The sequence below is a fragment of the Blennius ocellaris genome (genome assembly GCF_963422515.1).
Source record: "Blennius ocellaris genome assembly, chromosome: 21".
In the NCBI taxonomy this organism is placed as follows: Eukaryota; Metazoa; Chordata; class Actinopteri; order Blenniiformes; family Blenniidae; genus Blennius; species Blennius ocellaris.
Window position 1 is genome coordinate 11,393,721 of NC_137670.1, and position 112,589 is coordinate 11,506,309.

The 112,589-nt window shown below is 44.9% G+C and overlaps 5 protein-coding genes across 13 annotated transcripts in view; 3 read left to right on the forward strand and 2 right to left on the reverse strand.

Annotated features, from left to right (window-relative positions):
- LOC308145587 (neurotrypsin-like) overlaps nt 1–12,782 on the forward strand; it is a gene marked incomplete at both ends in the record, with an annotated part of 23,168 nt that extends 10,386 nt beyond the window's left edge. Inside the window, 14 exons of the mRNA XM_080517052.1 lie at nt 1,133–1,375; nt 2,125–2,263; nt 2,348–2,530; nt 2,748–2,891; nt 5,003–5,181; nt 5,403–5,544; nt 5,670–5,890; nt 6,198–6,339; nt 6,456–6,740; nt 7,410–7,532; nt 7,633–7,901; nt 8,741–9,180; nt 11,899–12,054; nt 12,699–12,782. Coding sequence (XP_080373178.1) covers nt 1,133–1,375; nt 2,125–2,263; nt 2,348–2,530; nt 2,748–2,891; nt 5,003–5,181; nt 5,403–5,544; nt 5,670–5,890; nt 6,198–6,339; nt 6,456–6,740; nt 7,410–7,532; nt 7,633–7,901; nt 8,741–9,180; nt 11,899–12,054; nt 12,699–12,782 — 2,750 coding nt within the window. The remainder of the gene's footprint in view (nt 1–1,132; nt 1,376–2,124; nt 2,264–2,347; nt 2,531–2,747; nt 2,892–5,002; nt 5,182–5,402; nt 5,545–5,669; nt 5,891–6,197; nt 6,340–6,455; nt 6,741–7,409; nt 7,533–7,632; nt 7,902–8,740; nt 9,181–11,898; nt 12,055–12,698) is intronic.
- Nucleotides 12,783–16,833: 4,051 nt separating this feature from the next.
- Nucleotides 16,834–59,697, reverse strand: LOC308145411 (calcium/calmodulin-dependent protein kinase type II subunit gamma-like). 8 transcript variants are annotated; one of them, XM_080516835.1, is made up of 23 exons: nt 59,511–59,697; nt 55,773–55,867; nt 45,777–45,836; nt 42,079–42,133; nt 41,882–41,947; nt 38,421–38,493; nt 37,056–37,158; nt 36,002–36,085; nt 34,449–34,543; nt 33,837–33,959; nt 33,628–33,711; nt 31,611–31,653; nt 30,651–30,713; nt 26,795–26,835; nt 25,926–26,009; nt 24,443–24,487; nt 24,306–24,351; nt 23,973–24,053; nt 20,978–21,109; nt 18,552–18,627; nt 18,366–18,460; nt 17,423–17,659; nt 16,834–17,338 (listed from the first exon to the last, which is right to left on the reverse strand). In XM_080516835.1, the coding sequence occupies exons 1-22, from the start codon at nt 59,573–59,575 to the stop codon at nt 17,427–17,429; spliced, it is 1,842 nt and encodes a 613-aa protein (XP_080372961.1). In that variant the 5' UTR covers nt 59,576–59,697; the 3' UTR covers nt 16,834–17,338; nt 17,423–17,426. The 8 variants fall into 8 exon arrangements, with proteins under 8 accessions (XP_080372961.1, XP_080372962.1, XP_080372963.1 ...); XM_080516836.1 differs by lacking the exon at nt 30,651–30,713; XM_080516837.1 differs by lacking the exon at nt 25,926–26,009.
- An 8,190-nt stretch (nt 59,698–67,887) lies between these two features.
- On the forward strand, nt 67,888–72,719 carry LOC308145588 (NLR family CARD domain-containing protein 3-like; the record flags this gene model as incomplete). Its single annotated transcript, XM_080517053.1, has 7 exons — nt 67,888–67,933; nt 69,036–70,827; nt 71,048–71,209; nt 71,291–71,464; nt 71,539–71,706; nt 72,069–72,115; nt 72,199–72,719. 7 exons carry the CDS (start codon nt 67,888–67,890, stop codon nt 72,717–72,719), a joined length of 2,910 nt encoding a protein of 969 aa, XP_080373179.1.
- A 1,542-nt stretch (nt 72,720–74,261) lies between these two features.
- Nucleotides 74,262–91,133, reverse strand: sec24c (SEC24 homolog C, COPII coat complex component). 2 transcript variants are annotated; one of them, XM_080517378.1, is made up of 25 exons: nt 91,006–91,133; nt 88,986–89,164; nt 88,645–88,725; nt 88,000–88,126; nt 86,539–86,705; nt 85,661–86,419; nt 85,442–85,578; nt 84,664–84,732; nt 83,467–83,575; nt 82,745–82,872; nt 81,929–82,067; nt 81,590–81,705; nt 81,367–81,491; nt 80,716–80,907; nt 80,531–80,624; nt 79,987–80,103; nt 79,731–79,901; nt 79,383–79,479; nt 79,139–79,284; nt 78,846–78,984; nt 78,279–78,397; nt 77,799–77,978; nt 77,151–77,336; nt 76,808–76,897; nt 74,262–76,335 (listed from the first exon to the last, which is right to left on the reverse strand). In XM_080517378.1, exons 2-25 carry the CDS (start codon nt 89,143–89,145, stop codon nt 76,195–76,197), a joined length of 3,789 nt encoding a protein of 1,262 aa, XP_080373504.1. In that variant the 5' UTR covers nt 89,146–89,164; nt 91,006–91,133; the 3' UTR covers nt 74,262–76,194. The 2 variants fall into 2 exon arrangements, with proteins under 2 accessions (XP_080373504.1, XP_080373505.1); XM_080517379.1 differs by lacking the exon at nt 84,664–84,732.
- A 2,647-nt stretch (nt 91,134–93,780) lies between these two features.
- On the forward strand, nt 93,781–107,242 carry LOC308145702 (synaptopodin 2-like protein). The gene is made up of 5 exons (XM_080517216.1): nt 93,781–94,047; nt 96,926–97,077; nt 97,167–97,472; nt 98,534–98,916; nt 103,675–107,242. The coding sequence occupies exons 1-5, from the start codon at nt 93,946–93,948 to the stop codon at nt 106,344–106,346; spliced, it is 3,615 nt and encodes a 1,204-aa protein (XP_080373342.1). The 5' UTR covers nt 93,781–93,945; the 3' UTR covers nt 106,347–107,242.
- The last annotated feature ends 5,347 nt before the right edge of the window (nt 107,243–112,589 follow it).

Below are 112,589 nucleotides of genomic sequence, written 5' to 3' on the forward strand. Positions count from 1 at the left end.
ACACAGACACAGTGTGGGATTCCTTCTTAAGTTGAGACTAAAATAAGACAAGTCAACTTGCTCTTTGGTTTAGAGGAAACACCTGGCCCACCGCGGTCTCAAACAGGCCCACTGGATTGTCCACTCTGGCCTTCAGGATCGATAGTTCTTGTGCAAAAACCAATAATCCTTCAAGAAAAAATAACTGCAGATTCGTATTTGTCCATTAATATTAGTTCACATCACATAAAACCAGCAAAGCAGAAACTCTGGAAATGAAGTAGCGTTGAGAAAAAGCAAAATTCTTCCTCTTTCTGCGTTGATGCTCAGGAAATCTCGTCTCACACGTTAAAATATCGGGTTCTAGCGCCCGTCACGCCTTGTTACTGGTGCGCGTGTGATCTTATCGGTCATATTCAGCAGTGTGTGATTGAACCTGCTGTGTTAACTCCCAAACCTCGTAAGAAATTCATCGACGTTGCAGAACCACCTTCTGGTCACATTTAGAGCAGCAGCAGTCTTTTCAAGATAAAACATCAATGTAATGCGTCGGAAATATCAACCCGCAACAAAAGATGCAGACGCACCCTGCTGTGCTTCTCTGTTTTCCGCTGTGTTTACTTCATGAATATACAAGCGGGCACGACGAAAAGGCTCCTTTAAATCTACTCTAAAGTTCATTGCCGTGGCCCCTGCTTCGATCCAGCGTTTCAGTCCCTCTGAGCTCCACTCACACTTCCACCCTGCTCAGAGAAGATTACTGGAGGTTCCTGGTCACCACTGCGAGGACTTCTGGGGCCGTGGAAATTTCACGAGTTCGGCAGGGATCAGGAGCGGCTGAACGCATTAGGAAGGATCCCGCCGTGGCATTGGGCAGCGTATGAGGCTCATCTATATAAGCTTTCATGTTCACATAAAAAAAAAAGCAGACATGGGGGGGGGGGGGGGGGGGGGTAATGTGATTTAAATGAGGCCAGTCTTACTCCTCGTGCGTCCCTTTTCTTCCCCAACTTTCCTTATTTCACTCCCCGTTCTTGCTCATTGTCCTCTCTGACCTAAATCCTCTTCCTTTCATCCAAATTATCTTGTTCTGTCATCTTCCTCATCATTAACTCGCTCTCTCCTCCTCCTCCTCCTCCTCCTGCGTCTGCAGTGCCTCTGTCCTGCTCTGAGGGATTCACCGAGTTGGGATACTACAACGGCACCGTGTCCCAGACGGACTCGGGTGCCCCCTGTCTGAAATGGACCGAGTTTCCGGACTACGTCATGCAGTACCCGGGTCGAGGGCTGGGTGACCACAGCTTCTGCAGGAACCCGGACCGCGAGTCCAACCCCTGGTGTTTCTTCAGACAGAACTCGGGGGCTATTGGCTGGGCCTACTGCGACTGCCACCAGGGTACCACCGCACCAGACCAGTGCAATGACACCAACACACACAAAAAAGCCCTAACCCTAACCCATCTATAATGTTTTTTAACATCAGTGAAACTCAAAGAGAATTTCTTCTGACTGGTTTCAGGCCAAAAACTTGTGAAACTGATTCATCAAATGAAATATATAGTGCTCCTACCATTGATATCCAAACTAGATTCTTATTCTAAACATAGCACTCAGTAAAATTTTTGTAAATTGAACATTTTTAGTGGTAAATTACCAAAATCACCAATTTGTACAAATAAATAAATAAATATAGTGTGTAGCCTTTATAAAGGATTGCCCATACATTAATAAGTCTTACGGTACAACAATAAAGACCTAGTGTGTGCATGTTTAAAAAACAAACAACACTTGCATCTTGCATCATAGAAGGTACATTATCAACACCACAGAATAAAGTTAAATATTAATATATACAGGGCTAGCCATGTTGTTGTTGATGTAATTCAAATAAATTAAAAGGCATAAAACCTATATGAATAATTAGTGCTATCTTATGTTCTCACGTATAGTTTATTCAATGATGCGTTTAGAAAAAAAGGGAGTTGTCAAATGAGACCATTCCTTAATACAAGGTCAAATAAATGTCTGTGTTTAAGGCCTGAGGCTTCATTTGCAGTCGTCCGTTTCCAGGTGCATTTCATATCTCGAGACGTTTTTTGTTTTTATTTAAATGAACTCAAACTGCTGTTTGTTTGTGTGTTTCAGGTGTGGCCCGTCTGGTTGGCAGTTCCTCCTCTGGCAGTGGGCGTGTTGAAGTTTACCTGAACGGCCAGTGGGGGGCGGTGTGCGACTCCCACTGGACGGACAGAGATGCCAGTGTGATCTGCAGACAGCTGGGTTTAGGGTGAGAGTTTTTTTTGTTTGTTTTTTTTAATCTTCAATACAGATTATTTATGTATTTATTTATGTATCGCCTCTTTTCCCGCAGTGAGATCGGCACCGCGCTGCAGCACTCGGAGTTCGGTTCGGGCTCCGGCCTCTTCCACTACGAGCGCCTCGGCTGCCGCGGCGACGAGAACACCGTGAGTAAGTGCCGGAGCAGGACGTTCGTCACCGGCGACTGTAGCCATGGAAACGAGGCGGCCGTGGTGTGCGCGACACCAGAAGGTCAGTGTGACTCGCCGGGGCGCCATGGCAACCGGACGGGGCCTGAAGAATTTTGCGCATGCGCGCGCTTCTTATTGTCGGACTAAACTTTTCAGCTTAACCAAATTGTAAAAAAAAATAAAAAAATAAAAATAAAAATGCATCTTCCTCTATGTTTAAGTATTATTAGATTCCACACAGTGTTTTGATGTTGTTGGGACCGACACTGTTCTTCCAGGCAGTGGCCCCCCGCTGCGATTGGTCGGAGGCGAGGAAGACTTCGAAGGTCGGCTGGAGGTTTTCCACGCCGGGCGGTGGGGCTCCGTCTGCGATGACCAGTGGGACGACCGGGATGCCGAGGTGGTCTGCAGACAGCTTGGTTTCGGGTCAGTTTAAACCTTCAACTCTGTGCTCCGGTACTGTGATCAACATCCCCCAGTGATGGAATTGGCTCATCCATCACTGTGCATTTACGCTCCATTTCCAGTCAAGGAACTGCGTCTGTTTCACTACAATGCCGCAAAAATAATCTCTCTCCCTTCTGGTGCAACATTATAATAAGTTACATTTTTGGTTTTTTGGGTTTTTTTTAAAGGAATATAATGGAGTATTTCGAAATGTTTCTGTAGGGGAATTGCACGAGTGCCACGAATACGGCAGGGTTTGATCGAATTTGTCTTAATTATCGCTCGAATGTGGAGATGAACTTCAGGTTTAGACGAGGTTGTCAAATTACAAGCGATGTCTCGAGACACTGAAACATCTCAATTTGAAAAACGTAAAAAACCGAGATGAAATGGGGAGAAACGGCATGAAATACATTACTGACGCCCGCCAATACCTCCTAACGACATCAGTCAGAAATATTCAATTCCCCCGGATGTCTGGGGATTGTGGATTTAAGCAGTTCGACACACACTCCCAAAAAAAAAAAAAAAAATCATCAAAAAGCTTCATTTGCTGGGGACTATTTTCAGCGGTGGATTATTACACGTTTGGGGATCTGACTGAAAATATAGAGCGTGTGTTCCCTGTAATGAAGGAGCTTATAACGGCGCAGCGGTGTGACTCACTCATGTGTTTTTAATAGTTTTAGATGACAGTGGAGTTTTGTAACACAGGAGGAAACAAAACGAAACAAAACAAAAGGAAACAGGACTAATCATTTGGTAAATCAACAGCTTCCATAAATGACAATATGTTTTGGTCCTTTGTTGTGACACAGGATTTGGCTGCAGTTCCATGGATAATGACGTAAAATGGCTCAGAGCTTAATAAGCAGCGTGTGTAATGGAGGAAATATCATACCTTCTTTAATATGAATGCATTGTGATGCAGCTGGTGTTTGGTTAAGCATGATAACAGTTATGTAATTAATATAAGACACACTTTAAGCTACATTTTATTGTATGAAAAGTGCTTTGTTAGGGAAAAAAGCTGATTCATTGATTGAGAAAATAGCCAACAACCTGTTCACAAGATCTGTGATAAATCGTCTTATTTTAAATCAAAAACCAGGCCATGGGAGGTTTTACATACAATGTGTTGATATCCGATCCGATCAATGGGACCGTTACAAATCAACAACGTTCAGATTCCGGGGTTATACTGTATATTGTTTTAAACTATTTCCAGAATTAACTTTAACGTGTCAGAGGCTTTGTCCTGTTTTGCTTCGTGTTATCAAGGTCAATCCTAAACGTCAAGCTTTTGTTTGTATGCAACACATGAAATAAAGTCGCCGTATACTACGATACAATAAGAAACTATGACTTAACAGATAAATAACTTAAATAGCATTGATAATTCCTCGGATTCCCAAGGAACTAGCGGATGCAAAGTTTTCCCCTGTGCAGCAACGCGAGGTAATGTTCCGTTAGAGTAGAAAGTGACAGGCTGAAACTGTGCCGGAGCCTTTAGAATCACACGTTTCCTGCTCACCCCGGTGAAACAACGCAGACGACTGTCAAACAACAGTGGAACTGAGGCCACAAACAACTGTCGTGTTCAGTAACAGGTAGAGTTTATCTCAGGAAGCACCCGGGGACTCCTCGCCATGTGTGTGTGTGTGCGTGTGTGTGTGAATAATACATGTCCTGGCACCGCTGCACAGGATCCCACACAGCTGCATGCGCTCTCTGATGTGTTTTGACACTTTAAAAGGGAAAAAAAAAAGAAGAAAGAACTGAAAATGATTTGTTTTCTCCCACCTGGATTGTATGTTTTCCTCTGCAGTGGATGTGCGTGTGTCAGATATCTTCACACATTTGTTTCTCGCTGTTTGAAGGAGCCGCTGAGCTATTGATCGTCAACCACTATTATCACACTCTTGAAAACACTCAATTACAGGTCGTCGGTTTTTTTTGGTTTGTTTTTGTTTTTTTCAGTCCAGGAGGGTTCCCAGCTGGTTCCCAGCTTCAGAACTGTTTCTATTTTATTTTTTTTAAAAGAGAGAGAGAGCGTATTTAAACAAAAGGTGTAAATGTGTGTGTTGTAGGGGCGTGGCCAAGGCCTGGTCCTGGGCCCACTTCGGTCAGGGTTCAGGTCCCATCCTGCTGGATGCCGTGAAGTGTTCGGGAAATGAACTTTTCCTGGCTCAATGTCCTCACGGCGACTGGGAGCAACACAACTGTGACCACATGGAGGACGCTGGAGTCTCCTGCAGCCCCTACACCGGTACACACACACACACACACCGATAACATTAAAGCTCCTATTTATAGCTCCCGGGCATCAATTAATCATGACTTCATGAAACGGCAACATCCTGTTTTGTGGCGAGCCCAAAGAGCCGAGGAGAAACGTTATCAATCCACACAGCATCTGTAAAATGGAGCTTTCGCCGTACCGCCTTTTAAGCGTGTCGGCCTTTTAATTGTGACGCGACGCGGTTTCAGATGGCGTCGTGCGTCTGGTCGGGGGAGACAGTCCCTGGGAGGGCCGAGTCGAGGTGTTCCATAACGGCGACTGGGGGACGGTGTGCGACGACCACTGGAGCCAGCAGCACGCCGAAGTCGTCTGCAGACAGCTGGGCTACAGGTATGAATTCTTAGATTAGTTCTGAGTTCTTAGATTAAGTCTCGACTTCGATTCGTGACTCTCAAGTTGAACAGAACAATTAAACAGATGACTCGGACAGTGAATCTCTTCCCGCCCTCCCTCAGGGGTCACGCCGAGGTCGTGTCAGATGGCGCGTTCGGCGAGGGCGTCGGCCTGATCCTCCTGGACGACGTCCAGTGCGACGGGTCCGAGACGTCCCTCCTGGACTGCCGGCACGGGATCTGGGGACGGACCGACTGCTCCCACGGCGAGGACGTCGGCGTTCGCTGCAGGGGCCGGCCCGGCCAGGAGACCAACGAGGTGGCGGCCATCGCCCCGTCCACAGGTCCGTCGTCTCAACCTGATCAATGTGACTCACTGTACGACTCCAGGTCTAACCCGTCCCTCGATCTGTTGGCCGTGGGTCAGTATAAATACTCTAATGTCACATGTTGACAGCAGGCGGGCGTCTCCTCTCTCCGCCGTCCACCGCTCCTGTCAAAACACGCAGTTTATTAGAATGAAAATAGCAGCCGAATAAACAGATGACACTTGCCTGACACTTCCCCCCCCCCCCCGTCTCTGTTCCACCGCACCGTGTGGGCGCGCTGACAGTGAATACGAATAGCGAGCGGTTGTTGTCTTCCTGTCAGGTCCCCTGGTGCGTCTGGTGGGTGGCAGCAGCAGGAAGGAGGGTCGGGTGGAGGTGTATCTCCACGGCGGCTGGGGGAGTATTTGTGATTCGGGCTGGAACGACCTCAACGCGGCCGTGGTGTGCAGACAGCTTGGACACAGGTTGGGATGCTCCCGCAAGCGAGAGACACGCACTTCCAGTCAAAACAACACCAATGAAAAAAAACCAAACAAAAAACCCCCCTCCCCGTCACGCAATCTTCCCACTTCTTTCTCAGCGGCGGGGCCGTGGCGGCCGGAGGGTTCGGCCAGGGGAAGGGACCCATCCACCTGGACCAGGTGAGGTGCACGGGGAAGGAGGAGTTCCTGGGGGAGTGTCCCTCCCTGGGGCAGAGCATCCAGGGCTGCAGGCGCAGAGACGACGCCGGGGCGCGGTGCGACGCCACGCCGCGGCAGCGGCAGCCCGCCGCCCAGAGCGGGCCTCAGGAGCTGAGCTGCGGTCTGAGGAAGATGGTGGAGACGGGGGGGAAGCGAAGGAACCAAGGGGAGGAAAACGCGCTCCGGTGAGGAATGCACACGTCTGGTGATGTCCTGAACCTGCAGCCACACGTGTTTTACTGTGTTTGGTAATAGTGGAGTCTCAATTGGAGACTTAACCAACTTAACTCCGCTTTAACTTTTAACTTTAAAGGGGTCCTATTATCCAAAATTCCTCCCTTTGACTCCTCCCACAATCAGGCAGCTCTGCTCTGGCACATGGCACCACCGGAGGAAGTACTTCCTCCTCTTCTTAAGATGGGTAATTGTGGGCGGAGCCAGTCCAGCTCACACAGACACAGCAGATTCTGAACGCAGCTCCTATGAGCCCATATTCAGATGGGGGGGAAATCAAAGCAATAAAATTTGCAATTGAAAATGTTTTTGGACCAATCTGGATAAAATGACTCATTTAAAACCAGGCTAATGCAGCTTAAAGGAATTTCATGAAGAGTTTTGTTAAACGTGCAAAAGTTTTTTTTATTATCTTTTTAGATAATCTTCACATTTGAGCCTTTAAACCATTTTTTTTGTCTCTTAAGCAGTTGTGCATGCCCCCCCCCCCATTGTAGTTATTTTTTAAAAGCCCTTTTAGCCGTAATTTAAGAACCCTTTTGTAAATGACTGGTGTGTAAATAAGCTTAAAAAAAAGAAATCATCCGGTCTCACATTTGGATTCCTGTTCTCTTGCTCAGGACGTCGTGGCCATGGCAGGTGTCGGTGTGGCTCCAGTCTGAGGAGCAGGATAGCGGCCCTCTCTGCAGCGGGACCCTCATCAGCCCCTGCTGGGTGCTGACGTCTGCGTTCTGCGTGAGCAGGTGAGTCCGGCGCAGAGCCGTTCATTATAGGGTCATAACGCAGGGCGCCGCGGCACGCGGGTTCTAAATCTCCCACCTTCTCTCTCCGTCTCCCTTCCAGGTTCGGCAGCGACCCGTCCAGGTACCTGGTGCGAGTCGGGGCGTCGGAGCAGACGCTCACCCCGGAGCGAGTGGCGGTTCACAGGAAGTTCAAGGGTCAGAGCGGAGGACACGACCTGGCTCTGCTCAAGCTGCCCAGCGCCAAGGGCCACTGCATGACCTTTAACCCCGCCACCAACGCGGCGTGCCTTCCCTCCGCCGACATGGGGCCAATTGGAAGCTCTCCATCCTCTTGCGTCGTCATGGTTACCGCGGGCTGGACCGGGCCAGGTAACCACGTACACACGTCTCAGAAAAAAAACAACCTTATAACTTGGAAAATACGTTTGTCCTGGCATCTTTTTTATTGTCCTGCTGAAAGAGGAAATAAGAAGCAAACACGTCTGTGAGAAGTGAAACGCTTTTGTTGATTTGTGGTGAGAAAAGTCGAGGAATATCTCGATGTCGTTCTCATTTTCACGGCGAACTTCCCGTGAAGCACAACGAATACATGAATCTCCATGAAAATGTGACGCAAACGTTTTTCCAAGGCAGGAGATGCCGTCATCACTTTGTATTGTAGCGCCATCTTGTGGTGGATATCACTCATAACAGCGCCTGTTAAATACATAGAAATAAGTCTATTGAATGGATAAAAACGGTTTACAAAACTATAATATATCGTGTATAAAATCCTGCAGTTGTTGAATGTCACAAGACAAATTGGACTAACTGGTAATGATTCTTATTAATTAATAACTGACATGATTTATTTAAGATCTGCAGTGTCGATGCATCAGTATTTATATTTTTGCCATCATGTGACCTATTCTTAACCACGAGAGTAAAACTACTCAACCTCAGGCCCTTGAAGTAAATTATCTTCCTGCCCTGTTTGATTGAAATGTTTGTTTTTTCATTTAATTAAGCATTACTATCAAAGACATTCTGTGCAGGATAGTTAAAAAAACAAACATGCATGTTGAGGCCTACAAAAAGCTGCTATTACATTTGGACATTTGGGATATTCCAAACTAATTTATCCCGCAGAGCATTGTTGAAATTGATTCTAACGTTGATATTGCAACCCTGGACATTTTTTTTCCTTTTCCGTCCCTCCTCCCTCCCAGACGCCGTCATCGCTTCCTGGGTCCCTATGATGTCATCGTGGCAGTGCAAGAAACGCTACGGCGACAGTTTCTCCAGCCACGGCACGCTGTGCGCCGGCAGCCCACCGGACACCAGCCTGCTTTACGGCGACGGCTGCGAGGGGAACTCTGGAGGCGGTCTGGTGTGCCAGGACGAGCGGTCCGGCCGCTGGGTCCTCGCCGGCGTCGTCGCCGGGGGTTACGGCTGCGCCGACACCTCCTCGCCGGCGCTCTACACCCGGGTCAGCCGCTTCAGGGGCTGGATCGACGAGGTCACGGAGACACGGGAGGACGCCGCGCGCGCGGATCAGTCCTCCCGCGACCGGGAGCAAACCAACGACATCGGCGACGTCAAACCGAAACACAACCACGGCCATCATCCACACGCCCACACTCAAAACACACACGGCGCACAGATCCTGGTCTGATGGAGGCCGAGCCGCCGGCTCACCACCTGTGCCATGTGACCGATCAGACCGTGTCCATCTGACCGTCCGACCGTCTGCTCGTTTCCCAATCTGATCTTTGTGCGAGTCCCAACGTGTCTGATCGTTTGCTGAGTCAGCAAACGTGGGCAGATTCTCCTGAGCTCGTGTGTGTGTGCGTGTGTGTGCGTGTGTGTGCGTGTGTGTGCGTGTGTGTGTGTGAGTTCTAAAGAGGCAGGACGACGGCTGACGCCATTCAGACTGGAGCCTGGGAGATTCATCAGCATGCTGATCGGGGCCTTTTAATCGGACTGAAAATACTGAAAAAAAAAAAAAACATGTAAAAAAAAATCAGCATGGCATGTATTTAAAGGACAATAGTGTTAGCGTTAAAATATCCCGGGGACATTTTGAAGACGGTCACACAAAACTCTATGCTAATTTCCCCTATTTATGTGTCTTCTGTGTGAGTTTTAGCAGATTTAGGTTAAAAAAAACCAACTAAACTAGGCATCAAGTTTAAAAAACAACTGACTGTGACAACATGATTCATGTAGATAAACCCAGAACTCCTGCAGCAGGCCAGGCTTGCACTAAGTTTGTTTTGTTTTGTTTTTTTTATAAAAAAAAAAAAAAAGAAATTCAGACGTGGGTGATGTTTGTTTTCCAAACAGGGCTTCTCTCTCCAGGCTGTCGTCTTCTACCTTTACTAGTCAAAGTGCTGTTGTTCATTTAAAGCCTAAGACTGAGCTCCTCAGGACCATGCTGGTGATCTTTGCACGTTCCGGCGACTGTTTCGAACACCATCCTGCAGCGTCGCAGACTGGTTTACTGTCCTTTTAATGAGGCAAACGTTTGACAGGAGTTTAGAATGGCTTTGGAACGAGCCTGTTGTCATTCCCAACGTCCAAACACGACAGAGGACATTCATGCACACTGGCTCAATTGGAAACGCGACTGAAAGTCTTTCGGGGAGCGGAGTGTGGTCTGAAAAAAACAGTCATCACGTGTAAATAAAACGTCTCCGTTTGTATTAAAGAGCTGAAACCTGCACAGACGCCGGTATGGTCTCCTACTGTACAGGAGGAGTCTCTTGTTTTGAAGCCATCGTGTGCTGACCGTCAGGTCCTTGGTATGTTTTTGTACTGGCTCTAGATAGATGGATGATAGATAGATGGATAGATCAATAGGTGGATAGGTAGATGGATAGGTGGATAGATGGCGACCGTACCTGACTTTAATACATGTTCTGCCTTAGATAGAAGAAACTGGTGAAGTGAAATGAGCTGTGGTTGCTCTCTGAGCCCATGTGGGATGTAGCCAGGAGATGGCGACGTTGCTGTACTTCCACCCTGGATGGACCGAACGGTTCCTTTTTCTTTTTTTTTGTTTGTTTGTTTTTTTATACCCTGGATGTGACTTCTGCTTGATGTGCTGTGAACCATTGTGTCGTGATGAAGCATCTTGTGAACCTGCTACACCGCTTTTACAGTGTATTCCCTGTACATAAAAAAAGCCCCCCCCCCTTCCCTTCCCTGTAAATACCCTGTGTCTCAACCCGGGGCTGAAGACTCAAGTGTTTGATCATGTGTTCCTACTTGACCTGTGTTGAACCCGTCTGCTGTCCCTCAGTGTGCCGTGCTGAATCATGAGTATTAAAACATGCGCCTGCTGACAGCGACGGTGACGTGCTCTTTCTTCTGTCACTGTTTGGGGGGGGGGTGCATGTTCTCTCTCTCTCTCTGCATCAGCTTCCTCTGGATACTCTTGTCCAAACAACATGCGACAAGTAACAATGGTGTAAAATTAGCATCATTCTCAAATTGGAAGAAAAGGATTCTAAATAACGATGATTCTAAAAGAAAATTAAAAAAAAATAAATAAGGAAAATTGTATGTTTCTCTTATGTTGTAATGATGCTTCTCGGCGGTAACGTTGGCAAGTCTTTTCATTGTCCTTCAAATGGTTAAAAAAGCATTTGTGGGATGAAGAGCCATGACGACACCTGCTCAAATCCACATCCCTGTTCTCCAAAACACTGCTCTTGAAGGAGTTCTCCTTCCGCTCGTCATCCAAACTGCACATCCGAGCCAAACGGATTTAATGCGCGGCTCCAGCAAAGCAAAGAGGTCGCTCACAAATTGATTATTGACTGCAGCTAATTGAGAAGTAAATCTGCTTAGTTGCAGCTTTCCGTCGCCCACGAGTGTTGTTAATCTTCTTCTTCTCTGTGTGGACGGCGGACCTTCTCCGGTCGGACACTTTCCACTGAGAACCCTGAACAAAAGTGACTCGTGACGAAGCCGGCCTGCCGGGACGACTCCGATTAGTTGGAATAATAGTAATGAGGATTTGTACAAGCCCGGGTTGAGTGGGAATTTATCACACGAAAACCAAAGAGAAAACATTTTTTGCCTCAGGTTGGATGAAATATTTCATTTGGAAACAAGACAGTCCTGTTTACTCAACTTCGTCCTTCATTTATATAGGAATGTTTGAATATATATGTCACACAGATTAAAAAAAACAAACAAACAAGCCAATCAATCAGTAGCTCTTCGTGTGAAATATCATCACAGACAATATACACTTTATTATTTTTGAAGAAAAAAAAAATATACCACTAAACTGAGTTATGAATCACATAAAGAGGCCATTTCCAGGGAATTGCACAATAAAGGGTTAAAACACATCCGCCTGAAACCTGCCGTGCAGCATAGCAGCGCGAGGATCGGCGTGGCCGCCGCCAGGAACCGGGAGCAGGACGCTCACGGGAACGCCGTCATGAAAAACGACTCCCACAATGTCGCGAGCGAACGTTTGTTTGGATCGAGCTTCTTCAGGATCACGATAATCTGCTGCGAGTCCCAAGTTTGTTAAATCACCGATTTAAACGATACAAATGTGGTGAGTGTCGTGGCGTTGACGTTGAGAACGACGTGATCCTGCGAGCAAAGCCTGATGCGACCTTTGACCTATCGTGAACTGAACTCCAATCATTGAGATTGACCGTAAAATAAGTTCCACTGTAATACAGAGGAGCAGTGCAAACACAAGAATACATGAGCATTGTGGAGGATAATTCAATGAAAAGAACTGACAGTACCTCTGAAAACGCCTTTAATGGACCAACAAACTACTTCGGAACTGCAAATGTCAAGATTTAATCCTTATAATTAGCATTTATATCAAGTACAAGCTGTTAAACGGCAATAAAATGATCAAAATAACACAAGTCACATCAATAATTCTGTAAACTTCACTAAATTTCTGTAATTTAGTGAGATTTCTATACGATAGTTGTGAATTAACATGTACTAGTTTATGGAAAACAAGAAGTTACCAAATATAATCACCTGCCTGATAAAGAGTGTGATCCGACGGGTGAAAAACAGTCTCCTCGTCAGTGTGGAGCAGGAGCCGTTCGGGGGAAATGTGTTCGACGAGACAAAACGGCAGGAAACATTGTAAACACAAGACATACTGACGCGGGTATCGATTTCCCTTTCTTTCAGTTGCACCGCATCCATTTTGCAGCCGACTTCAACCTTCAGCTTCACGCGGCGTCGGCGTCGGCTACGGGTGCTTCTGAGAAGTGAGGACATGCGTCCATCAGGAGCCGGTAATAAACCTCCGGCGGCTGCTAAAGTGCCTCACGGGTCCCACTTTGAATTCTCCGAGGGCCACCGCCGCCGCTGGAGGGAAACACAGCGCCGGAAAATATAGTCGAGGGTCGACTGATGTGACGCTGCATATGATTGTGCTCCGTCACAGGTCAAAGCAAATTCTTGGAAAAAGTGAGTCGAGGACAAAGTGCCAGTTTGATTTCAAATGATATTGATAAAAGCAGTTATTCTATTCCATTCAGCTTGAAGGAATGAAGTCGGTGTTTGTAATAACTTGAACCTTGTTCGAGTCTGGGGGTGTTTTCACCTTTTGACATCTCAGTAAATTCACATGCTATGTTTTTTTTGGTGTGTGTGTGTATATTTCTCCTCATTTTTTATTGGCAGGAGTCGGAGGTCAGAAGCCAACAGGTCACGTTTACCCCGTTTCCTCTCTTCATCTTTTCATAAAAGTGAGCACGGGTGTCGAAGTTAGCCAACTGCTGAGCTCTCCTCATTAATCACACCGAAAGGAGGGAAACCAGGGGGAGCTGTCCTACATCCCCGACACACACTTAAAATAACTGGGACCATCATAAATAACAGCACAAAGCCTTTTTTTTCTTTTCCTTTTTTAAAAAAAAGGGCTGATGATCAACACTTCCCTGAGCTCCGGGCAGCGAAGGCTGAGGAGGGGAGGGGGAGCAGTGATTGTTTTATCCCGCCTGTATGTTAATGGCCTGCAGGCGATGCAGTGTCATTCAGGCCCTAATCGGACTTTGCTACGTGGTGACAGACGAGTATGGAGGGCAAATATTAGGCCAGCTGTTGGCGTTCGGAGCATCCTGCCAAACCACTGAAACCAGATCCGGAGCCGGTTTGTTTTTTTTGTTCAACGTCGATCTGAAACGCCGCTCCTCAAACAGCCTCGTTTAATGTCACCGGTTCCCTTCCTAAAAATCCAGCATATATCCTGCATGACTAATCAATGGAGCAGTGTTACATAATGTGCACAGCGGTGTTGCTTTCTCTTTTTTTTGTTTCCATTTTACCAGCTCCTGATTTGGTGATCTTTGAAGAACCGTGCTGATGAAATCCTAAAAATACAAGCTGAAATATTAAAAATATTCCACGTGGCCTCGTCTCTCCCGGCAAACAAACGTGAAGCACGAGACGGGAAACGTCACTTTATTCTCTCGCAGTGCAAAATTGTTTTAAAACTCACCAGGTCACTGGTGTTTTACACGGGAAGGGGACGTTCGTCGTTTCCACGCCGTTTAATGTCATTGCAAATGTCATGTTGATCCGTGTGCTTCCTGCTGGCTCGTCAAATATTTAGTCTCTTTTAGGACACAGACCTTCAAAGTGTAACCAGAGAAATTCAAACATCTCGAAAAAGTGAATTGCTTTAAGTTGTGAATGGCGCCTATTAACCACTTACTTGTAATATATGAAGAATTAAAACCAACAAAAGATTGAAACGTTTCACTTCAGGTGTATTAAAGTTAAATAATGGTTAACGTGAACTTCATGGTACTCTTGAGATTTCTCAGGTTTAACTGTATTCTTAAAAAGCATAATTTGTGCGTTTTATGTCGCTGAGGCCGAGATTCTTTTTCTGCTGCATCACGACCTGAAGAACTCAATCAATCATGGACTCGGTTTAAGTAAATGCAACAAAGAGAGGAGATAGAAAAGATATGCATTTGAGAAATGATGGACTCCGGAGAGACAAACCAGCAGTGCTGAAATAGTATTTTTATTAAATACTTTCAAGATCCAAGTTTGAAGAATAACAAAGCTATGATGAAGACCAACTAACACTCAGACAAACACTTGATAGTCGTCAATTCATGGTTGTATTTCATTGTACATTATGATCATGCAAAAAAACTCCAGCATCCATGTGAAGGCTGGGGGAGAAAGCGCAGCCCAATAATATATCATTACAACGCAGGGAAAACGCTAACATCGAGGGCCTCATACCAAGCTACGGCTCCTGAATCCTTTTTTTTTTTTTTTTTCTGTAAATGTTTTTTTTTTTGGTATTTTTTTTAAATTCTCCAAAGTTTTGTTGTTTTTTATTTTTTTTCTCCACGTTTTTCATGTCACCTATTCAACATTCTGGATGGAGGCGATTCATATTTCAAAAGATGCAAATATCATATATTAACACTAGCTCCATCCTTATTCAGGTAGGTACATGGTAGAAATGCGTAACTGAAACATGCATATAACTAGTCTCCCGCTCTGGTTGGGCCCGCGACGGCCGTGGAAGACCTGCAGACACCCACTCTCTTCTCTCACAACTCAACTGAGCAGGCACCATTTAAAAACCACCCAGGGTAGATTACGTCAACAAATCCTTGCAGTTTGGGTCAAAATGTTGAAATTTCGTGTTGTCTTTTAACTCCTCCCTCTTTTCCCTTTGTTTTGTTTTTGTTTTTCTTCTTGTCCTGTGTGTGAGGGAGAGTGCAGAACTCCAGCTTGGCAGATCGGCAAATTTACCAAACGACAAAGTTAAACAGCAACGGCGACGACGAAAAACTCAAAACCAGTAACACGGGAACGGAGAAACGACGGAGACAAGAGAGAGAGAGAGATACAAATAAACATCTCAAGCAGGGACGAGGGGGGGAAAGAAGAGGAGGAAGAGGAGGCTTTACGATACGACTGTTGGGATGGATGGAGACGATCAAGCGGCACGTCGAAGGTGCAGATATGTTACAGGTGGGCGATATGAAAAGACGGCTCACAGCATTGTGGGATCAGGAGTTAAGGACACTATCATGGAGGTCTTCAGAGGTTTTAGTGGGGGGGGTGAAACTACTCTCAGGCCGTTTTTAATTCTTTTTTTTTTTCTTGTATTCTTGTCTTCACAAACAGTCGTACGGCCATGGGACTGGAGCTGGTCGCCCACATGAGCGATGAAGCTACTAATGTGGTGAGGAAGTATTTTAAAAGGTGGACCACTGAGGAAAATGTGTGTGTGTGTGTGTGTGTGTGTGTGTGTGTGTGTGTGTGTGTGTGTGTGTGTGTGTGTGTGTGTGTGTGTGTGTGTGTGTGTGTGGGGGGGGGGGGGTGTCACAGAGGTCATGGGGTGGTCCCCACTCCGGGATGCACAGGATGAGTGTCTCTTTAGATACATGTACATATATTACACTTTTCTACATATATCTATACATACACTGTCTTTACACAGTGATTATAAACAAACCAGGCCCTTAACAGGAAGCAGAGAGAACGGGAGGGAGGAAAGGCTCAAAGAGAAAGAAGGGCGGAGAAGAAAAATGGGAGGGAGGTGGTGGTGGTGGTGGTGGTGGGGTGTTGACGAGGAAGAGGCGGCGGGCAATCATGCAAAACGCAGATGCCAAACCCGGCCCGCGCTCCCCCCCCCACTGACTGCATACAGACACAACACCATGTGATAGCACACACAGGTTAGCTTCAGATTTGCACAATAAAATCCCTCTTATTAAAAACGCAGTTGCTTAAAAAAAAAAAAAAAGAAAAAAAAATGGAGCCTCAAATGACGATCAGTCGGACAAAAAAGGAAAAAAATAAGAAGAAAGAAAGCAGAAAAAAAAGGCTCCGGGTATTCACAGGAACGCATCGGGATCAGAACACTAAAAACACAACGGAGACATGTAACCTGGGGTCGGACCCCCCACCCCCACCCCGCCCAACCCCGCCCACGACAACGACAACGGCTTCCGATCAGTCGGAAAATAAACAGAAACAACAAAAAAAAAAAACAACAGAAAAAAACAAAAACAAGCACACAAACAGAAACACAAACACGTAAAAAGCCTAAAGTTCTACACTTTGGTGCTTCATGTTTTTTTTTTTTTTTTGATATCAAGTTTCTCTCGTCATCAAGTTCTCTGACTGAGACGACTTGATTGCTTTTCCCTCTTGAATTCAGTTTTAGGGGGGAAAAAAACCCAGAAATCTTTCCCTACAGCTCAGCGTCTCAACGCCCCGGGTAGCGAGCGCTAACACTTCCTCCCCGGGAATCCCTAAACGTGTCCGAACACCTCAGCTGCTAACGTCACACTCCCCCTCCCCCCCCCCCTCCCCCCACACCCCCCGTGTTCCTCTCTTATTTAGATAGTGAATATAAATGCTTGGTTGGGTTTTGGTGGTTTCTGGTACATCTAGTCATAATTTACACAGTATATTCATAACTCATACTCAAACTGTCACAAGTTCAACTGGAAATCCTCTCCTCCCCCCGGGACGTCTCATCTCGCGCGGGGCAGAAAAAAGATGGCTGCCAGGGGGAGGGACAGAGGGCAAAGACGCGCCCTCCGGTCAGGCGCCAGATGCATGCATCATCCCATGGGGGCGGAGTCTTGCGTTCAGCCGGGCCCCCAGCAGGTCAAAGGAGGGACAGGATTGGTTGGTATCGTGGAGAGGGATGCGGTCTCGCCCGGCCGGGCTCCTGGCACTAGCCAATCCACGCAGAGGGACGGGCCTCTGAAACACGCTCGCTGAAAAAACACTGCCCCCCAAAACACACACTCCAGCAGTCTGGAGGCTCAGGACCACTGCGGAGGAGAGCGGAGCGCGGCGTTAGAGGGGGAGGAAGGACGTCGCCAGTTTCGGCGGCGGGAACCTGGTTTCTCGCCCACCTGATCACTGGAGTGGCGCGGCGGGCGCTCCCGAGCAGTGGAAGTGGACGTTGAGCCACTTGCCCTCGCGGCGGTGCCACACCCGGGTCTCCTCCGACTGGCTGGAGCGGGGGCGGCCCGTGGAGTCCACGAACTGCGTGAGCCGGATGTACGCGATGCACGCCGCGTCCTCGCCGATCAGGTGCACGTGGGGGTTGAGCAGGGTGGTGTGCACCGGTTTGCTGTTCTTGCTCAGCACTGCGGAGAGGAGAAGAGATATAACGGTTATTCCAATAGACGGAGGGTTTTTTTGTTTTTGTTTTCGAGATGCATGATCAGCACTTTAAAGCCGAAGGTTGGAAAATTGAGACGTCCTTGTGAAAAAAAAACAGGAAAATGTAAGGAAAGTGAGTGTTAAATTAAATTTGGTTGGATTGACCCTAAAAAAAAAAGAAGCATTTCAGTGAGACCCCTCAATATTTAGGTTGATTACATATATTCAGTTAATTTTAACAAGAGTGATCGTTTTCTAGTTGACTAGTGTCCATTTAACTCAATTTACCTGCTCAATTACATTTTCTGCACCTTTCAGGGTTCAAGTTAAAATACGTTCACACATTAAAACTTGCTGCCAAAAGACTTTCCTAATGTTCACACGGTTACATTTCTTTAAAATTCTATTTTGCTGGTCGACGTCTGATAAATCCAGAAAATCTGATCACTTGGCTGAAGCGGCGCCTTTAAAACCCAGAAAAAGACGCACTTAAGCTGCAATGAGGTTCCAAAACCCAGACGCGATGTAGTTTCGTATCACGGCATCAGTGTCAATAAAAAATCATGTGTTGCTGCTAAAAATAAACTCGACTGGCGGAGTTTCCCCACAATGCGGAATACTGGTGCCATTTCCCAAAAGCACGGCCTGCAGCTCCTCCTGGAACAACAGCGCCTGCTGGAGGAGACTCACGGTTGTCAAAGTAGAACTTGTGAAAGTCCATTCCCTCCACCAGGTTTCCCAGGGCCTCGGGTTCAAAAGAGGTGAGACCCGGATCACAAATCCTCCTGGAGAAGGAAAAAAAAACAACCCAGATTAACCCGTCGGTGCATCAAACACACACACGCATCTTATTTGAAGACTTGCTTCTGAACTCACGTGTAGGCATCGAAGTCTCCGTTGTTGATCGCCTCGATCAGCTGCTCCGTTATCTTGATGATGTCCTGTTTGCGACCTGCGAAGAGGGAGAGGGAGAGAGGAGGCGGCAAAACAAGACGAGAGCCGGTGAGAAACCAGGCGAGAGACGAGGCGACGGCAGACGTTTTCTCTCCCGTCGCCTCGTGGCGCCGCCGCGACCTCACACCGCCGCCAGAGCAGTGTGAACGCCACAAACTTCAACCCAAAGTGTAACTCGTCTGAACGAGGCAGAAGTAAACGTGGCGACGTTCCTCTAACTGAACGGAATTCGTCCTGAGGGACAGACGGAGGCTGAAGAAGTCAGAAACTTCATTTGCACCGTATCCTCAGCTGTTCTAACGTCCGTCGCCACGGCAGCAAAGACTTGACCGTCTTTCCCCCCCCCCCACCTGATGCTCTTTTTGAGTCGACATGTTTCCAAAACCGTTCATACAAAAAAAAAAAATCACATTTCATCTAATCTGCTTTCCATCTACTGAAAATAAACATTCCACGCTGCACTTTAACCCACCGAGACCTGGACGGACGTTTCACCTCCAGCCGCAGTTCTCAGAGGGACCGAGGCTCATCGTGGTGGCAGAACTTATGTAACTCATTTCAAATCGAAGGAAACCGAACAAAGTCTGAACTGGAGGTGGAGGCGGGAGGACATGAAATTGGAAGATGCCGTGTGGCTTCGGGGCAGAGGGTTTGTGCCTCGTTAGGATGGATCAGCAGTTTTTAACCCCAGACGTGGACACGTGAAGCACTCATTGACTGACGCCAAAGGTAAAGCTGGCTGTGGAAGAGGACTGCTGTTTGGAATGGCATGAGAAACAAGCAGTGAAACTCACACCTGATGTGGGGGAAAACAACCCAGTAACTTAGCAAAGCTGCTTTCTGAACTGAAGACGACTTCACGTCACATCCACTTTAATGGCAGAAGCGGGGAAATGCACGTCCAGGTTTTAATGGGTTAAAGTGTCAATAAGACCAAACCGAAGCTCCATCGAAAATTTTCTTTCCGTTCATCATGTAAACAAAGAAAATTAGCAAAACCAACAATGAAGAGATTCTACCGATCAATGTTATTGATCCATTGCCACAGGACTCTGAGTGTGTTGAGGGTGGACAGGAAGAGTTCACCTACATTTTCATTCCAGCCGACAGAAAGCAGAGACACTGAGCTCTGCACACAGACACGGAGCCAACAGGACGGCTTAATGGCGGGATGTGTGCAATAGCGTCAAAAACACAGTAACACTGCCAGATATTGAACATTTAAGTGATTTTGGAGGATGGGGCGAATAAATATCTCGTCCATCATAACTTTTAAGTGTTTTCTGCCACCTATTAACCCCGACTGATCCGGGTGACGTCCAGTTGTACTACTGTGACATGTGATCCAGTCCCGGTGGGTTTGAAACTCGAAAAGGACAGAAATCAGAATGGAAGCCAAATTGAATACACGGCTGGCCACAGTGAACAACATTGAATCCTATTTGTTCGGACGCACTGATTAATGAAGGGGAAAAAAAAGAGGAAGAAAAGCGAAGCTGAAACTGGATGTGTTGAAGCAGTGTCGGTCCCACACACAACGCCCTGCTGCTATAAATATCAAATAGCACACCACACCAAAATAGACCAACAAATGCACCGTTACAGCGCGCCTTTGAAAAAAAACAATAAAAGAAGAACTAAACAGAGCTCAGAAAGTGAGGAAAAATGTGTTTGGTGTTGTAACGATACTTAATGATACAAAATATCTTCGGTTTTTGCCTCTTAAATATGAATAAAGAACATACGTTTGTACAGAGCAGACAAACAAAAAGTCCCCAAACATTTGATCTGGAGCTTTTCTGGTTATGATTGACTTTTAGTATCATATTATATTAGCATTTTTTGACACATGGAGACTGTACGGCACGGCAAATGATATATCAGTGAGAGTTTTGACTTGCTGTGTCTCTCAATATAGTATATATACTAGAATATATATATATAATAGCTTTGAATCAATGAGCATGTGCGTGCTTCTGCTTAACTGTTATATTTTGGTAGTAATTATTCTTTAGATGACTTTTGTACAAACATTTTAAATAAATATTTGAACTGATCACTATATTTAGATCTTACCTCATCACAATGTTTAACCCGACAATAAATTTACTGCAACGAATCATTATTGTTTAAATAAATAATCAACCCACCAAACAGACATTCCCTGACATTTTGTGCTTCGCTTTAATGTTTCTTTTCACTAAAAAAAAAAATAAAAAAAATAAATCTACAAGACCTGAACACAAATCAGTGAGTAGTAGAGACCGGAAGAAGGCGACAAAGAGGTGGAGGTGGAGGAGGTGGAGGGGGGGTTGTGAGTTAGTCGATTAGTGCAGATGTGGTCTTACTCTGCTTAGTGTTGCTTTTAGCAGCGACAGTGTTGCTCCCTAGAGGAGCTGCGGGAATGGAGAGCTCAGAGTCGGGGCAGGAGCTGTTGCCCGTGCTGTTCCATGCCATGCGCTTTACGTCATGCGGTGGAACTGAAACACACAACGGATGGTCAAACAAACACAAACACGGGGATGGAGACCAGACAGATGAGATGACACATATGTGGGCGTGATCGTCTAAACACGGCATGCACACACATGTACACACACACACACACACACGTACACACACACACACACACCCCCAGAAGGGATCATGCAGAAAAACAAAGTGACATGTGGGTCAGTGTTCAAACAGAAACACGATGTGTGATCAATCATTTAGCAATGAAACAAACTGTTTTGAGTCACAAACTAAAACAATTTCTATAGAAACTATAAAGCATGTAATAACTTAACTGGACTTTAAACAAAAGCCAGAGGAAATCAATTTAAAATGCACTTTAGAAGGACATTTTGTTTCTCTTTTTAAACACAAACAGGAGCCCCTGGAGTTCGAACAATATCGATGTAATCAGTTCTTCAACTTCTGCATCTTCTGTATAAATAACTGTTACCTTACGCTGCTTTTACCTCACGGTAACTCGGAAACGTCCTCAGAGGATAAAACAAGGAATAAGACCGTGTAAAGAATGTTTTATTTTTGTTCCGGTTTGAATCTAAAACGTAAATGTAGAAAAAGTTTACGTTCCACCACTGATGTTTGGGAAACTTCACACGTCCTGCCTGCAGTACAAGGCTGCCGGCATTTCAGTGAAAGCTTTGTGACAAGCTTGTGAAAGCTGCGGGATTCCACAACAGGTTGCAGACCCCTGGGTTAGCGAGCGGCAGACGTCGGCGAGGGTTAGCGTGGGTTCATGACAGACATGCGGACGACTGGAAGGCAACTGAAAGCCGGGCGGGTGCAGCTCCGTGTGGTGCGGAAGTCTTTTAACTCTGCTCTTAATTCGTATATACATTAACAAAGCCTCGTCCGATGAGCGGCAGCGCCGAGCAAAGGCCCGGGATCGAAGCCCTTGTTGGTTAATAGCTCACAGTAATGCCTGTGGGGAAACTCCAGGAAGGAAGGCAGGAGTGGACAAGGCCCACGGGAGAGGAGGAAAGAGGAGGAAAAGAGATTAGACCGTCCTTTAGTGCGGGAGTGTTTGGGAGAAAACTGGGGGAGAGAGACGAGAGGAAAGACCAGAGCGTGGGACAGGAGGGGTGTTTTGGAGAGTAAATTAGAGCGAGAGAGAGCATGACAGGAGGAAGCATCAGAGGAGAATGGAGGACAAAGAGGCTCGCGAGGCTCTGTGGAGATCCAGGGAAGTCAGACAGGCGGCCGGGCCTGTCAGGCTGGCCGGCCGGTCGAGGGCACCGAGCTGCAAGGTAAGCAAGGCTTCCTCCAGCTGGAGCTGTCACACCGAGAGGACAAGGGGGTAGATGCAGTGAGCACCGAGAGGGAAAAAAAATAAAACACACACAAACACACGCACTCGCATACACACACACACACACACACACACACACTGGCAGATTTCAGGGTTCCCACAGTGGCCCTGGTTAAAAATGGTTCGACTTTTTTATGACTTTGGTCTGAGGCTGGAAGACCTGCAAAAAAAAGTTCCTGTCGCCAAACTGAAAGCTTAAGTTTTGCTTTTGAGACGACGTGAACTTTCGTTCGTTAATGTAAGTCAGCGATGGTGTAAATGCGACGCAACGTCAGGAGAAGTGTAATGATTCCCTCGGGAACACGACGCTGCTTGTTTTAGTCTTAATAGAAGATGTGCTTTTAAGAAAATGGGTGTGAAAGTTGTAGTAACAGTTCGGCGCCTACAGTAATTAATGTGATGATTAAATTTGAAGCGGCTCCGGGATTGACAGAGATTGACCTTGTGACTTGGGATGTTTAGAACTTGTTACCCTGAATTAAGATTTGACCAGAAGTTAGGCATGGTCCATCATTTTAGTTCTTTAGGAACCCCAACAGTATTACTGAGATTCAGTGCTCGTGGCACTTCGGTCATCTCTTTCCGCTGCTTTGCTTCTACTCATTACTCACTGTACCACGTAGCAGCAGTCATATTTAAATTGTGAGATTTCTGACGCTGTCATAAAACCATTTCATTGCCGGTGGTTACATGACCATAAAAACAGTCACTGTAGGACATAAGACCATGAACAAAGACTTTGTCACCGTGGCCTCGTCTTGTTTACTATTTTTACCTTGACGACACAGTAACTGACATTTATCTTTTGAAAGTATTTCTAGAAACAGCTTGGCTCCCGGGATTACTTCAACTTTGTTCACTTTATTTTTGCCCTGTTTCGATGCATTTTGTCTGGACAGACCACGTGCCAGACTTGTTTGGTGGAAACCCTTCAAAAAGTCTGAAATCGTGTGTTACAAGGTCTAAACACTTGATTATCACGTCCTCTTGTGACATCAGAGTTCATGTGTGTATATTTTTGCTCATCATGTTTCTGTGAAGCGTAAAGAAGGATTTTTTTGGATCTGACATTGGATTCTTTTCTTCAAAGTCGGTTTTGTCTGGAGACAAATATTTCATGTCAACTACAAAATCATGCTCACTCCATTATTTACAGGGAGGAACATATTATTCTGCTTTTGCTCTTTACGATCTGCTGTTATAAAAACGCCCGATCCCAAATCTGAGCGACACTCAAAGACGACATAAGATCCGCATTGCAATAAACTGTTTTGGTTTTTTTTTGCTGTTGGGCGATTGCAGAATTGTTCTTTTTAAACAAATGTCAAAACCAGTGGGAACCCTCAAAGATAAGCTTGGTGGATCAGAGTGAAGGGGAGGAGCTCCAAGATGTGAGGCGTCATTGCCAATGACAATAGGAAGCTGGGGTGGGAGTGGGGGTGGGGGTGGTGGAGGGGGGGGGGGGGGTTTGGTCCTTCGCCAGGGCCGACCATAGAGCCTCTGGTTGGCGTGGATAAACTTACTGGCAGGTGAGCTTTGAGGTGAGGGCAGAAGTGGGGGCATCTCCTCTGTGGCGCTGCTCTGACTCAGCGCCGTGCTGTCCGCTAGAACACACACACACATACACACACACAAAACGCAGCCAGACGCACCATAAACACACAAATGTATACACACACACACACACACACATACGACAGGCGGACAGTTCAAGAGTGTGAGGGACACGTGTTGCTTCAGGGCACACTTGCCCGTCACTACAGTCAAGATACACACAATCCACTGGATGGGAGACAGGAAGAGGAAGCGGCCGAGAGCGGGAAAGGGGAACGAAAACACTCGGCGACCTTCCCTACCTTTCATTTCCTCCTCGTCGTTGGTGGCGTTGCTTTCTATTGATCCCTAGGGCGCAGAGCAGAATGTTGGCGGCATTAACGTGGGCGGTGTTCGGGACCGAGTTGCACTGCAGGACGGTCAGAAGCACAAATCTCACCTTGACTCCGTCGGGAGGGTTGTGCACCACTGTGCTCTGGGATTCCTGCCACGGAGAACAGAAACGGTTACTCCAACACATCACAGCCCAGACAAAGAAAAAAAAAGTGCCTCTCAACTGGATTTGAACTCCCTTTGTACCGAAACTCTTGTTTCTTGGTTGTCTGGACTTTAATTTGGAAATGCAGCAGCCAAATTAATAAGTGTGTTCATATTTTTGCTTTAGCAGTATTCAAATTCACCATTATGAAATAAAGACAAACTACTTTTGGGAAATAATCTTAGTATCATCATCAATCAAAAAAACTTCAACACATTAGAACCATTCTTTGAGAGAAAGTACATTTCCCCCCCAATGTTTTATCTTATTATTATTGTAGTCATTCTTTCAAATATTTTATTGTATTTTTATCAAGTTTGTGCACTGAAATTCTGGTTTTCCCATCTATTTTGAAAAATATTTCCATATTTGCCTTTAACATGACTGTTTAATCATGACTTTGAATTGCATCAACGGACACAAACGAATTCTGTGCAAACCAGTTTTCCCGTTGTGTATCACTCTTAATCATCATTGAACATTTGTCTTTTGTCCTCAGCGGTTTTGTCTCTTCATGACTTATTCATGAAGCACTTTGAACGGTCCTGAGCTGCACAAAAAGAAGTGAGTGACCCATGTTTGTAACTTTGCAGGAGAAACTCCCACCGCTGTGAGCAGCTGAGAGGCACTTCCAAAACAAACTATCAATCCAACCACGTCACAACACATATTATCGTCATGCTAGTAAAGCGATTTAAAAACCAAAGCATGCTAGTAGTGGTTGAGAGCACACTGGTGAAGTGCGGCAGTATGGTAAGGATGTCAGTGGGGGATGTTAATGAGGGTTAGACTGAGAAACACTTGGAAAGGTAGAACAAGTTTAGATGACAAGGAAAGATGTTTGGATGGATGGTTGGAAGATGACGCGAGGAAAGCTGGTTAGCCGTGGGGATATTAAGGATTATATACAGAGATAAACACAGGGGCCATGACATGATAAGGCTGAATGATCCTTGCAGCTTCGTAAACAAGAACTCCGCAGTTCCCTGTGCTGCCAGTTCAGACCGATACGACCCTACAGACACGTTCATGCTTCTTGGAAATCCCCAAAATAAAAAAATTAAAAAATTAAAAAAAGGTGCACACGCGCAGCCTGAGAGTCAAATGATGAGCATTTTTGAACGATTTCCAAACGATTAACTTGTCTACTTGAAGTACATCCAGCTCAGAGACAAGTGTGCACCTTTGAGGGGGGGGGGGGCGACATGGCGGGAGTGTTAACGGAGCGACACGCCCTGGATGGCGGGAGAGAAAAATGACAGGCGGCGACGTCGACGATGGAGGGTGAGGCACAACGGGCTACGGTGCGACTACCGGGGGAGGGGGGCGGGAGGGGCGGAGATGTTAAGAGGCGTGAACTTAAAACTGCGGCGGCCTACTGTACCATCTGGGCGTTGGTCGCCATGTTGGTGTCTTTCAGGGCATTGATGGCACTCACTATACTGTTCTTACTGTTGTTGGTAGAAGGCTGGGACGAGAACGCAAACACTCATAGTGAGCACAACACATTGTGCACACACACACACACACACACACACATACACACACACACACACAGATGCATTAGAATCGCACGCCTTTTTAGGGAATGGGGCTAATGTTGGTTGAAGGTCCTGGGCTGTTGAAAGCTAACAGGGTAAATGAGAGGGTGAGTGCCACAGAATGGCCTCTAGATCATCCTTTTTACTGCCTCACTAACTCTCTATGCCTCTGCCACTTAACTACACAGAGAGACCCCTGGGGCGGTGAAGAAAGAGAGGGATACAGGAGGGAGGAAGAGAGGGGTTAGAGATGGCTAATAGTAGCAGAGACTGATGGGAGACTGCTGGGAAAGAGAGCGGCAAACATCTGACCGAGAAGTGAAAGGACAAAATAACCACTGACGAAGAACTGACTGAAGTTAAAGAAAACGGAAAAAAAAAAAGAAAAAGAGTTGGTTGAACTTGTGAATGGGACGAGAGGAAATCATTGTAAATACATGCTACAGAAAGTTAAGGGACCTGAAGGAAAAACAAAGAAAATTAATTTGATTAAAATCTGACAGGGGTCAGAAATTAATATTTTTGGAAAAACCCAGAAAAAAAGTCCTGGATCAGAAAGATGCAGCTTGAAATATTAGTTGAAAGTGAGAGGTGCAGAACGAGAACAGAAGGTGATTTAAAAAAAAAAAAAAAAAAAAAGGGGGGTCAGCTAAGAGGAGAGAAGACAGTGTTGAAAACAATAGAGGGCAGCGAGGTGACGAGACAACCTTACCTTAGCAGAATCTGACTTCTTGTTGAGTAAACTTTTGCATGCTGTGAAAAAACAGGGAGGAGGGTAGAAAAAGAGAAACACATGTAGAACGACTGAGTTTTTCCTGTTCTCGTCATGTGGAATTTCAGTCTGGACCTTGACTTTTTATTTTTAACCCTCTATAAACCCCTCCCCCCCCCCCCCCCCCCCCCCGCCCCACTTCCACCCCGCCATACCTCAGCCTGTGTGACAAAATACGCCTAAATGTTTCCAGAGAATAACATGCAGTTAATGGATTTCTTAGGGCAGTTCCCCTTTGGCCGTGCAGGGTGCTACACTCTGCGAAACCCATCCACATCATAATCCATTCATTGCCATCTGGGGGATGAAAGAGAAACCTGAGAGCAAAGTAAACTTCCTCGATCCATTTCCTGTCTAGGAGACCCCAGCAGATCTGGAAACGAGAGTGATGGTCAGACTCAAACTGCCGCCAGGACCGACGGCGATGAGGTGGGTTAATGCAAATCATCGATTTCCTTTAAGGGTTTCCAGTCACTTTTCCTCTCACTCGAAAGCTCTCAACTCGGCTTTTCCTTCCCTTTTTCTCTTGTTTTTCGTTTCGCTGCCACACACTGCTTTCAAAAGATCTTATCTTGCGTTTCTTACCTTCCAATAAGAAATGGGAGAGGGACAGATAGCGGAGAGGGGGGAGGGGAGGGGAGGGGGGGGGTTGTAGGAGAGGGCTTAGTATTTCAATACAAGAGAGTAGAGATAAGGGGAACAGCATTTTACAGCAGCAAACAATATCAAGTGACAACTCATGCTCCTTAATCTTGACTGTTGCGTTGATATGCAGCCGATTTCTTGGCCCGGTCATGCAGCATCCAAAGAGGGAAATATGGATTTATATTAAAACAAAACAAAGAAAAGTTTTCATTCCACAACCAGGGAGGGGGGAAAAACTGGAGCCGATTGTTCAGTGCGAAACATCTGCTCGTCATTCGACTAGATCTTCTGCCAAACAGCCACCGGAGTGCCAATTGTGACGGTGAGGGACCACCACCTTCACATGCCCCAATTATGACCTTTCCTCCCGCCTCCCGAGATCATCGTTGTCACGTGACAGGCTGGGCGGAGCCGGAACAGCCCAGTGGGAGGAGCTGCGCCGACATTAACAGGTCAGGCCGTGTTCACACTCGTGTTTCGAATCAGGAAGGGACATTTTTAACGCATAAAAACAGATTGAGGGCAACTGATGAGTCACAGACGTCCCCCGAGATGATCACAAAATGAATCGTTATATTGAGAGATGATGCTCGTTTCGACTACTTTTGAACCAGATGCAATAGGAATATTGTGGCCAAAGTGGTCTAGAGGTTAAAGCAGCAAGCTGTTTGGGTTTGAGGGCATTGCTTCAGTAAGAGCATGAGACAGTTTAAATATATTTAAAAAAACCCACAAAAAACTTGTGGATCACATGATAAAACGGATTACTGAAGAGAGGAGTTGTACGGTGAAATAACTTAAATGTGTGCACATTGTGAAAAAAACAAAAAACAATTTGGACACAGATACAATTCAATTCGTTGCCATAAACTTCATACATCCTAATGTATAAGTGTTATAATTATACCATCTGGTTGTGAGAAGTACATTTTGATTCGACATTCATAATAATTGAGGCCCATCGCTGAAATAAAGTCTGTTCTGCTGTACAAATTCTTTTTTTTAAACTGTCTTAATTGGAATGTTAAAATGCTGCAAACTATGAAAAAAACCAAAGTGAAAAACAGTTGTGGTTACCATTTAGATGTTTCACTTCGCTGTAGTTTTGTGTTTTGAGTCAACTCAGCGGGGAGGTTGTTTCAAACATGTTGGAGAACAAATCACAGAACTTCTGGAGATGTTGCACTGAGGAAATGTGTCTCTTCCTGCAACTCCACATGAACTGGTTAACATGGTCCCTCTGTGGCGACCACACTATTACTTCCAGGACCCGCTGGCTCTTATTTTCTCTCAAGATAGTTCTTGATGATTTTGGCTGTTTGGGGTCGGTGATAAGCATCACATTTATTCTGGAGCAGATCAGATCAGATACCTCCCCACTTGTATTACTTCAAGTGGAATATTTACATTTACATCGGCTTTAATGTTTCATAAAGCATTGTATATGTAACCCAAGTACCATAACAATTTTAAATTTATTTTTTTTAAACCAAAAGTGTGAACACAGCTTTAGAGAACATGTGAAGGTGCGTCTCCTGGTTAACATTTAGTTGGCTTTAACCACACAGGACACCCACATGCGAAAGGCAGCCAGGCAAACGCCTTTCTGGAAACATACAGAAACGCTTCACACTTCTGTCGCTATCATGTCAATTGAGGGGAACATCATGAGCAAACTGCAAAGCCTTGCCTCAGCCATACTCAGAGAAGTGCAAGGAAGCAGCTACAGTAATAAGTGCTCGGACTTTTTTTTTTGCAGTGATGAGTGACATCATCAGAGGATCAGAAACGATGAAAAGAAAAAAAAAAAAATCTGATGATGATTTAAAAAAGACAGATGAGGAGTCCAGTCTGAGAAGGTGATGATGTCACACATGATATTCACAGAAACTTACAAACGGGCAACTTGATCCAGTCTCAGTGACGGAGCCCGCATTCGGAGGGCTTTGGCTGACAATCAAAACCACCACAAACATCCCAAATCTCAGCGCACCAGTCATACACTGCGGGAGAAACACTGGCTTCTCCTTAGGGTTACCCTTTGGGGGGGGCCTTCGCCCCGTTGACATGTGAGCATTACTCTGCCTACACAGGCACTGAGAAGAAATGTACGCACATTGTAAAGTAAAGAAGATTCTCGGGTCTGGAAAAGCGGCGACAGAGAATCAGGTTTACTCCACAATGGTTGTCGCTAACGTTCTTGATCCATGGAGCCACCATTGGAATCGCCGACCTTTCCCCACCCACACCCACCCAGCAGGATGAGAGCCGAGCCCCGTTTTAGTACTTTCAAAACGGAGCAATATGTGCTTTCGTTCACTGTGAAATTAAAGACCCAACGTGTCACTGGGTATTTGACAAATGCAAAGGAAGCTTTGCAGCCACCTTGTGGCATTCCTGACTCCAGGGCAAGGCTTTTGAAAGTACTAAAACAGACCTCAGGAGGGAGGAGACGAGGGATGCCGTTCCCACCCGGGAATCCAAAGATGATGGCTTCGGCATTTGGATCGAGTCGAAGCCGAAACCCGTCTCCTCCTTTCTCCGGCTCCTCAACCAACCACCTTGTAACCCCCACCAGTCCCAGGTCCGACGATGGCAGCACGCCAACCCAGCTCTTGCCGGCCCCCTGCAGTGTCAGTTCCCGCCCGCAGGATAACATGCCCCTCCTCATCCCCTGCCCCAGTCCGCTCTGTGCCCAGCCTCGCAGCCCAGGCCGGGGGCGAGCACAGGGCGTATGGGGTCAGCTGGAAGTCGGGATGGAGCTTGCAAGAAGTGACGTTATAACTAATTTGAAAGATGAAATGAGGGCTGCAGAGTTGCAGCCGAGTGGCGGTGTGATGTGTAAATGTTGAAGATTAAAAAAAAAAAAAAGCACTGTTGAACTTAACGTTGTCTTTAAGTGAAGCGGATGTACCGGGGGGAAAATCTGATGTCTTGCGTTGTATGGCAAAAACAATGCATGTCTGTAATACCCTGAATGAAATAAAAACGTGTGATTATGAGAGGATGTGTGTGTGACTGTAGATGGGGATGCTGGCAGAAGGCTGCATGCAGGAGTGTGGGGATGGTCGTGAAGGGCCCACCCTTCACTATGAAACCAAGTCGCTGTGTGTGTGGAGAGGAAGTGGATGGGCGTGTCTCTGGGACGTACCTTCCTGAGCCAGTGAGGCCGTGGAGGAGGCGGCAGCAGCAGAGTTGGTATGCTGCCGGCCCACTATTGGACAGAAATGCTACAGTTGGGAGGAGCTATGCAAATCAGGTGTCACGCTGTTCCCCCGTGGGCCCAGAGAGCCACAGAGTGTGCTGGCCGCAGCCCAGATGCATCGAACTCCTCCGTCCAAATGGGCTGAAGCAAAGATGTGCAACCCTGTGGATCTCTGGGCCCAGGGTTGAAATCATTAGCCATCGACTGACCAGATACTTAAGAGGCTGAGATCAAGGCTTCAGCAAAAACAAGCCACTCTCAGAAGAATGAGAGATTAAAAAAAAAAAAAAAAAAAAAAAAAAACCACTGAATTTTATCAGTCACCTGTTTTTATAACACCACAAATTGCCCCCAAAATAAAAAAGTCTCAAATAAATCTGGGTTTCCTTTGCTCAAACATGCATTTCCTCCATGTGCAGCAGAAAAGAGGTATGAGCGCTCTCTCTCTCTCTCACACACACACCCACACCCACACACACACACACACACACACACACACACACACAGAAACAGACAGACATAAAACACACAGGGAGAGAAACATTAGCATGGACAAAGACATAACTGGCACACACGTAATCTGGTACATGGCATCACATTCTAGCTTTTTAAGGATCAACTTGATTCAGAAGAGGAACTGTCAATATCAGAACATTTCTACAGTAACACAGAGCAGCTTCATCTCTCAATTCAGTTTCAGGTTGTAAGCAAGCAAAAGTCCTGTGCACACACACACACACACACACACAAGAAAAAAAACAACATATTGTTATTTTGAGGATGAGTGGGTGAGTGTGCGTGTGTGGTGAGGGGGTTAAGAGAGGTGCAGAGGACTCTATCCACTCTCCTTCCTCCTCTCCCTCTGCATGTGCTGCGTGGGAGGCTGAGGGCGAAGGGCACACCCACCTGAGAAGTTTCTGGACACCAGCATGGTGGTGAGAATGGCTCCCTGGAGGAGAAGAGGAAGGGAGGGGGAGAGAGAGAGAGAGAGAGAGAGAGAGAGAGAGAGAGAGAGAGAGGGAGAGGGAGAGAATTGAAGGAGGTATAATGAACACATGGAGATTGTTTTTTTTTTTAAAGAAGGATTTCATTCTTCTTCACTGCCGTTTTTCCTTTCTCGTGGGACAATAGCAGTTGTGTCCCTCTATTTAGCAGCAGTGATCTTCCAACAGGTAACCAAGCAGAGGATGAGTGACTGCTTTGTGTCAAACAGTAAGTCATTAAACAACCTGCCTGCGGTAATATTCAATTAGAATATATAACAGAATTTGCTGCTCCTTCATCGATGCAAACTTTGTTTGCGTCGATGACCCTTGATCACAAACTCCAGCAACTGAGGTGACAATTGAAGCTTCTGCAGACACGCTCAAAGCTAAATGTCGTCTCCGGATGCGGTCATAGAAACTCTGCTAAATTTGTTTTGTTTTGTCAATTTTAAAAAACAAATTTGATATATATTCACCACAAAATAACAACTATATCATCAAAGTTTAGGACCATCTGCTCATTTGAAATACCGGCTCCTCTTCCAACAACGCTCTCGTCCCTGTGCCTTATTGAAAACTCCTGCTACGACGGCAACGTTTGTTATTGTTTTTGGCACGCTCACTTCCAGATAAGAAACGCGTTGGGAAACGGGAAGCTGCCACAATGAAGGCCAGGAGAGAAACTACCTACACAGAAGCAGATATTACCCAAAATTAAATTAAAAAATCCTGTGTTCACCATAGGACTGAAATATTTGTGATTGATGGCAACAGTTCTTTGATCTCAAGATCGTTCAAGGATTCCGGAGAGTTGATTCATTTCGTTTCCACTCAAAAAGTAAAATCTTAAAGTGGCGATCGTGTTACTGCGCAACTATGTAATGCAGCAATTAACAATTAATACAAATGCAACTGGACATGATGATGAGCGAGATGCTCGCCATGTCACTAACTTAATTACTGTACAAAATTTCTGCAAGGCGGAAATGACAACATTTCACACTTTACAAAATAATCACGCCCAATACAGATAAACACACACACACACAAAAAAAAGAAAAACTTTGCTGAGATTATGTTTTTAGAACAAGCTGTGACGGAGAACTCCCAAACCAAAGCTGGTCCTTCTCATCTTTCAACTCATGCAGAGAAAACTAATTCAGCTGTTCTTGCGGAGTATGTATGGACCCTTCAGGTGTCATTTCTTCACTCAATTTGAAAGAATTCCCAGATTCCCAGAAACCAGACTGCTCGTCAGAGCGTCTGCTTTCAGCCTCGGGGATGTAATGCACTTGTTGGCTGCTGTTTTGGAAAGGATTTTTTTTTTTTTGGCTGTGCTGTTGACAAGGTCCGCTGGTAAACCTAATAACCTTTGGCTCTTTTGTCATTGAATGTTTTGCTTTGAACTTCCCGTAAAAAAAAAAAGAAGAAAAAGTTAGCTATGATTTTATTGTTATGAATTAGAGAAGTCAAACACAAGTGGTAACTAGATCATCGTTGATAACAACCCATTAATCATAATTTATTCAATCAAATTACCATAATAATATGGAAATGAAAGGGAAAGAAAAGTTTAATTTACAACATATGAACACTTTGCCAATGTAGCTTTAAATCAGAAACTTGCTGCCAGCTTTTGGGGGATTATTCACTATTATTCCAGATTTAATAGCCAGCAATAACATGAATCACAAAGCTTCATATTTTAACGATCAGAATCATTTATGTTTTAAATGATCTAATAGATCACGGCAGCTGGTCAAGTAATGATGCCAAAGTACAAGACCACATTAAATCAACAGATTATTAGCCTCATTGCGAATGCTGCAAAAATGATATGTGACCAAGAACAGCAGGTGATCTGAAAAAGGAAAATTATGGGAAGATAAAAGATGGAAAGTATTAAGTAGCAAATTAACACATTATAAGGCATCTACCTTGAGTTTTCGGCGAGCATTGAACTTGCGGAGACATTCGACAGTTTCCTGTCTGTGCATCATGGATGCCACTGTGGAGCGGTGCTGCAAGACACAAGACAAAGCACAACGGATAAACATCCGATCTGTTCAGAATTGTATTTCTTCAGAGGGTACTTCGTGGTTGGTTGAGGCCATCTTTTATACGTCAGAGGTGAGCAGATACTTACGCAGACCCATGGGTGCTTGAGGGCCTGTTCGGCAGTGATTCTCTTGGCTGGGTTGATGGTCAACATCTGGTTGATCAGGTTCTTTGCCTCTGGAGTCACTGTGTCCCACTCTGGGGAGGGGAACTGATGAAAATGGAGAAACGAGTCAGGTGTGATGGGTGGAGAGAAAAGGGATTTCCCCAAGGACCCGGGGAGTCTGTGCCTGCAGATTTCTGGCCAATAGACGCCATCCTGTCCCCTGATCTTGAGTTCATTTCTCCCAATTAGGCCGATGTGAAAATGATGCAGGCAACTGTGATAAATTCAATTTAAACACAAGCTTATGTTCCATTGCTCTAAACCATTTTTTTTATGAAGAGTAAATATCCCCAGAAACTAGCTGCAATGTGGTTTATTATCCAGCGAGTGAGAAAAATAGGATATCCCTGACTCTTGACTCTCTTGCTCTCTCATTCACACACTCTCCTCTGCAATGCGTCAGGGAGGCCCTGATAGGATCAATAGCTTTGGACCAGATCTCAATTGGACACTATTAAACATTCAAAAACTGCTTAGCGAACCTCTGCACTGCACCCCTGGCTGATACACACCTCGCGCTCAAAGCACACTTACATCGTACGCCCCGGCTTTGATCTGTTGATAGAGTTTGTGTTGATCTTCATCCCAGAAAGGAGGGTAGCCCACTAACAATATATAGAGAATAACACCTGGCAGAAAGCAAGAAGAAAGAAGAGATTGGAGAAAACATTTTAATTTAAAATGTACTGGAAATATTTATGCTTATAATTTTATTCAAGACGTGTTTGGACATTACGATACTTCAAATTATAATGTTGTTATCAAGTACTGGCTCAATTTGATCATTCCTTTAGGAAAATATCTTTGGTTCAGATGAACACTACCAGAGTCTGGAGTCTCTGCTCATTACAACATATTAAAAGCCCCATGGAATGATGTAGGGGTGGATTTCTGTATGCGCACATATTTCTGCTGCATGTTCCAGATTTGATTTGCCCTTTTTAGTAGATCTGCATTACACACCCCAGTTAGCCGAAGTAGATAACTGAAGAAGGGACGGCGACAACGAGCTGGCTAAACGATAAACTATCTGTCTCATCGGTCGGCTTCAAGAAATATTGAAAAAAGGCTGCTTAAGCAGCCAGCAGACAGCGGAGCCCCTCTCATGGGGTAGGCCTGTATTTTTATTCCGCATACTAGGGAAAATAAGAGTAGACCAGCATGGCTTGCAGTATTTACATTTATAAAGGAAAAACAAGGAACACAGGGGGACACATAGGCTGAGTTTGGATATTAACCTTCAAGTATCAATGGCTGCTGCTAACCAGCCCAACTTTTAGACGGGAGGGCTGTGACCCCCCCCCCTCAGTCCGAGAAGATAACAATGCTCATCATGACACCAACAACTGCGATAAGATTAAACGTGAACCCAATTAAAGTTGCATGGCACTTAGTATTTACGTGCATATAAACACTTGTGATTAAATTGACCCGATCCGATTAAAATTATCAAAGGATCAGAGGAAGTGGTTTAACCTGGCTTATGATCTCTGATTAAAGTCCATGTAAACAGGACAATCTGATCTCTTAATCAGAGAATTTTATCAGACTGGCAAGAATGTAGCCATATGAAGGAAACCAATGACCTTGCAAGATCTGCTTACATTTAGATTTGTTGAAGGTAAAAGCTTTAGGAAGTTACAAACTTCGAGAATACATCCAAGCACATTGGAAATCTGATATATTTGTTGAAGTTTGGGATGAAGGGCTTGAAAAACCTCAGAATACACACAATGCATTTCAGAGGCGAGGTTTAAAAGAGTCAAATACATCTGCGCTCAAAGCAGTTGCCAAGAACGTCGCTAATCCAAAGGTGATGGTGCTGCGAGTGCAGAAGAGACATTAGGAGTTGCATTATCTTTTGAATGCAGAATTAGAAAACTCTTTTGAGTGCAGCATGAGTCACACATTTGACTACAAGAACAGAATGAAATGGATGTACGAGAATAGACTCTCTTTGACTCTTATTTGGCACAGAACAAGAGGACGCAAACAACCATGCCATAAGTATTGCATTAAAACGAGGCAAATGTGTCTTTCAATTTCATGGGGCCTTTAACTGTCCGACTGTGAAGCTGAAAACTCACCACAAGCCCAGATGTCCACGGGCTTGCCGTAGGGGTCCTTCCTCAGGACCTCAGGGGAGAGGTAACCAGGAGTCCCGGCAAAGCCTGCCCAACAAAGACAATTCAGGATGCGTTTAACTGGCAACTTTTTCTGAGGTTATCCGACTGATGGTGGCCGGTTGAGACTATTATGCAAGACCAGATTATGATGGTGTAGAGTCACAAGCAAATGCCCATTAATCATCTCGTCTGCGCTGGAAAGTCAGCCAAATGGTGGCAGCTCGGCTGCCGGCCAAGACACAATGACCCAAGCATGAACTGGAAAGTGAGAGTGAGCCTCTTAAAGCAAGGCTCACCACAATGTCGTCTTTGGCTCCCGCTGGCTCATCGTGACCCCGGTGACCATTGCCGTTTGGGTTTTTTTCAGACATTATAGAGACAACGCAAACAAGACTGAACCTTGTCCGTTTCTCTCTGGTAACAAGTTGACTGACTAATCAAAATAATAACGTGGAATATTGTTGAATTTGCCAAAATTTAAGAGGATGCTGGGGCTTTCCACCATTATGTGTTTTGACTCCAACCGTCAAAGCAGAGTAAACAGGAAAATACTTTTTCGCTGCGTCAAAAGCCTTCATGGGTTTTGCCGAGTAGCAGCAGCATGTGAGGCGTTCAAGGACATTGTTTCAGGGAGAGTAGAGAGTCCAGAATGCATCGACTGTCAGGATAATCAAAGAACAATTCAATGCTATAAAAAAATGTGCTACAAGTTCGAGGTGATGTTTATTTTGTTTTGAAATGAGCATCATTTTTACTGAACGTGCAATATTCCATTTATCCAACACATAATTGCGAACTTATTTTGACAACTACATTTGTTTGCAACATCAGTTAAAACTGAATACGGGAACAATTCTTGCCTCCGGTGCTTAAAAACTATCCAAAATGTTCCCAATGAGTTTTAAAAGGGAAACCCTGAATTAAGAAGTGCTGGTCACCCCCCCATGAGTGTTACAGATAAAGTAACTGTCTGGTCTATTTGATGCGAGTGTGTCATCGTTGTGTGTTTTCTTACCAAACCAAGCCTGCTGGTCTCCCTGTACTTCAATAGCAAGGCCAAAGTCTGCCAGCTTCACTGCAGCTCCCTTCATCTTGCTGGCCAACAACAGGTTTTCAGGCTGAGAGAGACACAGACGCACACATGGTGAAGCAGAAAGCGGGACAAAAGATCAAGACGGTGACAGACACAGTTACAGGCACTCCTCGGTTAAAGCTTCTGGAAATATTTATATTTGATGTCTTTGACAAAGCTTGGTGTGGGGGCGGGGGAGGAGGTGAGAGAAAGTGATGGAGAGATGGAGGTGGGGAGAGGATGAGTAGTCGAGAATCTCCACAAACGCCTTATATGGGCATGGGTCCGTAGCCATAGTAACCACTCGGGAGTCATTTAAGCAGCACTGCAGACTGCATGCTAAATGGAAAGTGTACTTAGCGAGAAGCAGCGTGTGTGGCAGCGTTCTAAATGGCCGTTGTTTGGGCAGCGGGACATAAAGGGCCGCAGTAAAAAGCCCACTCAGGATAAAAGGCCAACAAATCAGACAGGCAGCGCTTGAGGTAATAGCGTTATTCTGCAACAGAGAGCGTGCACATGCATACAAAAGCCACCCACACGTGTCTCAGCGCCCCCTCGAGATATTTATTCCCTTCACATCGCATCTTTGCCGGAAAAGGTGCGATTCGATGCGAATTGTTATCGTTCCATCGATCAGGATTAAAATCACCACCTTGAAGTGGGTTGAAGAAGGAACTGGAAGCAACAGAGACGCGTCGTTTCCTCGAGCCTATCGGCGAGTTGGGACAACTCGAGACCCTCCCTCGTTGCGCCATGGGCGTTGTGATGTCACACGGGTTGTCCTGGCAACTCCAGAGGTGCATGTGTGCCTTCACCTCCTCCCTCATCACAAGACCCCTGCCGAGTGTCTGAATGTGTATGCGCCTGTGCGTACATGCACATGTGTGTCAGTCCTTATCCTTTCCTTGCCATAGGTGTGAGACACACTCTTCCACGTGATCATGACTCACCACGGCTGTGCTCAGCGTGGGCACACATGCATGCATGCATGTGTGTGTGCGTGTGTGTGTGTCTGCACATATACATGCTTCCATAGCCCCGGTCAAGGACAGACAACCTAACAGATCTGCTGACAGATCTAACAGACAGACGGTACAAAGAGAAAATTTTAAAAAAGGTAGACAAGCGAGCGAGAGGGAGACGCCGGGGAAAATAAAAACGAATGCGAGCAAAAAAAAAGAAAAAAAAAAAAACTGCAGAGGATGAGAAAAAGAGACAGAGCAACCGAGAGCCATCTGTGTGTTGCCATGGCCACGAGCAGAGGTGTGTGCGTGTGTGTGGTTGTCACGGCAACGGGCAGCCACTCACCTTGAGGTCTCTGTGCACAATATCATGCTGGTGGATATGATTGACACTCTCCAAGATCTGACTAATGCAATGACTATGGAGAGAGAGAGAGAGAGGGAGAGAGAGAGAGAAAAAGGGGGACAAACGGAGAGAAAGACATGTCAGTCGCTGCCCTTCGTCGCCGAAAGCCTTGCACAGACTCCACATGATTTGTGTAGTTGTGCGTTTCGCTGGAAACAAAAATGATGCATTTCATATCAGGACTATTTAAGCTTGCTTAAATTTACAAAAATAAATAAATCACAACATTACTTTCCACTTCGGATGCGTGATTTAGTTGACTCAACCAATTGCAGAAAAGCCATTTCCTAATTCTGTAGAGGATTGAATATATTAAATATTCTACAATCATGACATTACAGTAGCAGAATGATTTGTTAACTTGTGTGGCAAGTTGTACACATGTATTTCAATATGTGTGTGCATGATCGGGCATGTGTGTGTGTCTGACATTAATGTGCAAATGAAATGTTTGTGTATAATCAGAGTTATGATGTGTGATTTATATTGAGATACCAAGCCTGGTAAAGGTTTCCATCATCACCTTCACCTCAGGCGTATCCTTTAATAGGTGGATTTTGCTATTCTTTATTCTTTTGCCAAGATATGTCTGTACCTATGGGTTTCCTTTGCCCCAGGTCTGGGCTGACAGGCTCACTGGCTACATGGTGCTAAATCTGCACCGTGTGTTGTTAGCTGTACAGTTAGCTCATGTCATCAGTGATTACTAGCAGGACAGAGTACGACCTGGATAGTGATATTTACAATATTTTATCAAGGCACGAATTCAACAGTGAAAGCTAAATCATGAATACATTTCTATTAAGTGTTGCGTGAGCTCCTACTGCAGCCAAATATCACTAGCAAGGTCCTGCAATCTAATTTTTAAAATCACTGAGAAATCCTACAGTGTTGGTGATATGAAGGTTGTAAAACTATGAAACAGGCTGACAGACACCCTGTGAGTCTCAACTTGGGATAAGGAAACCATAGTACGGATGTAGAATTAAGATTACGAACAAATGCAAGTACAGACATACCAATATGTACTTAAGTTCAACCCAAAATGCACACGATGAACTCTTCACACAGGTATGCACTAATCAGCCCGTCACCTGTTTTGAGGACTATTTGGTGCATTTGACCAAACCTAAGGTCTTATTTTATCAAGGTGCCATATCTTTGTTGGTCATTTCAATGTCATTTGTGTGAGGAAAAAATATAAGTAGTAGTACAAGTAGATTGTTAAAAAATTGTTTATTAAGTTGTATTTTGAGAAAAGGTCAGTCTCTTGTAAAGCCAGTGTTTTGAGTGGGTTTGTTACATAAAAATGTATTGGAAGATGTTACAGTTAACTAAGGAATGGATAATTAGATCAGTCAGTGAAAAAAGGCGTTCGCTCACTAAAAACAAGCAAAACGATAAACCCCCCCCCCAAAAAGAACCAAAGGAAACCTCTATCATGAGCCATAATGTTGAATTCAACAGCTGTATAACCATTTACTATAGTAGTCACTGTTATTTTTCAAAGATTATCCAGGTAGCATTTGCATAATCCATACTAACTTCTGTGGGAGGCAATACATCACAAAGTCAATAATTCTCTGTCACAGGAGCATTTTCATTAATGGGGGCGTTAATTCAGCTGCTACTAATATCTTTGCCATTTTTTCCTCAATTCTGGCGGATGAGGATGTTTCTCGCTGGCATGGCGAGCGTGCTGCCACCCGATACGTCGTGTAAAATTTTACCTACAGGCCAGTACAAGTCCATCCTATTGACGTTCCTGTACGCTGCTCATGTTCATGTCACGTCTCTGAAAAAGGTTAATGGGTCAGAGGTTGAGCTCAGCAACAGAAAATGGCCATGGCCTAATCCACGTGGCTCGCTTTCTGTGCATTTCCAAAGCCCACCCCATGTGTACAAGCAGACAAAGACCCCTAATCCAATTTTAGACCGAATTCATAAGCTGAACACCACACAGACACCAGGAAAAAGGAGGAGACTCCGTGATGAAGGAAGAAACAAAAGAACAACAGAGAGCTTTTACATGTTCAATTAACACTTTTACTCGTATCCTGTTGCTGCCGGGAGGATTTGGGCATGTGTTCTTCTCATAACCATAATTCCCCCAATCTTTATGACATCTAGAAAATTCAAAAACTACTAGAAAGCAGAGAAATAGAGCTTTGCTCCCATATACTAGTCATTATGGAGGCCGTCAGTGTGACCATGTAATTACGTCTAGTGTCACAGCTTTGTGCAATATCATAATAACAGGACTTGAAGCTGAAGTTATGTAAAAAGAAATCTTACAAATCAGCTATAAAATCTAAATAAATCAAGGCATTCTACTTATAACAGGGTGGAAAAAAAGGGAGAAGCAAACCAACAGCATTTTCCATATTGTGTCACACACACATTTTTCAGATAATGTTCAAATTAAATTCAAGTAAAAGAAACGTGGAGGAAAAATTTATTTGAATATCTATTGATTTGCGTATGAACACAACCCAAAAAGTTCACCTCGTAGTTATCTGCATGTCATTCACAAGTGAGTATCAAACGTCCCTAAAACTGAACCCCCACTGTGTTGTATAAAAAAAGAGGAAGGCCTTCCACAATTACTCTCCTATAACAGCTATTTTACAAGCCTGACGGTAGTTAACAACTGACCAGCAGCAGGTGACAGTTTAATGAAGTAGCGGACGTTTGGTACAGTAAACAGCCCCGGAGAGGGGTGGTGCTGGGTAAATGCTCCTTCAGACAGTCTCAAGAGCATTTCTAGGACCTAAACCCCACCCTCAGTGAAACATCAGAACAGACGGCAGAATGGAACCAGTTCACTGCGTGATATCATCATAGAGACGGGTTCAGACGACTGTTCCCTTTATTTGTGACAGACTCCTGACATTTTGACCGTGAGCAGGTGTTACATTTCAGACCCGGAGGGTGTCAGAAAATCAGCACCCATCTCATCCAAGTTGTTCCTTTTGTACTGTAGAATACTCAACTTACAGTATGATGAAACAGAAAAAGTACTACATCTTCACATGTGAGAACTTCCATTCTTGCCTGAGAAAATGACTTAAAGAACCAAATAAAAACTGTAATTGATGGTAATTGGTTCCGTCTTCCATAAATTGTCTCAATGCTCCTTGGCTATTAAGGGAAGATGGAGAGTGACGCAGATGCTCAATGAGAGGAGGGAAGCAGTATATTAATGCACCTGTTGAGAAGAGGATGCATTTCCTGACGAGAATACGTGCAAGCCGATTCAATGCGTCAGCAAGCGCCTGCACGCTCGCGCTCCATAAAATGAGTGAGGATTGACGTCTTTAATGGGATTAGGTTGGTGATGTTTGCGGCGACGCGTGCGTGTACGTCTCCACGCTGGGAGCGGGACGATGTGGGGAGCTTACCTGGCGTCGGCTTCGCTGTAGTACTCCCTGGCTACTATGTCTTCAAAAAGCTCTCCTCCCGTTACCCTGCGTGGGGGAGGGAAGGAGTGAGAGACAGGGAGAGGACTTGTTAGCATACGGGGATGGCAGTCACATACGTGGATAAAATGTCAGTGTGTGTGTGTGTGCGCGTGTGTGTGTGTGTGTGATATACTCACAGGTCAAAGACGAGGTAATGAAAGCCTTCCTCAGAAATGCTGTCATGGAGTCTCACTGCAAATTGAAACATGAAGACCGCAGTCAGGTAAAGACACAAACAAAATGGAAACGCTATTGTGTTGGACAGTTAAACTGATAACTGCAAAAGAAAGGAAGAAAAAAAAAAAGAATAGAAAAAAAGAGTCTGAGGATGAAAAGACCAGAGGCGGAGCCGGGGAAATAAATGTCAGCTATGATTGTAATGTATCGATTTCTTGTTGAAACCACAGAGGTACATGTGCGTCCAGTGGTTAGACAATTAACCACCATTTAATTCAACCCCACACTGCCTGTAATTAGTAAACCTGGAGAACATCGTTTAGAAGTGCATTCTGTTTGGAGGCAAACCACTGGAAGTTTGAAATGAATTCCTATAATGAAAACATCTCAATTGAACCCAGACTTCACTTGTAAAGCTACACCAACGCCGAGTTACCATGGCGATACCTTATTATGGTACATCTGTGGATGCCACAATCAGATTTTGTTTAGTATATAATCCTTTTTTTTTGTGTTCATTTTATGATGGTATTTCAATGCAGCATGCAGAAAATGCGACACACTGCCTCCTCCACGCTCTCAGCCTCTCCTTCTCATCCAGCTTGGAACCAAAACGAGCCCGGAGCAGTGCGGCGGTGTTTGGCTTTGCTACTGAATCCATGATGTTAATGTCAATAGATGGTTATCAAAATGTGGCCGGTCAAGTAGAAGAAGTTAAGTGCCTGGAGGGGAGGGGGGGGGGGGGGGTGTATGTGCCATTAAACTACAGCAGAAGCAGGGTGCACAACAAGATGGTATCATTAAAATGAGCATTGGTCAAACCTCAAAATGCGAGAAAAGCAACGAGGGATCATGTGTTGGAAATAATATATAGCTTTTATTTTCCATCTGGCTCATTTTACACAAAACGAGAGAAAATCCTAGCAATGATGCAAAAACAACTGTGATGAGGCAGTTAGTAAACGTCGAGATAGGCCCAGGCAAAATATATCAAAAACTCAAGTGGCACGTTTTGCATTGTCTTATACTTTTCAGCCTGTGAGCCGCTTTTAAAAACACCATGGCAAAAATTGGTAATAACTATATCTAGCGTAGATTACACAATTTTTTACTTAAGGGCATCATAAGAGTTGTGGAGTCACAAACGCAAAATAGGCAGGTTAAAAAATAAAACAAAACAACTAAATACATTTATGGAGTGTTCGCAATTCACTAGCTTCTTGTATGTATGAGACGCCAACCACTCATTTTTTTCATACATAAGCAAACCCAACAGACAATCAGCTCTTTAATAATTCATGGGCTACAAACAGGAGGGCATCTACATGAACCGCTACGCATATTTAACCTGTCGGGGCACAACGGATCAAGAGGAGGGGGCTCTGCCCGCTCACTGGGTGTTCATATTTGATTTTTACGTGTCGAAGAAAGAGGCTTTGAAGAAATCGAGAGACGATCTGGGAAGCTACCCGTTTCATCATTTATAATGACTCCCAAAAAAAAAAAAACGATTACTAGTTATGTGATGGTAGACACTGCGGGCATATGAAGTAACCAAAGCCTAGATCTGGGATATCATCGATTTTCTTTTCTTTTTATTGAATTTCTTAAGCGTAGTGGACATCACACAACCCAGACCTGAGCAGAAATCTAGCTTCCTCATTGCTATCAAACTCACGTTAAAGCCATGACGTCAGGGTGAGTCAGTAAAAACGTGCATCGTTCAACAGCTATTGAGGTTTTACTGACATTTCACTGCATTTTGCACCAGAAGCTTCCATTAAACTTTGCTTTATGTTGAGATTGGAGTCATTTTTGGAACTCGTACACATACGCTCTGCCTCAATTCAGAGGTTACTGTGGGAAAATGTTAGCGGTTCCGCCCACTTGAGATGAAATTGGGCAGTATGTGGTTCCTGGACTAAAACGTGTTCAACCCCTGCCGGTGCACACTGAGGGGCGAAAGGTGAGGTTTACAGCATATATTAAAGTGGATTCGATAGCTTGCTTGGTTTGTGAAGATTTTCCCGAACTATCTGGTTACGAGCAGATACAGTTTCAAGATGCTATGGTGTTCTTTCAGTTTTCTGGCTTCTGTTACTGGAAGATGCCGTCATTTTTAATTAATGAGGCCTAAAAAGCAGAGTGCAAACGTAGCCACAGAAGAAACGAAACCTGGCTTGGAACTTCTTCTTTTTTTTAATTAAAACAAAAAAAAGAGATGGATGAGGACAAGCGAGAGCTTGGTGAAGCGACGACCAGCATAATGAGCCTGTCCAGCGGTTAAGCGGCGACCACCTCAGCCAGACTACAGCGCAGCAGAATGACACAGCTGGATCCAGGCGTTAGACGGTGGGCCTGAGATGCGGCTTAGGTTTTAGCGTCGGCAGAGAAACAGCGATCGTTATGTAAAGCGAATATCAGTTGTATAATAAGATGAAGTAGGATGCCCCTGCAGCAAGAAAAGAGAGCGACTGCTCTTTCCTCCTCCTCCCATCTTCTCGCTCTCCCTCCATCTGTCTCTTTACTCCTCCTGCTTTCATTTCTCCATCTGTCTCTTTTTTTTTTTGTGTGTGCCCTCTTTTGTCTAAAGTTTGGATGTCGACGATGCCAAAATATGTCAAAAAAAAAGGCAAGAAGGACAAGAAAGGGAGGGAGAGAAGAGGGAAAAAAATCTATAAGAGAGAGAGAGAACAGGAAAGTAGGCGAGGGGCGAATGAGCGCCTGGGGGGTCGAAGGAAAACTAGGACATGAGGGAAAAAGGAGAGTTAGAAGCACCAAGGTGTCATTGAATTTGTGTTTTCTTCACACCTCTACAGTTGTATTTAATCTTTCCATCACCAGAGTAAAAAACAATTATGACAAAATTAAAAAAAAAAAGTGAAGAATTAGAGGTAGTTCGCGTTGGCACAGTTTGAGGGTATTCCTGTGTGGGGTTTTGCATGTTTTCCCAACATGGGTTTGACTTCTGCACCCTGCTGTGAGGACACAGTCTTTACTCATAACCTGCTGGGATGGGCTTCAGAAAACAGTAACCTCAAGGTGAAAAAAGCTTCATACATGATGAAGAATCAAGCCTCAAGTCAAGAAACCAGTGGACAATTTTCAATTCTGGGAGGGAAAAATTATCTTTTTTTCATCTTCGTGGAGATCTAGAGGAAGCACCGAGAACCTTCAGTGTGTTGTCACGCTACCTGCCATCCCTCTTTTCAGTTTAAACTACATTTTCTACACAATGTGTTGAACTTTTCATTTCCTTTCTCGCAAAGACAACTGATTGAACACACTAGTGTGTACAAACTCGTCTTTTCCCCGACTTGTTCTCTAAAAGAAATGGCTGAAAATGGTCGTAAGTATCTTATGGATGAAATTATATATCGACCGTCCATCAAGAATGTCCTTTAGAAGAAAGAGCTCATTTGCATAGTCACGTCCTCATGAATGTTTATGGACCTACTGATTTATGTAAAGAGAATGTGATGGAGATAAGTACACGGGATATTTGAAAAACCCAGTTTTTAATTGATGAATTTCAATCGTAACAACTCATTTCCAGGGTTAAGAATGAACCGTCCCTCCCAACAAAGCACATGCACAGAATGATGACGACGACGACAAGCTTCAGGAACAACAAATCCTGTTGTGCAGAAAAACTCACCAATGTTGGGGTGCTTCAGGAGACGGCAGATACGAGCCTCTCGCTCAAGCTTCTGATGGTCTGAGGAAACAAAAAAACAAGGAATCTCAATATATTAAAATATATATATTTATGAACAGAAAGTAGAAAGACGTAGTGAAAATGCTTGTCCGGCAGTCTAGTGCTATATCAGACTGGCAGAAATACACACATTTCCAAGGCATATAGGCAAATAAATGATTGATCAATAGGAGAAAAGAAATTAATATTTGTGAGAATGGTGTGACATGCTGATTTGGGCCACATCAAACAAAAGATGCGTCATCAAGCTGATATCTTTTATGTGAGATCTCTCAACATACAGTGAGGGTCCCAGCTGACCAATTCTTGGTCGTCTTCGTCCATACATTTCTTGAATGTACCAGCGACACAGATAACTAACAAAAAAATCAAATGTATGTCCTGAAAAAAAAAACCTTACAGCAGTCGTCACCTCTGATTCAAGTGTGCCTGGTGTAGCAGGTATGAAACATGTTAGAAATCAGTCTGTGGGAGCCTTCAACTACCACTTTGGAAGACCAATGTCATGATGTCTGCAACCTGGTTCATGAGACTCCTCTCCAGCATGTTGAAAAGCCCACACGCAGCAGAGGTGGCATCTTGTAAAAAAATGTGCAACAAAAAATTGCTAAATCATTTTTTCTTGTCTTGCACTTTTGTTTCTCAACATGGTTAGATGGGATGAACATGAAATATTTTATTTTCTACGAGTAAGGAGAACAAGATCATAATAAAACATTACTCATTTTAGCAGGAATGAAACAATCTGAATCCTGCATGGTCAACTCATTACTGGCATGTCTGCTCACCATGCCTTCCAAGTGAACACTGATCAGCCATAACATAATGACCGCCCTCTCAATGTTCTATAAAGTGTGCTCTTTTGGGGGCCCCTGGGCAACAATCCGTGATGCACTTGTGTATTTGTCGGCGTTAGCAGCTTGAGCTACAGTAGCTCATTCGGTTGCAGATCCCCATTTGTCCAGGTAGGAGCCGTCCCAAAGCAATTGAATCAGGTCAACTGGAAATATGACCAAGTCCAGTTGACCTGATTCAATTGCTTTGAGAGATCATCTGTTGGAACGGACCAGCCTCGACTCCCCACGTGCATCAATCAGCCGAGGCTGCCCAGGACATTCTCACCAGTTCCCCCATTTTCTCTCCTTTACCTCTTTCACTACCACAGACCTGAAACAACTGACCAGAGCTGATATTATGGAGATGCTCTGATCATCATGTTCGGCCAACACAATTATTAACAAAAATGGGCAAGCGGGAGAATTTTAATGCCTTTGACGATATTCAAGTACCACTTTGGGCAGAATATGTCCAGGTGCAGCCAAATACATGCTACTCAATAACCAGTGCTGTAATAAAGAGGAAATGTGAGTTATTTACATCACCCACCAGTGCTCATAATGTCATGGCTGATCGGAGTGAAGGGCTTAAATCTATAGTGATCCGATTATCGATAGGAGTCATTCAAGTCAGGAACCGTTTTTAAGCTTCACTGAATGTCCTACAAGATCCACCTTTCTTGTTGCCATCCAGTCAAACATCTCTTGCTATTTCTGCTGAAATTGAATTTTAGAACTGCAATCACAGCAAATAACTTAAAGCGCCCATTTTCAGCAGCTGTTACAAGGCAATTTCCCATCGAGATTACCCATCTTTCGGACACTGACAATTGAAAAAGCATGAATTAAGAAAACGTTGGAAATTGTGATTTCCCAAAGAAAGAAAAATCAGAGTGACTGTATATATGTGTGTGGATACACCAACTTATAAGCAATAAGGCAGAGCAATCTGAATAAATGTATATTTGTGTGTGGATACACCAACTTATCAGCAATAAGACGGAGTAGCTACATTTATGTCCATTACAGCTACAAGCTAAATGTCAATAATGTCATGTGGTTTCATATGTGGTCATAAAACCACCAATAAATAGACCTGCGTACCAACAGGTGCAGAAGTACACACACACACACACACACACACACACACACACACACACACACACACACACACACACACACACACACACACACACACACACACACACACACACACACACACACACACACACACACACACACACACACACACACACACACACACACACACACGTTTGCAGAGGGATGACTGTGAAGTCCGGTTACTGAACGCTGCAGTATTTGTGCTTCTGTCTGGGAGGGGAAGCTTACAAAAACACACACACACACACACACACACACACACACACACACACACACACACACACACACACACACACACACACACACACACACACACACACACACACACACACACACACACACACACACACACACACACACACACACACACACACACACACACACACACACACACACACACACACACACACACACACACACACACCTAACCAGAATCAGGATATGAGGATTTCACTGAATCCGGTAGCAAAGCATGTGAACATGAGTGTGCCAGAGAGATGACAATTCTCGGGTGTGTTCGCACACACACACACACACACTTGGAAGGCGTTGGGTTGATGTCTGATTAAAACAAACTCTGGTGCAATCGCTCCGTTGGTGCAGTTCGTTTGTGGGAGAGCGAATTGCTGGTATTTGAAGTGTGTGAAGTCTGGACACCAAACAAGCACTAAATGCGCTGCCTGCTCCCCTGTGAGGAGCGGATCTCTGCCTGCTTAGAAACAACCTGCAGTGTGGTTCAATTGCACCATCAATACTGCGCAGATCAACATGTACATTGCAGCAGATTGGCCACCATGTGCAGCTAATATGTCTTAACAGCAATGATGAGCTCCATGATTGAACATAGTGAGATCACAAACACATGTAACTTTTTATGGATAATAGAGCCAATATCCAAGGAGTTTGTTTACTTCTTCTGATAAGACATCAAAGAAACAGACATCAAGTGAACTGGACTCAAATGTGAGCTTCGTTTCTTCAATAGTGGAATATTGCCTGAAGTTCGGCCACACAATCACCGTGTAAAAGATTATCCACCATAGTAGTCCCGTAGTCATGCCTCTGAGGTCAGAGGTCACGAGGAGTAGCTGTAATTACGATGTAGTATGACTTAGTGTGTCGCTGCGTGGGCGTGTGCGCACATTATCAAGGTGTTGAAGCCGCCTCAACCCCACAGCTCCATGGTGATGACACCACTCACCGGCAGCCTCACCAAGATTTGCATTCATTTCCCCAGTGCAGCAACAACGCCAGATAAAATTCACATGCTGCTGCTGCCGCTGCTGCTGCTGCCGAGCAATCAACTATCACCTTACCCCGCTGTTCTGCTACAAACGCGATACAGGAGCACATTATAATAAAACGCAGGATCCCTCTCCTGGCTGTCACGTCTGCCTTTTCTTCACCCAACTTTCTTTTAACTTGTTGCTGACTTCGATGAGTTTTACAAGCAGCGCACGGCTCTAGTCTGCCTCGGTCTGCTCTCTCTGCCAACCTTCCCGTCGTCTCCCTGCAGGTGTAGATTTCCACTCATCGGAGAGAAAGCGCGTGAATAAGGGAGAGACCTGAACCTCCGTCTAATTACAGCAGTGACGCAGGATGGAGAGGCAGACAGTGCAGGAGGGAGGATTACATGGAACGTCCATTTGCTAGAAGAGGATCACGGCTCCTGTGTTGTGTGTGTGTGTGTGTGTGTGTGTGTGTGTGTGTGTGTGTGTGTGTGTGTGTGTGTGTGTGTGTGTGTGTGTGTGTGTGTGTGTGTGTGTGTGTGTGTACAAGTGTGCATGCGTTAGTGTATGTATAACTGTCTGCCCTGGTGCAGTGTCGCTGCAGCACTCACTAATTCATTCAATCTCCTTATTTGTTGGTGCGAGAGTGTGTGGTGGAGGAAGACAGGAAAGAGAAGGCTGGAGGGTAATTACTGGCACTTCCTGCTGCTCTCTAATTGGCCATCTGCTTTGCCATGGGGCGGGCCCACAGCCATCTTACATCAGCTGAGAAGGATGAAGAGGACCCGACACACAGACTCACACACACTCACTCACTCCTCTTTCTGCCACACAAAGCTGACAATCTGACTGAAAGCTTGAGGATTCCAGTTCAATCTGTTTCAGCAGAGTTTACAAGCAAACTGTTAGAACTGGGAAGCAGCGACAGAATCAAATAAAGCATGTCAATACTGATACTGGAGCGGCATTCTGGGAATGAGGGTCAGCATTTCCAGGATTCCTTCTACTAGGATCCTCTCTGTGAATGATGTCTTTCTATACTGTATGTTGTGGTTAAACCCAGTGTGACCATTTGTCATCATGTTATTCCTTTAAACCACCACGGCTAATGAATTTACACGTGCACAATTTATGTACAAACAACCTTCTGATGGATCAAAAGCGCCTACAGACTTCTCTTAACAGTCGGATCAGTTTATTAACCGCTACACTGGATTTCATAAACTTGGGCGTCATCGTGCAGTAAGTCAGTTGGACTGCATGATCTTGCTCTTTATTGAATCAACAGTGGACAACATACTTGAATACAAACAAACGTCACTGTGAGCTGGTGCCTTCAGAAAATAAACAAGCAAACCACCAAAAAAAAAAAAAAAAACTATATCAATGAGTCGTCATTGTTTGGCATGGAAGTAGGCAGAAGGTGGATTTAATCCAACATTTTACCTTTTCAGGAATTTAAAAACTATTGTTTGGTGTTACAATGAAGTCCCAATGTTTTATGGTTTGTTTGCTTTTTAAAATTTTTTTTTTTTTTAGGTGAGACGGCATTAGCGCAACTTTTTGGCAGTGTCAAAAAAATTATCTTACAATATCTGCGGTCACACAACCATGGCGACAACCGTGATGCCAATTTAAAATCCATGATTAAAAGGCAAAAACATGGTATTGCTTTCATTTGAATGAAAATTAGACTGGCTGCAAAGCAAAACGACTTCACTATTAAAATGGAGTCATCAGGGAGATAATCGTCTCTGAATTGCTTCATATGAATGAATGAACATTCAAGCCAAATTAGTTTGATTAAATGATTAAATCCAGGGCTGCACAATATACTGGAAAATGTATCATTATTGCAATATTAGCTATGCAGTATACATATAGCAAAATAATAAATGATGTCTCCATGTACTGGTTGAAAGCTCTAATCATTTTATAGTTGGTGATAACAGCGTAGGCATCAATGGCACAAAAAATGTTTTGATGTAAAGTAGAGGCAAGAGAAAGAGGACTGTTTTTGGAAGAACCAATCTCACAAACAGGACCAGTGTCTATTTAAGTTTTTGTCTTCATTGCCATTCATACAGTTCTCACAATGCACAGCAACGTCATTTCATGTCTCATGAAGCAAATAGCATATCATATCATAGCAAATATCAGGAAGTCCTACTCAGGCCTATTCTCACCCGGTAAATCTTTAATGCACACAACAGGCATGTTTAGCTCGATATTCCTGAAATATCGAAATACAAATCATACTGGCTGTGCCCAGTGGGAGGAGCAAATGCAGTGCCAACTGCAATGGTAACAGGGTGATTAAAGCCTGCAGCTTTTTTTATTCTTAATATTTTCAAATGTTTGCGTCAGTGTATACATTTCAGACAGTTAATAGTCATTTTAGAATTAGAAAAACTATGTATCCAGTGATTTACAATGAATACCAGTGATGTAACCAATAGAGGCACTGATGCAAACTTTTTCCACAAAGGTTTTGTAATTCCCCTCAAAGACAAAGGAGAGAGAAACAAGAGCTCTCAGGAACAAGCACATGAGCAAAAAGACAAAGATTTGGGGAAAATAGGAATTTATTGACAACAGGGACAAACCTTAGAAAGAAATCTTATAAGACCCCACTTATAGTATAGGTGAGGTGACAAAAATGTTTTTACTTTTTACACGTAACGCAGCGCAACGTATTGTGTCGATGTTGATCAAATGGCTTCATTACCGCCTGTCACGTTTATTCATTTCCTTTTCCAAGGACAAGACTGACTCAAGCAAACAACACCAACATGGAGGAGTGCCGAGGAAAGTGTGTGAGGTCTTATTGTCCAGTTGGAAAACAATCCCTCGGGATTGTTAAAATTGTAGATACAATCAGCCTCTTTGCATCAGGAACGTCGGTTCTGCAGCGTGATGCAAACACAAAGCAACAACTATGATGACCACTGTGACCTTTCAATGCAGCATTCGCTGTCTGGGTTTTTAATGCTCAGGAGGGTTCCTGTAAAAGTAAAATGACCCAAAGGTATCTAAATGGCAGCCATGATAAGAGCAGGTCGCCTATTTGAAATGCAGAGGAAAGGTGTGTCAGTACTGGACGAGCCGTTCTGGAAAAAAGGAGATAATGCTGCTCCACGGCTGCACCTTATAGAGCTGCGGTATATATCTAAACAGCAGCATTGTCAACAGATGGGCTAAAATATCAGTGGTGAGAATTCGGTTAGAAGATCAACAATGATCGAGACAGCTCTCATTTATAACACACATTTCCGATACTTCTGGATTCTGTGAAGCACTTCAGTTTCTTCCATTCACACACACGCCACTGGCAAGGTGGTCAGTTGGCTTTGTTGTCCAGAACACAGACTGGGACCACTGCCTTTTCAATTGAAAGACTCATCACTGTACCAACCCAAGATACAGGGAACAAATGAACAACAGTCGAAGACATTGGGTCACTTTTTTTTGTCAGTTTTCTTGGGTTCGCCAACACGTCTCCCGAACAATACCCGAGTTTACAGACCAACCTTTTTTGTCAATCTGATTTAGCTTCCTGGTTGACACAAGCAAAGATTATATGCTTAGGAGCAGCGTTGTAGCCTACATTTACATAAACACTGTTACATTGACCAAAATTCCTCAGTCAATTTCAAGTGCCAATCGAATCAAACAGAAGTGTTTATACGTCTATTAAATGGTGCCTGTGGTTTACAAGGGAGGCCTTATTGCAAGCCTTAATTTGCCATAACAGACAGAATCACATTGAAATGACAATTATTGCATTATTTGACTTCAGTTTTTAAGTTTATTCTCAATGTTTATGGACTTTAGGAATATCATTTACTCTTCTCACTTAACTCGCATGTGCTGGCTGACTTTCTTTAAAAATCCTCCAATTCTTATTCAACCTCGTTTCCAATCTTAGGAATTCTAGGATATTTTTGATGGTGCAAGCACATCATTCACACACATCACACCAAGCACATCATTGGGATCAATGTAGGTTTAGGATCCACAAAGTTGAAAATTGATGAATAAGTTGGCTCTGATGGAAGCGATTCATCCACCAATGCTGGAATCTCAATGTCGACTTGGACAGAATCACATGTTTCCACCTGGGAGAAGTTCAAAGTCCACAGAGAGAACATGCGAACTCCACACAGGAAAAAAAAAAATAGATCTCCAACTATGGATATACTTGATGTGACAGCAGAGTTCAAACTAATACTCCACCATCCAGCTCAGTTAATAACTATAATAATAACAATAACAATAATAATGGACATAAGCCACAAAAGATAATCAAACAAAGAGCAATAAAACCCAAATTTGACAATTTACTGAGCATTATTAACAATGTAAGTCCCACAGCCAAAATAACTCACTGGGACAATTACACAGCTCCTGGGCAGATACCGTGGGACACTTAAAACAACATGGAGGGGAAAAGTATTAAGGTACTACATTAAAGTGGATAGTCTGTCTCACTCTGACTCACTCAGTCACACACTCCCTCTCCCTCTTACTCTCACACACTTGCAGAAAGTGTTGCAGCAGACAATGCAGCAGCCGACCACTTTCCAGAGCCACTTCGATCAACAACAAAATAAAGCAGCGCATTCAGTCTGCATAGATGAACTCGTATTACACCAACGCAGCAACTCTCCACGTTGCCGTGTACAACTAATAGGATTTGCGTGCATTCACATCACAAGCAATTTGCAACCAGACACATTCCTTTATTAACTTTTTAAATCTATTATAGACTTGTTTTGCCAGTCAAACAAGCCTCATTATATCAACAAAAGCCACCATGAACAGTCCATTTCTCTGAGGTGAGCAGCAGGTGTGGTCTTTTGGTGCAGGCGATTGCCCACTTTCATTATCCCCCAGCAGCCTGGACACAAAGCCACTCCACCAAATATCTACACCCATCCCCAGCCTCATGTCTTCCCTTGCTTCCTTCCTTTGTTGGTCTCTTGCTTTCCTTCCTTCCTTCCTTCCTTCCTTCCCCACCCATTTTCTCCCCTCCCCCCCCCCTCCTCAGATTACTGCAGTGTTTACCAGAGCTTTGAGAGACTTACCCACCAGGCCACGCGTGAGGTCACACTCTCGCCATCGGGCTAAAAAAAACCCACCCAAATCCTATCGGGCAAGCTGCCTGCTCACGCAGCGGCCGCCCGGTGTGGACGGTTTTTTTGTGTGTGTGTGTGTGTGTGTGTGTGTAGGTTGCATGTTGCGTCAGAGAAGCAGCCCACTGCATTTCTCCCGAGCACAAAAATGCTCTTGTTCCCCTGCTTCAATACTTTTATCTCGTCTCCTTCTGCTTTCACTGCACCTTGCTTCCCTGGCGAGGAAGTGTCAGTGAGCGCCTTGCATGACTAAAGTATTAGAAATCTCCATCTCCTCCACGTCTTCTCTTGACTTTGTGCCGGTCTACATCGAGCGCCCTGCATTTGCAAAGAGACGAGAGGAGTTTCTGCTGAGCCCTTACTTTGTTCGCGGTGGGACATTAATGCTGGAAGCTGCCCGATGTGGACACTTGATGGTAGGGATGGAACAATAAAGGCATTACACCACACTTACAAAGCAGGCATGCTCTATTAGCAATACTCCCTGCTTCCTTAGTCACACACATACACACGCACACGCAAACAGGGAGGCGCCTATGGAATCTGTGGGGTCTTAGTGGTTGATGAGATACATTTAGCATAAGTGGATTAGCCTCAATACAAACCAATCCACCTCCGTAGGAAGACGAGAGAAAGGCAATGAGTGAGAGAGGCTAGCTGAGAAAGAGAGACCGAGGAAACAAGAGAGTGCAGGAAAAAAAAAAAGGGGGGGGGGAGAACAAAGGAAGTCAGGTGTACGTGTGTTTGTGTGAACGCCAGGAACGAGAGTCTGCGGGACTAATCAGCCTCATACAGAAAAGGAGAAAGCAATTAAGTATCTCTGACACAAGCTGGGATGAGGCTCTGACCCAGTGACATGGGCTCACGTCATCGTTACGACGTGGCACGCCACACCAGGTATGTTCACGTGGGTGTGGATCTGTGCAGGCAGACGCACTGCTGAAAGCCAACAAATAAAACACAGGCGTGGACTGCAGTGCAACGTGAATATCAACAATTCACCTTGCAACAGCAAAATCTTGAAATCCATAGAGAGCTGCTTAGGAATTTGGATCAATTAGTTGCTCGGTGGTTGTCTATAATCACCCCACAACGGGCTGATTGAGTCATTCAATACAGTGTTTATAAAGACCGTTATTAAACCACCGAGAGGTGGCTGATAAGAACCTCCCAACAGAAAGCAACGACTAAATTAAAGATTTCCTCTGCTTACTGCAATGCATGCACTAAATTTCCCAGAAGGCCGCGTGATATATACAGCAAACAGACCCGGAGCAGGGAATAGCTTCATTACACAGTACTAGGATAGTTATAACTTCAATATCTCCGGTAGGCCGCAGCAGGCCAAGCTGAAAATCAATGAGTTGAACTGTTTTATAGCAATATTGAACTTGCTGGATTTGTCCATCAATAAGATGAAGTACCTTGATTTGTCAAGTAGTTAGCTTACGGGATTAGTCACAAACCTGACGTTTGCGCTTGTTCACATATGAAGTGCTGCTTTTAATGCAGATCCCGTCTGTAATGGTACATTTTGAATACGCATATGCTTGTCAACACTCTGCAAAAGGAAGGGATGCATGCATGTGTCAGTGTCCGTCTGTGTTGCCATACCTCTTGCAGACAGCTTCTTAGTGTTGATGATTTTTGCAGCATATTCCTGTCCTGATGACTTCTTAACACACCTACGCACCACTGAAAAAGCTCCCCTAAAAAGAAAGAACATAAACAAGCAAACATCAGTTCCATTGCACATGCCCTCCCTCACACAAAAACAAAGTGTGACATTTGAAACTGCATCCACACATGTGGCAGTGGTTTGTTTGTGTATGCTAACGCACGCACGCGCACATGCGCACACACAGCGAGTCAAACAAGAAAACCAGCAGCAACACAACAGGCTACTCTTGAGCACGAGTACGAGCATAGATATGAGCTGAGGGCTTGGATTAGAAGTTTTCTTCTGCTAATCTTTGATATGCACACAACACAATGCAACCCCCCCCCCCCCCCCCACCACCACCACCCTTCACCCCGTCCCAGAGGAAATTCAATTTGCAGCAGCGACTGCAAAGACCAGGCTGCATCTCATACAACAATGGCCAACATTTAGTACATTCACAGTTATAAATCTTGTCCTACATAAAGGAAGGGGGACAATACACTCCAAAACAACTGCAACACTGAGGAGGTTTCATATTGACCTACGCGAACGTTCGTCGCAGCTCTCATGATTGTACAATTTTGAGAGTTATGAAATAAGCAATTATGCATGATTTTTCGAATGCCTTGCAGCCTGTACTACCCCCAGTTTCTGTCCTTAACGCTTTCCCTGAAGGCAGAAGACTTCTTTTCACTACTATATCTGGAGGGCCGCTACATTGCTGCTGCGCTCAGCTCTGCTCTTAGTCTCAATTATTTACAGATAAATGAGGGGTGACAGGTGACACATTACAAGTCAGTGCCTTGACGCTAATAACCTATGACGGGGCAAGATGCATTAGCAAACACATGCAGGAGCAGAAGCAGAGGCAAGTGGCCGGTCGAGAGAAGAAGAATTTGGGGCAGTGGAGGCCGGAGCCAGTCTGCAGGCTGTGTAGGTGTGTACAAGTGTGCAGTGTGCACTGGCCGTGCAATCAGTGCCATCGATTACCATCAATTATTAGGGGACAGAGTGGAAATGGCAGCTGGAAATTAAGGCCAGTGTATCTTTATAGGGCTCGTGTTCCCCTGCTGCTGTTCATTTGTGTACAACAGCCGGACTCGACGCAATTGGGAAAGCAGGTTTTTGACAAGATTAACAGGATCTGAGCAGCAGAGTAAAATCCTGGATGAATCCAGCTTTGCCCTTAGATATTAAATATGACTCAATCGTAAGCATTGCTATCAAAAAAAAAAAAAATGGCCTCATTATATCCTCCTAAATAACACCTGATTCAATGGTAATAAGCAGACTCATAACTCTGACCTGTCATGTTTGTTAACTTTAGTGTATTTTTACCCTTGTGAAGGGCTTAACGTTGGATTTTCTATGTGTAAAATGTAATAAAAACAAAGATATAATGATGACGCTTTATTGTATTATGCCAATCTCCCAATTTCTGAGGCAAAGACATGAAACCGTCGTCGCCTATACGTATGCAACTTTCAGACTCCAGACTATGCCATGCCAAATTATGAATGACATTTATTTTCCATTTTGCCCGAGTTTAAAAGAAACAAAGGCCCTGCTGAGAGTCTCCGTCTTTCTCTGTCACTTAGGATCAACAGCATGTTCAGTGTGCTCCATCCATGGATGATCTCTGGCTGCCAAACAACTGGATCCCATCAGGTGGTGACTTCAGGGGATTTAAAACTAACGGGCAGAATTACAGCAAAGGGGCATTCAAAAATGATTAGTATGAGTTTGGCTACTGGCTAATCAACAGTTTCAGCAGATGTTGGTTAAAAGTAGAAAATGCTCCTTTTCACATTTTAATTTGCAACTGCATGATGTAATTTGGAAAACTCGAAAACACCTGCTCCACTTATTAGCAGTCATACAAATTATAAAAATACAAGGAAATATCAGAAAATCACTCCCGAGTCATATTACATCCATTATTTTGCCTTTTTTGTTCCTTTGCATTTATTTGGCTACTTGTTTTATGTGCATTGTCTTAGCATAGCATTGATACTTGCACTAGACTGGGGTACCTGTAAACGTGGAAAGCCACCATTGCTACCACAACGTTGGGCCAGTCTTGTACAGTTTTTTCCAGCGAGTTCTTGCTTTACTTTGACTTCTTCAAGCCATTCTTTTAATACATTCAGTGTATTTGATACCAGAACGAGTCTTAACCACGAGTGGGCTGAAGCATCACTTGTCTCCTGCGTAAAACACTCGTCAGGTTTATGCTGCGAGTTGCAACGGGTTGCAGTGGCGACTCCTGTAAAAGAAGCAGCTGAATGGGCACTTATTCACTATATCATGTACTTTATGGCCAATGGATGGTGCAATTGCATCAACTGACTATGACACACACCGGCACCTTACCCGGCATGTGTAAAAAATTTAAGTGCATACATTTGCACAGACTGATATTCACCCGTCCATTTATCTTCTATATGGCATCATCTCCTTTTGAGACAAGTAAGCTACACGATTTCCATACGGTGCACTTTCTTTTGGTAAATTTAGATTCCACCTAAGCTGTGCAGGATGACGTGCAAGTGTTGAGAATGTCTTATAACAATCCTATTTTGGATATTAGTAATTGTTCGTCTTATTCATTTCCCTGACAGGATCAGTGGATTGGAGGTTTTGGAGCAGCCTGCACGTCTCTCAGCTGCATGAAAGGTGCAGATGAATAAAGTTAAAGTGGACGGATGTGCATAGGAGGGGAAAAGAGCTCCAGCGGCCAAGAACAACAGATGCTGCTGCTGCTGCTGCTGTAACAGAGGAGGTGGTGGTCCGGTTTTCTCTCCGTCATCAAAATACCGAGAAAACACGTCACTCCCTCCTACACAGTAAACCGCAAACCCGCCGTTTTAATGCGGGTGATCGGAGATTACCCCCCCCCCCCCCCGTCCCCACAATACCCGTATTGATAACACGGCGCGGGGGGACAGCTGGTGTGCGGAGGCATTACAGCGCAAACATTAAAAGCAGCCGAATAACTTCCTCGTTAAGTGATCCAGGGGTAGGTAGCGTTACTCAACACGGTTACACAAATCATCCGCAGCTGCTCGGAGCGGGGAGGGGGGGGGAGAGAGAGAGAGTGAGCCGGCCTAGTTAGCGAGCGACCGCAGCCTCATCAGGTCCGCCGAGCCCGCAACGGAGCTGTCAAGAGCCGCGGGCCGGCGAAATGTCACAGGTCTCCGGCGTCTCCCGGGGCCCCGCCGGCGGCTCCGGCGGGCCAGAAAATACCGAGCCAGCGCACGCGGAAGAGCCGAGGGCTTTACGACCGCGCCGACTCGTGCCGCGTTTCGGCTCTCACCGGCGGCGGGGTGGAGGCGCCGCGGCTCGGCTCGCTTATCGATATCAGCGTGGTAGCTCGTGGGGCTAGTGCGCGAGCGCTGCCCGTTACTGCGGGAGGCGGCTAGTTAGCCGATAGCGGCGGTTATGTAGCGCTACTGCAGCGCGACAATGACAAATCGTTAAAGCGCCCAAACATGGCCAGCGTTGCGCGCGGTTGTGGCGGACTGTCAGCCCCGCGAGCTGGCTAACCAGAAATAATGCGAGGCGAGGCTGCGGGGGCGGGTTGGGGTGGGGAGAGGGGTGGGGGGTGTTGGGGGAGACAGGAAAAAAAACAAAAAAAACGACAAGACAAACACGATGCACAGTGGTAACGCTGCGGCTTGGCTGCTTACTTCCCGAGCTCCTCGTACAGCTGGTACTCGTCGGTGAACCGGGTGGAAGTCGCGGTAGTTGCCATGGTCGGAGCCGTGTGAGAGAGGAGGGGAGCCCGAGCCCTGGGGTACGACGGCGGCTGGCTCTCGTACGGGGAGGGGGGGTCCGAGAGGAGGAGGGTAGCCTAGCCTCCGACACTGGAGTACCTTTCTGACAGGCAGGCAAGACTGAAGAGGAGAGAGGCAAGCAACGACGGAAAGGGAGGGGCTGGGGAGAGGAGGAGGGGGAGGAGGAGTGATGATGAGAGAGAGAGAGAGAGAGAGAGAGAGAGAGAGAGAGAGAGAGAGAGAGAGAGAGAGAGAGAGAGAGAGAGAGCATGAATCCTCGCGAGAATTGGCTCGTGCAGCATGAGACCTGGGCCTTCCTTCAGTTCAATGAAGTCACTGGAAACGTGGGGAGGAGATGCCGAGGTGCACTGCCTCCCCTCCACTCAACACACCCTCCTTGTCAGAGGATTTCAAACTACACCAACATTTTCTTTTTTTCTAATTATATTCGCTGCTGGAGAGGTGCAATCAAACTAAATAAATTCACAAATGTGGAAAAAATAAATCAATGTTCTGTGTCACTCAGTCACACATACTCACTTGCATATCCAAAGGCAATTTCACTAACCTCACATGTTTTTTGGGGGGGACTTTTGAAGGAAAGTACACAGAATATTTCCATGGATGTTCAAGAGTGCCAACCTCTACCCCACAGACAGCATCTATCCATGTCAATTTCATCCCAGCTCGAATCATGAGGGCTTGAATTGACACTGGATTAAGGGTGGAGTAAATTCTGAGTAGACGCCTCCAACCAATTCACTAGTATACCAGTCAATAATCTCTTTGGACTGAGGAAGCCTCCAGTACCTGCTGAGAAACCCACCGCAAACGCAATCTGCACCCAGACTGTGAAGTGGGAGTTCGAACCACACCACCACTGAGCCGTATGTGGGTCTTTTTGGGATGTGATTTCCAGCCTGGGGCCGTCAGCGAGAAAGAGGTTGTGGATCACTTTCCCAGTGCAGGCGAAAATGGGGGTCAAAGTAATATAAAGACAATAGTCCAGGAACTACTGGGCAACCTGCACTAAATCCCTGCAATGCAACAAATCTCCCAGGACAGACCCGGACACCACGAGGCAGGCGTTACTTCCTGCAATAATTTAATTGTCAGTTTCGGTGGGGCAAAAATGGCCCATTTGAAAATATAAGTAGCAAAAGTTGTCACAGAAGAAAAGAAAGAAACTCGATTGGTTGTCGAAGGAGAACGTGGCAGCGCTACACATCACAAGTTCTATAGGTCGATATACCCCACGTAGGGGGAGGTGTGTAACTTTATGTGATGGAGGTAGTGGACATACAAAAGCCATGTCTTGGTGCTGCCCTACTACTGCCATGCTATAATTTTAAATTGTACTGACTGTTGGCTAGGTTGGCAGGGTGACGCGATGATTAACGCTGTCACCTCGCATCAAGAGCGTCTTGGTTCGAATCCAGGCCAGGGCCTTTGTGCATGGAGTTTGCGTGTTCTCTCATGGGTCGTTTCCAGGTACACCTCGTACCGTTTATCACGACGGGTTTCAACCTCATCCAGGGAATGTACTCCAGATTATACATCATTGATTCGCCGAAGAGGTTTAGTATCGGTACAGAAAACTCTGCCTTTATAAGCCCGTAAATTAGAACTTAAAGCTGGTTTTATGAAGCCATTAAAATCCTCTATAACAGTTTACACCCTGGATGGGTCAACCGGTCCACCACTGGGTAAACACAGAGAACCACATGTCTTTGGACTGCGGGAGTAAACTGGAGTATCTGATGTAAACTGACACGTGGGGAGAATATGCAAAACCCGATTTGAGCCTGTAACCGCAATACCACAATCCAACCGTCATCACAATCCAGAAATAATTTCTTTATCGATAGTGTCACCATCTGGGGGAAAAAGAAAAGGCTGACGCACCAATTTTTCAGGCGAATTTACACAAGGAGCTCTGATTAACTTGAAACGCATGTTTGATTTTAAACTGCAGTCGCCAGAGAGAGCACATGTACCCACGGGGAGAACAGGAAAACTCCTCGTGCATACATCAAACTTGGGAGGAGATCTTTCCAGTTGTCAACAGAAACCACTGACCGCTGAGTTTGTGGGCAGAGTTAAAAAAAACTGCTGCCGAAATGTTAAAAACATTTACACTAAAGTGGATTGTGTGAGGCTGCTGGTCTAGCTGTGTATGCCACAATGGAGCTTATATAACAAGGAACGTAATCCTTTTATTAGGCAAATTGAAGACAATACCAGAATATTAAAAAGAATTGTGGTGATTATAGACATATGAGTTATTTTCCAATATAGCATGAACATGCTTTGGCAGAGCAACACCCCCATTCCTAGTTTATACAATAATATGTACATTTCTGCATGAACACTGTTCACAGAATACTACTGCATGTGACAGTATGATTTACAAACTCAACAAAGTTTCGTCATATTTACCGTGATGATTAAATCGGGTTTAACAGAAGTGCTCAATAATGTACCTGCAATCTTTAGGGCCCATTGGTTTTATTTTCACTAGGAAGGGTGTCTTTTGGGGAATTTTAAACCATTTTTGTTTCAGAGTTGCTATATTATCAGATCAGCTATAATAAACTGATTTTAAAATGTTGAAGCATAGAAATGTTTATGGTGCAAGCCTGCAGACTAAACCACTGTTAGCCAGTTGAAGAGACGAAAAATCCTTTAAATTTCATTATGAACTGACACGAAGTGCGTTCAATGCATATTTTCACGTAATTACAAAGAATATTGTTTTGCTCATAACGAACCATGACTGAAGTAAGTTCCTGTTTTCCCAAAGGAGGGAGGTGCTGACCCCATGTCCCATCCAACCCCCCCCCCCCCCCCCCCCACCACCACCACCCACCCCTAGAATTTTAGAAGCTACACGGTTCACGTCGTTAAAACACGAGTGAGAAAGCAGCTTTGACGTCCAGTTCCTGCCTCGTCTCAGATTGGAAACGAGGATCCCAGTAGATTTTCACTGCACTGGTTGGGATCCACCCAGCGCTGGGTCACACCTCACTGCAGCAAAGGCTGGCCGTGACACACACACACACGCACACACACACACACACTGGCAAGCATAAGTACATACAGACAAACACACTCAGGGGATCGATATTGATTAATGCAGATCTTACTCTGAACACAGGAGGTCTTTCTGAGTCACTGATTTTGCCGATGCGGTTGAGAGCTGCATAAATGAGAACAGGATGGGCAGCGGAAAGACTGTGACCGCTGTATCGGGTTCCCACCGACAAGCATGCACCTATGCTTTTTTGTTTTTTTTTTGTTGTTTTTTTTTTAAACCACAGTGTGAGGGCTGTTAACTTGGCGGTGCTAAAAGATGGTGTCACACAGCTCCAGAGTGCCTCACTAAATGTTTAATGTGGCATGAGTGGGAGGCCATCGGAGGACAGGCGGGTGGGGCTGGACGGAGCCTTGGAGCACGAGAGTTACAGTTAGAGGCCCAGTGTGTGCGCAGCTGCCTGCTCAGCACTACAGCTCAGAGGTGGGACAGCAATATACAGCACAGAGACATTGTCAGGGAGCGAGAGAGAGAGAGAGAGAGAGAGAGAGAGAGAGAGAGAGAGAGAGGGAGGGAGAGCGAGAGAGAGAAAGCAAAATGGTGATTTCACTTGAGAATCTTGGTGCGTGGTTGTGAGCGTGGGAACACAGAGCTGAAAACACTGAAAAGTTCAAATATTATGAGGCCGTATATCTGCAAGTGTAGCCGACTGAATCGGCGATGGAGAGCTGGAAAACGGAGGCCAGCATGTGTGTGTGTGTGTGTGTGTGTGTGTGTGTGTGTGTGTGTGTGTGTGTGTGTGTGTGTGTGTGTGTGTGTGTGTGTGTGTGTGTGTGTGTGTGTGTGTGTGTGTGTGTGTGTGTGTGTGTGTGTGTGTGTGTGTGTGTGTTTGTGTGTTATGTGGAAGACAAATGAGCGCTGCAACGTAGGCTACTGGCCCTCTCCTGCCCTCCTTTTCCTACGTGCTAACCCTGCTGCCTCTCCTCCTCTTCCTCCACCTCCTCAGCCTCCACAGAAGTTATATAATGTTGAACTCCTCAGCCTTTGTTATCTCACACCAACCACACACTACGCCTTGCCGGCTTCATGAGCGACGGAGGAGCAGAGGAGGGAAGAGGAGGGAGAGCAGAGAGAAGAGAAAGTAGGATGATTTCAGTTGAAAACTGAGAGGATTTTTTTCCCTTTTTTTTCAGAGTTTTGTATTAATATCATTGTCCCATCGCTGCCAGTTCAATCGCCACCTTCTTCCCCTCAAATCTATCTCATGCACCTAGTGTGCGTGGGCTCGGTGTCTCCAGACCACCAGCTGACTTCCCGCTTGGTTTTTTGGGATGATAATAATAAAAAAAATGTTTTTAAAAAGAGAGAGAGAATGAAGGTGGTAGCTATTTATGTTAACTTCCCTCAGTGTTCCCGTGTCACCCCCTTGCAGTGAAACCCCCCCCCCAAATAACCAAACAGTATAAATGTCTCCGAAATGTCACAGCCATGCCATCACGTCCCGAGCTCGGGGAGAAAACGGCGAGGGGATAATTACGGTCACATGGTTCGAACTGAGCGGTGATTGAACGGGGGACGTCGTGCCACGGCGTGGACGCCTCTCTCGTTAAAATGTCTGCGCACGTTGCAGACCGAGCAAATAGTGAACCGGTGAATCATTAGCTGCACAAGCACGTCGAGTGGTCCTCGTCGTCTGACTTCGCAGAGCCAGAAGAAGTTGATTTTGGAGCAAATGCCATCCTGCGGCGTGAGCTGCAGAGCCAAAATATCCCATTTCTGTTTTGCAGGAGACGTCAGAGGCTCAAGAAAAGCTGCGTTTGGATCAAAACTGGACCAAGCGTTGCAGTCAGAGCTTCAGTTGTTGCAATGCATTTAGGTATAATGTGGTTTGTTGTTTTTTTAAAATATCTTTTTAACATTTTTTTTTTTTTTTAATTGTGACTAATGAGGGTGGATATGCCATCTGTTACATCATCACAACTGAGATGGTGGAAAGGGCCAAGAGCTGAGTCATGACACTCCCATTCTCCACTGGAGGAATAATCTGACTGGGGGAAGCGAATGAGTAACACTCTCTCTTCCTTCAGCGGATACTGTCGTGATGCCCCACGGCCACGGCCACTGACCTCCAACTGTTCAGCAAGGCTGTCATTGACAGTCGCGTCTGTGTGGTGCAGCGCCCGGGTGTCAGAGCACGTCGCTGCAACGGGCGAAAAAGCAGGGTGTCGCAGATGAAATGCCAGCATGCTCAGTCAGCTCGGACGGGATGAATAAATAATGGTCGGATTCTGAAACATGATGAGACAGGAAAATAAAAAAAGAGAAAAGGAATCAGAGACAACGTGTGCTCCGCTCTCGTTCTTGATGGTCACAGATTTTAGTCGTCCGAAGCGGGGCATCTCCTCCACTGCTGGAGTGCACTCCGGAAAATTGAGCCTCTGATTGCCAATCCATTTGAACTGTACACTATTTCATATCAAAACTCCATCCAGGAGCATTAGCTAAATGACTCTGATTGAGCGCGAAGTGCAAGCTTTAATCTTCCTGCAAAAAATTATGAAAGGGGAAAGTTCAAATGTACAATTTACATCAGATTTTTTTAAATGTTTTTTTTATATTGCAACACAGTAAGATGCATCTTCATTTTTTATCCAACCACGGGTCATGGGGGCCTGGAACAGATCCCAGCATACCCTGGGACAAAGACTTGTTCGACCCTGACCGGTCGTCAGTCCGTCACTGAGCAAACTCAAAGAGACACACAGTCACACACAATCAGATTCACACAGAAGGACAACTGATATCAACCAATAAAACCTCTGCACACAATGTGGCTTAAATTACACTTGCATATAATTTGCATTGGTTGAGCAGCATATATTAGTTAAATACATATAGAACCTTGAAATTGCATGGTTATACCGGGAAATAGCTGTGTTACAATGTCTTAATCAATTAAATTACACATGTGTTGTACATATTAGGTTATTAAAGTTGCAGCAACTTCAATCAATTAAATTATTTCTGTTTACATTCACCATTTATCATGCTACATTTGTGAAATTCACATCGGCTGCACATTTAAAAATATAAATAACGATTTTCATTAAGAGGCTAAAATAATGAAATCGAGCAATTTAAACAATTTAAATATATTTTTTTTTATCAGCTAACACAAATCAAACACACTACAGGCCTATATGTAAATATAAAAAGCAAAATATTAACTTGTACATAGCCCTAAAGTCAAAAAACACAAAACCTTAGTCAAATATTAGGACATTGATCAATATAACAGTTTGCCATTGTCTAAGTCAGATTAAATCACACCAACATGATTACATTAAAACGTTTTGGATTAGTTAAATGTGCTCATCAAATCACATTTGTACAGTTGATTATATCAAATTTAATCAATCTTGTCGGTGCAAATGTGCATTACTGTAACAACATTAAGTTACTTGTACCTTAACAGAGCAAATTCAACAGGCCAGGTTTCAGTTCTCACTTGTTCTTCGTTCCACTTCATCACACAGTCTTTTCTGCATCTTGACTTTCAGTTTCCGCCAGCTTCATACACACCCACACACACACACACACACACACACACACACACACACACACACACACACACACACACACACACACACACACACACACACACACACACACACACAGCACCTGAATCATACATGTGGTTGAATAAGTGTGTTTTCACTACATGTGCGTCGTCGCTGAAGGGAAACTGATGGGTTTCCGTCCATGAGGCCTCCCACCTTCTCAGATTAACAGTTGTTAAATTGAGCTGATCACTTCTACTGTCATAACTGGTGTTTGCAGTAAATCTTGGATTTTGCTTCCACCCTGTGTTCAACAGGCTCAGTTGCAGCTTGGAGGACTTTCAGCTGGTGAAGTTGAAGAGAACAGCATCTTAATGTTACATATTATTTTATTAAAGATTTGAGCAATGGTGCATTATTTCACACACGTTTTACCCAAAAATTATATGATAACCTACTTTTCACTTCATTTCCAATGTACAAGAATAAAGCCACACTTGCTGACAGGGACTTAAAGACACACTTGTGCACTGATCATGTGTTTTATTTATGAGCTAAACCCCATGTTTTAGTATGAGTCTGTAAAGTAATTACATTATTACTGACGGGGAGACTTGATGTAAAGTAAAAAAAAAAATGAAAAAAATTGAAACGCGAATCTGGAATTTTCAGTAGTGGTTCCTTGATCCACGAAAATGAGATGTTTTCTGAACTTTTTCAAACATTTTTGACATTTATGGGCAGGTGTCACAAAAACAATCCATCCATCCATCCATCCATCCATCCATCCATCCATCCATCCATCCATCCATCCATCCATCCAGGACCCAACCTCCCACCTGACTATTGGTGGAGGCAATCGCATTTCAAACAGAATCACAAACAACCAAACAACCATACATTCATGTACACACCTACAGTCATTCTAATTAACCCTCAAAGCATGTTTTGGGATTGTGGGAGAAAACCGTAGTTCCTGGAGGAAAAGAAAACAACAAACAAAAACAACAGAAACCCATGCCAACCATTATATCATTGTGTGACCTTGTAATGTAATACTGTATACTGAAAAAGATTATAAACACAGATGTCAAACATCCAGCTGTTATATTTGAGGGTCACAGGGTTCAAGCCAATACCAGCTGATGATAAATGCAAATACAGATTGACTTACACACACACACACACACACACACACACACACACACACACACACACACACACACACCGCTCAACATTTTTGCAGCACTATGATATAAAATACTCTTGTTTTTTAAATTATTAGAACATGTATTATTTTCTGATAAATAAATCAGCCTGATTGGACAGAAGAGAAAGTTTAAATAAATCCTGATTTTCTTGAAGGAGATAATTTCTAGCAAATGAAACTAACTAGTTTGAGGATCTTGTCAGTCTGCAGATGCAAAACTTACCACTTCTTGTTTTCTTCAGCATCGCACAGGAAGGAAATGTCTTCGAACAGCACTTCTGTACTTGTGAGAATCAGTTGTGGCTGTGCATGCACTGCGAGCATGTTTTTTTTGTGGTTTTTTTGCATGCTTAACTTCTACGCCAACATACTTTGATTTGAAAGAAAGCTGTTTGTTCTGTACAGTAGGCCAGCATCAAATCTGTGAATCTGTGAGCTCAGGTCATAATGATGGAAATGCATGAGGATAACTGAACTGCACGGAAAATGGAAGAAATACGTGTTGCTGATAAAACAGAGGAGATCCTGAAAGGTAAGACGTTTTGGGTCAAGAAATTTGACTTTGACGGGTTTTCATGAGCAAAATCAGGAGAGTTTGGCTTCAAATGAAATGTTGTGGGTAAATACTTTATAAACTTTTTTTGAAAAGTCTGCGATGCTTGTGTGTTCATTAAAATTGTATTTAGGTGATTTAGCAGAATCATTATAAATGCAGGCAAACATGGAAGCCAATAAAATAAAATGAACATCTATTAATGTAGTAACAGTGGAGTTCCTAAATATTCACTGATAAAACTAAAAATATAAACGTTTTTGTAGTTGCACCATTTAACACTGTGAGCCACAATCAATCAACTAATGATTAAAAAAAACATTTGAATTGGATATAATAATTGAATTAAATTCTGTTAAAATCAATTAAACTGAGATACATTTTATTTAAATCTATTCAGCTTGGTTCTACTCAATTTAATCATGTTCAATTCAAAATTCTATTGAAATAAGCACTAAAATGCCTTAAAACTATATTGAGTCAAGTCATTGAATTGTTTTAAAGGACATAAAAGCATTTAATTAGTTTCTACACAATAACGTAAACTACAGCTAAAACTAATAATGCAACAAAGCATCAGAATGGTTTCAGTCAGCACTTTTTGGCTTTTTGCATTTATTTCCTCTGTGCTGAGTTTGTGTAAGAAACTGCTGAAATGAGCTTTGCGGTTTTTACTCTGAGCCAGTTCCCTCGATTCAGACGGCGGTGTACCATCCCACCTACATCGCCCAGGGTGGCAGCAATGTGGTTTGTCCATCCATCGTTGGTTCACACATAACCAACTTTAGCATCAATATCACCTCAACAAACCAAGGTAGATATTCTGGATTTATAGGGCTTCAATAAAACATCGGTTTGGGCTCATCTACACGTTTCCCTCCTCAGCAGGGTCTGTTGTTTCACCTCAAGAAGGACTACATTGTGACAGGACAGAATCCTGTGGTACTCTGCAGCCACAGAGTGAGTACTTTGAGTACTTTTTTTCTCGGCTTATTGCTCTAAAGCATTATCATCATATCTTGATTGCCGAAACTCAAAAATAAAGCCTAGAAATAAACCGTGTGCGCGCTATTTGTTTCAGTTGATAAGGTTGCAGAATGTCAGAAGAAACTGAAACTTACTCTGAAAAGAAAGTTCAGTCACTTGCTGGAGGGGATGCGGTCAGAAGCAAGCAGAGCGTCTCTCAATCAAATTTACACGGAGGTCTACATCACGGAGGGGGGAAGTAATGAAGTCAACAAAGAGCATGAGGTGAGGCAGATTGAGTCGACGTCCAGGAGCCGTGTCACTGGGGAGAAATCGATCCACTGCAATCACCTGTTTGCGCCCCTATCTGGACGAGACTTTCCCGTAAGGACTGTGGTCACGAGGGGAGTGGCCGGCATCGGAAAAACTGTGTCGGCCAATAAATTCACCCTGGACTGGGCAGAGGAGACGGCAAATACAAACTTAGAATTTGTATTTCCGCTCTCGTTCCGAGAGTTGAACCTGATGAGAAAGAAAGACTTAAGTCTGGTGGAGCTTCTCAGTGTCTTTTTCCCTGAGATTAAAGACGCAGAAATCTTCGCTAACGTGAACAAGAATATACTCTTAATCCTGGACGGTCTCGACGAGAGTCGGATATCTTTAGACTTCAACCAAAGTGAAATAATGTCGGACGTAAAGCAGCCAACAAAGATGGCCGTGCTGCTGACCAACCTCATCAGAGGAAAGCTGCTTCCCTTGGCTCTCGTCTGGATCACGTCGCGGCCGGTGGCTTCAAGCCAGATCCCCGACGAGTATATCGATCTCGTGACTGAGGTGAGAGGGTTCAACAACCAGCAGAAGGACGAATATTTCAGGAGGAAGATCGGTGACGGCCGACTGGCCACTCGTGTGATCGCCCACGTGAAGTCCTGCAGGAGTCTTCACATCATGTGTCACATACCGGTCTTCTGCTGGATGGCAGCGAGCGTCCTGGTGAAGAAACTCTCGACCGAGGACAGTAAAGACATGCCGAAGACTCTCACTCAAATGTACATACACTTCCTGTGCCTGTACGTGGAGAACATGAAGAAAAGGCTGCCAGGAAGACGAGAGTCAAACGCTGAAAATGTGAGACAGAGCCTCCTGTCTCTGGGCAAACTGGCCTTCAAAGAGCTGGAGAGAGGCCACCTGATCTTCTACGAGAGAGACCTCGCCATGAACGGTATAAAAGCAGCGCAGGCGTCCATGTTTTCCGGAATCTACACAGAGGTCTTCAATCAGGAGATGATGACCCTGTGCGAGGAGAAGATGTTTTGCTTTGTGCATCTGAGCGTTCAGGAGTTCTTCGCCGCGCTGTACGTCTTCCTCACGTTCCACAACGACAACGTCAACGTCCTCGTGAAGAGGTCGTCTGCCTCGCGACGTTTCCTGTTCCGAGAATCGTCAGAGCTCATCCTGTACAAAGAGGCGGTCGAAAAGGCCTTGAGGTGTGAGAATGGACACTTTGACATCTTTCTCCGCTTCCTCCTGGGCCTGTCGCTGGAGTCCAATCAGACTCTGTTGAAGCATCTAATGACCAGCGACAGAACGCACCAGAAGACCAGACGAGAGATCATCAATCACATCAAGGACAGGATCAGGGCCAACCCGTCCCCAGACAGATGCCTCAATCTCTTCCACTGTCTCAACGAGCTGAACGACGACTCCCTAACGAAGGAGATCCAGAGCTACGTCGGCACCGGCAGCCTGAACAAAGCCGACCTTTCACCCGCCCAGTGGGCCACGCTGGTCTTTGTGCTGCTGACGTCAGAGGAGGACCTCAGTGTGTTTGAGCTCAGAAACTACTCCAGGTCAGAGGAGGGTCTCCTGAGGCTGCTGCCCGTGGTAAAAACAGCTCGAGTGGCAAAGTAAGTAGTTCATGGAGGGGATCATTGTTGAGATGAGGAAAAAAGGACTTTAGAAAATAAACTTGGGCCACAGGTTTAATGAAAATTAGAGCTCCTGGGTGTCTCCATTTAAAAAGGAAACCAAGAGGCTTTCCAATTATTTTGAATTGTTGCCAAGAAGCATTATTACACATACAAAATAATCCACCAAATTCTTACCATTGTGTGTTCCCTCTTGCAGACTAAATGCTTGTAAGCTCACTCTGACCTGCTGTGCAGAGCTTGCCACTGCCATCAGCTCGTGTCACCTCCGAGAGCTGGACTTGAGTCACAACAACCTGAAAGATGCAGGACTGACGAAGCTCTCAAGTGGCCTGAAGAAGAGCAAAGTGGAGACACTCAGGTCTTACATTTGTTTCTCTCTGTTCACTTGAAGAAAACTGAGAACAAGTAATGCGTAGCATTCGTGTCGTTGTTTGTTCAGACTGAGGAGCTGTGGCCTGACAGAGCACAGCTCAAACGCTCTGGTGTCAATTATCAGTTCCGCCCCGTGCCGACTGAAGCTGCTGGACCTCGCTGACAATGACCTCCAAGATGCAGGAGTAATAAAGCTCGCCACTGGAGTGGAGAGTCCTCAATGTAAACTGGAAACGCTCAGGTAATTGTGATCACATGCAGATCCGACACGCAAACTCAGCATCTACCACAACAAACACCCGGGTGTCTCTTCAGTCTGTCATTGTGTAGCGTTTCAGAAGAGGGCTGCATCTTCCTGGCTTCTGCCCTGATGGGGTCTTGTCTGACTGAACTGGACCTGAGTTACAACCACCCCGGAGACTTGGGCCTGACGCTGCTTTCTACTCTGCTGGAGGAGCCCCGCTGCTGCCTGGAGAGACTCAGGTAGAAACGCTCTTAACTGGAACATTTCACTTATATACACCCCTAACTCTCAACAACATGTGATCCATTAGGTTATATTTCTTACCAGCTCGTAAAGTGGCATAGCGGTGAGCACTCTTATCGGTTTGACCTTTAGATGTTTTTACCTTAAAAATTAGACCATGTTTGAAAATCAGTGTGAAATGCAAATAAAATGAAAACAAAAGTTACACAACATATTGTTGAAAAGCTTCAGGAAGCTGCGACAGAGGAGCCGAAGAGCCACATGAGTCACGGGCCGCAAACCCCTGGGTTCAAAACCAGATTTGAATCCTCGTCTCCTGTATGTAGCGCAAAAAAAACTTTTCTGTCTTCCCTTCAAGCATGGAGCAGTGTGGTGAATGCAGGATGCGGCCAGGTCCAAGGAAATGTGAGAAATCAAACATGAATCCTCCTGATCTCCTGAAGTGCATCACAAAGTACTCACCTCTTTATTTCCCCCGACTCACCCAGATGCCCAGAAACTCACCCTGGACCCAGACACAGCCCACGAAGACATCTCACTGTCTGAAGGGAACAGGAGAGGAAATCGTTGGACCCCGCAGCCGTACCCCGATCGCCCCGAGAGGTTCGATTTCTGGGCGCAGGTGTTGTGCAAGGAGGGCCTGACGGGGCGCTGCTACTGGGAGGCGGAGTGGAGCGGCCGGGCCTTCGTCGGCGTCGCCTACAGACGGATGAGCAGGAAGGGAGAAGGTCACGACTGCTGGTTGGGCCGCAACGAGTTCTCCTGGGGCGTTAACTGCAACAAAGACGGCTACAAGGCTTTGCACAACGGCGTCAGCACGCCCGTGACCGCCGCGCCCGTCTCCGACAAGGTGGGAGTGTTCCTGGACTGGCCGGCGGGGACGTTGTCCTTCTACAGGCTCTCCTGCGGAACTCTGACCCTCCTGCACACCTTCCGCACCGACTTCACCGAGCCGGTGTACCCGGGGTTCCACCTGGGCTGGGTGGACTCCACTGTCTACCTGAGCTGACGAGGGTCAGTTAGCGTTCCTCTTATTTCAGCCACATCAGAGACACGAGACACGCTGACCCAGTTACAATGCTCACTATTCAACCCTTTTTTTTTTTTTTATCATGCTTTGTAAATTTTTGGGATCCGTTTCGATCACATGTGCATCTACTGTTTCCTGATGTTGAGCAATTTCTTGATTATGTTGTTGTGATTTTGGGGCTTTTTGTAAAAAAAAAAAAGTAATTCTAGATCTGATAGGATATATATTTTGTTGATATCCAGAGTACGAAGGCACAACACATCAAAATGTTGATATTTACATTAAGACACATTTACAATATATTGTGCTGCAACAGGCATTTCCTCTGTCTAAACAGTGACTGAAGCTACTTCACCTTTACCAACTTCATTAAAAGTTATTTTTAATCTAATGAACGTTAACCAAACTCACAATCGTGCCATGCCAAGTTTGACTTACACCACTTTTTCTTGTTTTTTTTTTTAAAGCTTTATTATTTATTAGATTCGCCTGTGTTGAAGCCTGTATGCATCAGAAATACGCGGCACATCGACTCTGCATTCAACACTTCTCTGCAAAAAGGCCTCAAAGGATCATCTTAGGTGTTGGATTGTGGTTCCACACTGGATATTATTTTTTACACATCTTCATGCTGTAATACATCAGAATCTAGTGGGTGTATTAGAGAGGACTGTCGTCCTCCGGGAGTTAAAGCAGTGGATTGAAGCCTCCAGAGGTTTCACTCAATACACCGGTCAGCCATGACATCATGAACACTCACACTTGATCACTTTCTAATGGAACCTGTTGGCAAGAGCGATCAAATTTTCAGAGCAGGGAGACGGACACGTGTTCGGGTTATGAGGGAGTTTGATGCGAGTGGAAGTGTGACGGCGAGGCGACTGGGTCAGGGCATCTTCAAAACTGCAGCTGGAGCCAAGTGTTGAATTAAAAAGATGAATATGTATTAGAAGCAGGATGCATGGCGGCTGCATCGTGTGCTTTGACCCTCAGACGAGATCCTGCAGTGGAAAAGTGAAGCAGGAGTTAATGCTGGTTTAATTGAGTATGAGCCAATGTTAGGGGGGGCGTCTTTATATATCTTATCTCAATATTAAAAAGAATAATGTATAAAGGTGCATTACGTAGTTACATGGAAGAAGCAGCAGGTTGATGATAATCTTCAGGAATTTAACTGTACAAAATCAAGTCATGGCCTTTGCTCCGATCACTATTGTTAAAAGTATCTCACATAAAAATATGTATTTTTTGTTTTGTGTCAGATGAAGGCATATTATTTTCAATAGCTGCATAGCATATATTTTCAAATATGCTTGACGCATGTTTCAAAATTGTGTTGCTACTGTGAATGGTGCCCGTCTTTAAAAAAAGAAACAGACCACTTATTTATCAAAAGGCAGTTTTTTTTTAAGCCTGATTTTATCCTGTTTTCAAAGTGTCCAGAAAAGCTCTGAATCAGCTCATGTTGAACATGTAAAAAAACAACAAAAAATATGGGTTTAGATTTGATGTAATTGAAACACGTTTTTATTTACACTTTTCACATCGTCCCAACTTCTTTTTGCTTTGGGAAATGCCGCTGTATTGTACATAAAATCCATTCTTGTCATATTGCGGTGTCTTTTCGCCCACCAAGATGTCACAGCATATTCTCACTTCCTTGTTTTTTAACTAAAGCCGACGTGTTGGGTTTATTCGGTGAAAACACAAGAAGCACAGTCTGGAGTGTCACTTTTCGTCTTTTTTTTTTTTTTTTCTCCACAATCATTTTTATTAGCAGTCCCAGGAGGCAATGGAAAAGAAAATCAAAGGAAAACAAACAAAACGGGGACAGAACTGAAAATGACAGTTGGGAGACGGTGGGTGAATCAAAGTCAGTGGAGGTGGAACAGAGGGCGGCGCACACACACCGAACACAAAGTCACATTGTTACAAAAGAACCTAAGTTAGAAATAAAGACATGGTTTAATCTCATGGGTAGTGTATGTATGTGTGTGTGTGTGTGTGTGTTGGCTGATCCCTCTGTTCCTTACGAGAAATTCACTAGGACCGACCCCACATTCTCTCTCTCACACACACACACACACACACACACACACACACACACTCGCACACATAAACGCCTCACACACATATCAAAAAGCCCCATTATCTTCCATTTCAGTAGAAGCCATGATTTCTTATTTTAGGCCATTTGTGACTGAGAAACCATCCGCCAACAACACTGTTCAGGCAGGTCTCTCTCTTTAAAACTGTTATTTTCTATTAATTCTGTACAGATTATATATTTGTTTTTGGATTTTTTTTTTTACTTTTTATTTACACACCAAACAGCTTCTTGACTTTTCAGTGCAGAAGAGACAGCATGAGATCTGCAAACACGGACTGATTTATCTGCTGTGGCCATGTGCTCACGTTCCCCACAACAGACGACGAGCCACAGACGGGAACCGACGGCGGAGAGGGGCGACTCTGAAGTCAAAACGCTGTCGTCCCGTCGACTTTCCTCAGTGCTGCATAGACCAACAAGAGGCTCCTCTTGGTTAATAAATAGCTCAAAGAAGCACATCTGGCTCGCGATCGCCAGATGTTTTCTGACACCGAGGCCGACTGGAGCAAAAGCGGGATCCGACGACTTCTCAAAACCTTCCTTCTTTATCTGCTTGGGAACCAGATTTTTTATTTATTTATTTGTGTTAATTTAAAGTGCAGTTGGAGTTGTTAATCCCGGGTTCTGATGCAGATGCTCGCACCTGGGCAGCGGCTCACTAATCCGCTCACATCTGGAAACAAAACACACACACACACACACACACACGGGATGATCGGAGAAGCATGAGGGAGGGGGTACTAAGGCCATGGCTAAAGTGGATAAATGACAGAACAGCATTGTTTTGTTTTTTTTTCTTAGCTCCATTGTGTCCAGCCAGACGTCCTTCACTCTTAACGGGATTCAATCTTATATAAAAGGAAAAAAAAAGAAAAGTTTGCCATCTTGAGTTATGCACCCAGAACAGCCTTTCAGTGCTCGTTATAAGAGACGGTACAGTGACGACAGTCCGCCGCCTCCTTTGCCCTCTCGGTCTGTTGCATACATCATTTGTTCACTTGTGTATTTACATCACTCTTCCTCCTCAGTTATTTCACCCCCTGCTGTGATGGAGCGGTAGATTTGAGGCAGAGTAAAGCTTTATTAACGTGATCCTCAATCCGTCTCTTTCCCTCTCCAACACACACACACGCACAATCACTCACGCATACACACAGATGTGTCAGCTGACACACAGCAAGGAGAGTTTTACTTTGTAAGGTTTAAAAAAAAAAAAAAAAAAAGGATAAAGCGTTCTTTCTTTCACATGGAGGAGTGACACGAGGAGGAGGAAGAGGAGGAGGGGCTCATACAGGTGGAGGTGTGAGAACTGAGGTTGGGGGGGGGAGGGGGGAGGGGAGGGGCCTAGCTGAGCAGCTGGCGGATCTCCTTGTGCATGTGACACAGGAAGTCCACGTACGACGCTCCCCCGCTGGCGCTCTTGTCCTCCACCAGGAAGTGTCTGAATATGAGCTCGGCTCGGTCCTCCTGCTTCACCACCATCAGCTGGAGAGCGGAGGAGAGAGGAGGCCATCAGATCGTTCAGTAACTCTCAAGTGAGGCGACTCTTGAAAACGTGTAAACATAATTAAAGCTTTTATAAATACGACTATACTGAAATTTCAACTTGTTTTGATGGTGGTGCAGTGGGTTGCCCCGTCACCTCATATTGAAAATAACCTGACAGAAATCCAAAGTGTGTGGAGTTTGAATGTTGTGAAAACGTGTCTCCATCCGGCTGAGTATATAGAAGGTTGATGAACATTGATGCTCTATTTTGTCTCAATAAGAGGTTTTCTTCTTCCTAAGTTGTGAGCAGCTCCACCGTCGGGAGTCGAAAACCTGAATACCTTCAGCATTTAGCCTCGCTTATTGCCAGAGATCAAGCTTTAAAGACCACACACCGAGTAAAACCAAGTGTTTTTCACAATCACAACAAGTTTCCCCGATTCAAATTCTGCAAGAGGAGCAGACTTGCCTTCATGTATCGCGATCGCTGTGCTCTGAAGGAGTCGATGATCTCTCGCAGTCTTTGAGAGAAAGGGTTGTCCAGAACCGGCAGACTTGTCTGAAACATTGAGAAACAAACAGACTCAGAACATTCTTCTATTATGTGGAATTTTTTTCATTCAAATGCGGTTGAAGTGTTGATTCACGACAAATATAACAAGAGTAAATGACATTTTCTTTGTAAAGACACAAAACGGAGATGATGCCATCTCCGAGAGGAAGCAGTCAAACTCGACAACTGACAAGAAATGTCAAACGGAGCCTCTTCCTGCAGGGAAGCTCAGAATCGACGCTCGTCTGCCTCCGCTCACCAAGCTGGAGTCGATCTGGCCGAAGGTCGGCGTGCCGAAGATGTTCTGCAGCAGCTCCTGCTGGACGCTGGCGCCCACCCACAGGAAGAGGTGCAGCCCCGTCTCCAGGAGGTACACGCCTCCTTTAGACAGCCTCTCCTCCGAGTCCCTCACCGCCACCGGCAGCGAGCCGCTCTCCAGCTTCACCTGCAACGAGGGAGGGGGCGAGAAATTGTGTAAATCATCTACTGAATCATCTGATGGGGGGGAAAAGAAAAAGAAAGAAGTCGGAAGTTTATCCAAACAGACAAACACAATAACTGCGTGACTCGTCTTTGAGGCTGCGTTCACACACGTGTTCAACTTTTCGCTGTTATTTTTAGAATCCGAGTGCATAAATAAAACATGCTGGGCAGCTGCTGTGTTGTAAATTCTGTGACATAGTTTCCACAACAAAGGGTGTGCCGGGCTAAATGCAACACAATGAACGTTGACGTTGTTTTCCCAGTAACAGCTTATGAATCGTCTGCAGGCGTCAACTGCGCCAGGAATTCGTCCGCAAATGAAAGAAAAAAAAAAAAAAGAGTTGCAGTCGCCGAGTGGATTCCTCTGCTACACATGTACAGAAACGTGAGGCTGCCATCGCGGGGCTTTGCTTGCGGGCCTCACCAGCGGCAGCAGGCGGGGGTAGAAGAAGACGTGCGTGTCGGCGACGTCCATGCAGCTGATCAGCTGTCTCAGGTAGGCCCGGTCGTCCAGCGAGACGTCGGCGCCCGGCAGCAGCACGTCGCTCTTCAGCACGCAGTTCAGGTAAACCGGGAGCAGCTTCATGCACTCTGGAAGGATCAGCTGGCGGGAAACGGACGAGTGGCGTGAGCGACGAGCTGGCTTCGCAATCTTAGATACATCTATTTACATGTCTTAACACAAAATCGTTTTTGCAATTATTACAGTATCTATACTTGATCACGAAAAAAAAAAAAAATCGAAAATCAAAATGGAAATTTTTGCTCATTTTCACATCCTGCAGTTTGTTCTGATTCTGACATGCTTCCCCTTTCTGTTTAAAATCCGATTTCCCACCCCACGTTGTGCTGAATAAACACTTTAGGTTCTCCCGAAAGCGTCGGCGCGGATCTTCTCGCTTACCTGACCAGCTGACGAGGGACTCGCACAGTTCTTGCGGTAGCAGGCCAGGATCTGAGCGCACTGGTTGATCAGCGTGTCCCTCACTGCCTTGGTGGGGTTGTTCAGGAGGCCGCGGAACGCTGAAAAGAACACGCCGCAAACAGACGACAGTTATGAACTCCGCCATCACTGAAACGCTGAAGGTCTTTGAAGTCGTTATCAGTCGGGTGCTCAAATGTATCAAGCATGTTTAAATCCTGTTCAAGTCCAATCGCCGCCATTTTCCCCTCCAAATATGATCCCTCCAGAGGAAGAAGCTTCAAAGGGAATGCTTTTACTTTTGGTCTTTTAGTTCCAGTTTTTTTTTTTTTTTTTTTTCATTTCAGGCTACTTTGTGGTTTTTAACTTCAAACTAATGAGAAGTCAACTAGTGTGGCTCTGCTACCGAGGGTTTTGCAGACTCCAGGAGAAAAACTGAAGAATAAAACTGAAACGTTACGTTAAAAAAAACGACTCAAATTGGGGGACGGTGGCCTCGCATCTCAGCCAGCTCACGTTGATAAAAAAAAACAACAAAAAAAAACTCACCGTATTTAGAGAAGAAGTTGATGATTGTGTCCGTCTCACAGTTGCGGTAGAGGTCGGCCAGCTGAGAGCAGCAGTTGACGGCCATGTTGTGGACGCGGAGGCGCCGCTGGCCGCTGCAGCTCGTGTACAACACGGCACACTGCGGTGGAAACAAGCAGCGAGGACAAAGTGCTTTTCTGTTTAGTTTTCGCTTGAACTTTTCAGGTGAGTCTGTATACATTTTTGTATTTTTTTTTGCTTTTAAAGCCAATAAACATCGCGTCTTGGAGGCTGATTTCCACATGTTTGCACACCTGCATGAGCGCCCCCGTCTCTTCGCTCAGCTTGTCGTCGTGTTTGAACTCCACGGTGACGGCCTTGTCGCAGTCCAGGCCCGCCAGCTCCACGTCTGTAGTGTTACTCATGTAGAAGGAGCCGAAGAAGTCCGTCGCCCGGATTCCTGGGACACACGGAGAGCGAGGGACACACGGGGGGGGGACGTCAGCCACGTCTCTTATCGCGGGCCGGACTGTGTTTCAGAGAGGGCGAGAGCCTCACCTGTGCTGGTTCGCACCCGCATGACGGCGTCGAACCCGACCAGCTTCTGGACGTCTCGCCTGAGGTCATTAAGGAACCGCTCCTGATCCGACTGAGCCTGAGATTAAGGAAACAGACGGTGCTTTACTCGCATATAAATAGAATTGTAGGAATAATCTGCTGAAGCCACTGTGCATAAATAAGCAGTATTAATATGTGAGCTTTCGCAGATACTGTCACTTAAAAGCCTAATTAGGTCTAAATCAAGCAAAAAGATCCTCAAGAGATTATCAAGTCACTTTGATTCATGAGAACTTACATGATCTGTGCTGATCCTAACAAGCCATTGATACGATCGTTCCCACTCACCTGGAAGTAGGTGTATTTGTAGACGGAACCCCCAGTGGAGACGGGAACGACTCCTAACGTCGCAAGATCCACGTACTGGTTGGGGAAGAGGAAGAGATCCACACAGCAGCCCTGGGCGACGCAGTCTTTCGCCAGCGTGTTATAGAAACCCACTTGTGGCTGAAACAGAGACTGTGGGGAAACAAAGGGAAATGGAGTGCGTGAGAGTGGGGATACAATAGCTGAAAAACAAAAAACAGTGTCTTTCAGCTCTGACCTTTTCTTTGTCGGTGCCGATCAGCTTCTTGTCTTCCCTGTTCTTTAGCTTCCCGGGAGCCTCGGCGATGGGCAGGGAGGTGTGGAACACAAACAGCTTCCCCGCACAGTCGGCAGCCTGAAGGAAACCACCGTATGCGTTATAACCACCCACCCACGTTATTACTGAGCTACTGATTCATAGATTTCTTTACCGATTGTGCTAATTTAGTTTCATTTTAGAGGGGGGGAAAAAAATATGAATTCCACAATACATACATCAGCCATAACATTATGATCTCTATTTTCTCATGCAAGATGTCAAAAAGTGGGCTGTATTTGTGAGCAAGTGAGGATTTTCTTCTTCCTTCTGTCAGAAGGAAAAAAATGGGCACGCATGATGGCTTTTGTCTCAATTTTGATGCTAAAATACTTTTACCTTGGCCTGAAAGTAAAAAGTCATCCTGAAAAAAAAATCTATATACCCATATATATATAGTTCCAATTTCCTCAAAAGGCAAATCAAGCCACAGACAGACTTCTCAGGCCTGATCAGATATTTTCACCTTAAGAGCCTCCAGTCCTGCCTGGATGACGGGTCCAAACACCGTCTCGGTTTCTCTGGTGTCGGCGAACATCTCGGGGATCTGGTCCAGCAAACTGAGGAGCACGAGCGGAATTTCATTAAACCGGAGCTCAAAGCGCCGGATCACTGACGGAACGTGGGTGAGCGTTCCCCCGCCGGCCCCACCTCTCGATCACAAGCCGGCTCTCGCCGACGTTGACCAGGAAGCCGTCGAGCAGCGGGACGAACATGTCCGACACGTCCGACACCACCAGCATCTGCGGCTGCGCCAGGCTCGACTTGACGTTGTAGAAGTGCAAAACCTTGTTGTAGGTGACGAAACCCACCCGGACCACCGAGTCCACTTCCGGGTTCTCCCTGCGGCGAGGAGGGGAGGGAGAAGGTCAGGTCCTTTGAATGTTCTTTGTTTTAATATCAGTAAGTCCTGTTACATGATCAGTAACCAGATAATTGTAATAAATGTATCTGATCTGGTAAAACCTGTAAGTCCGGTTTACTCTCGAAGTGGCATTTCATCAACTATCTGCTGCTTCACGTGATGCTTTCTTTTAATCAGCTTCCCGATCAAGTTGCGACTACTTCACTTCTGCTTTTTTCTGAAATCCATATACTTTTATACACATTAACCCGATGTAAAAGAACTAAATATATGTGATAAACGGGTATGTAAGCATGAATACGCTAGGCCGGAGGATTAGGGAAAAATCTAGGTGCGTTAATCCGATTCCGGAGAATTAGATAACTGCTTTTTTGGCTGTTTACACAATAATCTCATCGTTCCTCTAATCTTATTCCTCTCTGTGTGTGTCGAAGCACCTTGGCAGATAATCCAGCAGGTTCTTCAGTTCCTGGCAGACGATGCTGACCATGCCGCTCTTCACGGCGTTGTAGGACACGTCAATAAGAAAGATGAAGGCTGGAGGCTGAGGAAGCTTGTTATTCTGTAAGACACCGGTGAGCACATTTTTTTAAAAACACGGGTTGTATAAAAAAAATTCAAAATACAACAAATCCACACAGACCCACAAGGATCTTTCACCTTGCAGTAGTCGACAGTGGCCATAAACTCGTAGCTGCCCAGTGAAAGCTCCGGCCGGTCGTAGCAGTCCACTCTCTTACCGGTGTGGTCCAGATGCTGGAAATAATGTGGAGGCACTGCGGGACAGGAGAGGAGGCGTCACGGTAAGACTGGTTCAAAGATCCCAATAAATATCTTCACTGCTGTCTGAAAGCAAGTTGATCATTTATCTCGCAATCGTCAAAAATAAATCATGAACGCTGTTTGTACCAAAAATCAAATCGAGAAGGAGAACAGGTCGAAATACTGAAGCGAAAACTTCACTGGGCCTTGAACACGTCTGCACAAATGATAACTCACCCTCTGTGACGCAGCTGCAGAAACTACACTGAAAGCGGCGGCCCCCCTCTATGAACTGCATGTACGGACACATGTAGGCCTTACAGCGGTTGCACCGGATTGGGCCGCCCTCGCCGTGATCCACCAAGTATGGAGGGGTCTGGAAAGAGAGTAAATGAATGGTGTAAAAAAAAAAAAATGAGGGACGCAATGAGAACTTTTCAAAATACCGACACATTCAACTGACGTCAAAGAAGCGGCGAGGAGAAAAGGTGAACACAGCTTCAGTGTATGATCTATTAAATACAATCACCAGACACTGATTGATCTGGAACGTAGAAAGCTTCCTCAGACAGGACAGTTGCAGTACTCAGATTTTCCGAGTAAAACTTAAGCTTGTTATCCGGAATAGTGCCAAGGTATTTTATAATTATCGAGAGCGTCAACGTGCAATCGACTCCACTTCAAATTTTCATTAGACCCGTCTGTCCAGGTAAAGTCTTACACCAATCTATGACATACAGTTGGAAATCGCTTATGTGGGAATAAATACTGATCCAGGAATTAATGCGTGGTTCACCTTCATTATTAAAAAAAAAACACAGCTGGTTTCCCCTAACTGCTCCTTCTAAATCCAGAATTACGCAACGAGAATCAGGCCGAATGGATGTTGGTTACACATGGCGAGAGCATGAAACAAGGTCACGCAGCCACTCCCACCTCTCAGATTTGGAGACGGATTATCCAACCGACTGTGCAGACATTCAGTTATAATACTGGGCTTTTTTTGTGGGGGGGGGGGTGTGAGTGGAAACAGGAAGCGGCGGCGAGGCTCACCTCGTCTGGCGGCAGCGTGGCGAGAGGCTTGATGACGGCGGCCAGCGGCACCTGAGACTGCTTGGCCATGTCGGCGGTGCACGGCATGTTGTAGGCCGTACAACGGACGAACCTGGGACTGGCGTTCCCTGAACACACAGCACAGCCCTGATGTCAACATGGGCTATGGACGGAGAGGGGTCAAAGATCCGTGGCGACAAAATCGTCAAAGTTTCAAGCCGCCGGGAAGTCGTTACGGTCCGAGTTGGCTTTGCAGCTTGTCCTGTTTATTTTTTTGTGTGTCTTTTGAAAACCGTGACGCCAAAAACAAGGTCGTCCTGTTGAGTCCGACCAACAAAAGTTGATATGCAGAAGCAGCCATGTCTCCTACACCGATGCATAAAGCATCACGTGTTGTTACATAACAAACACGAGCATAAATAAACCTCCTCTGGCCTAATTGGAATTTCAAATATATTCTGTCAATCTAATCACAAAGGAGTGTTTACATTTTAATCTGATGACTGTTTAACCTGATTACTTTAGGTCCATGTAATTGCAGCTACTCATCGTTTTAATTTAGCTTCTGTCTTCTGCTTGATTTATTAGCAGCTTGTTTAGCGGTTTACATAGCGGCGAGAAGGACAAACTTTAGATAATTACTGTAATAATAATTTTATTATTGAAAGGTTGTCTTTGTCAAGGATTTGATTGTTATATCTTTGCTTGTAACGAAAACTGACCTTGGTCTTTGACCTGGAAGGTGGTGGTGACCAGCGGCGGTGCCTGACCTCTGACCCCAGTGGTGAACGGCTCGGTGCTTTTAGCCTTGTCGTCCTCTATTACCTGGATCTGAAGGGAAAAAGGGGGCCAGAGAAAGGAAATGACCAATCGCTGTCATACACGCTTACACTGTCAAAAACCATCCGTGTGACACATTGACCTCGGGTCTGGTTCAAAGTGTCAAGAGGAGCATTTCACAGCCATGCAGGAGGAGACTTTCACACAACTCCCACATACACACACCTGCTATAGACACACACACCTTGAACCCCATCAACATCTGCAGAGGTAAAGACTCATGCGGAAGCTGATTTGTATCAACAACAGTTACTGACACATGAGATGTCCAAGAAAGAGGGCGGCATGCCTTCAATGAAAAGGTGAGTCAGAACGACACAGACCGGCATGCAGGACACAGAGGAGGATTACAGAGAAGCTGTCTCAACTTTTCTAATATAACCTAGTCTGTTTGTACAATGCAAAGATGAGGCAGGGATTATGAGATTGAGTGTCCCGATTGGTGAACGGTGAGTGGCTGTATTCTGAGAAGAAAAATCCAGAAGACGTGTTCAGAAGAATTCATTTGTTGTATTTAGCCAAGAGTGACAATAAATATGCCATTCTCTTCAAAACAGCCGCACACATTTGTAAAATTTGCTCTGATTCCTATAACGATTCTAGATTTAATGGGACGTTAAAAGGCATAAAAGTCACAAGCTTTCCAATAGCTATGTTTCACAGCAAATAGAAATGTGTCACGTGAAGTCTAATATTTCCTCAAGTACACCGTTTTCTTTTGTTTTGGGCTTCAATTCAAGATAAGATCAAATGTTCAAATGAAGATAGCATGATACCAATCCAAGATTTCTACACTATGAGGATTATAGTAATTTGATATTTACAAAAGTTAACATTCAAAGAGGAATGAAACTGCGAGCCGATTGCATTTTATTGGCCATTAAAGATATCTCAAAAGTTCCATGACTCAACAACAAAGCTTGTTATTGGTAGTGGAAGCTGCAGTGGTTTGACACTGTGACTGTCGCTGACTGGAAGCGGTTAGCAGAAAAAGCACCAGAGTCGGAGGCAGGGGATTAGTGGGGGGGTCGGGCAGTGAGGGCAGTGAGGAGGAGGAAGCACGCACACAGGAAACTTACTGGGCTGGGGATAGCGTCTGGATCTATTCTATGTCTTGATTTCTGCACAGCCGGCATGTCAGACGCTTGCTTTACATTCAAACGTTTGTCCAGCAATTTGTGCAAAAACAGGACAAGATAAAACATGGATAGAGTGAAAAGATTTTAAAAAAATTAAATAAAGTAATATAAAAAAAAAGTGTGAGAGAAGAAAAATGAGTGGCAGGCACCGTCGATGTTATTTAGACAGAAACGGGACAGTAGTGTCGATTACAGGTTAGTAATATTGCAGACTCTACAGCGTTCAAGTGCAAGTACATTTAAACTGGAAAATATTGTTGCTCATCATAAAGTGAAAATATTAGACTTCAGAAGCACTAAAGCTGGACAAATCACTATGATCTCAAGTAATTAACGTGCTCTATATAGACTTCATTTGAATTGGGTCTTTACGTTCCACTTAAATGTCACACCTTGATTAAAGTTATTTGAAATCTGCATTGTTATTTCTAAACAGCGTCAAGAAAACGTCAAACAAACAAAATACAGCAAAGTGCAGGGGAAAAAGCAGCTGTAGTAGTGACCGACAATTCAAGTTGTAGTCATGTAAACGTGACAAGTATGGCCATTTTGCTATAGAAATGTAATTTTGATACGATTGCTGTTCGGGGGGCACTTTATACCACATAGTCCTGATTAATCAAATAAGACATCCATGTATTAAAGATTAGGCTTGATTAATCTCTTCATCTCACAGCTTTATGTAAAATCAAGAGGGGAAACGGAGACATGTGCTCACCGGACTCGGAATGGAGTCAGGGTCCAGTCTTTTCTGTGCGGGGGGAGCTGGAGCTGGAGCGGGGGCTCCATAGTTTGGTTGCCCGGGATACGGGCCTGGGTAGCCAGGCTGAGGGCCTCTGACCTGCCCGAACGCACCTGCAGTGGAGACGACACCGCTGAGCAATGCAGGGGAAAATGGAGCGGGAGTATTTTGAGCTGCCACGAGCTGTATCCTCACCGTTCTGCTGCGGAGGGTATCCTGCTTGCATGCCAGGCTGAGGGAGAGGCTGCTGCGGCTGCTGCGGCTGCTGCGGGGGGCCCGGGGGGCCCTGCGGCCCTGGAGGCAGGTGGTTGCTCTGAGCCATGGATGTTGGAGGCATCTGAGCTCGGGGAGGAGGGGGCCCTGAGTAGTAGGGGGAGGGCTGGGATGGCGGCGGCTGCTGCTGCTGCTGGGGCGGCATTGGGCCGGGGTACTGGCAAGCCGGGGCCGAGGCGGGAGGAGGACCGGGAGGGGGGAACGATCCCGGCTGAGAGGAAGGGGGCGGGGCCCGAGGTGGGAAGGAGCCTTGGGCAGAAGGCGGAAGTGGGCCAGAGGTAAAAGCAGACTGACCGGCAGGTGGAGGGGGAGCCGAAGAGAACGGGGGCTGTGGCGGAGGGAAGGACTGCTGTGGCTGGGCCGCCGGGGGAGCCGGACCTTGACTGGAGGGAGGCATCGGACCCGAGTAGGAAGAGGGAGGTAAGGGTTGTTGGGAAGAAGGAGGAGGCGGCGGCAGAGAAGAGGTGAACTGCTGTTGAGAGGTAGGGGGGAGGGGGGAGTTGAATGGCTGTTGAGAAGGAGGCGGTGGGCCTCCGTAGTATTGCTGAGGAGCTGCAGGGCCACTCGGCGGCGGCGGCTGGGTCGGGGCAGAGGACACCGGGGGAGGCGCTTGAGTGTAGGAGGCCGGCGCCGCCGCCGAATAGGCGGTACTGACAGGAGGCTGGGAGCTGTGAGGCGGAGCTGCATGGAGAGCAAAATGGACATGGCGACACTCCGTCAGTGTCAAAAGTCTCGATTCGTCAAAATGACATTGTTGTTGGTTTATCGTCATCATGGGTGAAGAATCCATCGATATTTACCATATCCTGGCCCTGCAGGTGTGGGGGGTCCGGAGGCGATCTGCATCCCCGTCATCTGGTTGGTAACCTGCTGCATTGTGGGTGGAGGCCCGTAGTGCTGTGGATAGGTGGGCTGCTGCCCCGACATGTTCACAGCTCCCGGGTTGTATGGCTGAGACACTGCAGGCCTGCAAACACAAAGACCAATCATCTGATCAGGGTGGATTGAGTTCTTAGTGACATAACAGATTGAAGGGGGGCATCAAGTCTGAGCTCGGCCGCCAGATTGGGCCTTATAAGTGTTTGGGTTCCCTCTGGGTAATCCCACTGCCTTTTAGTTTCCGTCCCTTCACAGCATGATATGGGTCTGCTCTAGAATTTGATTCAAACCGAGTTATCCGGTCCTCCAGCCTGAATTTGTCCTGAAAACTATTTAATGGCCCAACCTGACCTTTCAGGTACTTTCTCAGCATACGAGTCAGACATTGGCTTCATACAGGGAAAGTGTGAAGATTAAAGGCGCAATCATAATCTCAACACAAAGTTCAGAAAGTTTTTTCACCACTGAATATTTGTAAAAAAAAACAAAAAACAGCTCAACACATCCGCATTGTAAATATTTTGAAGGACAAGATACTTTTTGGACACATATCTGAGTGTGAAAGTCACTTAACATAGCAGCAACTATGGCTATTAAAAGTAAAAACCCAGACATGCGGTCGTTCAAATACAACATTTAACCACACGTGTAATAACAAGTACAAACGGTGCGATTGACTCAATGAGTTCATCTGCATAACAGGCTCGCTCACTTCCTCAGAGCCACCCGAGGTAATAGCAGCCCTCTTCACAATGTTTAAACTAATCTCAGCTTGTTAACACTCCTGAAACGCTCACTGGAATAATTGGAGAGGTCCCGCATAATTCACCGTTGACCACTTTAAAATCTCACTGGATTCCAGCTAAAAGATCTGGATCAAATAATAAAGAGCTCAAATGACCGACACCAAGACACACATGCTGGACATACACAAACTAAAACAAGTGGAAAAAATAATGGAGCTTGAGAATGAAATACTGAAATGGGTACAAATTCCCAAAACTTTATCATAAAAGTGGCTGTAGATTTTTTTTTTTTTTTTTAAGAATCTTGTTACTTCACCTATCTTTATTATTGTTTTCAAGGTCAAGCATAGAAACCCTTCACAAGCAACACATCTGTTTGCTAGTGTAGACGTGTAGAAGGTATTTACTGAATACGGTCACTCGGTGTATAAAGAGTTAAAAAAAAAAGACTGACCAGAGGGTTTGCAATTTAGTTTTGTTGTAAAAATCAGTGTGTTCACTCACACTCAAATGGGTTCCTGCAGGTTTTTGAAATTCAGAGGAGTTTATGTCCCAAAATGCTCGTCTTTGTGGACATTTCCAGTGTTTTCAGGTAGATTATGCCACAAGGCAAACAAAAAAACGGAGCGTAGTTACCTGGGTGGTGCTTGTGTCAAAGGAGGGGGGCCATTCTGCACGTCGCCTTGACTTTGACTGTACTGGTTATACTGTTGAGGCGCTGAGATGGGGGGCGGTCCAGAGGTGGGAGGACCCCTGGCGGGACCTGGAACACAAGAACAAATGCTTTACTGTACATGACGGCAAAAAAGGGGGACATTTAAAAAAAAAAAAATCCTAAATCCGTTCAGGGCTCAGAACTGATGCGATGAGACCGGAGCAGCGAGCTAAAGATGGCTGAAGGCCTCCACGGTGGCCAAACACATTTTTAGAAGTATCCGATTACATTCCCAGATTTTGCCAGAGGGTCTGCGAGGCTCATGGGTCGGAATAAACTATCAGGATGTCAGCGATCGGTCGGTGCACGTAAGAGCGAGTGTCAAACAGCAGACTACAAACAACAGCATGTAAAAATGCAGCGTAATATAAAAAAAAAAAGTGGATGATTATATTTGGAGCATATGTGGGAAAGAAAAAAGAAGATAAATAGGCTCCTCTACTCCAGATCATTGATCATACAAGGACGTGGCAGCAGAGAAGAAGGCCTGCAGGTACGGGGAGGATTTGATGATTGCAGAGCACGTGGAGTGTGAAATGAGCAGAGAACAGAGGCGAGGCCGTTACCCAAGTCAAGAGGAGAGGAGAGGTCAGAGACTGGGTTGGGTGCCACAGCTTTAGAGGGAAAGCTTGTGAAAGGAGAATAACCTGAAATACAAGAAAAGAGGGGAAACGGGCAAACACACAGATGTAGAGAGGTGCACAAAGCCAAGTGAAGGAATGAGAAGGCGTTTTTGAGATTTAGATTAGTATGCCACACTTTCCCACGCACACACACACACATGATCACCCTCATGGCTGGGAGCAGGTCGGGTTAACGTTATCGTGTAAATGCTTGAAGAGCATCTTATCTGCCCCTGCTGGAGGTTTCTTTCTGAAGCACACGGATTCAGAAAGCAGCTCCTTACCTTGAGGTGGAGCACCAGGTTGATAGGCTGAGGCGGGGCCATTGTAGGGCGCGTAGGGTGCTGGGTATCCTCCATCCAGTGGAGCGTAGCCGGGCTGGACGTAGCCAGGCTGCGGCTGGCCGTACGGGGACGCCATTGGAGTGTGCTGGTTTACATTCATCTTCAGTTCATCCCTAAATCTGGATGAAATCACAACACAGTGGCAACATTGTTGCGATATCACGTTTTAAAACTAAAACCGTTGAATTTATTTTTAAAGAAAGAATATGAGTGTCGGGACATCTGCAGTGAGGAGAATAAAGTTTATGGCTGTTGTGCTAGTTTTGGAATACTTGGAACAACCCTCCCACCCGAGCCTGAAGGAAGAAGAACCTGTTCAGATGGCGGGGCACGACAAAACTGAAGCAATACACAGCTATTAAATGATCTAAAAAAATTAAATAAAATACAAATAAAAGCTTGTCAGGTTCATATTATTATTTGAACTGTGAGCCCAAACACAACACACTTATAGATCCTAATTCAGCAGACAGTCTGCACGGCTCCTGAATCTATATGCTCACACAGCCAGGCACCTGTTATATGGCGTTATTTCCTGGTGCAGCGACAACACCTTTATTGATTTTAAATGTTTAACTTGGTCACACCCTCTAATTGCTCACAAGCCCCTGATATTTTTTCCTGAAATAATATCTCACAAACGTCACCGCAAACTTAACCTTAGGTCAAAGTCTTTAATGCAAAACAAATCTGATTCACAGGCTTCCATTCTGGCATTACCATGTCATGTGTGAGTTTGCGATTAAGTAGTTAAACTGACCCAAGAGGGATCCCCGGGTCTAAAACTTAAGAGAGCATTACCACAACAGCAACACATGACCACACAGGGACAAAGTGGGGCGCTGGATGAAAGAATGAAAGACAGGAAAACATGCAATAAATAAAGAATTGCTGAATGGATATCCATTAACAAAGGTTGTTTAGTGACCAGAAATGGATATTTAAACAATAAAGTACGTATTCAAATCTCGCAATCGCCAAGGGAAAACGAAGACAGTAATAAAAACAACAACCACAAAATAACCAAAAACAAAAACGTGAAACAGCCACAACAGCGCTGAAGCTGATCACAAGGACACATGTCAACCAGGGATACTGTCAATAGACTCTTTAGGGGGAAATGGTGTCATCAGGCCTGGAAAGAGTGAAGAGTGACTGTTTACAGATCCCACAACAATGACAGGAGCCCACGTTAAAAGTTGAGCCTGACAAGTTCACGACCACTCCTGTAATATCACATGTCGGCTTCAACATGATGTCATTTAATCACTGGGGTCTCTGGAGGACGGGTCTCACCTATATGACAGGGTGATGAGTATCACCTAACGGACAAACATCGGGCTAAACGAGCGGGGCTTTGAATAATTCAGCAGCGCAGGTGAAGCGACGAGAAACACAATCGCCGGAGCCGGAGCAGCTATTTAGTGTGTCGGGGCCTAGCAAGTGACCCACATCTGCTCCCGGGCCGAGCCGCACAAACTGGGCACTGTTTTAGGACGAAAGTGTGTAAAAGTGAAGGAGAAACACTGCGTCGAAGGACGTGAGACAGGTGCGAGTGTGAGGGGAGTCTGAAGCGGCGACGGGAATGGACAAGAAAGGAGAGTGCCGCATAGGAGTTAGCCTGCTCGGTGGCTAACGTTAGCACAATAACATGTCAACTAAAGCAAAGCTACTGCTGTGGTCGAGGTGTAGGTGACTGTGGGAGGGTGAACCAGCAACACGAGGACGTGGATTGGAAGGGTCATTGGCGTGTGATTGAGACGGGGCTACCAGCGGGACAGCTGGGGTCACGATGACAGCGGCAGTGGAGAATCAGCTGGGACAGACCGCCACAGCCGGATGCTAACGCCGCTAGCCGCTCCGTTAGCATCCGCTAGCGTTAGCGCGGCTAGCTGGACCGTCGGGTCCCGGGGAAGAGCCGGATCCTCCAAAGACCCGGACCTCCGGGGGGACAGTTTACCTCAGGAGCGAGCTGAAGAGTAAGGCTGTCCGTGGGCTGCGGCAAACGGTGAAACCGGGCGGCGGACAAGCTGGGGAGCCGACGTCGTCCCGGGGTGTAGCTCGGTAATCCTCCTGGTTTCACAAACGGACATGAGCGGAACTGCTGCAGCGCTGTGCCACGTCCACATCCGGACACCGCCGACACACTTCCTCCGCTCAGTCGGACAACTCAGGACTGGGGACACGGGGACACGGGACCGAGAACCGGGGATCGGGAACTCCCCGGAGAACCGAGAACTAGGGAAAAAAAGAAAAACAGTACAAGCGTTTCGATCAAAACTTCCAATAACACACCAATGAACTGGAAAAAATACATCTCAACAAACTAAATAATATACTGGAACAGCAATTCTAATTAATGGCATTATCATCTCACAGTAATGAGTTTTTTTGGTATAAAAAAATAATACTAACAACAACAGCAATACAACTGACACTCAATGGAGCGCAGACCTTCGCCAAAGCCACATTTATTTGTAGAACCGAGTTAGCATCAGTAGCGTGATAGGCGTTCTTCTTCTTCTGTTTATTGGCGGGTTGCAAACAGCTTTCAGGTGCATACCGCCACCTACTGTAAAATGAGTGTGTAGCGTCAAATGTCCACCTTCATATTCTGCGTATTAAATGCGTTTCTCTCATGAAAGTTAAACAATGCCTTCCTGACATTACACACTTTTTCTTTCTCCCCGTCCGTTCCGAGAATGCCAGCGGTCAGCGCAAATCAATGCTAACAAGGTAGGTCAAGTAGCTGCATCACTGCGTGAAACACTGAGTCGGGAGCGTCTGCATGGCAAACAGATGGTTTGTATTACAATTTTTTCCTCCACAGTTTTTTGGGGGATTTATTTGGAAACATCTCGCCATTTATGTCCCGAAATCTAATCACTTGGTCCTTGGATGATGAAAAATATTTTCTGAAAATTTCATGCAATTCAGGTAAGGTTTTTCTTTTTTTTTTTTTTTGGGGGGGGGGGGGGGGGGGGGGGGTAAAATACATATAGATAAATACATACATGCAGACAAAGACCTAACCTTCTCTTCCAACCCTCTGACTCTCACCTAACTTTCATTGGCAAAGATAATAATAATAATAATAATAATAATAATAGTAATAATAATAGATTTTATTTGTAATGCACTTTACATTGAAACAACTTCAAAGTTCTACAAAGTAAAAAAAAGCCCCCCAATTGTTTTTTTTAATTAGTTATAGAATTTTATTGACAAATGGTAAGTAAGGTAAGATTTTTCTATCCTATTCTATTCTATTCATAGAAGTGTGCCTTTCAATGAAACACATGCTGTGAATTTTTCTCATTCTCTTTTAAAACAAACAAACCAAAAAAAATCAAGATATACATGACCATCGTGAAACAGTTAAACAGATAACATGGCTCAGATATTAAAAGGACTGACCTGAAAAAACAAACATGATAGACTAAAAATAACTGAACAAGAGTAAGGACGAAGATCAACCAGAAGGAGGCAGGAAAATATCATCACAACAAGAGAACAGGGCAATAAAAACGAGCACACGGGGATTCAAGAGAACTGGCATCAAAGCATGAAAACATAAAACAATGCAAATAAGAAACACAGAAGCCATGAAAGCTACATTTATGCAGAGAGGAACACTTTTGAGAAGGTGACCTGTTTACAAAACACCAAGACACAACCAGCAAGGTCAAGCACATATAATGATTATATTATAATCTACTGTGAAACGATGAGCCAAACTGTAACAAATCAACACACTGATGAAATGATAAGTTAAAGGTTATTATTGCACATCACTTTTACACATTTGAAGTTGTTTTTTTTTCTTTTTGCAGGCAAAATCCATTCATTAAGCCTTGAATGAAACACAAGGATATAAAGAGAATATACTATGTTAGGAATACTGTAATAATGCATAAAATATCAATATTATATGAAAAGTATCATAATATTATTCTGTATATGAAGGTACCCTAAAGGTTGTTATAGCCGTTCAATATAATAAACATGTGTGCGCTGTGTGTGGGTTGGAGGGCTGCAGCAGGGCTGCAATGATGTTCAAGCTTTGTGAAAACTATTTCTCACATGCACAGATGCTGGATGTTGAGTTGTGTCAGCTTTGTGTGTTCATGCTGTGGTGGCTTTACACTTTCCTGCCGCGAAGCTTAAATGTACAGTTCCCTCCCAGAAGTCCAAATGTTCCCACTTCTGCACTGTTACATTTTGGGATCCAGAAGTGAATCCAGAGCTTCACTTTGAATTATTTTTCCTGCATTAAATAATGTGTGTGCTTCTTGATGGTTTAATAAAAGCGAGGCTGAAACGCAGACTTTCCGTCCCATAGAGGGAGCCGCAGGAGAACTTCCTTCGGTACAGACGACTTATTCTATAGCCAGTAAACTCATGAAATTCCTGAAGTGTCTAAATTCCAGAGCCCCCCCCCCCCCCCCCCCCCGCTCTGTGCTGGGTCGTGTTGGGGTTCTACGAGGAAACCAGGACAGAGCTGTGTGCCGGGGTGCCTGTCGAGCCCAGCTGGGCCGGGGTCAGAGAGGGAGTGGAACTGATAGTTATTTCTGGAGCGTATATCAGGAGTGTTGAGAGTGACATGGCAAGTGTTGAATACAAGGGAGGATGAAGACACCCCCCACCACACACACACACACACACAGTGTGTGCACTTCTTTCGCCCACCCTCTGACATGCATTCCAGTGTGAGCAGATGAAAGCCAGCCACCCTGTCTCCTCATGGGTGGAGTGAACTCCCCTGCTCACCCGGTGCTCTGAGAGACACTCACTGGTTGATACTGGCAGAGTGAGAGCCACTGGAGAAGGGGAGTGTGTGTGTGTGTGTGTTATACACCTTCTCTCTTTAAAAGACGGACTCAACCGGCTGGGAGCAGGGATGGTGGCGGAGGAGATTGTGGTGTCCCTCTCAGGAGGAGCTCCGTGGGGGTTCAGGCTGCAGGGAGGGGCCGAGCTGCAAAAACCTCTACAGGTTGCAAAGGTACGACGTGCACGTGAATGAATGAGGAGATTTACTGGCGAGGTGCTAACAGGAGCCACAGAGGCTTCATTGAGTGTGCACCTGTTGATTGGGGGCCTCGGTGGTCCTTTGTGGCGTTCGGACCTCCATATATAATTGAAATACATCAAACATTAATGAAAACATCCTTCGATGTGCTGAAACTCTGAGAGCTAATACAACAAACCGTGATTGGAAGATCATCCAAAACCATTGTATCTATCGACCCATAACATTTTATACTCCAGCTCATCATTTGTGTTCATTGTCTTGTTATTTTAGCTCTTGATGGTTGTAAAGTCAATACCTTTGGACTGAAATGCAATATATTTCTGTCAACATCAGGACAACATCTAGGTATGTCACTCAATTTGATCTGATAGGAATTCTTCTCTAATGTTTTCGTCACATGCATTGTAGTGAATTTGCCACATTCGAGAGAAATGACACGATCCGTTCCCTGAACCTCTGGAGCAGAAAGAGGTTCAACGTATGTGAACGCATGAAAGTTATCTCCGGATACCTGTTGACTTTTGAGGTAATCCTTCCACTTGAGGTCGGGTTTCACGAGGCTGTTGGCCTCTCACCTGTTGTGATTGATGTTATGGGTCTGAGAACTGCGTGAGGACATGTTCGTGTGCTGCTCTTCCTCGACCCGACGTCCCGTTGGCGAGCCATAGCACTGATAGGAATTCTTTAAAACAGGTTGCAACCGACGTGCGTTGCATTTGCATGTCCGTGTCAAGAACACGATGCACATTATGTGGACAATTGGCACAAAATACACTTTGCTAGGATGAAAGGCAGGATTAAGCCTAAGCTAAAATTAATAGTTGAGTTTCTTCAAGGGCTTTTTGCGTCTGTGTCTATATCTGCTCACAGCTTTGGATGTTCTCTCTAATAGAAAAGTTATTCTGGACGGCAAGAATTTGGCCTCGCTCACCCTCATGGGAAAAGTTGGCCAGTCACCCATGAGCTGTCGAAAACCTCGGCTTCAAAATGGAAGCACAGACATCTCTTTATCCAGGATTTTCGCGCAGATAAGGTCACCTTAACGTCGGCTGTGCTTCCTCTTGGTTGGTGGATGTGCTCCTGTGTGTTTATGTGTGTTGGGTCATACCTCAGATAAGCCGAGGAGGGGCCGCCGCACAAACTGAAGGATCAAAATAGCTCATTTAAGAGCGGCTGGAAGCTGAGCATGGAAAAAGGCCGACCTCTTGTTCACACAATGATATCGATACACGCACGCACGCACGCACGCACGCACGCACGCACGCACACACATACACACACACACACACACACACACACACACACACACACACGAAAATATTTCTCCCTTCAGCATATGATGTTTCTTTGTTGATTATCCGAGAAGCAGCCGTCTTCCTACGTCTGTCTAGGAATGTGGTTGATCTGCCTGGCAGGTTTTATTTCGGGTTGCGTCGGGAACATATGGTGAATGACAGGCATGAACTCTGGTCCCGACTGGAGGGGCAGCTGTTCAAACCCCCTCTTCCGTGATGCCCACTTGTGTTGTATATGTATATGTATATATATAAATGTGTGTGCATGCCTGTGTGTGAACATACGATAAATGACTTGACTAGTGACGTTGGCTCTGAAAAGAACTATTAGGTCAAGAGATTGCTGATAAAAGCAAAATACTGTAAGTGGGTGCGGGAACACACTCCACGTTTCACCTTCACCAGTGATACAGTGTGTGCGAAACTGAAGGAACACCCTTATCTTCTGTTTTTAGAGTCAACTGTAATCGATTGGACAAGAATACCCCCCCCTCCCCCCACCCCCACCCCCAATACAGACATGCTTCCTAAAGAGAGTTCTGACATCATCTCACAGCGACTTCCAGCAGCAGCTGCATGAGTTTATGAGCTATTTTGATGCAGGGCTGATGAGGGCTGCCGCCAAAAGACAACTCCTTCTTGCTGAAGGATCAAAAATTTTGTGGAAAAGTTGCAGTATTGAGCAACAGACCTTGTTCTGCAGCAGTTTGGATAATTACCAATTAGTCAAGTAATCAATAATAGATAATTTTTTTATGTAGAATGAAGGGAAAATGGACTGCAAAAACTAGGTGGTGTAAAATAAGTAAACCGCAGGGGTTGAAACCAGGTAAAATACAGAAAACAGCACAGATGGACCAAGGTGTAATTAGAGGGGGAGGATAGAGGACAAGAAAAGAACTCCTGAATACAGAGAGAACTGAATATAAAAGCCAGCCTATGACCAAATATTTGGAGTTAGTATCTTCAGCATCATGGGAATATCCTTCAAAAGAACTTTATAGTCAGTAGTAATTGAAAGATTCTTTGCTTTGAAAGTTTGAGTTTCTCCCGAGACACTTATTTCACGTTCATTTCTAAGCATCTAAACTTGTCTGATCATTAAACAAATAAAATGTGACAGAATTACATGTTTAATCATATTGATAGTGATTCATACAAAGTCCAGCCATGTCATCATTTTAATATAGAGAACATTATTAGTTTCTGTTTCAATACTAGAATACTTGTTTCACTGTGTCATAGTTATATTGTGTGTTCATGTGATTCTGTGTGCCGACATGTGATGACATGCATGTGTCTGCACACAACGGTGGCCCCCATAAAGGTTAATGTCTCAAGACAAGCATCATGTGTCCATCACACAGCGGGGTGGTGTGGCTATTCTCGCAATGAGATGAAGGTCCCACGTATCATTGCAGCACTCCAGGATATTTCACAACTTGCACTTATTTTACTTTTGTTTACAGAGTATTTATTGGAACAGGCAGCTGTATTTTGACTTGGACTCGAGTGTTAAATGTAAAACTTCACAAATATCCTCCTGTTTTCAGGTGCGCAGACGCAGCAAAGCTTGCAGAGCCGGCCTGCGGGAGCACGACGAGCTGGTTGCGATTGACGATCGCGTGTGTTCAGAGCTCAGTCACGCTCAGGCCATGAGCCTCATAGACACACAGAGCGGGACGCTCAGCCTGAGGGTCAAAAGGTCAGAGCACAGACCTTTTTTTTTTTGTCACATCATCCAACCTGATTCATCATTTCTAATTTCACATCCTGTCTCCTGTATTCTCCCAGGGCTGCTTCTGGGCTTCACGCGGCGTCTCACTCCGGCCGCTCGGTATCACCCCGCACTTCCTCCACCAGGGTCCTGTCTCCTCCGGTGGCCCCTTTGACCTCTGGCAGCTCCTCCATCCTCTCCCCCGCAGAGATTCCCCGGGGCATCACTTCCCCTCCAGACAGCGAGGCCTACTACGGGGAGACGGACAGCGACGCAGACACGCAGTCGCACGTCCACCGCCGCCAACGCCGCACGCCTCCTCATGCACGCTCACCTGCGCGCTACGACAACACAGAGGAGGAGGAGACGTCGGAGATGAGTGGGTAAGAGATGTCAATCCTATTTGGAATATTAACGACGAATAGAAAATTAGGATTTGACTCTTTGGTTTTTACTTTGGACCTTGTTCACCAATAGCACTCCTTAAATTAAAACTATTAAAAAAATTATCTCACGGGCCAAAATGAGCAACTGCATGTTGGGTGTATTGCACAGGTGTCAAACATGTTGTCTGAGGGCCACAACGAATCAGATCTGAACAGCAGATGGCAGCAATGCTCAGTGACGCTGGAGCAACCGTTGGTATCAAAATCATGAAGGCGACTCACTCTGGGAGAGTTTGTGAAAACAACTTTCAAATGCTTTTTTCTTAATAAGGTTCAAGCTGTTTATAGAAGATTTAATTAAAAGCTACATCAAAAATTCAAGGTGCACTCGTATTGTTTGGCACTGAAACTATTACTTGGAGTTGTTTGTATTCCAAGGTTAAATGCTATTATTTTCCTTGTACAGCCACAAATTAGATCAAACCTGTGTATGGCCCCTGGAAAGGAGTTTGGTGCTGTTGAAATTAAGAAAAAAACAAACAAACAAACAAACAAACCACAAAGTGTTCTTGACCACATCAACAGATAGGAGGAAAACAACATTTGAAACAACAACAACAACAACAACAACAACAACAACAACAACAACAACAACAACAACAACAACAAATCTGGGGCAGAGACTTGAATTAACACAAGTTTTAATAAATTAAAAAAAAAAAGTGTGGAAAAAGATAGAACATCACCCAAACCAGTTAAATTGAGGCAATTATAAAGACCCACTGCGTAATTTCTTGCATCCTCCACTTTATACAAACCACCCTCAACCTTCACATTTAATGGCGATTTGTGATTGTTGTTTGTGTAAGTTATTATTAATATTACATGATACTATGTGAATAATGTTAGAGAGTCAGTGAAGATATACATAAATACTGTAAACATCATGAAACAATTAACAAGTAAATGTAATTAAAAAAAAAAACAAGAAGAAATTCAGTCAGTTGAATTTCCCAGAGCGCACATTCTAACTGAAGTGGTCTGTGTTGTGTTTGAAGGTACGAGAGTGCCACAGACGCGGCAGTTTCCACACAGGATCAGTGGGACGCCCATTGTCTCCTGGGTGTCCCTCGGAGGGAGCTCATCTACCAACCCCTCCAGGCAGAGTGGACCACCCCTGCACACACCCCACACACCCTGACCCCTCACACACTCACCCCGACCCCTGACCAGGTGGAAGCGGAGGGAGAAGGGGACAGCGGCTTCCAGGAGGTGGGGGGCTGCATCACCCTGATCTGCCCACCCCTGGTGTCCCCCGAACGGGCAAAAGAGGCCATGATGTTGAGCTCCAGCAACCATCTTGTGCCGATGGTGGGACTGCAGCAGACGCCCGTCAGTGATGAGCTTTCCAGCACCTACGTGGAAAAAGCACGGCAAGCCAGTAAGGATTTTTTTTTTTTTAATGCATTTTTCAGGAAAGAAACAGGCAAAAAAGTCCACACAGATATATAAGGTATACACCACAATAAGCTTGGGTTTGCGTAGCTGGTTTCAAACGTCTATCAAATGTGATTGATCTCAAAATCCGAGCTGAAAAAACTAAGATCACTCTCTCTGTGCCATCTTGGCTTTCACAACCTTTGACTAATATCCTGGAGAGGACAGAATTTAGCTTTCTTCTCAGAGCTTAGCTCCTTGGCTATGATATTTAAACAATTTCTCACATATTTGTAACAGGAGCTTCTCAGTCCAGTAAAGAAATTCATATTTAAGAACTGATTTTGGAAAAGAGGCCAGAAGCTCATTCTCACTCATAGAACCTTCATTGATAATTTAAAAGCTATGAAATCTAAATGAAATGTGGCCATAAGAGAGCTGATTAAAAGGCCAAACACTGGCTGTGCATTCTGAACTCTTCAGCTAGATCACCCACTGCTGGTCGTCTCATGGAAATGGTTGGTCCGGTTACACTTTCATTTCTGGTGGTGATGGGGTGAGATATACCAGATACCAGCGAAGGTATTCCACCTCACCCCTCCTCACCCGCTTGCCGTCCACTGTAACATTGGTCAGTCCCTCTCCTCGGGATTCTGAGTATTTCGTCACGGTGGGTGTATTTGTAGGCATTGAAACCTCTGACTGTATCACTACAGTTTCTGTGACTCTAATTACACGTGGATATCCTTCTTAGTTTGTTTTGGAAATAGCAATTATTGACATGGATGTTTATTGAAGGAAATCCAAGCGTCAAGGATTATATTGTTGACCAGTGACATCACGTTAATTATGATGCAACAGTTAAACCGTCAGGGGGATACCATTACTTTTCTGTGAGCCTGGATAATAATGCCAATGTGTTGCAGATATCGTTTTGTTGTACATCTGTTCTGCAATAATTGGCTCTAACACAGCAATATTTTATTTATGGTCAAGTGATCCTGTTAATTTGGAAAATATCAACTTCTTTTCAGGGTTAGACAAATAGAAAACAGGAAATAATATTATGGAGAACAGGGGAATTCAATAACTTTGAATCTTATTATCGCGTTCAGGTAATAAATCCCATAAATGCAAAAAAACAAGACATTTTCAAACACACAAAATCAGTTATTCTTAAGGTACATTTAGTTTAATATTGTTCTTGTGTTTTATAATATTTCAAGCCTTTACGCTAGGCTATGGCTACCATGTTCCAGGGTGAAGGTGGAAACTTCTGGTAGGGATGGGAGGGATATACCCCCACCTTTGGTTTGTACATACTTTCTTTTATTTTGACAGCAAGGTGGTATAACATATTCAAATTCATCGATGTCCTTTTGTTTTTATATCTCATTTCCAAAAACAACCTCTTCAGCGGTTCCTGGGGTCTCCTCACTTGGTCCCTGTTGGAGGATTTCTAATGACCAGGAATCCTAATCATCCTGAGCAGAACCTCCTTGGCTGGATCCACTATGAGGAGCAGTCGTGGGTCTATTATGAGCCTTATTTTAGCCACTTGTGTCCACAATATCAAACACAGTTCACAGCTTGTTGAAGTTGTAAGCTTATAAAAATAACCACAATAACAATGTTAGGAGCTCTTTAAATTGGAATGATATTAATATTGTCATTAAATGATGAACTATGCGTTTGCTTGTCAGCCAGACAATCTGTCCAATATGTCATTGAGCTGGTTAAACCGGATAGCTACGCACTGACTGAGTTCTGCGTCATATGAGCAAATGTTGCAGTAATGACAAACCCGTCATCCGCTACAATAGGCTGACGACCTCAGGCGACGACGCTGTCGGATGAGGCGCTCTGCTGTAGAATGCAGGATGACTGCGATGTCCAGGGACCTGCCCTTTCTCACGTTACAACGCACAAGCATATTTTCATTAGGCTTTGAATACGGGACGGCGCCCTCATCTGCGTTGAAGTTGCTTCCCTGTGCTCACAAAGTTACTCAGGTGTGAGGCGTCAGCAGCATGTCAGCAAAGACCTATGACCTCACTTTCAGTTCTAACCTAAATTTCATTTGATGAACTAATATAGACACATGCAAATCCACAGTCAATGACACTGCTATCTAAGTATCCTCTGGTATGAGGTGGGTGGGGGGGGTCTTCCTGTTCTCCTGTGTGTGTGTGTGTGTGTGTGTGTGTGTGTGTGTGTGTGTGTGTGTGTGTGTGTGTGTGTGTGTGTGTGTGTGTGTGTGTGTGTGTGTGTGTGTGTGTGTGTGTGTGTGTGTGTGTGTGTGTGAGAGAGAGAGAGTGAGGCAGCGACCGGACAGGTGTTTGATGCCTGTCAGGCAGACAGGAATAGTGGGTTGACATCATGCGTTGGTTCGGGTGGCAGGAGGCAGACAAAGGTCTTTACATGGGCCGTGTCCTGAGAGAAGAGCTGCAGACAGACACTAAACGCTTCACCTCTCGGAGCAGCTCAGGCACTGTTAGGGTGAGTGTGGGAGGGTCTCAGGGAGGTTAAGGAGACACACACACACACACACACACACACACACACACACACACACACACACACACACACACACACACACACACACACACACACACACACGCAAACACAAACCCACACGCACACATACTCACACTTGTGAGATGAGGGACCTCACATCTGCTACAGGTTCAGATGTAGGTGGACACGCAATCCCACACACTGTCCACAGAGGTAAGACGCTTCAGACTGTTTGAAATGAGCTTGGTTTTTCGCAGGATGTCACTTATTGTAGAGAACCTCAGTTTGAAGTGAAATGTTTGTATTTTTTTCAATATAACAAGGTGAATTATGTGAAATATTAATGCCTGTGTCGTGTTAACGCCAGAGAAAGGTGACTATTGTTTGACATTGTTGTTGTTGTTGAAGCTGAATAGACTCAGCTCTGTGAGAATAATTGATTTGTAATGAAATGCTATGCACTGTAATAACTAAGATTTAATATTCTATGCAACAAAGCTTGAAACAAGTTAACATATTCTGAACCTGGGTGGTGACAAAGGTTGCTGTGCACCACTTTGGTCAACACTAAAATATCCTTGCAGTTATCGGACGGATTAGGACGTATAGATTTTCACGGTCCTCAGAGGATGAACAATAATGACTCTGTTGATCCACCGGCTTTTCCTCTCATGCTACCAGCAGTTTGACATGCTTGTTTTTCAGTGACAGGTCTATTAAATTATTTCTTTCTAATGGACATTACATCTGGTGCACACATTTGTTTCTTCAATGTAGAATAGAATAGAATAGAATAGAATAGAATAGAATAGAATAGAATAGAATAGAATAGAATAGAATGCCTTTTTGCCATTGAGTGTGCACCGTAAAACACAATTGAAATAAGTAATAAATAAGTAACTCTGCCAGGTGAAATCTAATTTAACTAAATCCTCATTTCAAATTAGAAATTAACAATAATTAAATATTATTGCACAAAAATTGCACAATTGGATCTCCCGAATTTTCACATTAAAAGTTTAATTAAATTTTAATATTTTTGTTGTAAAACTACACGTAACCTTCAAGTGTTGCCTCAGATGTAGTTGTGTATTTATGAGTCAACTGTGAACTGTAAACCTTTATCCCTCTTTAAGATCATTACCAAGCAAGACTGATGCAAAATATCAGAACTTTGAACATTTCTCTGGCTTTGTTCACTATTTTCACCCAATTGTGTTATCATAAAGCATGGTTGCATTGTTGCCAGTCCACAACTACCTCCTGAACTTCACAGATCCACGGAATATACACAACGTGCCATGAGCAAAGTTTGCAATAACAAACAACTCAAACAAAGAAAATGTTTTGGTAACTATAAAAGCTATTGGTCAGTCAAAAATAATGTTGAGTGTCGGCCACACCGACATGTTTTTTCTGTCTCTTGAAAAAGTCTTCCTTGAAGTGATGTGACCACGAAGATAATACAAGTAATCTGATTGCTTCATGATAAATTACATCCAACAATGGTTTTAATCAGCTTGTCTGTTTCAGAGTGTGCACACAGAGTCTGCATCAGTCTATAGTTATGTGGTGAGCATATTCCTGCGAGGTGAGCCAAGAAACTAAAGACTCAAATAGCCCCAGACTAAGCCGGGACACAGGGACAAACACGATGTGCACAGGCTGGTAGACACACATTTTATGTTTCCACCCCCTCGCTGGACATAATAATACTCACAACCATTCATTTCCTGGATACATGCCCTCAACCCGACTTCACCCTACCCTTGAACCCACTCTAAAATGTTTTTCTGTAAATCCTTAAAGAAGAACAACTTCTATTTTGTTACTCCCCTCAAAAAAACAACAATAAACTATGCAAATAGATTAATGTCCCCACAGGATAAGTGAGACAAGTGCAAGCAGACGTGCTCAAACATGAAGTTCTGCAGGAGCAACGCTGTGATCTCATCTTCCTGTTGTGTGTGACTCAACTCTGGAGAGCAGCAGGAATTCTTTGTTCTAAATCCACCACACACACTCCTGTCTGTCACTGGAAACACTCATCACAGCGCCTCACTGAGATAATGCTGTATAAATCGTCCACCACTCGCAGTCAGTGAGGGCTGTCACACTGCTATGTTTCCGGTATTTGTCATTTTTGTACTCGTCAAATCTCCCACTACCACTTTCCTCCTTCATCTCTGCTCTATATCATCACATTTAATTTGGTCTCTCGCTCTTTTCTCTTCCTGTCTTGCAGAGTTGCAGCGTGGCGAGAGTTTGGTGGAGAAACAGGTGAAGGAAGCTCGCACTAAATGCCGCTCCATTGCTTCTTTGCTGACTGATGCTCCAAACCCCAACTCCAAAGGGGTGCTTATGTTTAAGAAACGCAGGCAGAGGGCGAAGAAGTACACTCTCACTTGTTTTGGCAAAGCTGAAGGCGATCGGGGAGGAGACACAGAAGGGGAGACAGGAGGTGAAACAGAGGAGGAAGGAGGAAGTTCAGTACAAAGTGGCTCTGAAGTTGACGAAGAGGGATTCTCGTCATCTTTTGACCCTACGTGGGATTCTGGTTATCTGGATCTGCTGGACAGGAGAAGCTGTGCTTGCCCGCCAACCACCCCTGTTACGCCAACAACTCCAGCAACCAATCAGAGCCCAGGATTTGATACATCCGCTTACCAGATTCCAGGGCTCGTGACTGCTGCCAATCGAAGCCTGGGGTTGGAGGTCCCAGAGAACTCAGCTTATCAGGACTCGAGGCCTGAGACCAGCAACGTGAAGCAGCCAATCACCAGCCACTCAGCGCACATGTCGCCTCCAGCTGTGGCACTGACCAACGGAGGGTCCGTAGCTGTGAGCCGGGCCAGTGTTGTTCTGAGCCCGCCCTCTCAGTTGCCCATTGGAAGTCAGAATGGACAACATGCCAACCCTAACCCTCATGTGAGCCTGGATCCTAACCCCACCCCGATCACAGACTCACACAATAACAGCGGGCTCAGTCCTCACGCTGCTTATCTGAACCGCACCGCCCGCCCCTTCACTCCTGGCCCCACCGGTTCTCGTCCTTCTGTAACCTCCGTGATGTTTCGCCCTCCTCAACCCAAACCCACAGCCATCACCATGGAAACCAAACCCATAGCAGCTGTCTCCATGGTGACCATCTCACCTACTCACCAGCCATCCGGGCCGGATGCAAGGAGAGCGGTGTCTAGCACCTCCCTGTATATCCCTCCAAGAAATAACAACAGCAACACTCCCCCCTCGATGCACTCGCCACCCTCAGCTCTCTCACCTCCCTCCTCTCTGTCCTCGGTGCCGATCGCTCAGCCTCCTGCAAACACATTTTCTCCTCAACCTGCAGGACACGCTTCCCCCTACACCATGTTTTCTCCTGCAGCTCCTGCAATCTCACAGACATACCTCCCTCCTCCTGCCACCCCGCCAACATACTTTTCCCCACCAGCTCCCATATACCCACCTGCCTCCACCTGCATCTCTGCTCCTCCCATTTCTTCACCGCACCCCCCTGATTTGACACAAGTTGCCTTCTCCCCTCATCGCGCGCCCGCTGCTTCCCCTGCCACCCAACCCCCTGCCGTCCATCCTTGCAGTAACGACACAGGTGTGGTGACACCCTGCCCCCAACCTTCAAATGCACCGATGCTGCTTGCACAGGCCTCTGACTCACTGGAAACACGAGAACAGCGCATTTCAGTCCCAGCTGCTCGTACCGGCATCCTCAACGATGCCCGACGTCGTAGCAGCCAGAAGCCGATGTTCAGTGCAATCCAGAAGAAGGACGTGTCGGTAAACCCCGACCTGCTGTCTATGGTCCAGAACATGGACGACCGCTTCATAAGACCGTCCGGTGCTGAGCCTGGAGTGCCACCCAGTGCTGATGCAGGCCATGAATCAGGGCCTGAAGAGGACTGGCTACGGCTTGGAGCAGAGGCCTGTAACTTCATGCAGGCTCAGCGGGCATCAAGGCCACCGCCCGTGGCGCCCAAACCGCAGACCCCTCAGGTGCCACAGCTGGCGGGCAAGGGAGGCCAGCTGTTTGCCCGGAGACAACACAGGATGGATCGATACGTCGTGGATCGGTCACCATCTGTTGCTGCGGCCCCTTACTCTCCTGCACAGACAAGAGAGCCCTCTCCCACTCCTTCACTCCCTGCCACTTGGAAGTACTCATCCAACATCCGGGCTCCACCACCCATCAGCTACAACCCCCTCCTCTCTCCCTCTTGCCCTCTGAAGGCACAGAAGAAACCTGAGGTGCAAAAGTCGGGAAAAGCTGGACCGAAAGGGCAGAAAGCAGCCCTGAAGCCTATAGACATTATGAACCACCAGCCCTACCAGCTCAACTCATCTCTATTCAGCTATGGGGGCGGAGTTCCACAAGGCATCTCTACCTATCAGCAGCAGAAACCCATGACGGGCGGCCCTCAGAAGACGGCTCGAGTTTACGAAATAAAGCGCTTCTCTACTCCTCCGCCGACATCCACAGGGCCCGCCCTCAAAGTTATAGTCCCTCGATCGGCTACCACCCTCGGAGAACCACTGTGGCAGTCTGAAGTCATGTCTCTTCCACCCACAGCTGACACCGCCGCGTATCCACAACATCTGTCTCCAGCTCAGCCCTTCCAGCCTCAGTGGGCCCCCTCCCCTCTGTCTCCCACAATGCCCCCGGCCCCTACTGCCCCACTCCCACAGCTTCCCACTTTCTCCTCTTCTTCAAGCCAAGTGCAGTCCCCTCCTTTTTCCCACTCTCAGCCCTCCAACCGGCAGTTCAAGAGCGCCCCAGACATAAGCCCACTGAACCCCCCTTCAAGCAGCACCCCGCCCAGCAGGGTCCCCAGGCCGAGGTTCAGCATTTCCAACCTGGGTCTACAGCCGTGTGTTTGGCGCCCTGGATCCACTACGCACTGATCATCTCCTGGACATTACACATTTGTTTGAGCAACATTTTGTATGTTTTCCTTCTTTTTTTTTTTGTCATAATATTGTAATTCAAGGCTGCAGCTGGAGGTTTTTCATGCCACATTACATCAAAAGCTGCGTTTGGATCAGCCACACATGTAGCAGATTGTATCGTTTCATCTCGTTAACTCTTTTATTGAAAGCATTTCGTTATACAGTATTTAAAGGGAACACTGTGTTTTGAAAAGGGAATGTAGTGTGAAATCCTGGCAAACATTTAAGATATGTATATCCGCTATAGATTGAAAGTGAAGAGAGACATTGTGGGAAGGGGGGAGGGGGATGGTATAATCAATATTGAACTGAATGAAGAGGAAATTAGCTTTAGCATAGTAAAAGAAGAACAGAGGATGTGTAACCATGAGACTGTAGCGAGAGACGTGGCCAAGGATGGGTTGAAGAAAAACAGAAAGCACAGGAAGCACATATTAGGAAGTAATATAATAGGAATATTTGTGTGAAAGGTGCAGATATGATTTAGAACTTCACAAACATACTGCTGGACCTGTTGCTAACTCGCCCCCACCATACTAGAACAGTGATTTCACTAACAGTTAGAACTGCACCCTCTGTTACAGATATACTGATTTGTGTTTGATGATTATGAGTGTTTTCTTCTATTCTGGTGTGATTGCACTGTGCAGCAGTGTGTGCTTTGTTTTCATGTAGTCTTTCACCGGGTAGGGAACAACAGCTGTCACAGAGGAGGAAAAGGCCTTTTACAGTAGCTCTGATTTCTCATCTATTGATATGAAACAAGAGAGGTATAACATGTCTGTTTGGCTGTGATTTTTTTTTTTTTTTCCACAGAGGCATGCAGCTGAATAAAAATAGACATGACTCACCTCAGCTGTCATTCTGTTTCTTCCTGTGCCACTAACGTCACCATGCACTCCCACACTGGGCCCAATGTTTCCTCCTCTTCCTCCCATCACTATTTACCCTTTTCCTCACCTTTTTAACTATAACAGATTCTTGCACTGGCTTGAAAGTGTTTTTAGGAAATACTCAGCTTTGACATAGTAATTGAAAGCGTCAGCTTAAGCACCAAGAACACGGTAGTTTTAATTGTCACCACATGGAGGCACTGTGGGATTTGTTACCATGACGTGTTGCCACACTGCAGTTTATGGAGTTTTCCTGTCTCATTTTAGAATAACATAAACAAAATCACACTGACACTTCAGATTAGGTGGTTCTTTTCCATCTTTTGAATATCCCTTTAGTGAATCCTCAAATAATTTTTTCAATATGAGAGTTCAATTTCACAAAAACAGGTTGGTTTTTAAAAAATAATAATATCATCTTCTATTTGACCCTCCACCCCCTTTTTTTTTTTTTTTTTTTAACAATATGCCTGTAGAATTGTTGCCCTACATTTCATAACAGCTTTAATGACAGCCACCTGATGGTTGCCGTGCTGTGAAACCCAACCATGGACACCGAAAGGGATCTAACCTTTGACCCTTGACAGGGATCAGTTGGCATATGGGGCTAACTTTAGTCCTGTTCAGGCCCTAAAGTAAGTTTAGCTGCTGGAGGGGAAAACACAGATGAACACCAAATCCCTCCTATGAGCAGTGCATGTGTACATGTATGCTCTCGCACATACATCCACACAATGTATTGTAAAATCTATTGATTAAAGTCAAGTCAGTATTTGAAGCATGTGAGCTTATGAAGAAGAAAACATTTAGGTTAAAGACGCTATCGGCGAGGAAACATGAATTTATGTTGTGTACAAGTCACCCGTGGGAGACATTGGATGTAATGAAAAATTCAAGACATGCCTTTTTCAAGTAAAATGTCCATAAATAAGTGAAGAGAATAGAATCAGTTTACAGGGAGCTCATTATCAGCTGTCTGCATTAAGTGCCGCATGTTAATATGTGAGCATAACACATTCTGCTCCTGGGTCAGTCATGAATGTGAAATGTGTCAAAGCTGATGAATCACAGACTCCATCCTATTAATAATAATTAGCTCAACAGGTCAATTTCTGGAGGAGAAAATGGTATGAATTGTACCATTTGTTCTAAACTATTTCCCAACAGCTTGTATAAACGGGATGTATATCTATTTACCAACCTGAGTTTGAATTACCATCTCCCAGCAGTGCATCGAACTGTGCTGACAAGCTGGGGTGGATCCACTATTGGATTGCACTTCAGCACATTTGTCTTATATGTGTGCGCGTGTGCGTATCATCATTTCTGTAACTGCGCCCATTGGAATAACTGCAGTGCTCCTTTGAAAACTTTCTATTTAGTCTATTTTAACACCTCTTTACTGTTATTTCTTCTCATACTCAGTTTCTCACACACACATGCATACACCACCCATTTGCCTATTTTTGGAGCAGTTAATCCAAATGTTAAACTCCGAATTCTGATGGCTTTTTTTTCTTTTCTATAATGTTATTGAGACAGAAGGAGAAGCATCACTGTATATTTTATCTCCTCTTTGGTTGCTTTGCCAGAGAAGCTCTTTTCCTCTTACTATGTTTTGCGGTCAGCAGAGTTCTGTATTTGGAGTCAAGACTCAAGGTGAAGGTGCGGCCAGATTGTGGAGGTTTGCATGTCTGATGAATTTATAATTATTTATTAAGGCCCCTTTACCTGTTCAATTTCCATTGTTTTCTTGGAAAATGGCAATGTTGGGTTTTCAATTGATCCCCCTTCGCTGTTCACCCAACCGCAATGAAATTCAATCAAGGCATTCACGATTCTTAGAAAAGCAATTTGGAAAATTTGGGGACTTTCTTTAGTATGAGCCAGTAATTGCAGATGTCCCATAATGATTGTTCCAGTTTAGAGCTGGACACAACAAGATCTCACTTTCGTGCATCTGTCACGATCAGAGATAGCGGTTATATTGGAAGAAAGATGAAATGAAGGCCTCAAAGAAGATCAAACGATGTAGTGGAGAAGTTTTCCAGTCAAGGATTCAGGACATAGGGTGAGACGTAGTCAGAAAACAAGATTTCAATTGAAAATCTTTGGATATTTTATTTTCATTTCCAATAGTCACTCGATCTCAATTACGTAATTTAGAGTATTTAAAGTCGCCCGACCGTCACCCAACCACCCGTGTTCTTGTGGCTTTGCAGGGAAATGAATTGAATGCAAAAAGCTGTGCGCTGACAAACTGACTGACACAGTGATACAGGCTGAACTCCTGCCAAGCACAATGAGGCTGCCAATCATAGCGAAAGGTTTCCTAGCTGGAGGAGGAAGTACAAAGAGTCTCTCACACGGGGGAGGAAAACACATCAACAACAGTGCAAAAGCCCTTAAGACAAACCAGTATCCTGCTTTTTTGCATTATTATTTTGTGTTGTTTTTCTTTACTTTTCTTTTTTCTTTAATCAAATGCCACTTGTTCACCTGCAGTCAGAGCAAAAAAAAAAAAAAAAAAAAAAGGAACATTTTACTGGCATCTCGTTAATCTCTTCATCAGGATTCGAACATTTATCATTAAAGACCTCAGGCTGAGCCGGAATCCAGACTCCACACGGCCCCACATGGAAATAACCTATATAAACATATATGTTTTAATATAGGTTTTTAATATATGTGACATATATAAAATTGGCCGTTTTCCTATATTATATGCACATATATGTGTACACATATACGTGCATACAGGTACCTATATAGGTACATATATGCACGTATATGTTCTTCTTGCATGATTGTTTTTTAGTTAGTTCTCAGTTATTGCCTTGATAATGTATGACAGTTGCAAAAGTGAGATATATACGCTATATATATATGTGGAAATAAAGAAGCAGTACAGGAGACCTATATGGCCTGTACATTCACATATATGCACCTAAATGTTGCCTATATGTGGCATATATACGCATATATGCAGCATATATGTGCATATAAACTGCTTATATGTTCTATATAGGCGCATATATCCTCATATAGGTTCTTTCCATGTGGGGTGAGTTGATCTCTGCAGAAGTGACGCCTGGACGTCACAGGAGATGGAGATTCTCCCATACCACACCCAGGAAGATACATTTCAGTGTCCAACAACACATCAGTGCTTGTGGATGATTGAAGTCCCTGCATGATGTTTAGGTTTTATGCTTTTCCCTGTTTTGTGTTTTGCCTGATTCAAATTCCCCAACCTTACACAGTCATGCAGTCATCACTCTCACACCTTGAGCCACATGTTTTAAGATGTGGAAGGTGGCTAAAGCCCCCATATATAGCTCACATAGGCACAGGGAGAAGATGCAAACCCCATGGAAATAGCCCCTGAGATTGCTATCATCTTTAAAATCTATCCAAAAACCCAAATCCTTAGCAGATTTCTTTTTTCTTTCTAAATCTTGGTTCGGAACTAAGAAAGTACAAACGAGTCAGGAAATAAGTACAACAAGGATGTGGTTGCCAAAATCAGATGGAAAAGACTTCCTCGATATCAATTAAGTTTCAGCACAGGAAAACAAACAACAACACAACACAAACAATAAAAGATGATACATTAGAAGAGCAAGGACTTAGAAATATCTCGAATCAGTTTCTTTTGTTGGTCAAGGGATGAATGAATGTGGCAAAGGAGGGACTTCTTTCATTCCATTTATTATAATTTTTTTTCGCGATTGAGGCTGTTTATTTAAGGTAACTTTCTTATATTTTTTATATACCTGTACCTGCTCATCTTCTCACTCACCAACTTCTGAACTCAAAACACCACCCCCCATCTGAGTCTATACCCCTTTACTGGATTCACCCCACCCCCAGGTCTGGTCCACAGCACTGCAGCAGCCCTGCTGATAGGGTTTCAGTCACCACGGGGCGAAGAGGAGGGCAGGCAGTACAATACACGCTCCAGGACACCAATCTACCTGGAAATCTCTATTCCTGTTCCTCCTGGGTCTGAGTCTTCCTGTGGATACCTGAGTCTTCTAGGTAGGACATTAGGAGGTGCTGAAGGTCTGTGATACCCAGTGAGATTTTCCTCAGATACGACTTGAATGAACGCGGATTCCCTGCCGCTGATGGTCAGTGACATTTGACATACTGTGGGATTAAATTTGACTTGTGGTGACAGTTTTGTTAGGGTTCGGGTTAGAGTTTTCTCTGCAGACCTTTGTAGGTGACTGGGTTAATAAAATAGAAAATTGTAAGCACATGCTCAATAAAATACTGCAGTATATACATTATTTTTTTGCTCAAGAAAAACTTCCAATTCACTTTTCAGATTGCATGACTTGAACCTTAACTTGAAATTCACTCTCTCTTGAGAAAGTGGACTCCTGGGAGCCAGTTGGTGGACGGCGTCTTTCGGTTCTCCTCCCACCACGTCTTACTGAAATCTGCAGTCAGCGAGGAATGCAGCCTTCTGCGGTGGAGTTTTTAGTCCTCGGGGATGGATGTATGTGTGCATTTGGGAATGTGCTGACTGATGCCCTTCCTTCCCAGCTGTCCCCTCGAGATTTATCTGGAGCTAAAACAGGCAGGTCGAGGGGGACAGGAGCGCCTCTTCACTCGTAGAGGCGGTAACAGGACCCAGGCCCTCGCGCACAGTTCCTGTACTTGCCTCCTTCTTGCATTTCCCTGAACATCCAAAAACACCTGTAATCTCCTGCCTCTAATCCAGCAGCCTGTGACTCACATTAATCACAGGAGACGAGCTATTTGAGTGCATATTAGTGTGTACCTGTGTGTATGTGTGTGTCCCGAAGCATGTACGTCTCATGACAGTCCCACTCATCAGAGCACTATAGAACATGGACTCGTAAAAATAGCTCACACACAGGACTGAATCCCCGGCTAGGAAATGGGCTTCAATTACAGTGGATGAAAAGCAATTACATTAACTGTCTCCCTGCAGAGGGGGCCCTCCTGCTTTTTTTTTTTTTTCCTCCTGTATGGGGACTAACCTCCAGTTTTACATAATTGCTTTGGACCTGAGCAATTGACAGCGACATACTGCCAGGCCCCATCTGAGCGGCTAGTCAGGAGAGACACAAGCTCCCACCGGGAATTAATGTTCTCAAGGGCATGCAGGGGTAGCACACCACGTTTAAAGTGTGCTTAACTTAATTTAGGGAATCCGCTGATGTTCTGCTGGAGCTCGCCAGGACTTTGGGCGCGTGTGCAACTCCATCCTGCCCAAATATCTCTGAGGAATAAGGGAGTATTCTGTGAATAGGTGTGGGGAGGTTTCACA

Coding starts and splice junctions, on each gene's coding strand:
- LOC308145702 (XM_080517216.1), top strand. CDS start 93,946: ATGGTGGCGGAGGAGATTGTGGTGTCCCTCTCAGGAGGAGCTCCGTGG. Junction 94,048..96,925: donor AACCTCTACAGGTTGCAAAG/GTACGACGTGCA, acceptor TCCTGTTTTCAG/GTGCGCAGACGCAGCAAAGC. Junction 97,473..98,533: donor GAGACGTCGGAGATGAGTGG/GTAAGAGATGTC, acceptor TTGTGTTTGAAG/GTACGAGAGTGCCACAGACG.
- LOC308145411 (XM_080516835.1), bottom strand. CDS start 59,575: ATGGCAACTACCGCGACTTCCACCCGGTTCACCGACGAGTACCAGCTG. Junction 41,948..42,078: donor CATTACCTCGTCTTTGACCT/GTGAGTATATCA, acceptor TCCCCCACGCAG/GGTAACGGGAGGAGAGCTTT. Junction 33,960..34,448: donor TCAAAGCCGGGGCGTACGAT/GTAAGTGTGCTT, acceptor CATTTTCATCAG/TTCCCCTCCCCAGAGTGGGA.
- sec24c (XM_080517378.1), bottom strand. CDS start 89,145: ATGAATGTAAACCAGCACACTCCAATGGCGTCCCCGTACGGCCAGCCG. Junction 78,985..79,138: donor AGACGGGGGCGCTCATGCAG/GTGTGCAAACAT, acceptor TTTCCACCGCAG/TGTGCCGTGTTGTACACGAG. Junction 76,898..77,150: donor GCCAGATCGACTCCAGCTTG/GTGAGCGGAGGC, acceptor TCAATGTTTCAG/ACAAGTCTGCCGGTTCTGGA.